Below are 132,402 nucleotides of genomic sequence, written 5' to 3' on the forward strand. Positions count from 1 at the left end.
TTGATTCATCTTCAAAATCACTATTTTGCTGACAACTTTGTCATCATATCTAGTAAATGATGCTAATCTGTGATTATGAACTAAACTTGTCAGGATTTGGTGATGATATTTCAGGATTTTTGTGTTGTATGCCTGCACACATCTCGTCATAATTATCCGACATCAACACCTAGAGAAGTAAAGATCTATGAAGATATTCATAGATATTCATTCAACAACAAGAAAATATAAAGGAAATATGCCTACTATCAAATATTACAACTTTTTACAAATTCGAAAACAGACATTATTCTGCAATTGTGTATTTTTTGTTGTATTTCTTTCATGTAATTCCTTTAAATTGATATGTATAATGAATACAGTATTGAGCAAAAAACACATTAGTATTTTCACAATAAGTTGTTTTAAGGAAGTTATTTCTGTCTGTTGCTGTAGTGTCAGGAGGAAATTGATACAAACTTGATCATCAAGATGTCAACTTTTTTTTTAACTATGTAAGAAACTTCAATTCTTCCACTCTACAAATCAATTCTCTAACTGCAGAAATAATAGTAGCAATTAAAAATTACAAAAGGGGTTAGGAAGTCACTTAATCACTAAATTGGCAACACTGGCATTGACTACAACATAATCAGTTATTAATTATTTTGTTTGTCCTCTCTTATTTTTGCATGTGTTCATAATTTCTTTGTATGACAGCATGGGCAAAAATTATGACTGCACAATTTGGCATGTTTCATTATATTCTTATTAGAAATAAAACAATTGACCCCAAACAAATATGCAATATGCTTAAAATCAGTAACACATTTGTTTTTTTTTTTTTTGTTTTTTTTTTGGCCACTACTATATGGCTTTCTTGGAGTTATTGGAGCTGTTGATGGAATTCATGTTCACATCATTGCTCCAACTGGAGACATACCAATAGAAAAGGATTTCAAATCATCAATAGTAATTTGTGATCATTTTGCACAATGCAAAGAATGATTTTTTTTAAATACATTGAAATATTAAATAGTGCAGTCTTATGCTGCGTTACCGTAATTTCGAGATGACAGCATGTGACATTCTACTTGGAGCTGTTCACGTCCTCAGACTTGGAAATATGCTTTTTCTATGGCAACGCTATCAACGCCTAAAGAGAGCCTACATTGGTCAGGTGGTACAGCAGTCATGTGGTAAAAGTCGTAGCTCTCAGAAGACTCCCAGTTCACAAGTTGTACATGGAAGTGAACGCTTTTTACAAGTTGGAATCTCGTAATTACGGGAATTCCGATATGACCTTTAATTAAATGATTTTATTGTAGTTGCATTAAATGATTGGTGTTGTGCTGCAGTGACTTCACATGAGCAGGCTCACTATTGGCTGTTTCAGAGGTCAAGAGCAGCCATTTTTGGTTGACATCATTCTAGTCTTTAGTTCACAACACTTAAAGGAGTAGTTCACTTCCAGAACAAACATTTACAGATAATGTTCATGTCTTTCTTTCTTCAGTCGTTAAGAAATTTTGCATTTTGAGGAAAACATTTTGTGCCTGTGAGTTTGAACTTTCAAAATACAGTTTAAATGCAGCTTCAAAAGGCTCTAAATGATCCCATCCAAGGTAGAAGAGTCTTATCTAGTGAAATGGTGGTGGGGGGGGGAATCCATTTATATGCTTTTTAACCTCAAAAACGTCTCAGGTTACGTATGTAACCCTGGTTCCCTGAGGGAACGAGACACTGCGTCCTGAAACGCTGTGGGGAACGCCATTGGCGAGCCGCACTCTGAGTCATAGTCCAACAACCAATAGAATGATGGGAGTGACGTCACAGGCGCGGTGACGTCAGCGACCAGGAAGTATATAAGCACGTGCGTTTGAAGCCGGCGTCAGCTCATAGGAATGAAGCAAGCGCCGCAGGGATGCGGGAAGTATGGTCTGAGATGCAGTGTCTCGTTCCCTCAGGGAACCAGGGTTACACACGTAACCTGAGACGTTCCCTTCCGGGAACTCAACACTGCGTCCTGAAACGCTGTGGGGAACGAGATATCAACGCCGCCATAATTCCAAAGCCCTGCCTAGTGTCTGTGCTGCTAGGCCAAGGGAAAGGAACGCGTTGAGTCTCTGGTGTACCACTCCAGAGAAGAAGTTCCCTCTGTCTGGTGACACTAGGGTGCCAGAACAAGAAGGAAACAGTGTCTGGAATACTTACCTGCCAAGACACTGGAAGACTCCGCCTGGGGGAATTGCCAGGACGCGAGTGGTAATACATCTCTGTCTGTGATCAACCACCAGACAAGAGGAATATAAGAACCTTGGCCCTCAGGCTAATGAGGAGAAAGTGGTAGTCCTTTGTCTGCGGACAGCCAGAACAAGAGGGACACAAGAAGTGCCTGGTGAACTTGCCAGGATACTGGAATGGCTCCGCCTGGGGAAATTGCCAGGACGCGAGTGGTAATACATCTCTGTCTGTGACAACCACCAGACAAGAGGGATATATATATACGAGGAAAGTGGTGGACCTCTGCCTGGTTGCCAGCCAGCGCGAGAGGTACTCCTCAGCCCTCGGGCACACGAGGAGTCTTAGTCCTTTGTCTGGGAACAGCCAGAATAAGAGGGACACAAGTAGTGCCTGGTGAACCTGCCAGGACACTGGAATGGCTCCGCCCGGGGAAATTGCCAGGACGCGAGTGGTAATACATCTCTGTCTGTGGAACCCACCAGACAAGAGGGAGATAAATGTACCTCGGCCCTCGGGCACACGAGGAAAAGATAGTCCTTCGTCTGGTTTCTGCCAGACCGTGAAGGAAACAGCGTCTAGAATACTTACCTGCTAAGACACTGTGGTGACTCCGCCTGGGAATCCTGCCAGGACGCGAGTGGTAATACATCTCTGTCTGTGATCAACCACCAGACAAGAGGGATATATGAACCTCGGCCCTCAGGCCCACGAGGAGAAAATGGTAGTCCTTTGTCTGGGGACAGCCAGAACAAGAGGGACACAAGAAGTGCCTGGTAAACTTGCCAGGACACTGGAAGGGCTCCGCCTGGAGAAATTGCCAGGACGCGAGTGGTAATACATCTCTGTCTGTGATCAACCACCAGACAAGAGGGATATAAGAACCTCGGCCCTCAGGCTCACGAGGAGAAAGTGGTAGTCCTTTGTCTGGGGACAGCCAGAACAAGAGGGACACAAGTAGTGCCTGGTAAACTTGCCAGGACACTGGAATGGCTCCGCCTGGGGAAATTGCCAGGACGCGAGTGGTAATGCATCTCTGTCTGTGATCAACCACCAGACAAGAGGGACATATGAACCTCGGCCCTTAGGCCCACAAGGAAAAATGGTAGTCCTTTGTCTGGGGAAAGCCAGAACAAGAGGGACACAAGAAGTGCCTGCTGAACTTGCCAGGACACTGGAATGGCTCCGCCTGGGGAAATTGCCAGGACGCGAGTGGTAATACACCTCTGTCTGTGAAAACCACCAGACAAGAGGGATATATATGTACCTCGGCCCTCAGGCACATGAGGAAGGTGGCCGACCTCTGCCTGGTTGCCAGCCAGCGCAGGAGGTACTCCTCGGCCCTCAGGCGCACAAGGAGTCTTAGTCCTTTGTCTGGGAAGAGCCAGAACAAGAGGGACTGGAATTGACTCGGCCTGGTGACCTTGCCAGGACGCGAGAGGTATGAGCCTTTGTCTAGTATTCCACGGACAAGAGGGCAATATGATCCTCGGCCCTTAGGCACACGAGGATAGGGTTCTCGACCTCTGCCTGTCATTTGACCAGTGCAGAGGGAGAAATAGTCCTTAGCCCAGAATGTTCCTCGGCCTTCCGGCACATGAGGAAAGTGGTAGACCTCTGTCTGGTTGCCAGCCAGAGCAAGAGGTACTCCTTGGCCCTCGAGCTCACGAGAAGTCTTAGTCCTTTGTCTGGGAAGAGCCAGAACAAGAGGGACTGGAAATGACTCGGTCTGGTGACCTTGCCAGGACGCGAGAGGCATGAGCCTTTGTCTAGTATTCCACGGACAAGAGGGCAGTGTGATCCTCGGCCCTTAGGCACATGAGGATGCAGTTCTCTACCGCTGCTTGTCATGCAACCAACGCAGGGGGAGAAATACTCCTCGGCCCTCAGGCACTCGAGGAGAAAGATGGCGAAAGGACTTCTCTTCTTTCTGAAAGAAAGAATGCGCCTTGAGAAGTCTCCTCCTGGCTAGGGAGGGGGCTGAATCTCTCCGGGCTTAGCCTTACTGAGGCGAGAGGTTACAAAGGAGCTCAGCTTTTTTGTACATAGAATCTGACGAACGTCAGAGGTGAAGACCAACCCGCAGCGCTGCAGATGTCCTGGCTAGGGACACCAGAGCTTTTAGAGGCAAACAGCCTCAGGAGGAGTGAGTCTTGACTCCCCATGGGGATGGGAGACCAGAGGACTTGAAATTAGTAGAAATAGCATCTATGATCCACCTACTGATAGCTCTGTTTATGCCACATGCTTTTGTGACCGTATGCAGTTATACTTCCAATTTTGGTCGCGCTCCAAGAATGGAGAAATAGAGGCTTGGGACCCCACAGGGTCTCAACCTGAGTGCACCGCAGAGCGATCGGGGGAAATGCGTACGGACGAAGCCTCGGCCACGTCTGTACCATGGTGACCAGGTGCAACGTGGAGGAAAACGTATGACCAAGGGGACTCTACCCACTAACAGACACCTAATGGGAGTGGCAGGCCAATACCGCTGCCACATCCGCCATCAGGGTGGAGTGGGTTGGCCCTGCGGAAAGCGAGGCTGCAGAGACTCCAGTACTGTATCAATCGGGCAGTAAACTGGGTCAAACTGGTGCTGGTTACATCGTGCAGCAGACCACTTCCTCTTAAGGTCATAGGGTTTCCTTATAGGGGGAGCTCTGTAGTGAAGGATGGTCTCAGCAACCTCGGTTGAGAGACTGACCTCTATGAGATGTGCCCCGAAGGGGTCACTCTCATTCCTGAGCTCCCGGGAGCAGAACTATCGGGGAAAGGGCGTACAGACGAGGCCTCGGCCATGTCTGTACCATAGCGTCCAGTCCCGCAGGAACTGAAGGCACTAGAGAGTACCAGCAGGGACCATTGGGATGTCTCTTGAGTCGCAAGAGGTCCACTTGAACCTGGCCAAAAAACACTCTCCAAATCTGCTTCAGCACTTCTGGGTGAAGCATCTATTCCCCGGGCCTCGGCCCCTGCCTCGACAGGACGTCTGCTCCCACATTGAGACGTCCAGGAATATGGACTGCTCTCAGCGAGAGAAGCTTTCCTTGAGACCACGGGAGGATCTGGCACGCCAGCTTGTATAAGGGGCGTGAACGCAGACCCCCCTGGTGGTTTATATAATAGACTACCGCAGTGTTGTCTGTACGGACCAACACGTGATGGTTTCTGAGGTCTGGAAGGAAATGCTTCAGAGCCCGGAATACAGCCAGCATCTCTAGGCAGTTTATGTGCCAGGAGAGATGGTGGTCGTTCCATAGGCCGCGGTCCGAGTGGCCACTCATGACCTCTCCCCACCCAGTGAGGGATGCATCTGTCGCTAGCGTGACGCGGTGGCAAGGAGTTCCCAGCACTGGGCCTTGAGATAGGAACCAGGGCTTCTTCCACATGTCTAAGGCCCGTAGGCAGCGCCGCATGCCTTGATCTTGCGGAATGGGTATCCCCCTCGAGGAAAACCCTCTGGTTCTGAGCCACCACTGTAGCGGCCTCATGTGCAGCAGACCAAAAGGTATCACGTTGGATGCAGCTGAAATAAGACCTAACAGTACTTGGAACTGTTTGACAGTGAGTAGCAAGCCTAGCTTGACCGCATTTGCTGCAGTAAGGATCAACTCGATCCGAGCAGGTGACATTCGTGCCCGCATTGTGGTCGAATCCCAAACTACACCTAGATAAGTGGTTCCCTGTAATGGAGAAAGCACACTTTTCTTGGCGTTGAGCCTCAACCCCAGCTTTTCCATATGAGCAAGAACAACATCTCGATGTTGAGCCGCTAACTGTTCTGAACTGGCTAGGATGAGCCAATCGTCTATGTAGTTGAGTATGCGGATGCCCTGGAGTCGCAGAGGAGCCAGAGCAGCATCCACACACTTCATGAAAGTTCGGGGTGAGAGCGCTAGGCCGAACGGAAGAACTCTGTATTGGTAAGCTTTGCCCCTGAAAGCGAACCTGAGAAACTTCCTGTGTTGAGGAAGGATGGAGACGTGAAAGTATGCGTCTTTTAGATCTATCGTGACAAACCAGTCCTCAGACCTGATTTGAGACACGACATGTCTGACAGTTAACATTTTGAACTTCAGTCTTCTGACTGAGAGGTTTAGCTGTCTGAGATCTAGAATGGGCCGCAGTCCCCCATCCTCCTTGGGAACAATGAAGTACCGGCTGTAGAACCCGGATTGTTGAGGAGGGACCACCTCGATGGCCTCCTTCCTCAGGAGAGTTTTTACTTCCTGTTCCATTACCAGACCCTGCTCGGGGCTTACAAGAGTAGGAAATACCCCGCTGAAAGGTGGCGGCTTGGCGCCGAATTGAATGCAATATGCAGGACCCACGTAGAAACATTTGGCAGTAGTTTCCACGCTGCCAGAAATTCTACTCAGGGAACCAGCCTCTCGAGACTGGTTTCTGGATCTATTTAAGGAACTGATTCGGTGACCTGTAACAGCATACTGGCAGGATGCACCTGAATTAGATTCTCTGAGGACCCCCGTGGGGGTAGCACACTCTCTAGTTCCGCTACGTTTCCGGGCGGAACGGCTAGAGAATGATATTTGCGGGAGATTGCCGCACCCTGTAACACAGGGAGAGAAGGCTGACAGATCTCCTGAGGGCCCCGAGGGGTTTTAGTGACCATAAACTGTGGTGCAGCGCAAACCCCCTCGAGAGGGGCTGCCCTCATTGGCCCTGTGGTACCGCCGTCAGGGCCGTTTAGCCGAGGACCTCTTAGACTAAAGCACGACCCTCAGATCGGGCTTAGTCTTTGAAGCCCCCAGTCAGGAGTATTGCTAATCCCGCCCTCTAGGTCTCACCGGAGGGAAACGGGCTGCAATGCTCCTAATATGAGCCTCTTATGTGAGGAGCTGGTACACGGCTGGGGTATTTGCTCCCGTCCAGCAACCCCGACACGTATGCAATTTGCCCATCAAGCCTGAAATTATTTTAGGCGGCCTGGAAAGCAAAGACGGAACTTTCAAGGATGATGCCAGGCTGGGTGACAGATAGCTGGCTAGCGTCTGTTCAACCCGCGACATCATCTTTTCTTTCTAGTTTTCCCCATGATCTAGACAGTTCAGTGTGCAGATCAGGGAAGAACAGAAAGCTCCGCTTTGGAAGTGCTAACTTAGTATCTTTTCTTATTTAGCTACTGCATTAGTCAGCACGTCCAACAGCTCCTCATACTGAGGCGATCGGGGGGGGGGGGGGGGGGGGGCGGTTGAATACTTTTGACAACGTTCTCCACATCAACCTCCTCGGAGGAAGATAGGGGAAGCGTTGAAAATTCTTTCTGGAAGGAAGTAACCGCATTACGGGCTTCCTTATCCAGTAGGAGGTTTACCGATCCACCAGATAGGGAGGAGATAGGGGATCACCCGTCTCAACTACCTCTAGTAGATCTAGCTGCGATCCCCACGAGTGCAGCTGCTGCTCCGCCTTAACGGAAGCGGGGCCAGACCCGCAAGGAACGCTGGTGAAGGCTCCCTCCTCGGAGAGAGCCTTCCAGGGATGGAGCACCCGCAGTGGAAGAAGCTCACACTGTGGACAGTCAGCCTTTTCGAGGGCTGACTGTGCATGCTCCGCACCCAAGCAGACTACACATAGACTGTGTGTATCCCAACAACAATGAAGCGTTGGCAGGGAAGAACACACTATCTATGTGGCTGCTGTACCGCCTTAGTTTCTTTAACTTTCTTTCCCCCTTTGGTTGACATATTGCTCAAAATAAAGGTGTGCAAACTGGCACAAAAAACAGCAATATGTTATAAAGACAGACAGACACAGAGCGCTCTCGCTGAATGACAAAAGCTGACGCAGGCTTCAAACGCACGTGCTTATATACTTCCTGGTCGCTGACGTCACCGCGCCTGTGACGTCACTCCCGTCATTCTATTGGTTGTTGGACTATGACTCAGAGTGCGGCTCGCCAATGGCGTTCCCCACAGCGTTTCAGGACACAGTGTTGAGTTCCCGGAAGGGAACTTGTCTTGTTAATGTCTGTGTTTAGAGTCTGGTTTTCCAGTTCAAGAGAGTAAGGGTATGTTGAAAAACTCCCATCTCATTTTTCACTCCAAGTTCAAAATCATCCTACATCGCGTTTTTACCTTTTTTTGTAAAGGGTGTTTGATGATCTTTGCACGTTCACTTTGTAAACACTGGGGCTTCTAGTTGCTTTTTTGCTTCTTTATAAAAGTCATCTACTCTTAGTAAAGTCCTTCTTTATTTAAGTCAAAGTTTAAGACTTTTTTTATACAGTACATACAGGCCCTGATCTCATCATCATCCAGTCCATCTGGAATGGCATAAAGATACAGAACAAACTGAGACAAAATAAATCCAGAAGAACTGTGGCAACGTCTCCACTCTCCAAGATGTTGAGTTTCTTGCACAGACTGATCGTTTTGCTTCATACAACCTCAAAAAAAAAAAAAAAAAAAAAAAAAGAATAAATAACATGGAAGGTCGACTGTTTAATTGAGTAGACAACATAGAAAATACAATTCCTACCAATACAAAGTCCTCATGCTGATAAACAACATCCTTCCTCTCTGAGAACATGCCAAACAGATCACAACTGAAATACAACAGGTATTACTGTGGTATTACTTTGATAATAATATCTCAGCTTTTATTCTTTTATGGCATTGAGATGATACTTCAGTGCAAATTTGAAATTAGGCAGATGGCAACATGGATAGATTTGTGACATGTCCTCATTTCTGAGAAACTTAGTGTTTGATTTTCTGCCATTTTTGATCACTTTTGCATCATATTGGATTTAGAGCTGACTCCGATCCTGCATGTTATTTTTTATGCAATAATTTGAAAAAAATTAATCATTATTATTAATAATACTAGTACTTGATATTATTAACTAAATGGATGATTTCCATCAACACAGAAAAACAGAAACACATTGTCACTCAGCAGGACTCACACACACTGATCTTACTGTCTATATGAGGATTTATTACACACATTTAATCTGATTCATGTTATTTCAGTGACAGAAGTTCAGCTGCAGTATTAATGTCATGAAGAGAAAAGAAGGGACTCTATAACATCTCACTGTTACTGATTTATCATCAGTTCAAAGCATTATGGGTAGAATCTCTCATCAGTCTATTCTGATTCATCAACACAGTTTCACTGATGACTGATAATCAACCCAAAACCCAGGATAGAGCGGCTGAGTGAATGTGGTGTGGACTGTGTGGATGAGGCTCATTGTGTCAGAGACGCTGTAGAAGGACAGAGTTCCTGCACTGTGATCCACAAACACTCCTATTCTACTGCTGACGGACTTTACAGGGAGATCAGTCTGTTTGTTATTGTGTCTGAATGAGTAACTGGAGGAAGAGCAGAACAAACTCCAGGACTGATTATTAGATCCAAACACACACTCATTACCCCATCCCTTCCTGTTGATGCTCTTATATGACACTGATATATACACACATCCACTCCACTCCAGCTCCCAGTAACAGCGTCCACTCACACTCTCTCTACACAACACCTGAGAATAACCATCAAATCTGTCTGGATGATCAGGATATGACTGGACTGTGTCAGTGTCAGTAATCACTCTGTTTCTCTCAGACAGATGAAGGTATTCATTCACTGTGTTCAGATCCAGAGTGAGCTGATGGGAATCTGATGGAGATAAAACACATCAGAATCAGGAATTATGAATCTGTTTGATCTTTTCATGTTGAACTCTTCATGTTCAGTGTATCATCAGTGTCTCAGTACAGATGAGCAGATATCCTGTGCAAATCATCATTTACATCATCAATTAGAAAACTCTTCTTTCACCTTCTACAGGAAGAACATGAACACACTCAGTGAGTTTTTCTGCTTGTTTTCTTACTGACTTACATTGTAGGAAGTCCTTCCTGGTCCTGGGAACAATGTTGGTGAATGTGACTGTGGAAATCAACAGACATGAACAGTGTGATTCTCATGATCCTGCATCCATTCCTAAGACATTTCTAATATGATGTTCTCCATGATATGAGATGATGATGGACTCGTTTCTGAGAGCAGATCAGTCTCCAGGACTTTACCTCTGTCTGAGATCTTCTTGAGCTCCTCTTTGCAGAAATCCTCCAGTTTGTCTCTCAGCTGACGGACAGATTCTCTCAGATCATCAGAAGAGACGAGAGAAATTAAGGGGTCGACATTTCCGTCTGTAGATTCAGGAGGTGCTGAGAGAGACTGGAAACTCTACAGAAAACAGAAATTAAAACTTCATTCATAACCTGCACCAACATCAGATTTGACTGATCTTTAGTAACTCAATCCAGCACTTTCACAGCATCAGCTTCATTCTTCTCATATTCATTATATCACATTAGAGCTACAGATTCTAGTATTTGACACTTACACTCTATGTGAACTTTCTAGGAAATAGTTTGGATGATAAAACATCTGCTAAGAACATAAATGTCCATCTAACAGCTGAAGAACATCAATGGAGTCTCATTGTAGGTTTGAATAGATTTGCTCAGCAAAAGCAGCTCAAAGTCTATGATTAGTTTGACCATTATTCATAACTTTCACTCAAGTCCACTGTGATGGTGTTGTTCTAGATGTCTGTTACCTGCAGGAACTGGATGTGATCCTGTGTGTGTGAAAGCTGCTCCAGCTCAGCGTCTCTCCTCTTCAGATCATTGATCTCCTGCTCCAGTCGCTCCAGTTGTTCTTCAGCTCGACTCACTGCTCGCTTTTCCTGATCTCTGATCAGCCGTATCAGCTCAGAGCGGCTTCTCTCAATGGAGCGGATGAGCTCAGTAAAGATCCTCTCACTGTCCTCCACTGCTGTCTGTGCAGAGCGCTGTTAGGACACACAGTGATTCAGGCTTCAGTGGGACTGAAAGAGACAAGAGAGTCTGAACTGAGACTGAGACAAACTTCTCTTCTTCTCCAGACTCACCTTATGAGACTCCACAGCCTCTCTCAGCTGCTGAACATCTTTCTCTCTCTGCTGGATTCTCTGCTGGAACGTCTTCTGCGTCTCCTTCAGCTGCTTCTGCAGGACAAACGGATGATAGTGAATGTCACAGAAAACTACTGACACTAAATCATCATGTGAACAGATGAATACAGTAAAAGTGGAGCTGATAACTAACGGCTGTAGACTAAAACACCAGAAGGGATGATTGATCATTTACCACCATCATATGTGCATTAACATGAAGATCAAGACCTTATAAAAGTGAACCTGACACAGATAGTTCACTCTGTTATTTTATATCGTTTAATCAATGCCTATTTAATTAAATATTGTGTTGATAAAGGTTCATGGTGTATTTTCATCAAACAGTGAAAGTCTTCTTGCAGCTGCTGTTGATTTCTGCTGTGGTGTTCAGTGTGAATGCTGTAAGCTGTTAATATGGTGCCGATATAAACACATATGAAACCAGTGTCAGCAATATTTGATCAGTGTCTAGTGTTAAATACCTGTTTCTCTGTCCTCTGTGCTGCAGCTGATACAGTGTCGTGGTTTTTATGTTCATCCATCGTACACAGCACACATATACATTTCTGATCAGTGCGACAAAAAACCTCTAGAAGCTTGTCGTGTTTCTGGCAGATCATCTCCTGCAGTCGTCCAGTGGCATCAATGACTTTGTGTGGTTTACGTGAATTAAACTCTTCATGACGGTCGAAATGAGTTTGACAGTAAGAGTTCAGACACACCAGACAGGACTTGACAGCTTTGTGTTTTCTTCCAGTACAGACGTCACACTCCACATCTCCAGCTCCAGCAGAAACCACACTTTGTTGAAGTTTAGTCTTCTTCAGTTTCTCCACCATTTCAGCAAACACCACGTTCTTAAATAAAGCAGGTCTTGGACTGAAGGTCTGTCTGCACTGAGGGCAGCTGTAGACTCCCTTCTCATCCTCCTCTTTATTCCAGCAGTCTGTAATGCAGCTCATACAGTAACTGTGTCCACACTGGATGGTCACTGGATCCTTCAGGAGATCCAGACACACCGGACACAAGAACTCTTCCTGAGAAAATCTGGCTTCTGCCATTTTCCAGCACGAATACAGAGACACAAACACACAACAGCTCAACCACACTTTTACTTTCTCTTTCTCTAAGTCATGTGATTCCTGTTTCCTGGTTCTGTGTTTGAGCGATGTGTGTAAAGCAGGTTCCTCATTTCTGGTCCTGCTGAGTTTATATTCAACTTTGTGTTAAAGTAAACACAGACTTTGACTAGTTGATTCAGATATGTTTAATAGAGATAAAGTTAGAGATAAAACTAAACTCTGAAAAAGAGACTCTCCTGGACTAGGAATGGTGAACCCTGATAATGAAATAACCACTAGATGTCAGTCTCAGACAAACATAAAGAACACGTTACAGAGAAGCAGGACAACAGCCTTAAAAGCTGCACTAATACTGCATCCTAATTACTATGTAGTGCAGGACTATAAACTGTGTCTAGATTTACAGCTCTTTCATGATCACACTGATGGATCTGTTTTCTCAATCTCCAGCCGGTTTGACAGAAGCCTCCACTGATGGGTCACATGACCTGCAGTGACCACCCATTAAAAAGTGTTGGAAATAAAACATTGTGCTCAGTTCAGTGCTGTTGCTATTATTCTCTCAAAAACAGAAGTAAAACAATAAATAAATATCAGTTCTGTACATCGGTTATCAGGCACATGAACATCGGTATCAGTTATAATAAAATCAGTATTGCTCAATCTCAATTTTTATTTGCCGGTCCTTGCTGTCTGCTTCTATCCAGCTCTTTTGGAGGATTAGATGTTAAACAAAGCGCTGAAACTCACTTTAGTTTAGAGAATATGATGATAGAAGCGTAGGTGAGCTTTTGTCCCTGTACAGTACAGTAAATGTACTTCATTCCTTGTTCTTTCACACATTTAAACCTTGAACTGTAAAAATTGTTTTCATCTTATAAAAGCATCATCATTTCCATCTGAAAGCTCAAAGTTGTGAGAGTTGAGCATTAAGGTTATCAGAAAATTAACATGTGCACCACTTCAAATTGTACTGTCAAATGTTAAAACTTTAGTACATCAACTGAATATAAGCTTCCAGTTTCAGTGGGTTGATTTATTTCACAGTGTGGACAGGTTCAGATCAGTGCTGGAGAAAGTTTGGGAACACTTTAAATTAAAGTACATATTCACTATTAACTATATGCTTATTAACATGCTTATTACTAGCATATTGGCTGCTTAGTACTTATAAAGCACATATTAATGTTTTATTCTGCACGACCATATTCTACACCTACCAGACCATTAACTAAGAGTTATCCTTTAATAAACTTATAGCTACTGTTTATTAGTAGTAAGGCAGTTGTTGCATGATAATTATGATCTTAATATGCTTTGTTTATTATGGGCCTTATAAGCTGGTAGCAGCTGAAGAATAGTTGTCTCTTTTTAACACTATAGTCTATTCTTATGTTACAACACACATAACTACAAGTGTTATTTATGTCCAATTAACTCTAAATGAAGTCTTTATAAGTCTGAATATGTCACTCATTCTAAAGCGAGGTCTTGCTCATTACTAATTCACTAATAGTTGGACACTTATTAACCCGTTCCCTATTCTAAAGCTGTCTCCTCTTCACAATTAATAAATCCATTAAAGCACAAAACTACTACAATTAACAAACCTTAGTCTTAAGGTTGCACTTTAAAAAGTTCTCTGATACGTATGTAATCTTGGTTCACTGGAACGTGGAGAACAGTATGGAAGCTGCTGATAGAGTCAAAGTGACTGATGTCTATAGGATTCACCGTTACTGCAGTCTGTATAAAACAGTGTATACAACTTTATAACAAAACTTTTTAGTGTGTATGAAATGACCCCAAACATAAAACATGCACAGGACAATATAGCCTTGTTTTGTAGTTGAACATTTCACACTTGTAGCAGAACAGAACTGAACATATCAGCAAGTTAGCAGTTTTAATACTTCATCAGTAAGGGAAGATTTCAAGATTTCATGTCCTCTCTTATGTTTTTTTTTTTTTTTTCAGGGCTAATGTGGGTGGCACAGTTTTTAGAAAAAGACAGCAGGGTCTCATTCGCAAGATAAAACTTAAAGCTTTTGTAGGTTTCTGGGTCCACTATGTAGAGCTCTGCCATCGGAGCCGTCATCTTGATGATTCCACCATCCACACCATTGTGTCATTGTGAGGACACAGCTGAAGGTTTTCAGGACTTTCTTATATCTATAGATAACCTCAGCTGGCCATGTGAATACAGGCTTTGTATATATTTTTTCACAAGATTTTCGAGTGCCTTGGTTTGATGTGGTTTTTTTTTTTTGTTTTTGTTTTTTTTTACCTCAGCTGGCCTTTTGACTGAAAAGAAATAAATAAATAAAAATGAAGTTTACGTTCATCAAATACTTTCACTTCAAGCCAACTAAATCCCAGCCTCAGCCCAATCAGACCCGGCCCGATGTTGTGCCCTTACCCCTTCCCTAAACCTACTCACCTAGAAGACTTTACAAGCAGGAGAGGGGCAGAAGAGGAAGTATGGAGTGTAAAGCATGTTTGGCAGTAAAAGGGAATGTAAGCAATCTCACTGGAATGGTGTGAAAGTTGTAAGATATAATATGAGTTATGATTATGTGATTATTATTTATTTATTTATTTGATTTTTTTTCAAGTTCTACAAATTAGTAAGAATTGTCCATAACACTGTGATGCAACAATTGCCACTTCTCATTTAAGACAAAGTAAAAAATATTTTCTAGGCATGGTAACACACAGCTAATAGTTACATAGGATAGAGTGGTGGAAAATGCCCCCCCTTTAGGATTGTGTTTTTTTTTTCTGTGAAACAAAAGTTAAATGTGTTCAGAAAAGTTTTCAAAGTTTTAGTGACAATGACATAAATTATGAACAAAGTATGAAACATGTTTTTATTACCGCAAAATCGGAGTACATGCAGTTTTATCTTAAAATTAAAAAGAATATAATCAATAATAATGAATTACAAAATTAAAATAGCCTATTTGAAACATTTTGTTATGAATCGAAATATTTTTATTTAACCAACTAGTTAGAATTCATTTGATAGAAAAAACTAAGGATTTGATGTTAACCCCACTGATTATGTTTGATAAAAAAAATTATCAATCTGAAAATAGAATTATATGTTTATTAAATAAGACATACTCCCTATCTACAGACCCTACTGCTCTCATATCATATATAAGTGTGATTCCACAAAACAACAAGCTTTCAAACAGTCTACGAGACCCGGCTGTGAAATCTGCAGCACAGATCGACCCAATCCTCCCAATCACAGTAGCGTTCAACAGGTGATTTCACTCACATCTACACCTGCTCACACCATTCACTGTGCTGAACACTGATGGTAAACTAATCAGTCTATTTAGGACAAATTGCAAGTTGCACACAATTTTTTCTTTTAAATAGGACATAAGAATCCTTTGTGTATCCAGTGTACAATTCAATATTGATTAAACATTCAGTGTTTCAAGCTTTATTTTAATGTTCTTCATGAAAAAAAGGAGATAATGCATGTCAACATTTCTAGATGTCAGTGCATCTTACCCATTTGCAGACGGGTCTGTACAGAGAAGGAATAAAACCCATCAACTTTGTTTGTCAAGTGGGTAGGAGATTTATTTATATAAGGTTGAGAACACAAATAATGCACTAAAAAGTATAATTCAAAATTAAATATCAATTACTTAGCAATATTATTAATAATAATCAATAATAACTAAATGAATAATTTTCATCAACACAAATGTAGGTTGAGAAAAGCACAGAAACACATGGTCACTCAGCAGGACTCAACACTCACTGATCTTACTGTCTGTCACCTAAACAATGAGATGATGTCAATCAAAGCGGCCAATTTGTCTACACCACCACACTTTCTAGGGTAAAGGGGAACATCAAAGATGATACAGGTGGTTCAGTTGAATTCCGGAGTACAAATGTTAACACTTGATTAGAAGAAAACAAGAGTAGGCTATATCTCCACACATCTACTGCGATACAATTGCAAAAAAAAAAATTAGTAACAAAAAAAAATCAACAATAGTTCACAATAAATAACTTCACATCAAACGGATCACATATAACCACAAAACCAGTGATTGTCTGTTGACTTTTAAAAAACGTCTTAAATCATGTCTTTTTATACAGGTTTTATACATTGTGTAGTGATTTGTATATTTATTTATTTTTTTAATCTTTTTGCTTGTGAGGTGACCTTTGGTGTTTTGAAAGGTGCCATCAAATAAAATGTATTATTATTATTATACAGTACTCAAACCCAATCAAAACTGAATAATCACTTGGGTATCACTGCATGAGAGGATGATTTTAGTGAAGCCCACACACACACACACACACACACACACACACACAAAACAAAAAAACAAAACAAAACAAAAAACAATCATTACAGCCACAAGTAAATTACAGCAACCCAGTTCAAAAGAAGAAGTCTTCCATGCAGAGACCAATAGATAAACAAAAGATCTACAAAATGAGGACTATAAAGTGACATACATTTGCAAAAACAAAAAACAAACAAAAATATATATACAAACACACAAGAAAAAAATAAAATAAAAAAATCTCAACAATAGTGGGAAGGACACAGAGGCCACTAAACCCAGAGAAGAATGTCAAGCCTGTCATTTAAACATTTTAGGTCTTTAATTCACATAAAATCAACATATTGTAATGAGTAATCCACTGAGGCGGCAAGATGTAGTGAACCCAAGTGCAGTTTATTTACAAAAGTGTGAGATCCATAATCCAAAACAAGACTTGACTTGACAGACAGGGCATGAACTTGACTTAAAACAGACTTGACTTGAAACAGACTAAGACATAGAACAGACTTGACAATCACCGACAGTAGATTCCAACATTACTACGTGACAGGGGACAACTGAAACATAAGGTCTACTTATACTAAACAAAGAGGGACACATGACAAGAACCAACCAATGGAAAACAAGAAACAAGACCATAGCAACCAATGACAACCAATCAGAACATGACACATGGAACTAGGGAACCAATGACAGGAATACATGAGGGTAATGGAAGCAAGACACAACAGCATGAAACAAATACAAAACAAAAGACATGAAAACGTGAACATGAAAACCCCAAGACAAACAAAAACCCCACGTTACACATATTCCATTTTTAAAACAACAAAAACCCTTACATACCTTTCAACAGTATGATGTGATTTATTTTGTTGACCACGAGACACAACGTTGTCAAAAATTACAACTCCATCCACAAGTGCTGTCTTCTGCACATCAACAGGTAATCTGCACTGAAGTGATCATAAAATAGCACATCCTCAATCTATACTCACATATTTACTTTCAATTACAATTCCTATAAATTAACTGTTCACTTACATTGAATTTTTAAAGCCAATCACAGCATTACACCCACACAGCTCTTTCAGATCAACAGCCCAGTGACACCAAATTACACACATTTAATCTGATTCATGATATTTCACTGACAGAAGTTCAGCTGCAGTATTAATGTCATGAAGAGAAAAGAAGAGACTCTAACATCTCACTGTTACTGATTTATCATGCAGCTCAAAGCATTATGGGTAGAATATCTCATCAGTCTATTCTGATTCATCAACACAGTTTCACTGATGATCTAGGACCAACATAAAACCCTCGATAGAGCGGCTGAGTGAATGTGGTGTGGACTGTGTGGATGAGGCTCATTGTGTCAGAGACGCTGTAGAAGGACAGAGTTCCTGCACTGTGATCCACAAACACTCCTATTCTACTGCTGATGGGCTTTACAGGGAGAACAGTCTCTATGTTATTGTGTTTGAATGAGTATCTGGAGGAAGAGCAGCGCAAACTCCAGGACTGATCATTATATCCAAACAAAAACTCATTACCCTGACCCTTCCTGCTGATGCTCTTATATGACACTGATATACGGACACATCCACTCCACTCCAGCTCCCAGTAACAGCGTCCACTCACACTCTCTCTACACAACACCTGAGAATAACCATCAAATCTGTCTGGATGATCAGGATACGGCTGGACTTTACTAGTGCAAGTAATCACTCTGTTGCTCTTAGACAGACGGAGGTATTTATTCACTGTGTTCAGATCCAGAGTGAGCTGATAGGAATCTGATGGAGATAAAACACATCAGAATCAGGAATTATGAATCTGTTTGATCTTTTCATGTTGCTGAACTCTTCATGTTCAGTGTATCATCAGTGTATCATCAGTGTCTCAGTACAGTTGACCTGGGTTCATATTCATACAACATTTATCTTACCACTAACAGTTTTCTTAAATATCAGTAAAAGCTTTTAGCTAAGAGTTTTCTCTTAAAACCTATTCACAAAGCTGCTGAGACAAACTTTTACTAAGGAACAGAGAGAAGTCTTAAGCTAAGAGTAAGGGTGGGTGTCACGATTTCTGAGAGAGGACTGAAATGCAGAATGTTAGTGATGGTAATTTATTGAACAAACGTCAGACAAGAGATAGTGAGGAGGGGGGGGGGGGGTGACAATCCACACAACAGGCAGGGAAAACACTTGAAGACAGGCTGACGGTGAGGATGACAACTGAGTCATCAATCAAGTAGAGAGCAGAACTGGCAAGAAGCTGGAAGTTAGCAGCTGGGCCAGACAGGAACCTGAGTGGAAGTGACTCCACAGTAGAGGTCTCACAGGTAAAGCTCACACCTAGCAGAGAGGGCAGACCGGGAGCACAGTCAGCAGGACAGGGGAGGACTGGACTGGACAAAAGACAACTTGACATACTGAATATATAATAGCAGACAAGCAGTAAACTAGACCATTGAACACAGAGGTAGAATACACAACGAACTGGCAAAGACAAGAGGGAAGGTGCACGCTAATAAAGGGGACAGGATACATGAGGAACAGCTGGGAACACTCATACAAACGAGGGGAACAGGTGATAACACTCAGACCAACGAGGGCTAAATAAGGGGGCGTGAAAACTGGAAACAAGGAGGTGGGACAAGAGGAGCACATGGCAGACAACAACAAAGACAAAGCCATGTGCTCAGATACAACACAAACATGGACACATTAAACAAAGACAGAACAGACATGACTGTCAGAGGAGATCCCTGACAGTGGGGTTGACCTTGTTGCTTGCTTATTAACTATTCACACAGCGATTGGCTGATAGAGGAGGAGTCTCTGTCAGAGATTTGTTCATAGAAATATTGTAGAGCATGATATAATGTTGCCATATTAAAAGAAAGTTTTTTTAAAAAATGTTTCCACATTCGAATAAAGATTTTAAAATGCAGGCTAAGTGTCACTAATTAACCTGTTAACCCGCATCGGAAGGGCGTGTTTAGGCGTCTCTACGTTTTTAATTACCTTTGTTTTAGAAATATATTCAATCAACTATCAAAAACTATATATCAGTTGAAAGCTAAAACACTCAAGATTCATGTTCTGAGCTTTTTTTCGGAATCAAAACACCAGAGAGGAAAGGGTTAACATAAATGCTGAAGAGTCACAGCCATGTAAACCGTAAAAGCAAACGGCACTACTTCCGTTTCATTGCATATAGCTCCGATCAGCTCCGACTTATCTTAGAAACAACAGCACACATTTCAAGGTAAGAGTTCACTGTTCAAAATGCATCCCAGTTTTTAATCCAAAACAAAGAGTAAATGGGGTAAAAACCGAAAGATCATCCTTTGTTTACATGAGCGATTCGAGTTATAGTTATCGATAACGTCCATTTTCAAAGAAATATCGATTCTAATTCGTGTTCCAGCGTTGAAATGCCATACATTTCCCATAGAATAGACTCTTCCGAGTAAAATGAGTCCTCCCCCGTCTCTCTCAGTCAATCAGAGCCCAGTCCATGACGCAAAGTCTCCGGAGAGGTACTGACTGGCTCACCAGGGTGTCACTCTTGCGGTCATAAGGTTTGGCTGTTTCAAGCAAGCCAATGCATAGCCAGCAAAGTTTTGATGGATGGAAGTGTTAGCCAACCACGAGGACGTTTACAACGAGTGAAATTTTGCGTAGTTTGCGTAAGCAGGATTCAGGAATACCCAAGCGCAAAGTTAGGTTGCATTCGTGCGCTTTAGTTTACGCACGCCGCGTACATATGTACGGCGTCTCTACGCTACATTGAGTGTGTGTCAGAGAACGGATTTTCTGCAAAAGCTTACATCTGAGTCTCTCCATCATAGAACGTCGACTTTATAAGAGTTTTGTGGCGTTTTTAGTGCTATTGTGTGTGGTTTTTCGAATTCGTGGCGAAGAACAGCAGAAAGACGCACTGAGATGCACCCTAGCCATGGATAGCATTAGCACGTAAGTGTCAACAGCGTTCTCCGAATGTTTATATGTTATGTATTATGATATGTCTGATGTGTTTTGTTCATGTGCTGTTCTAGATTGTAAACATGACAACGGGGAGGAAGTGAGAGGACTTCATGAGGTATGGATGTGTTTGTTTGTGCGTGCCATGTGTATGTATGAGTTTTGAGTGTGTGCGCGTTTGTTTGTGTTTGGGTGTGTGTGTGTGTGTGTGTGTGTGTGTGTGTGTGTGTGTGTGTGTGTGTGTGTGTGAGAGAGAGAGAGAGATAATACAAATATGTAAACACAGTGTTGCGGATTTGATTTGTTTTGTTTACACACTTTCTTTCTTTCTTTCTCTCTCTTTCCTGTCTTTCAGTGACTGGCATCCAGTTGGTCAGAGAACAAACATTTTCAGTGACTGGCATCCAGTTGGTCAGAGAACAAACATTTTTAGTGACTGCCTTGAGTCTTCCTACACTGAAAATACTATAAATAATGTATTTAGTTTTACAGTAGTTGGGTATTTGTAATAAGCAGAGAAAGACATTTAAAAATGTAAACAAATGGATTCCTTGACTTTTCTTGAAATAAAAGCTCTAAATGACATTTCCCAAACTTTTCTTGAAATAAAATACATATAGTTTCTGTAAGTGAAACGTGAAAAAAAATAAAAAATAAAATAAAATAAATAATAATAATAATAATAATAATAATAAAATAAAAAAAATCAATACATATTACTAATTATTTCAGGAATAGTTTAGGCGTCCTTTCAAAAAATACCATTTGGAGACTTGGTAACCAAAAAAACTACAAATGCTGTTCATAAATATTTTTTTCTTCAGTGTTTTGGTGGGCAGAGCAGTTCTGAATTGATATACATAAATGTAATGTGTTGTTTTGACTCATTTGGTCAGTTGGTTACCAAGTGTCCACTTGGGGTCTCCAAATGGCTTTTTTGAAAGGACGCCTAGACTTTTTTTACATAAAAGCTTACAGAAACTACATTTTTGGGAGTATCATCCTCAAATTTGAATCAAAGCATGAACAGACATTCAGCTTGATCCTATTGGTGTTTTCAAAGCCCTATCATCCAATCCTCATCCTTTTTTCCCTAATTATATTTTATTCAAAGATATCGCGAGTCACTTTTATGTATGTTTTACCTTGTTTTACTCTGTTGCTATACTAATTTTGAGTTATTTTAACTCCAGAGTAACAAAGATTAAGGTGTCTACTTTCAATCAATACCAGATTTATAAATATAGACCTTAGGGTTCAAGAGCTACAGACATTTTTATTTGGGTAAGTCGTTTTTCGGAAAATGCTCAAAAATAGGGGCGCTGGTTAAGAGGTTAAACAAATATATGTTCAGCTGATTGTCAGCCTTTTACATGTGTGCTTCTCATAAACAATTAGCTGATATGCACATTAACATGGCTGATAGTAAGATACGCAAACTTAAAAGAAAACCAAACTGGATGCAAGAACAGCTGTTACTTCTTGCCCAACTTGTTAATGAAAACAAGGATATAATCAAAGCAAAATTTGGAGTTGGGATAACCTCCAAAATCAAAAAAGTTGTGTGGGAAAACATATGTGTACAAATAAATGAGTGTTTCTAAAAATGTTAAGTTTTAAGGCAGATTGCAAGCAACAGCCATTTTAGGATAGATGAGATTTGGTCTTAGTAACTTAGAAGTCCTCTTCACTGCTCTTAAAGTTTTTACAGATTTAAGAGTTAGTTTGAGCGTTAAAATGTTTTGTGAAATACTCTTAGAGCAAACATTTTGGAGTCCTAAATGTAGGATTGACACGGCTATTATAGTTAAGATCATTTACATCATCAATTAGAAAACTCTTCTTCCACCTTCTACAGGAAGAACATGAACACACTCAGTGAGTTTTTCTGCTTGTTTTCTTACTGACTTACATTGTAGGAAGTCGTTTCTGGTCCTGGGAACAATGTTGGTGAATGTGACTGTGGAAATCAACAGACATGAACAGTGTGATTCTCATGATCCTGCATCCATTCATAAGACATTTCTAATATGATGTTCTCCATGATATGAGATGATGATGGACTCGTTTCTAAGAGCAGATGAATCTCCAGGACTTTACCTTTGTCTGAGATCTTCTTGAGCTCCTCTTTGCAGAAATCCTCCAGTTTGTCTCTCAGCTGACGGACAGATTCTCTCAGACCATCAGAAGAGAAGAGAGAAATTAAGAGATCGTCATTCACGTCTGAAGATTCAGGAGGTGCTGAGAGAGTTTGGAAACTCTACAGAAAACAGAAATCAAAACTCATCATCTCCACACTTCACCCAATAACCTGCACCAACATCAGATTTGACTGATCTTTAGTAACTCAATCCAGCACTTTCACAGCATCAGCTTCATTCTTCTCATATTCATTATATCACATTAGAGCTACAGATTCTAGTATTTGACACTTACGCTCTATGTCAACTTTCTAGGAAATAGTTTGGATGATAAAACATCTGCTAAGAAGATAAATGTCCATCTAACAGCTCAAGCACATCAATGGATTCTCATTGTAGGTTTGAATATATTTGCTCAGGAAAAGCAGCTCAAAGTCTATGATTAGTTTGACCATTATTTATAACTTTCACTCAAGTCCACTATGATGGTGTTGTTCTAGATGTCTGTTACCTGCAGGAACTGGATGTGATCCTGTGTGTGTGAAAGCTGCTCCAGCTCAGCGTCTCTCCTCCTCAGATCATTGATCTCCTGCTCCAGTCGCTCCAGTTGTTCTTCAGCTCGACTCACTGCTCGCTTTTCCTGATCTCTGATCAGCCGTATCAGCTCAGAGCGGCTTCTCTCAATGGAGCGGATGAGCTCAGTAAAGATCCTCTCACTGTCCTCCACTGCTGTCTGTGCAGAGCGCTGTTAGGACACACAGTGATTCAGGCTTCAGTGGGACTGAAAGAGACAAGAGAGTCTGAACTGAGACTGAGACAAACTTCTCTTCTTCTCCAGACTCACCTTATGAGACTCCACAACCTCTCTCAGCTGCTGAACATCTTTCTCTCTCTGCTGGATTCTCTGCTGGAACGTCTTCTGCGTCTCCTTCAGCTGCTTCTGCAGAACAAATGGATGATAGTGAATGTCACAGAAAACGACTGCTACTAAATCATCATGTGAACAGATGAACCCAGTAAAAGTATAACTAATAATTAATGCCAATACAATACAGAAGGCTTGATTTATCATTTATTACCACATAGATTAAGATTAAGGCCTGTTTCACACTCCAAGTGTAACTTTCATAAAAGTGAACTCGACACGTATGTAGACCGTCACACCGAATACCTGTTTTCCTTTCCTCTGTGTTGCAGCTGATACAGTGTCGTGGTTTTTATGTTCATACATCGTACACAGCATACATATACATTTCCGGTCAGTGCGACAGAAAACCTCAAGGATCTTCTCATGTTTCTGGCAGATCATCTCCTGCAGTCGTCCAGTGGCTTCAGTCACTTTGTGTCTCTTTCCTTTAAAGAAACTCTCATGTTGTTCAAGGTGATTCTGACAGTAAGAGTTCAGACACATCAGACAGGACTTGACAGCTTTGTATTTTCTTTCAGTACAGACGTCACACTCCACATCTCCAGCTCCAGCATCACATTCATCAGAAAGTTCCCTCTTATTTAGTTTCTCCACCATTTCAGCCAAGATGGTGTTTCTAGCTAAAGCAGGTCTTGGACTAAAGGTCTGTCTGCACTGAGGGCAGCTGTAGACTCTCATCTGATCCTCCTGATCCCAGAAGCCTGTAATACAGCTCTTACAGTAACTGTGTCCACATGGAATGGCCACTGGATCCTTCAGGAGATCCAGACACACTGCACACAAGAACTCATCCTGAGAAATTCTGGCTTCTGCCATTTTATTGCATGAATACAGAAACACAAAACGCAGTTCAAGTAGACTTTCACTTTCTCTTTCCCTGAACTCACGTGATTCCCGTTTCCTGGTTCTGTGTTTGAGCAATGTGTGCTAAATAGGTGTGTATGTGAGTCTGTAAAGCAGGTTCCTCATTCCTGCTCCTGATAAGTTTAGTTTCAACACACCTGACTGTTGTCAAGGCAAGGCAAGGCAAGGCAAGTTTATTTATATAGCACATTCATACACATTGGTAATTCAAAGTGCTGTACATAAGAGGAATTAAAATAATCATAAAAAAATAATAATCACAACAATAAAAACTGAGAATTTAAGAACATTTAAAGTGATTTAAAAATTCATTTAAAATTAATTAAAACAGTAAAAATGATTATACATAAAACACAATGTAATCTGTTCAGACGTAGCACAGTGCACATTCAATAAATGCACAACTGAACAGATGAGTTTTGAGTCTGCATTTAAATGTGGCTAATGTATTAGCACATCTGATCTCTTCTGGAAGCTGTTTCCAACTGCGGGCGGCATAATAGCTAAAAGCGGATTCCCCTTGTTTTGCGTGAACCCTTGATATTAAGGTGTGTTCACGCCATATCGGAATTCCCATAATCATGAGATTCCAACCTGTAAAAAGCGTTCACGTCTTCGTAGAACTTATAATTACAACTTGTGAACTGGGAGTCTTCTGTGAGATACGACTTGTTCTACATGACTGCTGTACCACCTGACCAGCATAGGCTCTGTTTAGGTGTTGATAGTGTTGCCATAGTAAAGGCATAATTCCGAGTCAGAGGACGTGACTAACTGGGGCCCAGGTCAGGAAGCAGACAGACTGGCTAAACCGACCGTCTGCTAGCCGTCTCATGTCACAGAAATCAGTTAATTCTCAGCACATAGAGACCCTTTCACCTAGATATCACACTATAGAGACTGTGTCTGTTCCCCGAGCTAGAAAATACAATAAACGTCCAAAGCAATGTAAGAGTAACAATTTAATTGATGTTCAACAAATAAAAAATGTATATAATACTGAGAAACAAATGATAAAGCTTGGCTTATTAAATATCAGGTCACTTTCTACGAAAGCACTTTTTGTAAATGATATGATCACTGATCATAAGCTAGATGTGCTCTGTTTGACAGAAACCTGGCTAAAACCCGATGATTACATTATTTTAAATGAGGCTTCCCCCCAAAATTACTGTTACAAACATGTGCCACGTGTAAAAGGTAAAGGGGGAGGTGTTTGCACAATTTATAGCAATATGTTCAGTGTTTCTCAGAGAACGGGCTTTAAGTATAACTCGTTTGAAGTAATGGTGCTCCATATAACATTATCCAAAGAAACAAGTATTAATGATAAATCTCCTGTGACGTTTGCACTGGCTACTGTATACAGGCCACCAGGGCACCATACAGACTTTATTAAATAATTTGCTGATTTTCTATCCGAATTAGTGTTGGCCGCAGATAAAGTCTTAATAGTGGGTGATTTTAACATCCATGTTGATAATAAAAAAGAACAGTATTTATAGACATTCTGAACTCAATTGGGGTTAGACAACACGTTTCAGGACCTACTCATTGCCGAAATCATACTTTAGATTTAATATTGTCACATGGAATTGATGTTAATGGCGTTGAAATTCTGCAGCAAAGTGATGATATCTCAGATCATTATCTAGTCTCATGTATACTCCAGATAACTAAAACTGTAAAACTAACTCCTCGCTATAAGTACGGTAGAACCATTACTTCTACCACAAGAGACTGCTTTGTAAGTAATCTTCCTGATTTATCTGAATTCCTCAGCATATCCAATAGCTCAGGAAAACTTGATGATACAACAGAAACTATTGACTCTCTTTTTTCTAGCACTTTAGATATAGTTGCTCCTCTGCGGTTAAGAAAAATTAAGGAACACAGTCCGACGCCGTGGTATACTGAACACACTCGCGCACTGAAGAGAGCACGACGAAAAATGGAACGCAGCTGAAAGTAAACAAAACTAGAGGTTTTCCGTACAGCCTGGCGTGAATGTAACATATCCTATAGAAAAGCATTAAAAACTGCTAGATCAGTTTATTTTTCATCTTTCTTAGAAGAAAACAAACATAACCCTAGGTATTTATTCAATACCTGAACTGAATTTTCCCAACAGCACAGCAGTAATGATTTCATGAACTATTTTACTACCAAGATAGATACTATTAGAGATAAAATTGTAACTATGCAGCCATCCGCTACAGTATCACATCAGATATGCTATAAATCTCCTGAGGAACGATTCCATGCTTTTTCCACTATACGAGAGGAAGAGTTGTACAAACTTATTAAATCATCTAAACCGACAACATGCATGTTAGACCCTATTCCATCTAAGTTACTAAAAGAGGTGCTTCCAGAAGTCATGGATCATCTTCTGAATATTATTAATTCGTCACTATCGTTAGGATATGTCCCCAAAACTTTCAAACTGGCTGTTATTAAGCTAATTAAAAAAAACTCAACTTGATCCCATGAATTAAACAATTACAGACCAATTTCAAATTTCTCTTTTCTGTCAAAGATACAAGAAAAGGTAGTGTCCTCACAATTGTGTTCTTTCTTAGAGAAAAATGGTATCTGTGAGGATTTCCAGTCAGGTTTTAGACCTGAGTACTGAGCATAGTACTGAGACTGCTCTTATTAGAGTTACAAATGATCTTCTCCTGTCATCCGATCGTGGATGCATCTCTCTATTAGTACTACTGGATCTTAGTGCTGCGTTTGATACTATTGACCACAATATTCTTTTAAATAGACTTGAAAATTATGTTGGCATTAGTGGTAGTGCACTGGCTTGGTTCGAATCGTACTTATCTGACCGGAATCAATTCGTAGCAGTGAATGACGAGGCATCATATCAATCACAAGTGCAGTATGGAGTACCTCAAGGCTCAGTATTAGGGCCATTACTTTTTACACTTTACATGTTACCCTTGGGATATATCATCAGGAAACATGGTGTTAGCTTTCACTGTTATGTTGATGATACGCAGCTCTATATTTCTTCACGGCCCGGCGAAACATACCAATTTGAAAAAATAACAGAATGCATAGTTGAAATAAAAAATTGTATGGCAAGAAATTTTTTACTGCTAAATTCTGAAAAAACAGAGGTGTTAATTATTGGACCTAAAATAGGGGTGGGAGAAAAAGTCGATGCATCGATGCATCGCGATTCTCTCTTCAACGATTCTGAATCGATTCCTAATATTTCAGAATCGATTCTGAGCTTGTTTTTTTTTTTTTTTTCTGCATATGGCACGTGTGCGCGCTAGAGACGCGGCTGGCTACAGCGCACAGAATTTGCACTGTGAGACACGTGCGCATAATGCTTGACACTGTGCTTTACTTTAGATATGCGTCATCCGTCATGTTTTACTTTAGATATGCGTTCATTTCTGCCGTCTGGAATGCAAGAAACTGTTGCACTGACAGACTCACGTGCGCTTTGTGTTTGTTCGTCCTAAAGCTCGATTGCGGATGCGGTTAAATGCACTTGCATTTTGGAATGGTTTCAAACGAAACTGTACATACAGACAGTTATGTTTTCAGAGCAGGACAAAACATCTGATATATTGAAATAGATCTGTGCATCATTGGCGTTCCGTCCATATACAGTAAGCTGCTAATGCCCTGCATACTCAGGCTGTCAGAGAGAATGTGTTCACATGTTAAATAATATAAACATGCTTATAAATGAATCCCTTATTTGAATCTTCTGGGCAAGCAGATTCTCCACATCTTCCTTGACTCCTCAGAATTGATGCGCATTCTGTTTTGCTGTCATGCGCGTGATTTCATTCGCGGGGTAAGCTGTCCGAGAAGCGCTCGCCCAAGCGGAAAAACGCGCTGTTGCTGCCAGATCCTGATTGCCAAAAATGTATTGTATTTTTGTATATTATATATAATATGTATATTTTCATAATTTCTCAACAATTCAAAAGTTTAAAGTCCACAAAAAAAATAGCCTATGTAAAATGTATATATATTTTTAAAAATAATAATAAACAGGAAAAAGAGGAAATATTAAAATATGATTTCGTCTCTGATTTTATTGGTGTCTAAATAATGTCAAGATATTATTATTTTTGGTATTACTGGTGGTTTTAGCACTCAGCATACCTGGTAAATAAAAGTGTCACCTCTCGCCACTGCTGTGCATTAGTTTGAATGCAGCCTGGTAAAGCTCCCTGTCTATGATCTCATCAGTAATAATAAAATGGCAGTAATGCTGAGGAAAGAGGCTGAAGTTGACGTGCCACTGGTGTTTTATATTAACGTTGTTTGGAAGCCTGTGCAATGATGAATGAACAGGGTTTTCTCACTTGTTTTCATGTTGTTGTTGCTTAGCAATGCACGCGATGTTGTTTTTGGGTTTCACAAAAGGAGGGTGGGACGGTGGTTGGTGCTCTGGTTGGTGACTGAAGGCGGTGACTGAGTAGATCGGACGTCACATTTTTACGGAGGTCACAGCAGCTCCTGAAAAGAAACAGCTACTTTAAGCAGGCTGTGTGCAGTTTACTGTGGATTGACTGTTTTGAAACTCATATGGTAGTTACATAACCCCTAGACCTCAGTTATCATGAAAAAAGCCAGGAAATTTCGATTTTGACAATATGGGACCTTTAAAGGTTCTTCTTGGGATCATCAGTGGTGATACAAAAAACTTTATTTTTAAGAGTGTAAGTCACTCCAGTAAAGTATGGCTGGAAATGACCTTACATTACCTAAAGTATCCTTAATGTTGTGCAAGTCTTAAAAGAAGTTACACAGAAAACATGTGGAGGTTATTGCTACTAGAGGAGGATCTACTACAGCATCTGCTTTAACATGCCTGTTTGAAGTTATCAATTATTGATTTGACTAGAGTCTGAACTAAACTTTTAAGGAGGGCAGATTTTCAGAAACTGGATTGAACACGTCTGATCTACAGGATACTAATGTCAGTTCAGAGTTCAGTTACTTTTTCCATTCTCCACTGTGAATGATTACTCAATGTCTTCAATAACAATTTGAGAAGCAAAAACTGTTTGTGTGTTATTAATACAATCAGATTGTGCTTGTCTATGATTGTGATCAGTATCTGACCACATTATAGGGATAATCAATGCAAAAATTCTGGTCATTTCAAAGTGTTCACATACTTTTTCTTGCATCTGAACGTCACAAATATTTTTTGTAAGGAAGATTGTCATTTTCCTCCAGTGATCATTCACGAAACAGCTTAATCAGCTTGAACAGCCTAAAAAGTTGTTTTCTCTTCATAGCAAAGACAGATAGAACCAGACATGCTGTACTGTTTGCATTTGCTAGAGGAAACCGGTCTGCATGTGAAATAGTAGATTAAATTAGTAAATAGTTGTTGAGATAAACTGAAACTATTGCATCTAAATTTTTTCAGTCGTTGCACAGTCATTGAGCTTTCTGTAAATGTTTTATTATTTATAGAAGCAACATGGTTAGTTTCATCCAAGTTAGATTTAAAGCTGATAAATGTGGCCATTGCATAATTATTTATATTTATACTACAGGGCCGTTGAATGCTTGAATCTGATTGGCTGATGAACGTTCTAGAGGTGTGCATTATATTCAGGGAAACGCACAGCGAACGTAGTTCCAGGCAGCTTTAGACCGCAGTGCATGATATCACTTCGCCATATACGATTTCAGTTATTTTAAAGGTCCTTACAGCCAAAAACAGCAAAATAACTAAAATCCACAATGACACTGGCCAAACTAATAAATACAGTAAACATCAGGATAAAAACGACAGATTATTTCTATGTTTTTTTCCACAATATATTAGGTTTTATTATGTACGGAAAGCACAAACTCTATTTCTCTCGCCCTCTTCTCACTTACCTCACAGACGCACACACATTACAGTTTGCACTCGCGTTAGCATTCGCGCTAATGTTGTTAGCGCTGCTCTGACGATTAACAACTTAAAAACGACATGACAGCTCTCACACGCAAGGTAACAACGGCGTGGTCTTGAAGAAAATGAACTTAAAGTTTAACTGTTAGTAGAGACGATGCTGCCAGTCACCCTTGAGAGACACAGACGTGAGAGAGGTAAAGTCATACACTTAGTTTTTCTCTCCCTCACTCTTTCCGTCTGTCTGCTTGTCTGTTGGTCTGTCTAAACTTCATTATTAACGGCATTATTTTGCTATTAACAGCCCAAGCGTCGTTACTAGTTCTAAAATGACGTTTTGGAACTAGCAACGAAGCTGTTGAATGAGCTGCGTAAGAAATTAATCCTACTCACAATAGCGTTTTAAGGATAAAAACGGGACGAATGTCTTGAAATATATCATTTGATCGATGTCTTGAGGTGTGGTAACTGTAGTATAAGCGGAATAATTGACTTCGGGCCGTAGAATTCTACGAAAATAATGCACACCCGAGGTGTAACGGCCACTCCGCTTCGCGTCGTGACCGCATCACCACCTCGGGTGTGCATTATTTTCTAAGAATTCTACGGCCCGAAGTCAATTATTCCTTACGTATATGTTACACACAAAAAAAGGTATGATCATTAAGTCATGGCAATTTTCTTTATATATGAAATTAAACCTAATTTTTTAAATGTAATTTAACTTGAAATGGCTTGAACAACAAAGTTTATACTTAAAAACTGTTCATTTGCTGCCTTGATTTGTTAAATTGAATGGGTGTTTTTTTTATTTTTTTTTTTTATTTTTTTTTTTATTTTCAGTGGATAATGAGACATACTGTATCAATTTCAAATTAATTTTTCAGAGTTTGTGATGAGATGAAAACATGCAGAAATAGTGTGGGAATTAAATTTAAACTCTAGATCTTTTTAGTAGCATTATATGCATGTTTTATGATGTGTGGATCACAGATTGAAAAGTTTCCAAATACCATTGGTGCAAAAATACAACACCTGAAGCAAATAGCTTAAAATAGACATACAGTAGAGAAATGATTGTCTAGATTTGGTTTAACTTCAGTGATCAAAGACTGTGTGTTTTAATAGATCAGTAGTCTAATCTGTGACTTTTGTGAAACACAGACATGCCAGAAACTAGACAAACATTAAGCTCCACATCAGCTATACACTAAAAAGAAACATTGAGTATCACAGTGACTTGGCATGTTTTCAGCCACCAACCACTTCAGAGAAGTCTTATTAAAATAATTTGTTAACTTACTAGTAGGTTTATAATATCTACTACACTATATGGACAAAAGTATTGGGACACACCTGTGAATTATTGAATTCAGGTGTTTCAATTAGACCCATTGCAACAGGTGTATAAAATGAAGCACTAGCCACAGTCTGCATTTACAAACACTGAAAAAAGAGCTCAGTGAATTGAAGCACGTGATATGACAATGCGATTTTTGAAATTGCATCCCTGCTATAGATATTCCATGCTCAACCCTAAGTGGTATTACTGGAAAATGGAAGTGTTTAGGAACAGCAGCATCTCATGCATGAAGCAAAAGATCATGTAAAGTCACAGAGCAGGTCAATGAGTGCTGAGGATCACTGTGCTGAGAGTAAAAGTCACCAATGTTCTGCTGATTCCAGGGCTGAAGATATTCAAACATATCACCAAATATGATGCCAAGTGTGGGATGATGGAGTGTGTAAAGTACACAGATACTGAACTCTGGAGCAGTGGAAACCTGTTCTGCAGAGTGACCAGTCACACAGTCTAATGGGTTTACCTTTGGGATGAACTGAAATGAACCAGACCTTCTCATCAAACCTTTGACCTCACAAATGGCCTACTGAATGAATAAGCAAAAAGAAAAGATCCCACAGAAACACTCCAAAATCTTCCTAGAATAGCAGAAGCTGTTATAGCTGTAAAGGGGGATTAACTCCTTATTAAATACAATGTCATTAAAGTTCCTGATAGTGTAATGGTCACGTCTTAATACGTTTGTCTATGTGCGTCTTACTTTTAGGCTTATTTTATGTCTAAAATGTAAAAAAAAATGTTAAACTTATTTTAGACATGATTCCAAATGCTATGTTAATACTTGGTTGGTTTTCATACCTCTTCTGTGGAGAAACGTTGAGCAGAAAATAGTCATTTATTTTCCCCAAAATTACTCAAATGTTAATGTCTCAAGGAGCCCAACCCACTCTTGGGACTTTGCTCAATCATAGGACAAAGATTCAGCTTTAATAACTAAACGCAAACGGAATACTGGGACAATCTTGATTGCATTTGGTCCAGGAATAGAAACCATCAGACAACGGAGGAAGGTTGACTGTCTAACTGAGTGAATTAGACAAGAAAGAAAAGTCACAAAATTGAAGATCCTAACACTAATAAACATCAATGTCCTTTCTGAAGGAGATCAGCCCATTGGTGAGAAACCATTATCTCTCGAGGAAAGATGTTTTATCAAGACGTGCGGCACAGATCACAGCTGAAATACAACAGGTGTGGTATTACTTTAATAATAATCTCTCATCTTTTATTCTTTAATAGCATTAATATGGTATTTTGGTGCAAATTCACCTTTGTGGGAATCCTGTTGCTTTTTAGTTTTATTTTTTTCCTTCTATCATATTGGAATTAGAAAACCAATTCAAAATCTGTGTTTTGAAGTAAAACCAGCCAGGAATCACTGATCAAATGAACTGACTCTTATTCTGAATCTAAATGTTTTCAGCAGTCGTCTGATATAATGGTTACCCAGGGAAACAAATTATTCCTTTTATGACTATTTTCTCAAATTATTTTAGGGTAAGAGAAGAAACTACAATGAGGTGCTTGAGTTGTCTTCTGGGGATCTGCACAGAGGAGGAATAAAACCCATCACCTTTGTTCGTCAAGTGGGTAGAAGATTTATTTACATCAGTCAGAGAACACATAACACATTGAAAAATGTCTATATGAGGATTTATTACACATTTATTCTGATTCATGTTATTTCAGTTAAAGAAGTTCACTTGCAGTAATAATGTCATGAAGAGAAAAAAAAGTGACTCTATAACATCTCACTGTTACTGATGTATCATGCAGCTCAAAGCATTATCTCCTCAGTCTATTCTGATTCATCAACACAGTTTCACTGATGATCCATAAAGAACACTAAACCCAGGATAGAGCGGCTGAGTGAATGTGGTGTGGACTGTGTGGATGAGGCTCATTGTGTCAGAGACGCTGTAGAAGGACAGAGTTCCTGCACTGTGATCCACAAACACTCCTATTCTACTGCTGATGGACTTTACAGGGAGATCAGTCTGTTTGTTATTATGTCTGAATGAGTATCTGGAGGCAGAGCAGAACAAACTCCAGGATTGATTATTACGTCCAAACACACACTCATTACCCAGTCCCTTCCGGTGGATGCTCTTATAGGACACTGATATACGGACACATCCACTCCACTCCAGCTCCCAGTAAAAGCGTCCACACACACTCTCTCTACACAACACCTGAGAATAACCATCAAATCTGTCTGGATGATCAGGATACGACTGGGCTGTGTTATTGTTAGTAATTACTCTGTTGCTCTCAGACAGACGGAGGAGTTTATATGCTGTGTTCAGATCCAGAGTGAGCTGACGGGAATCTGATGGAGATAAAACACATCAGAATCAGGAATTATGAATCTGTTTGATCTTTTCATGTAGCTGAACTCTTCATGTTCAGTGTATCATCAGTGTCTCAGTACAAATGACCAGATATCCAGAGCAAATCATCATTTACATCATAAATTACAATAGCACTTCTTTCACCTTCTGCAGGAAGAACATGAATACATTCAGTGAGTTTTTCTGCTTGTTTTCTTACTGACTTACATTGTAGGAAGTCGTTCCTGGTCCTGGTGAATGTGACTGTGGAAATCAACAGACATGAACAGTGTGATTCTCATGATCCTCCATCCATTCCTAAGACATTTCTAATATGATGTTCTCCATGATATGAGATGATGATGGACTCATTTCTGAGAGCAGATGAATCTCACAGACTTTACCTTTGTCTGAGATCTTCTTGAGCTCCTCTTTGCAGAAATTTTCCAGTTTGACTCTCAGCTGACGGACAGATTGTCTCAGACCATCAGAAGAGATGAGAGAAATTAAGGGATTGTCATTTACATCAGTAGATTCAAGAGATGCTGAGAGAGACTGGAAACTCTACAGAAAACAGAAATCAAAACCCATCAGATCCACAGTTCCTCGAATAAGAAAGGAAAGGATGTGGCCAAGTATGGTCACCCATACTCAGAATTTGTGCTCTGGATTTAACCCATCCAATTACACACACGCAGTAGTGGACACACACCCAGAGCAGTGGGCGGCCAATGCTGCGGCGCCTGGGGAGCAGTTGGGGGTTTGGTGCCTTGTTCAAGGGTCTCACCTCAGTCGTGGTTACAAGTCAGACTCTCTAACCATTAGGCCACGACTGCCACACAAAATAATAACCTGCACCAACATCAGATTTGACTTGACAGCTCTTTAGTAACTCAATCCAGCATCAGCTTCATTCTTCTCATATTCATTATATCACTTTAGAGCTACAGATTCTAGTATTTGACACTTACACTCTATGTGAACTTTCTAGGAAATAGTTTGGATGATAAAACATCTGCTAAAAACATAAATGTCCATCTAAAAGTTCAAGCACATCAATGGATTCTCATTGTAGGGTTGAGTAGATATGCTCAGGAAAAAGCAGCTCAAAGGCTACGATTAGATTGATTATGTATAACTTTGACTCAAGTCCACTATGATGGTGTTCTACTAGATCTCTGTTACCTGCAGGAACTGGATGTGATCCTGTGTGTGTGAAAGCTGCTCCAGCTCAGCGTCTCTCCTCCTCAGATCATTGATCTCCTGCTCCAGTCGCTCCAGTTGTTCTTTAGTTCGACTCACTACAGCCTTTTCCTGATCTCTGATCAGCCGTATCAGCTCAGAGCGGCTTCTCTCAATGGAGCGGATGAGCTCAGTAAAGATCCTCTCACTGTCCTCCACTGCTGTCTGTGCAGAGCGCTGTTAGGACACACAGTGATTCAGGCTTCAGTGGGACTGAAAGAGACAAGAGAGTCTGAACTGAGACTGAGACAAACTTCTCTTCTTCTCCAGACTCACCTTATGAGACTCCACAGCCTCTCTCAGCTGCTGAACATCTTTCTCTCTCTGCTGGATTCTCTGCTGGAACGTCTTCTGCGTCTCCTTCAGCTGGTGCTAGGGGACAATTGGATGACAGTAAATTTCACAGAAAACTGCTGTCAATAAATCATCATGTAAACAGATAATCTCATAAAATTGCAATTGATAACATCTCTGTTATATATGTAACCTTGGTTCCCTGAGTTGGGAAATGAGATGCTGCGAATCCATTGCTATAGGAAAACCTTTGGGGAGATAAATGTTTTATTAGTCAGTAGCACTGAACTGCTCCAAATGATATAAATGTACATTATAAGAACGGGCTGCTTGCTATTTCATTAGAATATCTGAAGCACCTACACCATCACACCATTCTATTGGCCAGTAGCACTTGCATTGCCTGAAGGATATGAAGGCATGCTCTAAGAACGTGCTGCATGGTATTTCATTGGAATTCTTATTATGCAGAAAGCAACATCTAAGTTATACGAAAGGCCGGTAAAGCAGTGCCTCGCTCCCTTTCATAGTTGAGCTGCATAGCCATTGCTATGGGAAAAATATACCATAACGCCTTCATTTACCTGAAGATAGCTGGAGAATGAGGAAAGAGTCCACTCAAGCAAATAAGAACTGGGAGCCATGTGTCATTCTCATGTACAGAGCATAGAACTTGATTAAGGTATTGGGAGAGGTCCATTCTGCTACAACACAAATATTCTTCAAAGAAGAACCTTTAAAGAGAGTCTGGGAAGAAGCCTTTTCTCTGGTGGAATGAGCATGTATACCCAGAGGTGAGGCCATGCCACTCATAGGCTGCAGAGATAGCCTTGATCACCCAATGAGACATTCTCTGTTTGGTGACCACAGCTCATTTGCCTTCAAAACTACCCCCCGGAAGCAAAAAGGAGTTGCCATGACCTTAGGAATATATACCAGCCTAGGCCACAACAATACTTTAACCAGCCGAGGAGAAAAGTCCATACAAAAAGCTCTGATGGAAAGAGCCTGCATGTCAACAATTATTTTAAGAGAATATAGAGCCACCAAAAGTCGTCTTATAAGTCAGAAGCTTTTCTGACACAGTCTCTAATGGATAAAACGGAAAACCTGTCAGACCTTCCAGGACAATGGATAAGTCCAATAAAGAAATTTGTGCAGGGTGGAAAGCCCTGTCTCTACCCTTGCGGTAAATGGGCCATCAGAGGGTGTCGTCCAACATAGAAACCCCCCACAAGCACATGTACAGCATAGATAAAGTCTATGTGGCAGCTAAGAGTGGCATTGAAAACTGGCTGTGCAGAAACTCCAGTAGTGGAGCTCCAGGGCAATGACTTGGGTCTAGGTTGTGTTGCATTCACCAAGAAGCAAAAGTTTTCCACTTGAGAGCATACAGGCGCCTTATGTAAGTGTCCCTGGATGTCAGCTGAGAGACCAGAACACATTAATGTACTCAGAAGAGGACCCACAACCACAGCCTCCATAAGTCTGGGCAAGGCTGCCAAATCATACCTTCAGCCTGAGTTAACAGGTTGGGCCAGGGGTACCTCCTAAGTCGGGCTAACTAACTCACTGATCAAGTCCGAGAACCATATTTGAGTGGGCTAGAATGGGTCTACAAACAACAGCTATCTTACATTGTCCACCCACACTCTGAGCAGAACTGCTGGAATGAGGCAGATCAGGGGACAAGGACAGAGTCTGGACCTGGATCTTTGTTGGGCCAGAGCAAAAGAAGACACCAGAACCAGAGTGGGCAGTGGGAGCTTGAGAGCTCAGTCCTCAAGTATGAGACCAAAGTCATGCTGTTAGTCCTGACCGGTACGTAATAGCCCTTCAGATCGGGTTTGAGGGCCAGAAATACTGCCATAAGACTACATGAACTAGACAATCTGTTCTGAAGTGGCTCAGTCAACTTTGTAATGACTAAACACACACAGGAGACAGTCATGCCCGCATTGTGCAAGAATCCAAGTCTACGCCCAGAAATATCATTTGCTTTTGGGGCAGTAGTACACTCTTTTGAAGGTTCACACAAAGTCTCAGGCTCCTCAAGTGACACCGCTAAAGCCTGTGATTGGACAAATATGAGCCGATTGTTCAGGTAATTTAAAATGCTCTGGAGCTACAACAGGGCCAGAGCTACATCCATACATTTAGTCAAAGGAGCTAGGGCCAGCCCGAAGAATGGTAGAAGAATTAGTAATGCATTCCAAAAAATGATTGTTTCCAAGACTGCAAAACCTCTTGGTGGAGGTCTTGGAAGAAAGGGAGAGGTTTACAAGGCTGGGCTGTTTCCACCAAGGCAGTGCTGGTTTGGAGCCAGAGGTTCTTTGTCTATTGACACCCAAAGCACCAGGAAAAGTTGTTCATAAATAGAACCAAAACATTTCTGGTTTAGAAGTAAGAACTGCTTGCGTCAGGGGCTGGGGGCAGGGTAACAGTGACCAACAAGACAAACAGAAATTTGACCAGTCTTTTTATGAAAGATGTTTGGATGCTGATGTTGGTTCTCAAAGTCACTATCAATATTAGGTTTGTTCAGGATGTGTCGACGCCTCGTCGTGTGGTGTAGTATTGCGAGGTCAATCTTAAAGTGTCATCTGCTTTCTAATCGCTCTTGCTGTGCTTTGGTGTCCTGCACCAGTTGGTCTGCTGGGAAAGATGAGACGTATTCAGTGACATAAGACCTAGCTCTCTGGTGGCTCTCTGGCCGTTGAAAATGCAAACTAGTTATTAGATTGTTCGTTAGTTGAACCAACTCCGAACCAGCAACAGCACTAGCTCTGAACTAGCACCCGGTTCCTGCTGGTGAAAAAGGGGCCAAATTGGTCATCCAGCTTTGACTGGGCCTGATTTTGAACCAGCTCGCTGTGCCATTCAATGCTTCCCAGCTTGTCTACATCATGAGTAATTACACATAATAACTCCTTGTAAGATGGGGAAGGGCATTTTTCCTGTCTGTTTGGAGGGAGAGAACAGCATGATTCACCCTCAAGGTGCTCAGAACCGGATGTCCCACAACCGAAGAAAATAAGACAAGCCTCTTGGGTAGGCCGCAATTTGGCATTAGGTGACAGGGTCCACAAAACTATCCTCTAACACTTCCACATGGCCCAGCGAGAGAGATAAATTGAGAAAACGTGTGCTCCATTTGCTCTGGCTTGCGATGGTCACCCCATCTCATGTGGTGCCTCGGCAACCGCAGAGACAGAATGCCGGGGGGTTGACAACTTAATTTCCTTCATCAGACAGAAGATGAGCCTTGGGTGTAAAACTATTAAACTCAGCCTACCGCAGTGTTGACAGCCATATAGGGCGTTAGAAGATGTCTGGGCATGCTGAAGGCCCAAACATTTTCATGAGTGTCTCCTACTGTGATGAACCTGTCACATGGATCAGCTCATTTCCTCAAGTTCTTAGTGTCTGCTTGAGAGGTATATACTTACCTGGAAGTAGTCAAGAACACAACAAAACTCAGGCAACAGAAAAATCCACTTCCCGAAGGAATGAAAATCTGATTAAATAACATACACAACATTCTTATAGCATACATTTATATCCTTCTGGGGCGATGCTAGTGCTACTGGCCGATGGAATAGCGTTATGGCAGTGATTTTCAAATCCAGTCCTAGGTTCTGCATGGTTTGCATGTCTCGCTTATTTAACACAGTTCAGTTCATGAATATTTCTCCTAATGAGCTGATGATCTCAATCAGGTATGTTAAATAAGGGAGAGCCCCCCAGACCAGGATTGAGAACCACTGTGTTATGGTATAAGGGCTTCAGATATTTTTCACACTGATCTCATAGCAATGGCTATGCAGCTCAAGGGAATTTAAGAAAGAGAACCCATGTTTGTATATTAAACATTTCAGAAGGGATGATTGGTTGTTTTACCACCATCATATATAAATCCACATGAATATTAAGGCACGTTTCAAACTATAAAAATGTAACTATCATTCAAGTAAAACTGACACAGACGTAAAGCTTCACACTGACAGTGTTTCTATGCATTTAAGCGGAACTCAAGACAGTAAATAAATCAACAAAATGAAGCTATAAATGACTAGAATCATCTGGATTTAGTGCACCTAACTTGTACTTTGACTTATAGAAATATATATTTTATGTCAAATCAGTGACAAATCAGAGTCTAAATACCTGTTTCTCTGTCCTCTGTGCTGCAGCTGATACAGTGTCATGGTTTTTATGTTCATCCATCGTACACAGCACACATATACATTTCTGGTCAGTGCGACAGAAAACCTCAAGGATCTTCTCATGTTTCTGGCAGATCATTTCCTGCAGTCGTCTAGTGGCATCTGTCACATTGTGTCTCTTTCCTTTAAAGAAACTCTCATGTTGTTCAAGGTGATTGTGACAGTAAGAGTTCAGACACATCAGACAGGACTTGACGGCTTTGTATTTTCTTCCAGTACAGACGTCACACTCCACATCTCCAGCTCCAGCGTAACAGTCAGCAGGAAGTTTGGTCTTCTTCAGTTTCTCCACCATTTCAGCCAAGATGGTGTTTCTAGCTAAAGCAGGTCTTGGACTGAAGGTCTGTCTGCACTGAGGGCAGCTGTAGACTCTCATTTGATCCTCCTGATCCCAGCAGACTGTAATACAGCTATTACAGTAACTGTGTCCACAGGGAATGGCCACTGGATCCTTTAGGAGATCCAGACACACTGGACACGTGAACTCCTTCTGATCCACTGAAATTCTGGCTTCTGCCATTTTACTGCAGGAATACAGAGACACAAACACATAACAGCTTAACCACACTCAAGTTTGTCTTTTCCTTAACTGGTGAGTTGAAATAATTTCCTGGTTCTGTGTTTGAGTGACGTGTAAAACAGGTTTGCCTGCAAGTCTGTAAAGAAGGTTTATCGTTCCTGCTCCTGCTAAGTTTAGTTTCGACACTTCTGTTATCAACAGTGAAACCTGAAATGAAATGTCAACTAGATATCAGTCTCAGATAAATACTCAAAGAACACAATTTAGAGAAAAGCAGGACAACAGCTTTATATACTGCAGTAATACTACATCCTAATTACTACACTTTTACTGCAGGACTAAAAACGGTGTCCAGATTTACAGTTCTTTTATGATCACACTGATGGATCTATTCTCTTAATCTTCAGCTGACTGGCAGCAGCCATATAAATTCCGGGTATCTATTGTTCTGTGAAACCACAATAATGGGGAAGACTGCTAACTTGGCAATGGTCCAGAAGATAATCATTGACAACCTCCATAAAGAGTCAAAGAAGGTCATTACTGAAAGAGGTGGCTGTTAATAGAGTGCTGCATCAAAGCATAATAAATGCAAAGTTGACTGAAAGGAAGAAAATGGATAGGCAAAGGTGCACAAGCAACAGGGATGACCGCAAACTTAAGAAAAATGTCAAGCAAAGCCAATTCAAACACTTTGGAGAGCTTCACAGGGATAGGGCTGAAGACTCCTTCAGGAAAAGGACTACCAAACCACTTCTGAAACAGAAACAATGTCAGAATCATCTTACCCAGGCTAAGGAGAAAAGGAACTGGACTGTTGCTCAGTGGTCTAAAGTCCTCAGATAAAAGTAAGTTTGAATTTCATGTTGAAATCATAATCCCAGAATCTGGAGAAAGACTGGAGAAGCACAGAATCCAAGCTGCTAGAAGTTCAGTGTGAAGTTTCTGAAGTCAGTGACGATTTGTGGTGCCATGACTTCTGCGGGTGTTTTATCAAGTCCAGAGTCAATGCAGCCATCTACCAGGAGATTTTCCAGCACTTTATGCTTCCATCTGCTGAACAGCTTGACCTGCCGACAGTGCCAAAAGCACTTCCAAGTGGTTTGATGACCATGATATTACTGCACTTGATTGGCCAGCCAACATGCCTGACCTGAATCCCATATGGAATGTATGAGATGCTGTCAAAAGAAAGATGAGAAACAAAACAAACCAGCAGCAGTGCCACAGGCTGATCACTTCCATGCCACACCTCACTGATGCTGTTATTTGTGCTAAAGGAGTGCATTAAACCAGAGTCTCATCTCCCATTCCCTTTAAGGGTCAGTTGCGCTCGCGCCATGGTGAACTCGCTATTAACACAGCCGAATTTGCTAGAACAAAGACTGAACACTTCTCCAGAGAGCAGAGTTGGGTGCATGATAGGGCCCAAGGTCTTCGAGATTACTAGGGCTACAGGCAGGAGAGGTTTTGTTTTAGGGTTGTAACTAAACTCTGCAAGACATCGGCACTCCAGGATCAATGTTGCCTTTCCCTGGTTTATTTCTTACATTATTGATGAAAAAATAAGCGATGTTTGGTATTTGGAAAAGAAGGGAGTGAAGTTCCAGAAATGACAATATTAACAAGTGTTACAAATAATCAGTAATCAATTCTGTATAATGGTTATCAGGCATATAAACATGCAAATAATCTGTATTGGTATCAGTTATAAAAAAATAAATCAATGTTTGTCGATCTCTATTTTTTTATTTGCAGGTCCTTGCTGCCTGCTTCTATCCAGCCCTTTTGGAGGATGACAGTCTGCCATTAGATGTTAAACAAAGGGCCGAAAGTCTCCTTAGAGAATGCGATGGTGGAAGCGTAGGTGAGCTTTTGTCCCTGCACAGTCAATGTACTGTTTCCATTTTAAAACTTTTGCACTGTAAAAAAGAAATTGAGCATTAAAATCAGAAAAGTAACATTTGCACCTCTCAAATGTTACAATTTTAGCATCAACTAAATATTAGCTCTTTGTTTCAGTTTTAAATTTTTGTTTTTTTTGTTTTTACAGTGTGGACAGGTCTGTTCAGATATTCATTAGTGTATATAAATGACTTGAGTGTAATATTGAATCCTTTCATCTGCATGTGATACTCATGTGGTGACAATCTCTTCAGGTTCATATACAGAGTCAAGTGGAATCACCAAAATCAAACACTGTGTGTCTCAGTTCATCACAAGGAGAGATGGAGGAGTTCCTTCCTCACCTGACGACATCTTCATCCAGTCCGGCTCCCAGACGGCTCTCATGGTTCACTCAACAAAATTAGTCATACGAATACTTTCCTTTGAAAATGTATTGTTGGACATGGGATGGACATGTGTCTTCATTCCAGACTGAGTAAATATTTTCGTTGTAGAATATGCTGAAGTTGCTGATGCGTAGCGAGGACTCGTGTCGGACCGGTGTGCTCATACCTGTACCCACATATGCTTCATTTACTCTGGCTCTGGAGGAGGAGGGAGCTGCCATCATACCGTACCATCTGTGTGAGGAACAGGGCTGGACGCTGCAGGTGGAGGAGCTTCGCAGGGCACTTCAAGCAGCTAGAAAGACCTGCAATCCAATAGCGCTTTATATCTGCAACCCAGGGAATCCAACAGGTACAGCAATAGATATTTATATCTCCAATATTCTCCATAAATCTGTGCAATTTCACTTGGTTAAAGCCAGTTTACCTTCTTTATCCTGTCTAATAACAGACATGATATTGTACATTCCTCTTACACCATTGTTATTATTCCTTCATCTCTTAAGAGTGCTGTAATAATTCTAAAGACACATGATGCTGACCCTAATAGCTTTGCCAATTTTCAACCAATTTCTAACTTACCATTTTTCAGAAACTATTGGGGAAGACTGCTAAAGCTCAGGTCCATACTCACGTTTTGAATAATAATCTAGTTGAACTATTTCAATCTGTTTTTCGTTCATTTCAGTGTACTGAAACTGCAATGGTAAAATTTACTAATTATCTACTGATGACAGCTAACTCTGGACTCTTAAATATACTAATTCTACTTGACTTAAGTCTGACCTTTGATATTATTTCTCTGATACTTTTCAGTTTTAAAAATGTGTGTCATATTTTCAGCCGTTACCAGTGGTGTTCCTCAGGGATCTGTCTTGGACTCTCTTTTATTTATTATTTACCATCTACTGGGTGTTTATATTTTTTAAAGAAATTTTTAATTTATTTTAGATCTACCCAGATCTACTTCTTCACTAAGCTTAATTCCATTTCCCATGTCTTCTGTTAAACTGTTTAGATAAAGTGCAATTACGGTGTTCTTGTAATTTTCTTTTCTTTCAGTCAAATGATGTTGGTACTAAGTCCAGTTTGAAAAAAATTGGACAGTTTTTTTCATTGTCTATTGATAACTAAATAGTTTCTCCATCTTTTCAGGATGAGTTTGGGTGTCATCCTTAATAGTAGCCTATCCTTTGAACCACAAGTTAATAATATCAAAAGTAATTTAATCTATGTCTTACATCTAGTTGTGGTCACTTCACATAGTGATTATTGTAATGCTCTCGTCTTTGGTGTACCTCTTAAACTTTTTACCAAACTTTAGTTGATCCAGAACTCAGCTTCTCTCCCTTGAGTGTTTTGAAGTGCACCTTTAAAAATAAAATGTATTCAGTGTCCAATATTGAAAACAAGGAAAGTAGCATCTTGAAATACTTGATGGATGAATGTTTCTTATAATATCAGGTCACTTACAGAGCAGGACGTCCATAGAAGAAGTGATCCGCTTCGCTGCAGACGAAGGGCTCTTTATACTGGCTGATGAGGTGAGTTTATCTCAGGTACCGTAAGAGCTCTCTGTCAAAAAAATAAACGTTATTTTAAATCTATAGATCAGGGGATTCCATCCCTTCTACTGGAGGGTCACCTTCCAGCAGAGTTTAGCTCTAGACTTAACCCTCCTGTTAACCCTTAACACTGCAATAAACTATATATAGTTCTAGTGAACTGCAGCTCAGAGGTTGTAGAGGAAAAGTTCAAAGACCAAATAGTCTACATTTAAAAGAAATTTTAAAGAGTTTAAAAGAGGAGAAGTCCACCTGCTGCCACCTATCGATGAAGCATTGCAGATTCAGGTTGTTGATTGGAATTAATCTATTTCATTTGAAATCATTCCAGAGGAATATTTATGTTGTTTTGATGTTGTTCTGTTAAACAAAATGCAGGGTTCTTAAATTTGAAATGTTTTTGAACAGCATGAGTTCAAAGGAACTAAATAATAGTCTATTTTTTTCAATAGTTAATGGTGGTAATTATTAGTTTATTGGTAGGAGGGTTAATTAATCACCCCTGAACCAGCTAAACAAGGTCTCCAGGATCTCTAGAAAATGTTTGTTGGAGCTAAACTCAGAGTAAAGTGGTCTTTAAGGAGCAGGATTGGAACCCCTTGCTCTAAAACCCTACTTTCACATGTTTGTTCATTTGTTTCTCCACAGGTGTATCAGAGCTGTGTGTATGGAGATGATACTGAGTTTTATTCTTATAAGAAGGTGTTATCAGAAATGGGCTCCAATATTTCCAGCACTGTGGAACTGGCCTCCTTCAATTCTGTCTCCAAGGGATTCATGGGAGAGTGAGTAGTTGTGCTCCTGAATATTATGTGGGTTTCCTGGTTTTCTTCTTCTTCCCCAATCGGAGTCAATTTAGCCTATGAATGGTATATAGGAGAATTATTAAATTTGATTGTCTTTAGGGTCTCTAAAACAAACTCTAAAGTGCTACCAACAGTTCAAAAATGTACTTTTCAAATGGTATTAACTTTTGAACCCTTTGTTGTATACAAATAAATCTTACTTGATTCTATATAAACATAATTAAATCACATTACTCTAGATAAGAATTGGAGATTGGGCCAGTGGGTTTGACGGTTACACTTTTATTAAAAATATCACCGTATGAAATAAATAGCAAATCTGTGTTAGTCCTCTTCTCTAACCATTCTTTGTGTCCAGGTGTGGGTTTCGCGGTGGCTACGTGGAGCTGGTGAATCTCGACTCTGCGGTGATGAAATACGCTCATACACTGTTTTCCACTAGATCCTGCCCGTCTGTTGTTGGACAACTTGCACTTGACCTCATGGCAGATCCTCCAAAACCTGGTGATTCTTCATTCCCCACCTTCTCTGAGGTTGGTGTGCTACATATTAGTACTTAAAGTGCTCGTATAATGCTGTTTTAATGTTTAATGATTAAGCTTGGCAACTAGCAGACTAGTTAGACTGATAAAATACAGTATATCAAATGAAAACAATAGTTGTTATTGAGAATGCACATTGCTTTTTCACTTTTCTTAATGTGTATAAAAATGTGTGGCAGGAGAAAGTCTTTAACAAAAAAATAAAAATAAATAAATAACAGTTAAAATTCTTTGCAGTCATTGGCAAGTCCGTTCTTTGCGTTCTTGGAATTGAGAAACAGCCCAATGTTTTGGGAAACAAAGGTGAAAGTAAAAAGTTTCACGCAAGTTTGCTGCGCTCTTACAGGACAGATTGCCTGGTTTTTATTTGAAATCAACACATATTCTATAAGGAACACCACTTTCACACACAAAGCACTAAAGCAGACCCTGCATATAGATAATTTATAATCTATTTTTGAGGCATCAACATCAATTCAGCACCACTCCGTAGACAGCACCAGGTAACGTCGCAAGTAAGAAGGTATATCTTAAGCAACCTCCTGAGGTATAGTTCGAGGAACACGCCTAGAAAAGGTACACCTTTGGTTAAGGCATACATTTAGGGTCTTCCTAGAGCACAAAGAGACAGCTTTATCGGGAAACTCAACCATGGACAGTTGCCTGTAGCGTCTAAAAGTTAGGCTTCAGGAGTGAGATTGGATGTCAGAAAGAATATTAAAGTAACCAATCAGAGGCAGATTAGGGCGAGTCCAAAAAACGCTATTTTTACTGATCTACACGATTCATGTGAATGACATATTTCAAGGTGAAAACAGCTAATTTCGCCGAAAGGTGAAACAAACAATCAAATAAAATAATTCACAAAAGCAATTTTACAAATTCCATTCTTCCAAAAATAAAATAATAATAATAAAAATTAAAATGCAAACCTGACATTTAAACCTGGAAGCTCCAAAGTTAAGCACTGCGATCAAATTAACCCACTATAAAGGTACCAGTTGATACACAGGGAGCACTGTTATCTCACTGTTTTTTCACCAAGAAGAAGAAACAAACAAACACAAAAAAACCTGACTTAAACAGCAAGCAGAAATTGCAGGTTACAAAAAACAAACGAAGCAAAACATGCAGCGACAAAGGAGAATAAGACACGCCAACGCACTGATTTACATCTCAAATAAAAACTAAAATAATGAATCCACATTCCTTTAAAGGGAAGTCAAACCAAAAAAAAGAAAAAAGAAAAAAAGAAAGAACACAAAAAAACACACTATAATGCTAATCACTAATCAAAAAATATAATGAAAATATCATATGTCCACTATCGGCAAGATATTAAAAGAGCATATCAAATATTTACTTACTGAACAGGAAGACGGCAGTGACGCACGCATTCAGCAATGTAAACAACAACGGGGGTTCAATACGACAAACTTTCACACCGACAAGGAGAGCACCGAACGGACACCAGAGTTACATAAGGACAGCACGCATAAAAATAAAACACGCAAAACGCATAGGCCTACTTCCAACACCAAGCAGCCAGACGCCAGACAACGGAACTGAAACAGTGACGCCCTAGAGATTACTTTATAAACGCCCACTTAATAAGACTCGATCATAATAAAAGCATCGGACACCGCAACGCATTTCAGCAGACAAGGAGGAAATACTATATAAATATGTAATCAAACACACTTCACAAGGTGTTCAGGATCCTTAGGGAAGACTGAGTAGATTTGAGACTTGTGTACAGTTGAAAAAATCAGTGTTGGGGAAAGTTACTTTTAAAAGTAATGCATTACAATATTGAGTTACCCTCTAAAAAAGTAAGTAAAAAAGTTGCGTTACTTTTAAAATCTGGGCAGGGCTTGCTTGTTTGTTTTTAAAATAAAAAGTTCTATTTTTGTCAAATGTAAAAGCCCTTTCACAACATAAGCCTCAGGCTTAGAGAAAAGTAAATTGACGTCTGTACAGTAGACCACAGAAGAACAAATGTCAACTTTTCAGCAATAACAAAAGGAAAACAAATTCGATTATCTTGAGTAATTTTATCTTATTAGTATGGATGAATTGGATCATCGAAGGTCGGCAGCAAAGACATCGGTTAATAAAATCGAATTAAATACATAAAGGATATTTGTATTATTTAACATATAATTATTGCAGGTTTGTGTTGAATTTCAGTGTTTTTATTCATTTTGAAGAACACTGTATCTGTTTTTTAGTGAGTGAGATGAATTAATGCATGTTCACATTTATTCTAGAACTAAAGTAACATCTTACTCACAATTTCTCTCAACAGGAGAGCTTTTAATCAATAAATGGGGGAAAAGGAACTCAGATATTTTCGTGTCAATTAAAAAGTAATGCGTTACTTTACTAGTTACTTGGAAAAAGTATTATTATTACATAACTTGTCATACTTGTAATGCATTATCCTCAACACTGATGGGCAACGACACAGAAAGTAAGTGAAACAATGCAGTTTAAAGTGAGGCGTTGTCGTGGTCCAAGCACAATGGTTTGTGTAGATGATTCAGTTATGATTCAGCAACATCTACAATGTCTCTTTTCAAGTAAATTATGAGTCTTTATGTATCTATTTTAATATTCTGCATACTAAAATAAAAAATACAGTGTTACTTCTTGGACATACATTAAGTTATCTCTGACAACTTGACAAATTTATTGTCAATACCATTATAAGTAGGTTTAAATCAAATTAATGGTCTATAAGTATTTAGCATTTACAATTTTTGCATAACAGTTACTTATTATATTGGGCTTTATTAAACTTTATTAATTTATATGCATTTTCTTACTACAAGTCAATTTATTTTCAAGTCTTTAAACTGAGATCTAATCTGTGGCTCCCTCGTGTGGACAACATTAGTAGTGGTAGTTTTTTATTTGAATGATTACAAATGTTTAATGATTTACTGATAATACACCCAAACTCAAATTCACTGATTCATCTTATTTCATGCCTGCATTAACAGCATGATTTAGTTTGTTTGTGCACAACTGTAAATGTTTTAGCAACAGCCGCCACTGGTAAGAAGGTATAGCTGTGGCACTCTGTTTTAAACACTCACCAAATGGTCACAGGCAATGGTAGACCTGACATAAAGAACTGATAAAAGTTGAAAAGTGTCAGTATCAGCAAAAACAAAAAAAGTCAAATCCTATTATTGGTCTGTGAAAGCTTCTTGATTTTGACTTTAACTAAATTAAATGAATGTTTTCTATCAGGAGGTCCAGTTCATTGAACATACGATCCGTAAAAACATTGGTCGGATTCAGGAGGTCTTTGCTGAGCTGCCGGGGATCAGCTGCCAAACACTGAAGGCCGGGTTTTTTGTCTTCCCCTCTCTACACTTCCCTCCGAAGGCAATAAAATGGGCCAAGGTGTGTATTCTGTGTATTTCACCAGTTCGTAAACGATTGAATAAAAAGTGTTGTTGTTAAATAAAAGCCAGAGCAGATATCTGTGACCTCAAGCTTACTAGAGGCTCAATAAAAACATTTTTTGGTTCCCCAAATAACCTTTCTGTGAACAGATCCTAAACTAAATTTTGTCTCGTGTGAAGAATATTTGAATAATTTGAAAAAACTTTTTAAAACTAAAATTGATGTGGAATGAATAGATTTATCAACGCCAACCTTTATTTTTAGGAGTGTAAGTCACTCAAGAAATGGATGGCTGGAAATTATGATGTGTTTTGTAATGGTGAGGTCAGAAACTTTACTTTACCCCAATCAGGATGTTGTGGAATGACCTGTGCAAACAAGACACACTGAACTCAAACGGATCTATAGTGAGGAATGGTCTGAAATTCATCCTCAATGTTCTGCAAGTCTTATACAGTCTTAAAAATAAAGTTTCTTCATCATTATCAATGGTTTCAGGAAGAACCTTTAAAAAACAATGGAACCAAGGTTAATATTATTTATTGTCAAAAAAGGCTCTTTTGATTTTTCAAAATGGTTCTTTTAAGAACTGTTCACTGAAAGGTTCTTTGGGGAACCAAAAATGGTTCTTAAATGGCATCACTTTAAAAACACCCTTTTGGAAGAGTGTGAGAAGCTACAGAAAGCGTGAGGTGGAGGTTGTTGCTGCTAAAGGAGGATCTGCTCATTCCTCTTTATAATTATCAAGTGTTCATGAAAATGAGGTGTATTTGATTAGAGTTGGAGCTCAAATTTGCAGGAAGGCAGATTTTCAGAAACAGGATTGAACTCCTCTGATCTACACTCTTAAAAATAAAGGTGTTTCACGATGCCATAGAAGAAGCTTTTTTTGTCTAAATGGCTCCATAAAGATTCTTAGAACCTTTCTGTTTCACAAAAGTTTCTTTGTGACGAAAGAAGGTTCTTCAGATTATGTGGAACTAATCTTGGTGGAACTAAAAATGGCTCTTCTATGGCATCGCTGTGAAAACCATTTAAAGCACCTTTAATTTGTAAGAGTGTACGGGATACTAATTTCAAGGGTTCAGTTACTTTCTCCAATCTCTGTAAATGATTACTCAATGTCTTCAACAACAATTTTGAGAAGCACAGCTGTTTGTGTGTTATTAGTTCAGATTGTGTTTGTCTGATTGTGATCAATATCCGACAAAATTATAGTATTAATCTCTGTAGAAATCCAGGTCAATCTATACATGTCAATCAATGTTACTGGGAGAATCTCCCTGTGCAAACATTAAAATATAGTTCATAAAAGTCCGTCCTGGGATGTATATTTCACTGGGTAACCACAGGTGACATATTGAGTGTTTGGCTTTAGATTTTTGCTGATATATGATGGTACTACATCATTATACAAAGGAAAAAAGTGTGCTTTTCCACTGAAGACCACTAAAATGTAAAAAAAAATCTCATATCAGCCAGTTAGCATTGGAGTTATTTACATTCATTCATTTTGCACATGCTTTTATCCGGAATGACACATAATTCGTCATAAGGATGCATGCATTGAACTTGAGATATATGAACAGATCGTTTTTTTGCCCGTCAGTATGGCTAAATGTGAATGAATAACTGAATGAAGTGAGACTAGAAAAACACAAAGCTCTGTCTCAACACAAAATCCATGATCAGTTAGAGTCTTCAGTCAAGCCTTAAACTCTGAATACCTAATTAACCAGAGTCTCAGCAGTGAACGAATCTCATTAGCTGGCAGTAGAATGCAGACTTTAGTGCTGATTCTTTCTCTTTTTTCAAGTTTTCCTACAGTTAAAAAGTTGTTTTCTCTTCATAGAAAAAGCAGATGGAACCAGACATGCTGTACTGTTTGCATTTGCTAGAGGAAACCGGTGTGCATGTGAGGCCCGGCTGTGAATACGGACAGAGAAACGATAGCCATCACATCAGGTTTGTGCACTGCCATAGACGTTCAGTTACTGCATGAGTGATGTAAATGGTTAACTCATACAAAACACTCTAAATCATTCTCCAAACATTAGCCCATCTTAACTGCATCTCCAGAGTATCCCATGATTTCTCAGTGAAAAGTGATTCTTATTGGTTCTCAGGCTATTTCTGGGAACTCAAGAGGACATAATGGAAGATGCTCTACAAAGGCTGAAGACGTTCCACACGCGATTCATGAAGGAGTTTTCTTAGTGTCATCTTCAGATTATGAGATCTGTTTAACCCTTGAATGCATGAATGTTTCACTAATCAGCAACTCGAAACAGACATCTAACACGACTGGATCTCTAAACTACAGCAATAGTATAAAACTGTTTTTACACTGCAAAAAATGCTTTTCTTACTTAGATTTTATGTCTTGTTTCCAGCCAAAATATCAAAAATTCTTAAATCAAGAAAGAAAAAACAAGTCAAAATTAAGTGAGTTTTTCCTTGAAACAAGCAAAATAATTTGCCAATGGGGTAAGAAAAATAATCTTGTTTTCTGTTAGGCAGATTATTTTGCTTTGTTCTAAACAAAACCTCACTTAATTTTGACTTTTTTTTTTTTTTTTTTTTTTTACTTTTTTTTTTTTTACAAGAAAATTATTTTTACTTGTCTAGAAAATGCTTCCTGATTTAAGTATTTTTAGATATTTGGGCTGAAAACAAGACAAAAATCTAAGTAAGAAAAGCATATTTTGCGGTGTATATTCTAATTACATTTTCAAAGGAGTAAAATAAAACACTTTTTGTTGTCTGTTGAATCTTGGAAGTGTGTTAAGCAGCTGCTTCACTGCCATTACATTAAAATACATTCAGCATCAAGCTTATATTGGGGATCTGAACCTTTAAATACATTAATCTTTAAAATGTTTTTGTTTTTGAAAAAATAGTGAGGTGTGATCTTCCAGTTCTAATGCAAATGTTTTGTGAGAGTTTAAATTTTAATTCCTGTAAGTGTTCTTTGTTTCTAGGTCCACCAGCATCATACACACATTAGTGGCCTTTGTCAGAAGACATACATGGCATTGCTTGTAATGTACCTTATAAAACACATTAATTATAACACATCCTGTACTTGACTGATTTTGCAGTCCTACACCATTGTGTTAAAGGTTCTTTAAAGAACCATCTCTTTCTTACCTTTTTATAATCTGAAGAACCTTCTTTCACACAAAGAACCTCTTGTGAAACAGAAAGGTTCTTCAGATGCTGAAAGTTCTTTATGGAACCATTTAGACAAAAAAGGTTCTTCTATGGCAACGTGATGCACCTTTATTTTTAAGAGAGTATTATACGGTAGGAAACTTACAGTTTGGCTGAATATGTGTGACCATGGACCACAAAACCAGTGTTAATTAGCATGGGAATATTTGTAGCTATAGCCAAAAATACATTGTATGGATCAAAATTGATTGATTGATTTTTCTTTTTAAGACCGTGTTCCATTAAGATACAGTGCCTTGTGAAATTATTCATACCCCTTCATTTTTTTCACATTTTGTTATGTTGCTGTCTTATGTTAAACTACTTTAAATTACTTTTTTTTTTCCACATCAATCTACACTCCCTACTCCATAATGGCAAAGCAAGGTTTTTAACATTTGTGCAAATTTATTAAACATAAAAAACTGAAAAGATCCCGTTGTTTCTGGGACACTCAAAATTTCAGGAGCATTCATATTGCTTCTAGATGTTCCTACACTTGGAGTGGAGTTAAACTGTGGTGAATTCATTTGAATGAGTCTGATTTAGAAAGGCACACACCTCTCAGAAAAGGTCTAACAGCTGAAAATGCATATCAGAGCAAAAACCAAGATAACTGCCTGTAGAGCTCAGTGACAGACTTGCGTTAAGGCGATGATCTAGAGAAGAGTTCAGAAACAAATCTGCTGCATTGAAGGTTCACAGAAACATTCTCCATAATGGAAGACTATTGGAACAACTAGGACTCTAGAAAATGTCCAAGCTGACAGAGATGGAGAGGTGAAAAGGTGAGGCAAAGAATGGCAGATAATTGCCAAATGCAGATGTGCAAAGATGCTCACATCAGACCCAAAAACACTTGAGGCTGTAAAGGTGCTTCAACTATGTACTGAGTTAAGGGTATGAATACTTATGTAATCTACTTATTTCAGTGTTTTATTTTTAATACATTTGTAAAATTAGCAAATCTGGTTTTTGCTTTGTCATTATTTTGGTGTATGGAGTGTAAACTGATGTGGGGAGAAAACTAATTTAAAGCACTTTAACATAATGCTGCAACAAAACAAAATGTGAAAAAAAATAAAGTTGCAAGGCACTGTATTTAATCAATTTCCTATCGTAAATATATCAAAACTTAATTTTTGATTAGAAATATGCATTGCTAAGAACTTCATTTGGACAGCTTTAAAGGTGATTTTCTCAATAGTTGTATTTATTATTATTTATTTTAAATGTTTTTTGCACCCTCAGATTCCAGATTTTCAAATAAAAATATCATTTATTTGTTTTTTTAATTTACCCTTATGACTGGTTTTGTGGTCCAGGGTCACATCTAAAAGAGTTCTAGATTACCAAAACAATAAATCAAAGTCAAGCTAAATTGTTTGTAAAGCGCTTTTCATTAAGCACACTGTTTTAACGCTGCTTTACGGAAAGTCAAACTGTTATGTCAACATTGCCTTAGTGCTTTACCATAGAGCAAGTTTAAGTGCTGGGAAATGTAAAACAATTATTAAATGTTGATAGATTTTGTTCTATTAGGAGATTAGCACTCTTTAGTTTCATGGTGAAACAAGTGAGAAAGTATTTTTAAGTTTTCCAAGCATCACCTTAGAACCTCTGATGAGCAAAATATGTGGAGATAAAATAGCTAGTTTGTCTAAATAAAATACAATGTAATTAATTTGATACTGTCGCTATTCCCCAGCACATAATTATGTTTCTTAAATAATAGTTTAATAAATACAGAGTTAAAATGCCAAGTTTAATTTTAAAAAAATGCTTATTTTGGTTATTTTGAGATCGAGTTAACAAGCATGTTCATAGCGCATTAATGTGGAGAACTTAAGTGACTTGAAATTTTTATATATTTATTATATTTATTAATAATTTTCATCGCGTGACTTTTCTTTTGTTTCTCCGTCGTGACGTAATAGCGCTGCGCCGTAAATCTGCTGGAGAGGGTTTGGTGTTTTTGAGTTAAATGTGTTGCAAAAACACTATTATAGGAAACGATTAACCTCGGCGATGTGATTAAACGTAGACTATTGTTAATGTCGTGATGTTTTGTAATGATATGAAGTGCTGACGGCAAACGACGTGACATTAGTGAGTGCAGATTTAACTATTATAGATGCTCCATAATCTGAAAATAAGGCGACTTGATGGAAGAACACAGGTAAGCGATTTGTCTTCTGTTTTAATATTTCACACTGATATCTAGTTCCATTTTTGTTATATACAAGTGGGTTTTAATTAGTAGTTATTATTCTGAATTTGTAATATTTTCAAGATGCAATGACAACATAAATGCCTAGTATACGTTATTTTTCCTCACACAGCAAACTATAAATGACCCTTCAAACAGAAAGCAGCGCTTTGCAAGAGAATCGACACATTTACAGATCCTTGGCATCAAAAAGTTTCAAAACCCCTGTGTATTACCAATAAACAAATAGTGGCTCAGCAATTATTTGTTCAGTAAAATACATTTGCATGACTTGTATTTGTGAGAAGGGAGAGATGACATTTGCTGCATAACAATGATTCATGTAAATCTAAAAAAAAATATTGCCAGTGCATTTTTTTAAAAGTATGCATTTGGAAGACACTTTAAATCAACTTACATTTTGTCAGTTCATGCATTCGCTGGTAATCAAACACATGATCTGCTCTACTTTTTGTGCTACGTGAAAGCTTACCCGTTTACCTGAAAGCAGATTGTGCACATTTTAAATAAATTCGTGAAATGATGAAAACCAGATTAACCATTATGTTATTGAAGTTTGCATAACTGGACTGTATTGTCACTGCATAACAGTTAGAACAACAAATGCTTTGGAATGGCCTGGAAAATCTTTGAAAATAGCAGTATTCCTGAACAGGTACTTGAAAAGTCCTTGAATTATTAAAACACACTATATCTGTGAAAGTGTTAATTTTTTTTTTCAATAAGCACAATTTTTCATTTTTTTTGTCTTTTTAAGTTCATGTCATAAAACTGAATCAGTTAAACCATTGTGTCTCAAAATGATTCGCTGAATGATTTCAAGCTCTCCAGTCGAATAGCGAATCATTGGATTAGATCGGGACTAGGGTTGGGTATCATTTGAGTTTTATCGATTCCGATTCTGATCAATTCCCAGTTTCGATTCCAATTTAGTAAAAAACAACAACAACAAAAGTCAAACATTAATATATCAGACAAGTTTATTTTCATTGCCCTTAGTTTCAGCTCAAATAACAAACAATTTTTTAACCAACTGCAAATGCTTAGACATGTTGCTTGTGACACACAAAAATACTATGGATCAGAGCCCCGAAATCATGAATAGTTTGTGAATCAACAGCGGACTTATGCGTGCCTAATGTACGACTCCGATATACAAGAATGAATACATCAGGCATGCGCGAGTTCGTTACTGTTACTGTTACTCAGGTCGTCTGGGCGCGGGACTAAAAAATCCATCCCTTGCAGGTCTCTAAAATGAAGTTTGCGTGCAGCGGTAGCTTTGTCTTAAAGCGTAGCCACGCTTTTTAGCGCTTGCCGTGATCCGTCTTGTAGACTGATGTTTACATTACCACATAAGGCCCTGGCAGATTGCCAAATGAAAAACTGCACCCAGGAATCGATACAAGGATTTAAAATTTACATTTTATATCAAGTATTTGATTCTTTATCTTAAAGGAACCGTATGTAGGATTGTGGCCAAAACTGGTACTGCAATCACTTTCAAAATACTGTAGAACGGTGAATCCCCTCCCGCTCCCCCCTGACTCGAGGTTGCCAGGTTTCTTCTGTTAATTATGTTTATGCTTCACAAGAGATGTTTTGCGAAGTAATTATGTATCGCAAAAATTTACAGATGGCGATTAGCCAAATATTTTGTAAAGGTGTACTGTAAAACCACATTTCAGTCGGAACATAGATTGTTTTCATACCCTGCTAGTGGTGCGATATAAAGCTTTTTATGAACGCATTTAGCACGGCCGACTGTGGAAAATCCACTGTGAACGGAAGCAAAGTTAGCCAAACATAGATGAATCTTACCTGTCCAGGAGAACATTAGCAACGTTGGCGTCTGTTTTCAAACTCTTCTCCGTTTTCAGTCGTCTCCATCTTTCAAAGGCATCTCCTATACCAATCCTTGTTTTATTTCGGACTTCGTCACAACGTATTTCGGATTCATAACGAGGTCTTTTAGGTTTGGTAACGTTATACATGTTTTATCCGACACGTTCGTAGCTGCAGCTGTAACTAGAGCAGAGCTGGCAACCCGGATCACGAAACTCTACTGACTTCGTGATTGGTCGATAGCTGGAGGGTGGAGCCTCAGACCAAAACACAACATGACAACAATAACATCAGTTGAGGGCTGCAACTCTCACTTTTAAATGATAATATCCTGGCCGGACCACTGTTGTCAGTGATATAAGTATTTGTAATTAACATGATTTCTTATTGTCTAGTGACATGTCAGGGCCATTTTATCATTAACTGACATAAATTTCTTACATACGGTTCCTTTAAGTATCCGATTCCAGAATCAAAATCGATTTTCGATTCCCAACCCTAGTCGGGACTTCGCAGGGGGTTAGTGAAAAATTTGACTTGGATCGGAAATTTGCGTGAATTATTTTATTGTGAATTATTCGATTCAGATTGGGACTTCTGAGCACATATCCAGATCATCATTTAATTCATATCAAGATTTCTAATTGTGAATGACGAATCATTTGTTTTAGATTGGAAATTTGCGAATCATGAATCGTTTAATTCAGATCAGGACTTAAAATTGTGTATCGTAAATCATTTGATTTAAATCAGAACTTTGCATACCACGAATCATTTGATTTAGATCAATACTTAAAATAGTGTATTGTGAATCATTTGATTCAGATCAGGACTTTGGAGTGGGTTCACAAATCATTTGACTTAGATTGGAAGTTTGCGAAATCATGAATCATTTGATTTAAATCCGGACTTAAAATCGTTTATCGTGAATCATTTGATTTAAATTGGAAATTTGCGTATCACAAATCATTTGATTCAGATCAGGACTTAAAATTGTGATGGGGGAGCAAGTTCGCAAATCATTTGACTTTGATCGAAAATTTGAGTAGTGTGACTCGTTTGATTAAGATGGGAACTTCAGAGCAGGTTTTTGAATCATTCTGTGAACTGTGCTCCAAGTCCTGATCTGAAATGATGATTTGCAAATCATTACGCAAATCGGGCTCAAGCGGGTTCACAAATCTTTTGCTTCGATTGGAACCTAGGAGCATGGATTGGGATTAATTTGTCTCAGATTGGAAGTTCAGTGTGGGTTTGCAAATCCTTTCAATTCGGGACTTCAGAGCGTGCATCACAAATTTATTTTAGGATCAGGATTTTGGAGCGGTTTCATGAATCTTCTTTTTCTTAAACAGTGGAAAACGTCAAACCGTATGTGAGATCTCTAATTGAAGTTATTGAAAATGTCCTGGAAAAATCAAAAAAGCAGTGTTTAAAGGTTGTATCAGCGATTTCTATCCTAAAACATAAAGTGTCAATTTCAGCTGACCTTTCATCACGATCCGCTCGCTGCCTGCCCCATAAATTGTCTGTGAAAAAAACGCGTCTCTCTGGTCAGCCTAGGGTCCGAGATATGCCAAAAAAACAATCTGCACTACCAACCTTTCCACAGATAACCAAACAGTGTTCCAACCAATCAGCGTCAGGGGTTTGGTGTTGTGGACTTTCGCTCCGCCTCCCTCACATCCCTGCACCAGTAGGAAAGTCCACAACACCAAACCCCTGACGCTGATTGGTTGGAACACTGTTTGTTTATCTGTGGAAAGGTTGGTAGCACCGATTGTTTTTTTGGCATATCTCGGACCCTAGGCTGACCAGAGAGACGCTGTTTTTTCACAGACAATTTATGGGGCAGGCAGCGAGCGGATCGTGATGAAAGGTCAGCTGAAATTGACACTTTGTGTTTCAGGCTAGAAATCGCTGATACAACCTTTAAAAGGTCCATGAAGGTCAAACCTCTTATTAATTTAACAATGTTTACATTTGTGCTTTTTTCTTGCAGATCTACTCCTCCTTTTCCACATAGTTTGGTGTAAATGCATTTCCCAAAATAGTAATGGAATCATTCCCCTCATCCTGCAAATGAACAGGACCATTTGGATTCAAGCAAACTAGTATTAATTCAGATGTAATAAATACATACGTGACATACTGTACTACTGCAAGAATGGAGAGAATATATGAGTGATCCAGAATCATGAAAGAGGAAAATCTGGAAAAGTCAACAGGAACATCCGGGATATATTTTAGACTGAAAAGCAAGCAAATAATGGGAGGCAAGAATTCATTCACATGTCCTCACTGCGGAAGGAGTTTTGCGCGCAAAGTGCGTCTTGAAGATCACATAAGGACTCACACCGGAGAGAAGCCGTTCATCTGCTCACAGTGTGGGAAGTGTTTCAGACAGAAGGGAAACCTCATGGGTCACATGAGAATCCATTCGGAAACGACTCCGTTCCCCTGTCCTCACTGCGGCAAGACCTTCACACAGAAGAGGAGTCTGAAAGATCACCTGCGGATCCACTCCGGAAAGAGTCCGTACAGCTGCCATCAGTGCAACAAGAGCTTTATTCAGAAAGGAACCCTTAAAGCTCACATGCGGATTCACACCGGAGAGAGACCGTACGCGTGTCGGGAGTGCGGGATGGCGTTCACACAACCTGGTAACCTCAAAAGACACGAGAGTATCCATTCAGAAGAAGAGCTGCACCAGTGTTCTCAGTGCGGAAAGACTTTCAACCAGGCAGTGAAACTCAAAAACCACCTGCGCTCTCACACCGGAGAACGGCCGTTCAGCTGCCAACACTGCACCCAGAAGTTTTTTTTGCCGTCACACCTGAAAAAGCACTTAAAAACCCACGCGAACGAGAGGCCTTACTCGTGCACCTTTTGCGGGAAGAGTTTTTTATGGCTGGACTATTTTAAAGAGCACCAGAAAATACACACAGGAGTGAAGGATCACGTGTGTCCTGAGTGCGGCAAGGCTTTTATTCGATCCGGCGATTTGGAACGACACCATCGAATCCATACCGGAGAGAAACCCTACAAGTGCTCGCATTGCGAAAGGAGCTTCACTCAACCGGGAACGCTGAAGAAACACGAGCGACTGCACACCGGAGAGAAGCCGTACCCCTGCGCTTCATGTTTGAAGTGTTTCAGCACGTCAAAAAACCTGCAGATTCACACAAACAAGCACTGTCCGAATCCATTAACAAAAGACTAAAAAACTGATTTCACACGAGATTCTGAAATAATGTGAATCTCGTGTAACAAAGACACAAAGTTTGTCACAGAAAACCTAGTTTGTTAGTGTAAAATGCCACAAGTTGTTTATACAGTCAAACCAAAAATTATTCAAACCCCAGATATAATTGATTTTTTTACTAGTGGGTGCAGGACTGTATGGCTTGGTTTTACAGACAGGGCTTAGACTAAACCAGGATTGGGCCATAGTTCAATTAGGACATCGGGGGTCATTGGATGCAAAACTCACTTTTCCATGTTGTTTGAACATTAATGTGTTGTCAGTTTGTGAACACAACCATCCTACAATGATAATCCACCCAGTGGTATTTTTTTAATCTTTAAAAGTAACATCCCCTTTTTAAAATCAGGTCATTCTCAGCTTCTTGTGGGTGTGACGACACACAGACAGAGGCCCCTCCCACGACAGTTGATTGACATGAGCGTCTTACCTTAGCCCCGCCCTCACCGAGCTGAAACAGTCCGACTCCGATCGCCATTGTGTGACTCACACAAAATTAAATGAAAATTAAATGGTAAATTTTGGTTTGACTGTAGGTGCTTGTCTTTTTATGTGGAGGAGGTGAAATCATATTGAATGAAATACATTGAATAGACATTTTCTGCATTTGGCTCTCACTAAATGTGATTGTAATTAAATGCTGACAGACAGTGATCCAGTGTCAATTCTATGCTTTTTCATTGTCATCATTCAGCTGTTGCCCTGTAAATAACACACTGCAAAATGCTTTTCTTACGTCTTCTTTCCAGCCAAAATATCGAAAGATTCTTAAATCGAGGATTTTCTTGTTTTCAGGAAGAAAAAAAAAAAGTCAAAATTATGTTTTCGCTTAGAGCAAGCAAAATAATCTGCCAAATGGGGTGAGAAAAACAATCTCATTTGAAACAGAAAACAGGATTCTTTTGCTTGTTTCAAGCAAAAATGCACTTAATTTTGACTTGTTTTTTCTTCTTGATTTAAGAATTTTTAGATATTTTGGCTGCAAACAAGACAAAAAAAATCTAAGTAAGAAAAGCATTTTTTGCGGTGCGTAGACGGCACTTTAACAAATTTAACTCTTGTTTTTCTTTGTTTTGCTCTTGCATTATAAGGATGACAGCAGACACTGCTCTCCTGCAATTTACACGACCTATTAAATGAATGTTTCATTATTAATTATTCGAGTTATTTGAAGTGATTAACCTAGAATGTGGTCTTTTCTTTGCATGTAGGCATTATTAGTCCCCCCTTTACTGAGGAATTGTAATGAGCATAAATACAAGATATGCTGGACCACGAAACAAGTCATACGGGCCATTAGAGATTTGAATAACCTTTCCATTGGTGTATGGTTTGTTAGGATATGACACTATTTGGCAGAGATATTCAGTTCACATAATTAAATTGAGCAAACTGAAAATGTTTAGTGCAGCAAGAGAATATATAAAATTGAGTTTTGACCTCCAAAATCCTTTACAGTGAAGGGTATCCTTGCATGTTTTCTAGCTGTCTGAGGTCTTAATGCCTTTATATACTTAGTCGTTTTGAACTAAATCTGACTGAAACAAAGTTTATTTTTGAACCAACATTGGTCCATTATTACTTTTTTTGTGGGAAAAAGTCATTTAAAGAACTTTAAGGGGAGACACTGCAGTCGAAAACACCTTTTTCATGCACCTGTCAAGTTTGAGATTTTGGGCTTTTTGGTTTTTCAGTGTTTTTTCAGACTAGTGGAATGAAAACATCCAAAAGACACTCTTAAGTATTTCTTTTATAGCACTTTATCTATTTTTGTCAATAGATTTCAATTACAATCCATATTTTTAAAGGCCATTTTCTCAAAATGAGTTTTTTCTCCTACACTGAACCATAAATCTCCACTTCAGGAGCACTTACACACCACACTTTACATTTTTATTCCTGTCTATATCCTGAAGGCTTTTACAGATGGATCTGTTCATATATAATTTGCTTGATTTTATACAATTTATTTCCCCAAAATTGTAGAAAAAAAAAATCGTTTTCTGTCTTAAGTTTTATCTGAATTATGGAGTGACAAAATTAGATACCCAAAATCCCCTCTGTAAAAACATTTGACTCTAATATGTCAAAAAAAATTAAACAAGAATTTTGAAACTGACTTCATCCAGTGTTTAGATTTTTGAACTAGAATTCTATGCAAATTAGCACACATTTCATTAAATAATGGCGCGTTTGCATATTTAAACATAGCATTTTAGAAAACTTGTAATACAAAAAATGTTGCAATTATCAATGTAATCAATCAACTTGGTAAATAAGGTGATAACTATTAGTTAATTGACATATTGCTATTTTACCATATTCACCTGCAGTGTCTTGCCTTAAGGCTTAAAAAAAGGTAAAAGAAAAACAAAATGAAGGGGTGTGAATACTTTCGCAAGCCACTGTATTGTTTTATCAAATTTCAATGAGCACTGAAATCATGCAGCGTGTGATTTGGACGTCTTTAATTGGACAATAAATGATGCACTTTGTTACATTATTTTACTTGTCCCGTCCTCAGGCACACAAAATACTTTAGTATTATAGAAGTTTTCATAATTCTCAGACACAACGCTAATATAAAGTTAGATACATTATGTACACATCCTTATAGCTTGATAGTCTCTCAAACTTGATGAAAGTATCTTTCTGCAACAGGTTTTACATTGTCTACAAATGAAAAATGCCACCATTCTTTACTTAATAAATAAATAACGCAGCTTGATTTCATCCCGCACAGTTTGATCCACACTGGAATGTCAAAACATTTCTCACATATATAGACATCACAGACTGTCATCCTGAGTGTTTTCTGTGCTGAACTCATCCTGATCGCTGACAGACTCTATATCAGTGTTATTTAACAGCTCCGCTAATAAAGTGATGAGCTCTCTGTCCTTACAGTCGTCTGCGGTGGACTGACATTGTGAGCGGCGCAGATTGCGGTGGATCATGGCCTGTAGGGAAGTGCGCAGATCCCACAGTAACTCCCAGACGTCAGGAGAAAACTCCCATCGGATGAGCGAGAGACCCGGTAACACCACTTCTACACGATCTCCAAAATCTTAATAAAAAATAAATAAAAAATCATTACCACTGCATCTAAAAAAACACAGCACAAACACGCATCCATGAATCAGCTTATATTTTAGTATTTACCATTGTCTTGTGCTTCATAGTGTAGTTTTTATCATATTTTAGTCAAGTTTTAATTGCTAGTGAAAAATAAATATAGGGTCATTCCACGTCAAATCAACCAAATTTCAAACACTTCCCCGGCTCAAATTTTATATTTTGCTGATATAATATTAAATGGCATGGACTATTTTCTAGAGGGAGGTCAAAATGGCAATTTTCACCTTAGGTTCAGAGTCAAGTTACAGGGGGGTAAAAATGATTCTACCTTCTATTAGTAAAATCTGTTAGCAATCTTTGTTGCATTATGTGCCAATGGGGAAACAGCACTTTCCAAGTTTTTCTTCAATGTTTGCATGCCTGTAACTCAAGAAGTATTAAAGATATTTGAATGCCCTTTTAAATATTGGGAATTAAAAGAAAAGAAAAGTTTATTAACAACTAGAATCTAAAATCATATTGCAATATCTTTAATACTTCTTGAGTTATAGGCACTCAGACTATGGAAAAAAATATTTATGGCATTCAGACAGGTATGTTCAATGTAGTTGACAGAATTGACCGAAAGAAACGAGAAACATCTCTAGTTTTAACATTATTTGTTCTTCAGGTATTCCTCTTTAAAATAAAAGTATTGTTGTTGTTTTTTTTTTACTGACCCACATTTGGTTTTTGACCACTGAAAATGTGTATATGACTTTTTTATGGCTCCTGGAGCCATATTGAGGTTCCATTATCTCTGGAACCAAATCTCATAGGGCATTAAAAATAAAGTTGCCAAAAGGAACGGTTATTAAGACCCAATATCTAAAAGGGCATTCAAATATCTTTAATAATTCTTGAGTTACAGACATGCAAACTTTGGAGAAAAACTTGAAAAGTGCTGTTTCCCCATTTTTGAATGGTCACCATTGGCACATAATGCAACAAAGATTGCTAAAGTCAACAGATTTTACTAATAGAGCTACTAATCTCTGTGTAAAAATAAGATAATGATGCTGCCATCTTTCTGAAGTCATTTTTACCTCCGTCACTTGACTCTGAATCTCAGGTGAAAATTGCCATTTTGACCTCCTTCTACAAAATGGTGCAATACTCAGTAAATATTCATCCATGACATTTAATATTTTGGCTTTCATCACTATACATGTCTATCTTTCTTCAGAATAAATTTTAGCAAAATCAAAAATTTGAGCCAGGGACCCTACACTAAAATGTGCTTAATTTAAATAAATGTATTTCATGCTAAGTATTCTACAAATATATTTACATATTATGTACTTAATAAAAATACCCAGCAATTGTACTTTTAGTATACTTAACTGGTATAATTAAAGTCTGCTGAATTGGAACAACTATTTTTGTACTTGATGCATTTTAAATGCGCAAAAGTCCAACTAAAGTGTTTGTCAGTGTTTTCAGATGTAAGTTTGTATGTGAATGGTTGCCAGGCTGGGAAGATAAACTAAACACAGGGCAGAGAATGTGTCATTTTAAAGAGAGAAGCTCTGATTGGGAGTTTTAAACACTTGATATCTGGCAACCACTACCATAAACTACTCTAATGAAAATGAAATAAATGTATTTTAAATACATTTTAGTATTTATGCTAAGCATACTACAAATACATTTACATATAACAGTATGTACTTAATAAAAATATCATGCAATTGTATTTTTAGCATACTAAACTGGTATAATTAAAGTCTGCTAAATTAGAACTAATTTTTCTAATACTTAATGCTCTTTAAATGTGCTGAAATCCAACTAAGGATATACTTAAAGCATATCTGAATGTGCAAAAGTTGAACTTTTGCAAGTATACTTTAAATAGTTTGCATTTAAGGCAAGACACTGCAGGTGAATAGGGCAAATACTAAAATACTAAAATGCATTTAAAATACATTTCATTCTAAGTATACTACAAATACATTTACATATTATATACTTAATAAAAATATCATGCAATTGTACTTTTGAGTTTGTTTGGTTTTTGTTTTTTCTCTACATTTTAGTTTTTGAAAGTTGATATAGTCAGTTAGTGTTTAATGATTTCAGTGTCGTCTTGTCTTAGTCATGCAAAAAAAAGGTACACAATGAAGACAATGAAAACTAGTATAAAGAGATGTGTGGCATTACCTCTCTCGCTGAGGTCACAGTCGGTGAGGAGCAGCAGCGCCAGCGGATGAACCACCGAAGAGTCTCTAATGAAGACTTGACCGTTTGATTTGACCGCAGAGAAGAAGGTGAGCCAGCGACTCGACACATTCGGATTTCCCCTGAATCACACAAAACACACGACTTCAGATCAACTCAACAAACACTTCATGATTCAACAGATGACAATGACACACATTCAGAAGACAGTCAAAGTGTAAGTTTAAATAGCTTTCTAAAGCCAACTTTATAACAGAAAAGGAAGATTCTGTATTTTAAATCAACAAGTGATTAATTATTTTGAATTTGTTTTTAATTTTTTAATTTTAGTGTTTTGTCTAAATTGTCTTTAATTTATGTCTATTTTTTTTTTTTTTTTAGTTTAAGATTTAGTTATTTGGTAAGACTTTACAATAAGGTTCATTAGTTAAACATTAATGTCTGAACTAACCTCACTCTGCATTAATTTATGTTAACAAGATTTTAATAATGCATTAGTAAATGTTGAAATTAACATTAACAAGGATTAATAAATGCTGTATAAGTGCAGTTCATAATTAGTTCATGTTAACTAATACATTAACTAATCAACCTTACGGTAAAGCGTTACCAGTTATTTTAGGACATCATAAAACGAAATAAAAATTAGAACTGTTGCATTGGCAACTAGCTGAAATAAAATGAGCTCTGTTTTTTTATTTATATTATTTGTGTTTTTGGTTTCTGTTGTGCATCATATATCAGGCAGTAACACTAATATAATGCAGGCCGTCAAATACATCTCTACTCATTCCCATTCATAACAAAGCATATCAAAATAGACGCAATACTGATCAGATATCTGGAATGCTCTAGGTCTTGTCTTCAAAATGTATATTTCTGTAGAAATTTGAGTTATTTAAACGTGTAAAAATGTTTTATTAATAGCTGCTGTATGTGACTCTATTCATATATTTACCTGTTGACAGAGGAGCGGTGCAGAAGCACAGGCCCACTTTCAGTACGGTACGAAATATTTTCAGGCCGAAATCTTCCATTTTTGGTCACTGTGCCTCTTTTCACCTGATAAAATACAGAAACATTAGAAACAGATGTGCATCTACACAGAAACGTGCATCAAAACTAAAAAGTCTGTAGTGCAATTTTAATAAATGCAATCATTTTCAAATCAGTTTGAATCTTTACAAGAAAAAGAATAAGGTCTGAAATGATGTGCTTACAAAATAAATATTACACATAAATGCCTGATACTATATACATATATAAAAGCATGCTAAAGAAAGGTATGCTGCACCTGTATGAGGTGAGGATAGAGGCCGGCGATCAGCACTGCTTTAACCAGCTGCTCCTGCTGACTGTGTTGATTCAGACGAGACGACACACGCAGACAATCGGCAGAATGATCCACCAGACCAGCTTCAGACAGATTCTCACCAAACTGCTGCATCAGGCCTGTTTTACACACAAAGAGCCAAGAAGATTAGGAGAAAATCAGCTGAGGAATCAACAGAACATTGCTAGAGTCTAGATTTAGACATTTACATTATCTGAAGCGACTGAGGAACACAAAACCATTCATCCTAAGGAGACAATTAAAAACGCAGAAAACACTTCAAATCTGTCACTTGAGGGTTTTGTGCACATTCAGAAAAAACTAATTCACAGAACAGCAGCAAAGTTTAAGACACATTTAATGTGATGTTCAGATGCAGAACCAGAACATTGAAATACTCAAAAGCAAGAGAAATGTTTCTAATTCCGGATCTATTTGGACCCATTGAAATAATGCATTACTCAGTAAATATGTTAATAGACTTGAACTGTACTTAGTTTGAACAAAAAAGGCATTCTAAAATGTTTTTTTTTTTTTTTTTTTTTTTACTAGGGTATAAAATTAGAATCGCGATTACTGATCATGATTGTTGTCATCAGGGAAATTGCTTCGAACTATTGAAGAACAAATCAAGCATACAGTATGTTGATTTTGTAGTTTTGTAAAAAAAAAAATAACTACAACCATACTGTATCTGATTAGCATTTTCTCATTAATGAGTGAATGTGAACAAATTTCAAAGTTTTAAATGTTGCAAATATTGTTACTGCACTTAACTCTTTATTAATGTAAAAAACCATGTAAAAAAACTACAATATTTTTTTCCAATATTGATGAGAAATCTTATTTGAATATATAATTGTATGAAATGTATAATAATTTATGTATTCTGAGAATCCCATTTGTAACAAAACATCAAAACAAATATTATTCTGAAAAGTTTTCACATTGCAAAAAATGCTTTTCTTACTTCGAATTGTTTGTCATTTCCAGCCAACATATATAAATATTCTTAAGAAAAGAAAGATTTTCTAGACAAGTAAAAATTATTTTCTTGTTTTCAGAAAAAAAAAAAAACAAGTCAAAATTAGGTGTTTTTGCTTCTGTCAATGGGGTAAGAAAAATAATCTTGTTTTATATCTAGAGATAAGATTTTTTTGCATACCTCATTGGCAGATTATTTTGCTTGTTCTAAGAAAAAAAAAATTAATTTTGACTTTTTTCAGAAAACAAAAAAATAATTTTTACTTGATTTAAAAATATTAAGATATTTTGGCTGAAAAATGACAAAAAAAAATCTAAGTAAGAAAAGCATTTTTTGCAGAGCAAAAAATAAAATCACTTTACTTGCATAAACTTACTTTCAGATGGAAAAAAATGCTGAAATGGTTCATTTATAGGTACCATACTCATAAAATCCAATCCCAAAAGTGTGAGATATGGGAAAAAGTTAAACATATGCCAAAAAAAAAAAAAAGTTTACACTAATGTAACTTCATAGATAATTTTACAAAGTCTTTTTCACACCTAATGGTACTCCATACATACATCGGTCAAAATGACCCAAACTTTTTGTTAATTGTTTTATCTCATAAATAAATAATTAATAATTGCAAATAAAAAAAATATATATATCGTGTGTGTGTGTGTGTGTGTGTGTGTGTTTTAGGGATCTTTATGCTTTTACAAAGTTTAATTTCCTTACTAAAAACTATGTATTTTTTTTATTTATTATGCATCTCTCCCAGGTCAAAATAGACCCAAATGCATTTTGAGGGTTAATGTTGACAAGATTTATAAAGACTTAGCATGGACATGTACACTCAAAATAATATGAGATGGCCATATAGTGTGAACAGTTCCCTTTGTCAGTGATTCTAGTCTAGTTTCAGCATCAGGCATTAATTATGAGTGTCTCACCATGTATGAAGCGCAGACTGGCTCCAGACAGAGTGTATTTGTCCAGAAACTCCTGCTTACTCTCCTTGCCTTGCTGCTCTTTCCAGCCCTGAACAGCACGACTGAACACCAGATGATCACTGCAGCTGGAGCCGCTTAGAGCTGACTTGGCCTGCAGAGATGACAGCAAACCATAGGAAGCACAAAACACTGAGCCTATTGATGAACACTGGTGCAGACAAACAGAATCAGCTCTTGGAATGGCTCTCTGACCTTGGCGACGAGAGCCCGGTTCTCCATGCTGTTATAGAAGGGATCTCGCGTCAAACAGGACACCACCGACAAAACGGGAAGAACGCAGGAAAACAGTGACGAGAGAACCAACACTTTCCCCAGACGCGGGTCACACGACATGCAGGACACACGCTCGCCCAGCACCGTCAGATTCTCAGCGGCGTCCAGCACACCTGACACACCACAGAAGAGAAGAGCCAGAGCTTTAATAAACAACAACAGCAAAACCTACAAGTGCTGCTCATCAAACATGCTCAGATCAACAGTCACGTGAAACTACAGCTGGAACAGTTTGGTGAATCTTAAATGTACATTTCAACTGACCATAGGCACAGAATACTTCCTTGTTTAGTCAAGCCAGCTCAGTCATTTCCGGTCAGCTGTACTGTGCATAATAGGAGTGTACTTTGCTCGTTTTCTCTACATAATCCATGCACAATCCAAGAAAAGTTTTGTTTGTCAAAGAGGACCAAACATAAAAAAACATGCGAGTAAATCGGCTGAATATGTGCCAGTCATTGCTATGATTGACAGTAATAACCGGACAAAACATCTGACAAACTGATGACAAAAACAGAGCGGTGCATTAAATTCAGAGTAACTAAACTACAGCAGAAACACATTTGTGTTGGTAAAATATCGGCTATTTAATAGCTTTTACACTTCAAGATAAAGCTTAAAAGATGTAGTTATTATACAAAATATTTCAAATTCATATCGATTCATATTGAGTGTAGTAATTCTTATACCATTAATATTTAACTTATTTAATGTATAGTGAACTACATAGAAGTATTTAAATAATTCACCTTTATAGGCTGTTTGTGTCTGCGCTTAATGACTTTCTGCACATGCTATACTATATACTTCAGTGTAAGAGTACTACAATTTATTATACTAGTAATTTTATAATAAATCAAAATGCAAGACGTCTTGAAAAAACTAGGGAGTTGAAATAGCAGCCAATGATTGATCCTCTGCTGCCATCTTCTGGTTATATGGGGCATTTCATCTCATTTTCATCTTAAAAATGATGTTTTCCGTAAAACAAAGAATTTTTTTTCCATGGTCTTTATGAATGAAAAGTGAATCTTTGACGTGAATTTTATCGCACAATGCATTTAAATATAGAAACATGCAGGTTCTCTCCTGAATGTTCATGCCGCTATCATTATTTACGATGTTGCAATTATTATTTTTCTCAGTTTGTGATAAGAGCAAGGCACTAGAGGAGTCTCAAGAGTGTCCACCTATATATAGCACATATAAAATCAGCTTCAGCAGAAGTTTACGAGCTGCTTATCATTATGCGGAAGTTCTAAAGAGCGCTCTATGCATGTGGTCAATTAAGGTTATTATTGTTAACTTAGAATTTTTTTAATCAAAGTATTAAGGAAACAGTGTTACTTTGTGTCTATTTCAGATGCTATCGCTGTACACACATTTAAAACTACTTTTAGTTTTAAAAATGGCCAAAGGCACACATTTATCTAGAATCTCAGTCTATTTGGTCTTTCGAGAGATGATCACAATCATATTAGTAGTAATCTAACATGATTTCCATCATTGACTGATAAACAGGAGCTGCTGCATGTGAATCAAGAGTGTGTTTGTGAATTGAAGACACTGAGAGACAGGGTTTAGTTGAGACACAGACCAGAATGAAACGGCATCATTTCAAACTGAAAATATGCATTAAACATACATTAGAAAAACAAACTTGATTTATCTGATTCACTTTAACAGCACTACTGAAAAAAATAAAAAATAAACAAAAACACTTACCAATATCCATTAAGTTCTTCACAGCAACTTTGACTGCTTGACTGTCGGGGGAATCCAGCACTTGTGACAGGAAGTCCACAGCCTGCATCAGGATAAATAATGTTAAATAGATAAAGTTTGTCAAGAAAAAGCCTGATCAGAAAGTGTGGGAAAATTTTAGAAACTGTTTGATTAAAGTTTCAAGTAGTTTTAAAGCTGAAAGCTTGAATGTTTTGAAGCGATAGTCTGGATAGATAGGATGTTTCTAACTTATTTAACATGTTACTAGCATGTAGCTAGCATGATTAGCAAGTTACTAGCATATTGCTAGCATGTTTTTAACATGATTAGCATGTTACTAACGTGTAGCTAGCATGATTAGAATGTCGCTCACATGATGTTAACATTACTAGCGTGATTAACAGGTTGTTAGCATGTTTCTAACATGATTAGCATGTTCTTAGCGTGTAGGTTGCATGATTAGAATGTTGCTAGCATGATGTTAGCATGTTTCTAGCCTAAATAACATGTTGTTAGCATGTTTCTAACATTAGCATGTTACAAATGTGTAGCTAGCATGAAAAGAATGTTGCTCGCATTATGTTAGCATGTTTCTAGCCTAATTAACACGTTAACACGTTTCTAGCATGATTAACATGTTGTTAGCATGTTTCTAGCATGACTAGAATGTTGTTAGCATTATGTTAGCATTTTTCTAGCTTAAATAGCATGTTGTTAGCATGTTTCTAGCATTAGCATGTTACTAACGTGTAGCTAGCATGATTAGAATGTTGCTAACATGATGTTAGCATGATTTTAGCCTAATTAACACATTTCTGACATGATTAACATGTTAGCATGTTTCTAGCATGGTTAGCATGTTTCTAACATTAGCATGTGACTAACGTATAGCTAGCATGATTAGAATGTTGCTAGCATGATGTTAGCATGTTTCTAACCTAATTAGCATGTTTCTAACCTAATTAGCATGTTGATTGCATGTTTCTAGCATGATTAGCAAGTTATTAGCATGTTTCTAACATGGTTAGTAAGTTATTAGCATGTTACTAGCATGATTAGAATGTTGCTAGCATGATGTTAGCATTTTTCTAGCATGATTAGCATGTTATTAGCATGTTTCAAACATGGTTAGTAAGTTATTAGCATGTTACTAGCATGATTAGAATGTTGCTAGCATGATGTTAGCATGTTTCTAGCCCAATTAGCATCTTGTTTACAGGTTTCTAACATAATTAGCCTGTTACTAGCATGATTAGAATGTTGCTAGAATAATAACCAAAAGTCTGATCAGTTAGCCAACAGAATAATCCAATAAGCTGATCTTAATTCAGAGAACTGACCAAATTAAGCTTCTTTTCTGAATGTTAAAGTAAGCAGATCAAAGCAGTTAAACAGTTTTTATCCCTCATGGTTTGCTCACTTACTTTGCTGTCCGGACAGTGAATCTTGGCCTGGATGACGACGCTCTCCAGAGGGGTGCGCAGGATCTCTGGGATGGGGAACACAGACATGCTGTCCAGCTGTTTCTGAGGGAAGAGGTGATAGGAGTGTCCAGGCTGACAGCGGCCCGCTCTTCCTCTTCTCTGAGTGACGTTGGCTTGTGCAATCCAGACTGTGTTTAGAGCAGAGACCTGAGAACAAACAACAACCATCAGCTTCAGACGCCTTCATTTACTGAGCTGGGATTCACATTAATTTACTCTCATGCTGCATTCAAAATCTGGTCACTATTTTCACATTCCTGTCCGTTTGGACCCAAACAATCACTGTTCTATAACAGTCATAACTTCATGTTTTTCAATTATAATCATATTGTATCTGATCAGCAACTTCTAATTAATCTGATGAGTGAATGTGCAAAATATGTCTGACCTTGGACAGTCATAAGGGTCCATATTTTGAAATTGAGATTTATACATCATCTGAGCTTTCCATTGGTGTATGATTTGGTAGGACAGGATAACATTTGGCTGAGATTTGGCCATTTGAAAAGCTGGAATCTGAGGGTGCCAAAAAATCTAAATATTGAGAAAATCCAAATTAAGTTCTTAGCGATGCATTTTACTAATCAAATTTATTTTTGATATATTTACGGTAGGAAATTTACAAACAAAAAATCTTTATGAAACATAATTTTTACTTAATATCCTAATGGTTTTCAGCATAAAAGAAAAAAAAAAAATATCGATCATTTTGACCCATACGGTTTTTTTTTTGGGCTATTGCTACAAATATCCCTGAGCTACTTCAGACTGGTTTTTTGGTCCGGGGTCACATACATTTGAGAATTTTTAGCTAAATATATATTTGTTTGAAATTTATAAGAACACATAACACATACACTTTGAATTACCATTGTGTATGAAATTTGCTATATAAATAAAATAAAATAAATACTCTGAGAATTATTAGTATTAACCCTATTGGAATTAATGGAATTTAATTAAATTATTTTGAACTTACTCAAAAACAGTCCTAATTCATGAAACCTACATATTTTTTTCTAATCAAAACAACATTGGAAAAATTATTAAACTGAAAAACGATTTCTCTGAAAAGTTTCAAACAAAATAAAATTTTAACAAAGCAAAAGGAACTCCAAGGCACTCTCATTTGGAAGAAGTTAAAAAGCCTTTATTGCAGCGGCTTGGTCACATTAAACCTTTCTAAAAAACTCCAACGCGTTTCAGCACATGGCCTTCATCAGGGAGAACTGTTTGACTCCCTGATGAAGGCCATGTGCTGAAACGCGTTGGAGTTTTTTAGAAAGGTTTAATGTGACCAAGCCGCTGCAATAAAGGCTTTTTAACTTCTTCCAAATGAGAGTGCCTTGGAGTTCCTTTTGCTTTGTTGATTATATTTTCCCATCCAAAGAGCACCTCTAACAAACTTGTTTTGAGTCCAAGAAGCGCTCCTGGATTTACGTTTTCTAAAATAAAATTTTACCTTTGCTTTTGGATAAAAAAAATATTAGTTTTTCATGCTGCAATGGAATTTATGTTTTTTTGAAACTAAATTCTGTCCCGAAAGAGTGTCTGAGAGAAAAAAGGCTAAATGTTTTTTACAAAAGTTTATCAAAACTAATAGAACAATTTTACAAAGAGTAGTTTATATGCCTATTAGAACCCCTTACATACATGGATCTAAAATTACTCAAATGTGAAATTTGTAACTTTTTCATTTAAATGGTTATGACTTTTTAAAAATCTTTGTAAAAAAAAATTTGAAAAAAAATAAATGTGTATTTTGAGGGTCTTACAGTATTTGCAAAGCTTTGTTCCTTTATTACATTTTTTTTTTAGAGTTTTAAATGTTATTTCTTCAGGGTAGGGATCTATCGAAATAAAAAATTCTCGGCCAAAGCCGAACAAAATTACACACCAGGCCGAAGGCAGATTACTGAACACGGTTTTTCGTGTATTTTCCCCCATGTATTTGACCAATTTTTCACCATTGCATTAATTAAATAGCCAAAATGTGCTTTTTACAGTTTTGTCTTGCTTTTCAAAAAAATATTTACTTAACACTGAACATTTTTAACATTCTAGTAGACATTATAGCTTACAATCAAATCACAATTTAACTTAAAATGAATAAGTTAGTAAAATAATATTCTTTGGCCATTATTAAGAGCCCCTTCTTGAATCAGGCATGTGTTTTTAATGCACAAATAAATGCAGCCTTCCTGAGCAAAGGAGAATATTAGAATAAATGTATTAATAGAGCTGTTGGAATGATTGTTTAGCATTATTTTTGTCTTAATTTTTAATTTTATTTGACAGAACAACAGTAAAATAACAATACTAAGTTCAGTCCTAGTTTTGTGAATGATTGTCATCTTTGGTCTTTGAACCCTGGCTAAGGAGCTGCTGTCAGAATAAACACAATTGGTGTCTGGTGTATTAGACAACAGAACGTTCTGGAGTTGATTGACTAATGGATGATTTCAGTCATCATACAGTAACCTTTCTCTTCTCATGAAGACATGCGATGCGCTTCTAAACAGTCTCTCACTGTCGCTGCTGGGAATCATTTTTGAGTCTTTCTCAGACAGTTTTAAATGCTTCCACACTGAACACATGTTTGATCATTAGTGCGCACCTTTATTTGATCGCCTCACGTCATTGTTTGGTGTCATTTATTCCGCCGAACACTGAAAGAGCTTTTTTTTTTGCTATTTTCGGCCAAAGAGTGCATTGTGAGTGTTAAGGCGGGTGGAGCACCTTGGTTCTGGGGTCGTAGTTCTGCTCTTTCTGACAGCCGGCGTCCACTACGTGCACGATGTCGTCTATGGTGACGGAGGTCTCAGCGATGTTGGTGGTCAGAACAATCTTCCTCTTTCCGTCTGGAGGATGCTGGAACACCGTCTGCTGGTCCGATACGGCCATACTAGAGTGCACTGCAGTGGAGACGGAGAAAACATGTTCTCAAAATCACATGCATTGCATAAACAAGAGAGTAGACAGAATAGTCAAAGCAGATTAAAATACAGTTTGTATATTTCAATGCATTTAGAATTGTAACTTAATTGAGCCATATCTTGTGATGTAATCTGAAAATATCCCATGAGCCTGCAGCTGATGTGCTTACATGGTAAAATCAGCTGTGAGCCGGATCTGAAAGCTGCTTTTTCTTCCAGTTTCTGTTGTACAGCTTTAATATCTTGCCATCCTGGGAGGAAACACAACACAGCGCCTGCAGCAGAGCAAACACTGGTAGTCAGTATATGAGAAGGAGAAAATGAATTAGGAGAAACAATTAGCATTATTATAGATTATGGACTTGTATTTGAGTGAAAAACGTCTTAATGATGGATTTGTTTCAGCTTTTGTCTTCTCCAGATGTTAACTGATGGACTGGAGTGGTGTGGATTATTGTGATGTTTTTATCAGCTGTTTAGACTCTCATTCTGACGGCACCCATTCACTGCACTGCACTTTTCTTACTTAAATTTTTGGTCTTGTTTCCAGCCAAAATATCAAAAAATTCTTAAATCAAGAAGGATTTTCTAGAGTAAAAATAATTGTCTTGTTTTCAGAAAAAAAAAACAAGTCAAAATTAAGTGCATTTTTGCTTGAAACAAGCTAAATAATCTGCCAATGGGGTTAGAAAAATAATCTTGTTTTCTGGTTGAAATACGATTTTATTTGCTTACCCCATTGGCAGATTACTTTGCTTGTTCTAAGCAAAAACTCACTTCATTTTGACTATTTTTTTCTGAAAACAAGACAGTTTTTACGCATCTAGAATCCTTCTTGATTTTTGATATTTTGGCTGGAAACAAGAAAGTAAGAAAAGCATTTTTTGCAGTGTGCAGAGGATCCATTAATGAGCAAGTGATGGAATGACAGATTTAACAGAGCGTATTCACATCAGCCTAACGTTTTCTGATTTTCCTGAAATCATCTTTACCTGGCTCTCCATTGCTGTGAATGTGGTCTATCACATCAGCCACCAGATCAAGATCAGGAGCCACATCATGTTCTACCTTTAAACAATAAAAAGCAGAAAAAAAAAACTTTTTAGCAGGGATGGGATGATAAATCATTGCAGCGTGAATCGAGAAATGATTTAGCATCGATTCTGAGATTTTCCGAACACATCGCAATGCTTTTTCAAATCGATTCTGAGCTAAGTTTTGAACAGCAGATGGCGCTGCTTGCTTTAGAAACAACCGTACTCTGCTTGTTTCCACATCCTTACAAGCACTTGAATCTAAAATAATCATACAATTAGAAAAAGTTGAAGCAAATTACGAGGGCTTTCACAGTGGGCTGTTTACATTAATCTCACATCATAAAGGCATTCTGAACCGAGGTGAAATTAGATGACATGCAGGGCTCTAGAGTGCAACCATTTCACTCACATTTGCGACTGAAAACTACTGCGTGCAATTATGAAAAAATATTTAGGAGCACCATGTGCGACTGACCCGATCAGCATATTTGTGTTTGCGCTCAGGGGAGCCTCAAAGGTTTCTACATGTGTTTGCAACGTTGAGTAATAAATCATTACTCCTTTCATAAACAAAGTCCTTCATTGATTATAATAGAGCTTTGTGAGATCACAATGAACTAAGATGAGTGACAGCTTTTAATAATTTTTATGGGAGTTTGTAAATGAATGAGGTAAATGAGATATTGATTTAATACAACAGTTAAATAAACAAGAAGTTATGATTAAGTGAATTACATTCTCTGACTATAACACTGCTGCCTGGTTTTTCTCTATTTTGTCGTCAAAAATAGTATGAAACAAAGTCACAACTGAGCCGCTGCGCATCTCCACTCAAACACAGTGATGTTTAGTTTATGAATGAACGTGCGTTTTTAAACTAATCTAGCGAAATGATTAAATATCCCATTCATACAGACAATCACTTGCTTTATTCCTGAATGAATCAGCCGTTCAAACTAATCGAATGAATGAATGATTCAGTAATTAAATCAGTGACTTGCCGCCACCTACTGGCAGATTTAGATTCATTTTTAAAGTATATTTTTAGTTATTCAAATCATTTAATATTTCTGTATTTAACATTTTATATTTAAAACATTAATCTCAACCTAACATCTAAACATCTGAAAATACACTTACATGACACTTTTGTGTTCTTCTGTGCCACCTCTGTAGTACAAATTAATTTGGTTAATACTGATTTCATTTGATTGGTAACTTATTCTTATCCTACTTGTTCTTATTCTGTTGTTTTAATTAGAAATTGTAATAAGCTTAAATATAATCTTTTAATAATTTGACATAAAAGATTATATACTTTTAATAAAGTTACAAAGAGTCAAATATCACCTAGAAATCTTGTCAGATTCTTTGATTATTGTTTAGAATGTGCTCCTGAAATTGACAGTGCTCTTAAATTTAAGTTAGGAGTACAAGTGCTCCTAAAAAAAAAAGCTCTAAAAAAAATAGATTAGAGCGCCATCTGCTGTTAAAATCTAAGCCCAATTGATTCCGAAGATGGCGATGCATTCAGAAGATCTCAGAATCAATCCACAAACTGATTTATCATCCCATCCCTACTTTTTAGCAGACAGTATATTTACAGTCCACAACTTGAACTTGAACCATTGGACCGACTCACTTTGCCGTTTCTCTTCTCTTGGCTCATCCGCGGTATCGGTCGACCCATCTCCATCATCACCTCCTCCAGGAACCTGGCCTGCACCGGATGCATGAATCCAGGCACACGCACCACTGGACATCCGCCGAAATACCGAGAGAGCCGCCGCGTGTCGCCCGTGGCGCTCATCAGAACCACACGCAGGTCTGGATTGTCCTTTATGGTGGAGAGCAGCAGGGCCAGGAGCAGGTCCGTGTTGACGTCTCTCTCGTGAACCTCGTCCACCACCACGTGACTGATGCCCTTCAGACCGGGGTTGGACTGCAGTTTGCGCAGGAGGACGCCCACCGTGAGGAAGAGCAGAGCTCCACCGCTGCGCTCCGGTGGACGGGACTCCAGACGCACCTGAGAGACACAGACACCTGTTAGAGTACTGTTATAGTTTAGTAACACTCTAAACTTGTTATTTTCTGTTTTCATTTTAATGCTTGCTAACTTTTTTGCTTTTAGACTACATATGTCTACATACAATATGTTGATTGTTATAGTATTTTTTAAGTTTTAGGTTTTTTTTCGTACCTTTAGTACATTTATTTTATTTCAAGTAACAAAAATAGTTTAGTTTTAGTTAACTATAATAACCCTGGTGTGAACAAGCCTTCAAGCTTATCAAAAGAATGATTCTGAAAGTTTGTAAACTAAAGAGGAAAAAAGTGGATTTGAACATTTTAAGGATGTTTTGTTAGCTTACTTATCTTTTCATATTCTTAAATTCATAAAATCACAGTGAAATGCAAGCGTTAACAGATCTTTTCTGCCATGTTATGTTGTACACCTGCATGAAACATTATTGAAAAAGAAAAAGTGGGGAGGGACACCATTCTATCCATCAGTAGTTGATTGGATTTTGAGATGTGAGCACTGGCCTTAAAAATGGAGGCAGATCTGAATAAGGGTGCGATTCATGCAGACTAACGGTCATGCAAAAATTAAATGAAGCATTCATGATCCTCATATAACAAAACCAATAACATGCATTTAGAAAAGAGTTATTTCACATCAACTTTAAGCACATATGTGAACACTCTGAACCACAAAAGGGCCCATTTTTGGAAATTGAGATTTATACATTATCTGAAAGCTGAATAAATAAGCTTTCCTTGATGTATGGTTTGTTAGGATAGGACAATATTTGGCCGAGATACAACTATTTGAAAATCTGCAATCTGAGGGTGCAAAAAAATTTAAATACTGAGAAAATTGCCTTTAAATCTGTCCAAAATAAGTTCTTAGCAATGCATATTACTCACCAAAAATTACGTTTTGATATGTTTACAGTAGGAAATCTACAAAATATATTCATGGAACATGATCTTTACTTTATAGCCTAATGATTTTTGGCATAAAAGAAAAATGGATAATTTAGTAGGGATGTACCAAAATGAAAATTCTTGGCCGAAGCCGAACAAAATTACTGGGCCGAAGGCTGATTATTGAACATGTTTTTGTGTTTTTTCCCCATGTATTTTGGCAATTTTTTCATCATTGCATAAATTAAATAGCTAATATTTGCTTTTTAAAGAACAAAATCTATTACAAAACAACAATTTAAAAATATTTATTTAACACTGTGAACATTTTTAACATTCTAGTAGACATTACAGCCTACCAACAAAGCACAATTTAACTTAAAAATTAAAAATGGGTAAAATAATATTCTTTGGCCATTTTTAAGAGCTCCTTCTTGAATCAGGCGTGTGTTTCTAATCTACAAATAAATGCAGCCTTGCTGAGCAAAGAAGAATGTTAGAATAAATGTATTAATAGAGTGGTTGTAATGATTGTTGTTAGCATTATTTTTGTCTTACTTTATTTTATTTGACAAAACCACAGTAAAATGACAAAACTAACATTTATAAGTGTAGACTTTTATTTAGTGGTAAACCCGCAAGAAGAGCTCAGTCCTAGTTTTTGCTGGCAGCAGCAGATTTGTGAATGATTGTCATCTTTGGTCTTTGAACCCTGGCTGTCAGAATAAACACAATTGGTGTCGCTGCTGGGAATGATTTTTGAGTCTTTCTCGGACAGTTTTAAATGCTTCCACACTGAACACATGTTTGATCATTAGTGCACGCCTCTATTTGATCGCATCACATCATTGTTCGCTATCATTTATTCGGCCTTGTTGCTTATTCGGCTGAAAGGAAAAATTTTGATTGCCGAACATTTGGTGGATACAATGTATTTTTGGCTATTGCTACAAATATACCTGCGCTACTGAAGACTGGTTTTGTGGTCCAGGGTCACATATATTTCTAAACAGATTGAAATGTCTTGTATGTTCTTGCCTGGTATCCCACACAGTGTCTGAGAGCGGGTCCCATCTCCTGCGCTACACGGTGTGCCACAGACACGGCGCTGATCCGGCGAGGCTGCGTGACCAGGATGTTGCAATTGGCCCCCTCTCCTTCCTTAACTTGCCCCTCCAGCAGAAAGCGTGGGATCCTAGTGGTTTTCCCGCAGCCTGTCTCTCCAGCGATCAAGATCACCTGTGAGGATCTCACCGCATCCAGAATGCTCTTTTTATAGGAGTCCACAGGAAGCTCCACCCCTCGACCAGGCCCCGCCCTCATCCACAGACTGAGCAGGTGATCGCTGAGACTCTCTGCCTCATTCGAGCGTAAAGCGCGGTACGGCCTACCGGTGATAGCGTCTGTGATGAAGTCTTCATCATCATCATCATCTGAGCTGACAGATGACTCCTGTTGAGCTGCCTGCTGCTCCTCTTCATCCCACAGTTTCTGAACCTCAGCCTCCGCTGGATACTAAACAAATGCAAATCAAATGGTCATGGCACTAGAAAATGTGTTAAATAATTAAATAAATATAAAGGTCTAATATGTGCTATAGTACTGCCGAGTTTGTTTGCTTGTTTATTAGCAAGGTGTCCTTTTCATTCCAAATATTTATGGTATTTTTAGTCTTTGATAATAGCGTAATTGTTTTTTAATGATATGCAAGCTGACATTACCAAGTATTTATGAGTATATGCAAAAAAACGAACAAACTCTTGAGAGTCCAAAAGCATTCACTGTTTGCCAAAGGCTATTTAAATGCAGTTAAAATGACTATATAATTAGTTATGAAAGCTGCTCAACCAGTCATAAGAGTCAATTATTATTATTATGCATCATCTGAAAGCTGAATAAATAAGCTTTCAGATGATGTATGGGTTGTTTTGGGCTGATATACAACTATTTGAATACTTGGAATCTGAGGGTGCAAAAACAAAATTCGAAATATTGAGAAAATTGCCTTAAAAGTTGTCCAAATGAAGTTCTTAGCAATGCATATTACTAATCAAAAATTAAGTTTTGATAGGTTTACGGTAGGAAACTTACAAAATATCTTCATGGAACACGATCTTTACTTACTTTCCTAATGATTTTTGGCATAAAAGAAAATTTGATAATTGTGACTGGTTTTGTGATCCAGGGTCACATATACGATATGAGATATTCAAGTAATATCAAACAATATTCAAGCAGGAGAGCTGTTTTTATGAATAACAGTGCTTGAGCTTGATCGCAAATGTGATATTAATATCGTATTTTATACGATAGTTTAACAAACAATTAGTTAACATTGAGTGGATTACATTTTAGAACACTTGTTTGGTGTTTTACTTTATGTTTTATTGTATGGGTCAAAATTATCGATTTTACTTTTATGCCAAAAATTATTAGGATATTAAGATCATGTTCCATGAAGATATTTTGTAAATTTCCTATCGTAAAATATACCAAAACTTAATTTTAGATTGGCAATATGCATTGGTTTGGTTCTCACACTACACATAGTGTGACCTATAATAAAATCATTGGACTATTTATTTATATAATAAAATAATAAACGTAATAAAGTGTGGTAATACTATGTTTTAGGGAGTATATATATTGGAGTATTCAATAAAAATACAATTACTGTACAGTAAACCTAAAACTAAAATGAAAATATTTACTTTATGCAAATTTTCAAACTTAAATTAGCAAGCTTTTTTTGGCAGGTTGCCTGCAAGTACGTATGTGACCCTGGACCAGAAAACCAGTCTTAAGTCGCTGGGGTATATTTGTAGCAATAGCCAAAAAATACATAGTATGGGTCAAAATTATTGATTTTTCTTTTATGTCAAAAATCATTAGGAAATTAAGTAAAGATCATGTTCCATGAAGATTTTCTGTAAAATTCCTACTGTAAACCTATCAAAATGTAATTTTTGATTAGTAATATGCATTGTTAAGAACTTAATTTGGACAACTTTAAAGGTGATTTTCTCAGTATTTTGATTTTTTTGCACCCTCAGATTCCAGATTTTCAAATAGATGTATCTCGGCCATATATTGTCCTATCCTAACAAACTATACATCAATAGAAAGCTTATTTATTGAGCTTTCATATGATCTATATATCTCAGTTTTGTAAAATTTAACCTTATGACTGGTTTTGTGGTCCAGGGTCACATATGTGCTCCTGCCAGGTTTAGCACTTCTGAAAAAAAAAAAAGAGCGTTCAGTGAAGAGTGAAAGTATATTAAATGACCCTAAGTACCCTAGCAACCACCCTGGGAACCATAGCAACCGACCTAGCAACCATCCTGGGTAACCTAGCAACCGCCCTAGCAACCACCCCAAGTACCCTAGCAACACCATAGCAACCACCTTGGGTAGCCCAGCAACGGCCCTAGCAACCATCCTGGGTGCCATAGCAACTGCATATCAACACCCTAGCAACCGAGGGCCGAGTTTTGCCACTGCAAGCACCACTCACATTTTCTTCAGAAAATTTTCTACATATCTAGGGTCACATATAGTCATGGAACATCCATTATTTGTGAGTGAGATTGTACATGTTTCACCTGTGAGAGGAACTCCTGAATCCTCTGCTCTAGATGTGTGGGTATATCGATACGGCAGGGTCGTCTGTGTCTCTCTCCAGCTTCACGCACCTGCTGCTGATGGTACCTGGCGTGAGTATGAGGATTGTTCTGCTCATCAACAAGCTTCAGCTCCTGTGGACAGATTCAAAGCAGAGGGGTTATCAATAGTGGAATTAGATAAACTTCTTGAAATGCTGGTTAAAGTACTGCATACATTTTTCTCAGTGTTTTGGGATCACATTGACTCCCATTGGTTTACATGTGATCCATCAAAGAGAGTCCATTAGAAAACCTTTATTGTAGATTGTCAAAATCTAAAATTTTGAATTACACAATAATTGAATTTAAGACTCGTCTTTTGAATCATGAATCGGTCACAGTCCAAAAAAACTGTGAACAGGTGCTTTTGGTTACTAGTCTGTTGTAGTCTTTACAATAAAGGTTTTCTGTTTTGACACAATTCTTTAGTGTTTTTCATAGTGACGATTTTTGTCAAACTGCATAGAAACCAATTTGATCACAGTGTAAAAGTAGTATTTAGTTTTTTTAACACAACAGAAAAAAATGCTTGTCAGAATTAGAGGACATTCTAAAGCGGTGCTTCTCAAATTATGGTTCGCAGAGTGAAAAAAATAGGTTTTTGCAATATGTGACAATGGTGTATTTATTTACATCTCAGAAATAAGTTTTCAAATTCAATTAACAAGTATGTTGGAGCACATCACTTGTAATGAGTGTAGAGGGTAATACATTACAAGTAACGCAAGTTACGTAATAATACTACTTTTTCCAAATAACTAGTAAAGTAACGCATTGCTTTTTAATTGACAAGAAAAAATCTGAGTTACTTTTTCAAATAAGTAACGCCAAGTTCCCTCTCATTTATTGATTAAAAGCTCTCCTGTCCCCATGTTAAGAGAAATTGTAAGATGTTCCTTTAGTTCTAGAATAAATGTGAACATGCATTAATTCATCTCACTCACTAAAAAACAGATACAGTGTTCTTCAAAATTAATAAAAACACTGAAATTCAACACAAACCTGCAATAATTAAATGCTAAATAATACAAATATCCTTTATGTATTTAATCCCATTTTATTAACCGATGTCTTTGCTGCCGACCTTCGATGATCCAATTCATCCAGACTAATAAGCAAAAATTACTCAAGATAATCTAACATTTGTTTTCCTTTATTTTATTGCTGAAGAGTAGACATTTGTTCTTCTGTGGTCTACTGTACAGACGGCAATTTACTTTTCTCTAAGCCTGAGGCTTTCGGTGTAAAAAGGCTTTTACATTTGACAAAAATTGAACTTTTTATATTAAAAACAAACAAACCCTGCCCAGATTTAAAAAGTAACGAAAAAGTAACGTAACGCATTACTTTCCATACAAGTAACTAAGTAACGTAGTTAGTTACTTTTTTAGGGAGTAACTCAATATTGTAATGCATTACTTTTAAGTAACTTTCCCCAACACTGCTTGTAAATATATATTTTTGTAGATGCACATCATATGTTGTCTATTTCATGAACAAATGACTCTTGTGAATCAGTTTCCTGAAGAATTGTATGTGTATGCTTTCTGTCCAACCTTAAACTTGAGACAAGCCAGTGCTGCTGCGTTTGACTCTGCTTCCATTCTGCGATGGCCATGAGCGGTGAAGGTCATCTTCTCCGGCCAGCACACGGTCAACTCACACGTCTTTACCTTACCACCGGTAGTTCTGTACTGAAGCAGCTCCTACACATGAGAGAATAGAGAATCAGAAACACAGAGGAATGAAAGCAAACAGGAGAAAAGGGAAATCAATGTCTATCTGTGAGATGTGTGCTGATCAGTAACCGTTTATACATACTCTGACTCTATTGGATGACGTGGCCACCTGGATGACAGTGCAAAGAAGTGCCTTTGGCTTTGGAAATATGGAGAGCGCCTCAGTCACTGCTGGATCCTCTTCTATTAGCCTATAAAATATTAAACATGCACAAATATGCATAACTAGATCTCAAATTGTGCGTCATATTTATATGAATGCATGACATTGAACCATACTATAGGTATTCCTGTCCACTCCTGACTTGATTCATATGGCAATAATTATCTGTAAATGTTGAAAACACCTTACGTTGCCATAAAAAAAACAATTACTGTTACTGATATGAGTTAAGTCATATCATTTAACTAATGGGGTTCCTCAGGGCTCACTCCTCAACCCCATTTACTTTTTAAAATGCACAAAAATCACTATTAATCTGGCACATTGCTTTTAATTGCAACATCACTGATAACATCTTTGAACAACAGCCAAGTGCATATCCTTGCAAGCATATTTTGTCTGTCATCTATTTTAACATACATTTTGCTACATATTTGTTATCGGATAGTATTTAAAATGTATTTGGCACACTGTTTTTACATTTGCATATGACTGGAAAAAAATAGCCCTTTTAGACTTATTTTCTATTAATTTACTTACTGCTTGTTTTCTTAAAAATAAATAAACACTAACACTAGCTTCTTTGTTCTTGTATCTATTTTAGCTTGCTTTTTCTTTTTTATTCTATTTTCTTTTTATTTATTATATAATTAAAAAAAAGACTTTGATACATGTACTGCGTTAGGCTAAATAAGCACTTGCATGTTATTGCAATATTGTTTTTGATTGCTTCCATTGTCCTCTTTTGTAAGTCACTTCGGATAAAAGCATCTTCTAAATGTCTAAATGTAAATGACTGGAATGTAATGCTAAAAAAACTAAGCTCAGAATCAATTCTAGAGAGAATCTTTGATTTATGCATACAGCCCTACTGGAATGACAAACTTGAAATAATTAATCAGTATTAAGGTAGAGGATTATAGTACCCTTGGTCTCTTTCCTTCCGTGATTTCTTCTGGAACGGCAGATATTTTGGAGGATCACGGACAGCCACATCTCCATCTTCATCTTCCCAGACAGACGTCTGCCTCTCTTTCTGTCCTGTCATTGCTGTTACAGATGGTTGCTTTCCTTGACTGAGGACTCCCAGCTCCTAATAACAGAATGAACAATTTTCAGAATTACTGGTGAAATTACTTTTACATTTAATGGTTAATTGAATCAGTGAATCAGAATATGGCTTTAAAAGACTTGGAATACATGATGTAGCAATAGCCAAAAATTGTATGAGTTAACATTATCGAGTGTTCTTTTATGCCAAAAATAATTCAGATATTTAGTAAAATCACGTTGCATGAAGATACTTTGCAATTTTCCTACCATAAACATAGCAAAACGTAATTTTTGATTATTAATATGCATTGCTAAGAACGTAATTTGGACAACTTTAAAGGTGATTTTCTTAATATTTTGATGTTTTTTGCACCCTCAGATTGGAAATTTTTTAAATAGCTGTATATCAGCCAAATATTGTCCTAATAACAATACATAGATGGAAAGCTTATTTATTCAGCTTTTAGATGATGCATACATCTAAATAAAAAAACAATTGACCCTTTTGACTGGTTTTGTGGTCCTGGGTCATACAGTCAGGTCCATATATATATTTGGACACTGACACAATTTTTTATTATTTTAGCTGTTGACCAAAAAATATTAAAGTTACAGTTATACAATGAATATGAGCTTAAAGTGCACACTCTGAGCTTTAATTTTAAAAATTAAGATTGGTAGAAAGGTTAAGGAATTACAGCTCTTTAAAATGTACCTCCCCCCTTTTTCAAGGGACCATAAGTAATTGGACAATTGACTCAAAAGCTGTTTCATGGACAGTTGTGGGCTATTCCTTCATTTTTTCTACATCAATTAACCAGGTAAAAGGTTTGGAGCTGATTCTAAGTGTGCCATTGGTATTTGGAAGCTGTTGCTCTGAACCCATCATGCGGTCAAAGGAGCTCTGCATGCAAGTAAAACAGACAATTGTTAGGCTTCAAAAACAAAAGAAATGCATCAGAGGGATAGCAGGAAGTGTACAATCAAGAGAAGACTTCAGAGTAAAATAGAGAGGGTTTACCACAAGGTGCAAACAAGGCCAGATTAGACTTTGTCAAAAAACATTTTAAAAAGCCAGACCACTTCTAGAAAAGCATTTTTTGGACTGCTGAAATTAAAATCAATGTGTACCAGAATGACAGGACGAAAAAAGTATGGAGAAGGCTTGGAAAAGCTCATGATCCAAAGCCTACAACATCATCATCTGTGAACATGGTGGAGCAGTGTAATGGCATGAGCATGGCTTCCAGTGGCACTGGGTTACCGCTGTTTATTGATGATGTGACAGAAGACAGAAGCAGCCGGAAGAATTCTGAAGTGTATAGGGATATACTGTCTGCCCAGATTCAGTTAAATGGAGCAAAGTTGTTTGGGCGGCTCTTCATAGTACAAATGGACGATGACCTAAAACATACAGCAAAAGCAACCCAGGAGTTTTTAAAGGTAAAAAAGTGGAATATTCTGCAATGGCCAAGTCAATCTTCTCATTTCAAATTGATTGAGCATGCATTTCACTTGCTGAAGACAAAACTAAAGGCAGAAAGACCCACAAACCAACAACTGGAGTCAGCTGCAGTAAAGGCCTGGCAAAGCACCACAAAGGAGGAAACCCAGTCTATGGTGATGTCCATGAGTTCCAGACTTAAGAATTTCTCAACAAAATATTAAAAATGAACATTTTATTTATGATTATATTAATTTGTCCAATTACTTTTAAGCCCCTGAAAATGGGGGGGTCTGCGTATAAAAATGGTTGTAATTTCTTAGCATTTTATGTTATATTTTTGTTCAACCCCTTGAATTAAAGCTTAAAGTCTGCACTTCAATTTCATATTGATTGTATCATTTTAAAACTATTCTAGTGGCATACAGAGCCGAAATTATGAAAAGTGTGTCAGTGTCCAAATATATATGGACTTGACTGTATATAGTGCACATGTAGTATGGACAGGTTTTATGAAACTTTTCTAGTCTTTTGTCTCCATTAATGGTTATATTACACAGAAAAAAAAAGTCATATTAAATGCAATGGGAACAGATTTGTATAAATGTGTGATTCCATCACTGTCTCACTAGTGGATCCTCTGGAGTGAATGGGTGCCGTCAGAATGAGAGTTTAAACAGCTGATAAAAACATCACAATAATCCACACCACTCCAGTCCATCAGTTAACATCTGGAGAAGACAAAAGCTGAAACAAATCCATCAAAACATTTTAACTAAAACACACAAGTCCATAATAACGCTCCTCCAGTAAAAAAAGTGGTCTGGTCTGAATCAGGAGAGAAATCTGCACAGATCAAGCACCGTTTACAAGCCATTATGAATTATGGACTTATGTGTTTTAGTTAATGTCTTAATGATGGATTTGTTTCAGATTTTGTCTTCTCCAGATGTTAACTGATGGACTGGAGTGGTGTGGATTATTGTGATGTTTATCTTAGCTGTTTAAACTCTCATTCTGACGGCACCCATTCACTCCAGAGGACCTATTGGTGAGACAGTGATGGAATCACACATTTATACAAATCTGACGAACAAACAAACTCATCCTAATCTTGGATGGCCTGAGAGTAAGCATGTATTAAAGCAAATGCTCATTTTGGGTAAACTATTGCTTTTAGCATATGACACATAACCAGTGTTGGGGAAAGTTACTTTTAAAAGTAATGCATTACAATATTGAGTTACTCCCTAAAAAGGTAACTAATTACGTTACTTAGTTACTTTTTATGGAAAGTAATGCGTTACGTTACTTTTGCGTTACTTTTTAAATCTGCGCAGGGTTTGCTTGTTTATTTTTAAACATAAAAAGTTGTATTTTTGTCAAATGTAAAAGCCTTTTCACACCAAAAGCCTCAGGTTTAGACAAAAGTAAAATGTCAACTCTTCAGCAATAAAAACGGAAAACAAATGTTCGATTATCTTGAGTAATTTGTGCTTATTAGTATGGATGAATTGGATCATCGAAGGTCGGCAGCAAAGACATCGGTTAATAAAATGGGATTAAATACATAAAGGATATTTGTATTATTTAACATATTTAATTATTGCAGGTTTGTGTTGAATTTCAGTGTTTTTATTAATTTTGAAGAACACCGTGTTTGTTTTTTAGTGACTAGTCACATTTATTCTAGAAGTAAAGTAACATCTTACAATTTCTCTCAACAAGGGGGCTTTTAATCAATAAATGGGGGTAAAAGCTTATTTGAAAAAGTAACTCAGAGATTTTCTTGTCAATTAAAAAGTAATGCGGTACTTTACTACTTACTTGGAAAAAGTAATATTATTACGTAACTTGCGTTACCCCCAACACTGGACAGAACACACTTACTCTGAGTTTACACAGAGCCGCAGCTGCTGCTTGTCGTTCCGCCTCTACTTTACGGGACCCGAAGCCCTCGGTCTCGATCTTCACGGGCCAGTGAAGGGTCACTGTGGCTCTCTAATAAAAGACATCGAACACAGTATTTCAGTGTCACATATAAAATGCCAAGAGGACGAGAAATACATAGACACCATCATAATCACACAGTAACGTTTGATAATCTACAGAATCAAGCAGAATGACTGAGTGATGTTTCCAGACAGCGACAGCGACATCTAACCTTGAGCTCTCCATCAGTGCAGCTGTACTGGATATATTGCGACAGATCGGACAGACCCAGAGATCTGGACAGCGTGACGTGCAAGAGGTTCTTCGGCTGAGGAAACTCTTGAAGAAGATCAGGACGACCTGTAGACAAACCCCAGATACTTTAGAGACGATCAAGCGCGTGTGTTTAGATCCATTCGTCTTTGACTTGATGTGTTATGTATTCGCCGATCTCACATGTCTTACCTCCATTAACCGTTTCCGGCGGAGAATGCCGATGTTTAGGTATGACACCAGGTTTACTCCTATAATGACACACTGTCGTCCAGTTTGACCAGATGTCTTTATTAATTTCAAGAGTTTTTTTTCTTAAAGTGACCAGTGCCCGAACCGGCATGAGTACCGCACAGGACATCGCCATTTCTGATCTCTTCTTCGCCGCTTTTGACGGGAAACCTTCCGGCGGGAGCGCCACCTACCGGAATGTTGCTCAAATGATTACATATACTGTACATATATTTATCTTATTATTTTTTATATATTTACTTTTTTTTTATTCAAATAATATTTACACACACATAAAAGAAGATCCACAAATAAACTTAACTCACATATAATTTACTCAAATGTTATCTAAAATAATTTGTATCAAATATTAAAAGTGACCTTGATAAACACAAGGTCAAACACTATCCTAACCTTTTTTCCTTTTCTTTTTTAAATCTGTGATCATCTGTGATTATCTAAACAATTTTTAGATGTTAAAGGCAGTAATTTACACACTGCAAAAATGCTTTTCTTACTTAAATTGTTTTTTTATTTGTTTTGTTTCTAGCCAAAATATCTAACAATTCTTAAAAAAGACGGATTTTCTAGACAAGTACAAATAATTTTCTTGTTTTCAGAAAAATACAAGTCATAATTCGGTGAGTTTTTGCTTAGAACAAGCAAAATTTTAAATGTTTAAATTAAAATTAAATTGTAAATGTTCTTAAATTCAGTTTTTATTGTTGTGATTATTATTTTTTTTAATGATTATTTTAACTCCTCTTATGTACAGCACTTTAAATTACCATTGTGTATCAAATGTGCTATATAAACAATAAAAATAAGAATAATCTGCCAATGGTGTAAGCAAACAAAAAAAAACGTTATTTCAAACAGAAAACAAGATTATTTTTCTTACCCCACTGGCAGATTATTTTGTTTGTTTCAAGCAAAAACGCACTTAATTTTGACTTGTTTTTTTTTTTTCTGAAAACAAGAAAATGTTTACTCGTTTAGAAAATCCTTCTTGATTTAAGAATTTTTAGATATTTTGGCTGGAAACAAGACAAAAAAAATCTGAGTAAGAAAAGCATTTTTTGCAGTGCATGCTGGTCTGAGTATCACACTACAAACGCTACAAAAATCACTTGTTAAATAACAAAACAGAAAATGTTTTAAAAAATAATTTATTTAAAAAAAATTAAATTGACAATGTAAATATAGACTGACAACAACAGGTTAACAAATGTTTTTCAATCAGCAGTAGAGCAGCTGAAACTGCTACAATCGTAATAAAACACATTTACAAACATTAAAACATCTTCAATCGAGTTTCTCTTGGCAACAATGTTCCGGCATCGTCACAGAAGTGAAATATAAATCACGCTGGTTTAATTCTTCAGTTAGCAGCATTGAAAGACATATAATTGAATCAAATGAAGAATTAAAAACAGTCTGCATGAAACCATCATTTTATCATGTCTGGATGGACATTCTGAGTGATGGCGACAAAACACACATTTCATAAATTAAACATTCTATTAAAAACAATTAAATAACGTGCTCAGTGTGTGCAATAACACAGTCTCTTCATCCTTTCTTCAGGTTTGCACACAATCTTAGCAGTTTTCATCAGCTGCTTAAAACACAAACACCAAATGTTAAAAGATAGCACTTTGCACAGCATTTAAAATCTTTTTTCAATGTTTTTGCAAAATAATTGTATAAATAATAACTGAGTATGCATTAAATTGTTCAAAAGTGGCAGTAAAGACATTTATAATGTTCTAAAAAAAAAAAAAAACAATTTTAAGTAAATGCTGTTCTTTTGAACTTTCTATTAATCCGTGAATCCAGAAAAATTAAATCCATAACAGTTTCCACAAAATATTGTGCAAGTGTTTTCTACACTCATAATTATCAGAAATGATCCTTGAGAAGCATATCAGTATATTAGAATGATTTCTGGAGGATCATGTGACACTGAAGACTGCAGTAATGATGCTGAAAATGCAGCTTTGAACACAGGAATAAATTACAGTTTAACAGATATTCACATAGAAAACCCTGATTTAAATTATAATAATATTTTTTAATTTTTACTATATTTTTGATCAAATAAATGCAGCTTTGGAGAGCAGAAGAGACTTAAAAGCATAAAAACATCTTACCAACTTTTGAATGGTATTATATACTCTTAAAAATAAAGGTGCTTCACGATGCCAATGAAGAACCTCTATTGTCTAAATGCTTCCATAAAGAACCTTTAACATCGTTTCACAAAAGGTTCTTTGTGGTGAAAGAAGGTTTTTCAGTTTATAAAAAAGTAAGAAAGAGTTCACACGTTCTATTTTGTTACACTGTTTTTCTATTTTGTTGTTTAAATTGTTATAATATTTTTTACTTTCTAACTTATTTAGATCTTCTAATTGTTATTATTATGTTCCTCAACATATACTCAAAGCTTTGGCAATATTGTATTTTTTACAGTCATGCCAATAAAGCAATTTTGAATTTGAATTTCGGTTCTTTAAAGAACTTTTGACTGAATGGTTCTTCTATCTATGTTCTATCGCTGTGAAGAACACCTGTATTTTTAAGAGTGCATACTGTATGTGACACTTACGCTCTTGTTCTGCTTTTCTATGTTTTCTACAGACACACAGTATGACAACAGTCACTGAAAGAGCCACAGGAATCAGCACCAGCAGCAGCAGACAGTAAAGAAGGGGGTCGTCTGAAATGATCAACAGGTCAAGCACAATAACAGAAAAATACTAATTCATTTATGCATTTGGTCCCGCAAATGAAAATTGACATTTTCACACTCCAAAGCTCATTCGATTTTCACACATGACTTCAACATAACCTTTAGCTGTTAAAGTCATTTTTAAGTCATGTTTTCAGCATACAAATCAAATATGGAAATGCATCATTACATCTAAACCTCATGGTTTATATGGATTTAAGTTCGTCGGCTCATATTTTTTAATTTGTTGCTGTTTTTCTCTGAAGTAAGTCCAACATAAATACGGTTGAAAGCCAAAATAATAAATGTCATGGATGTATATTTACTGAGTAATGCACTTATTTTGTAAAAATGTCAATTTTCACTTGAGATTCAAAACCAAATTAGGAAGATTGCTGCATCATTGTGCTATTTTTACACAGAGATTAGTAGGTTTATTAATGCACTTTTTGACTTTAGCAATCTGCGTTGCATTTTATGCCAGCAGTGACCGCTCAGAATGAAAAAAAAAAAAACTTTTTTCTGATGTTTGCATGCCTGTAACCCAAGATAATTCCATGTCCTTTTAGATTCTTGTTCTTAAACGTTTCTTTTTGGTATCTTATGGTTCATTTCCAAAGATATATGGATTTCACTGTGAGTAAATTGTTAAATTGAACATTTTCAGCAGTCAAAAATAGCTAAAATAGTTATTTCAGCTGTACAAAAACAGTCTGTTATTCTGCTTGAGATTGCAAACTGATATTTCTTATCATATTAATTTAAATCTTTATCATAATCATGAACACATTGGTTTGTATCACAAATATTTTTACCATTTACTGCATCTTGTGATTCTTCTACTCTCACATTTTAAAGAAAATTGCTTACTTAGCTGCCCTAGTAAAAAGTAATTGATTTAAAATGCATTTATTTTATACTAAGTATAGTTCTAAGTAAGTCTTTTAATAATATATTTACTGACATATCACTTAAGACTTACCCATATAAAAATGTTATAAATAATAAACAAATTGTAATTAAACTTTATTTGGAGTACTACTTGTGCACAATGCACTTTTCTTGATATTAAGCCTAAAATACATTTTAAGGTCACTACTATTCATGAATATTGTATGATCTTTATATAATATAATTTTTAAATGCAAAATATTTTAAGAGTATACTTGCAATAGTTCCACTTTATCACAGTCAAATATACTTAAGTATATCTTTAGTTGGACTTCTGTGCAATTAAATTGCATTAAGTACAAAATGAGTTGTTCCAGTTTAGCAGACTTTAGTATACTAACAGTACAATTACAGGGTGTACATAATATGTAAACGTAATTGTAGTATACTTAGCATGAAATAAACGTATTTTAAATACATTTTAATACATTTTTTTGTCACAGACAGAAGCTGAAACTGCTTTTGTGTTTAGAACAGCATTAGGGTGAGAAAATTATGACAGAATTTGAGTTTTTGGGTGAAATATAACAAATGCCCAAGCTTTCAATTACAAATACAGTCTAGTCTGAAAGGAGTCTGCCATGTAAAAAGGAAAAGAGAAGACTAAACCTGTCGTCCCTGAAGGCAGCTGGCAGAAATCTGTGATGTTGAAGAGCGTGGTGTGGTTGCTGAAGGAGTTCTTGACCACACAGCTGTAGGTGTTTTCATCGTGAGGCTCCACATCCAGAGGCAGAGACAGGGAGCTGCTGAATTTAGAGCCACGGACGCTAGACACCAAATCACTGCCCTTGAAGAAGGAGAGAGTCGCCCGGGACGCATTCGCCACTGAACACATCAGGACACACGCTGGACCGACTGATCTTTCTGACGCCGATGAGTTCTGTGCGGTGATGATTGGAACTGAGAGAGGAGCTGGAAAACAAGATTTAAACATATAATCAGTTTTGCACGTCTAAAATGTTTTAGAAAACTAATATTCTTACCATAGACTTTAACATCAAACCACTTGTGGGAAGTCTTTTTGTTGTGGAAGATAGATAATTTATAAAGTCCAGAGTGTTCAGATACGGTCTTCGTAATGGTCAGAGATCCAGTCTTATCGTCCACTTGCAGTTTGTCTCCAAATGGCATCTTTTCACTCACGTATATGGAGAGCATGTAGGACCATCTCATGAGTTCTGCTATCTGGTTGTCTGGATTGTCAGATCCAAACACCCACACGATGTGATCGTTTCTCCTAACTTTGCCGATGTCAGTGTGTAGAGTGACCGAATCTCCCAGCATAACCGACACGGTTTCAGTGTTACCTGTGTCTGCGCCGAACACACCTGGAGAAACAAACAGCCAAACACATTAGTCTTATGACATCATTCCATACACTGTTAACCCTGCTGAAAAAAAAAACAGCTAAAACCAGCTTAGGCTGGTTGGCTGGTCTTAGCTGGTTTTAGCTGGTCAGCAGTCTGGTTTTAGAGGGGTTTTGGCCACTTTCCCAGGCTTTCAGGCTAGGAGACCAGCTAAAACCAGCAAAGACCAGTCAACCAGCCTAAATTGCTTTTAGCTGGGGGGGTTTCAGCAGGGAACTTAATCCAAGCTGAGGAAATGTGCTTTTAAACTTGATCTTGCTCAAAATAAGCTAGGTAGGTTTTGATGCTGGTTTTTGCTGGTTTATGCTGGTCCCTTGCTGGTTTATGCTGGTCCTTAGCTGGTCATGTTGCTGGTCAAGGACCAGCAAAAACCAGCAAAGGACCAGCATAAACCAGCTAAAGACCAGCATAAACCAGCTAAAGACCAGCATAAACCAGCAAAGGACCAGCATTAACCAGCTAAAGACCAGCATAAACCAGCAAAGGACATCTTAAACCAGCTAAAGACCAGCGTCACAGCATCAAAACCTACCTAACCAGCATATGCTGATTTTTCCAACAGGGTAGGCTAAGAAAGTGGCCAAAACCCCTCTAAAACCAGCCTGTTTTTTTTGTTTTGTTTTTTTTTTCAGCAGGGTTGTGAACAGTTATTAAACGGTTAACAAATACAGGCAAGAACATTTTAAATCAAGAAACTACACCGCTCCACACTTAACACTTAGGGCTACAAAATCAATGAAAAAACTAAATCTGATCTTAGCCACCCTGATGGAAAAAAAAGGCTGGTCTTAGTTAGTCAGCGGGCTGGTTTTGGCCACTTTCCCAGCCTGGGAGACCACCAGCTAAAGCCAGGCTTGGAGACCAGCTAAAACCAGCAAAAACGTGCTTTTTAAAACTTGATCTTTCTCAAAATAGGCTTCCACTTGCACAGACATTGCTGGTTTAAGATAATTTGGCTGTATGACGGTTTGATTAATTTTTATTGTTTTGTTTCAACCACCCTGTTGAAAAAACAGCATATGCTAATTAGGTAGGTTTTGATGCTGGTTTTAGCTGGTTTATGCTGATCCTTTGCTGGTTTATGCTGGTCATGTTGCTGGACAAGGACCAGCATAAACCAGCTAAGGACCAGCATTAAAACCTACCTAATCAGCATATGCTGTTTTTTTTTTTTTTTTTTTTTCAACAGTGCAGGCTGGGAAAGTGGCCAAAACCCCTCTAAAACCAGCCAACCAGCCTAGGCTGTTTTTTTTTTTTTTTTTTTTTTTTTTCAGCAGGGTTGTGAACAGTTGCTAAACAAATACAGGCCCCTGACAGCATTTTAAATCAAAAAACTATACCGCTCCAAACTTAACAATTAGGCCTTCAAAATCGATGTAAAAACTAAATCTGATCTTAGCCACCCTGATGAAAAAAACAGCTAAAAACCAGCCTAAGGTTATGCTGGTCCTTAGCTGGTCATGTTGCTGATCAAGGACCAGCATAAACCAGCATCCCAGCATCTAAACCTACCTAACCAGCATTTGCCGTTTTTTTCAACAGGGCAGTTTGGGAAAGTAGCCAAATCCCCTCTAAAACCAGCCTGGTTGACCAGATAAAACCAGCTTAGGCTGTTTTTTTTTTCAGTAGGACCAGCATAAACCAGCTAAAACCAGCATCAAAACCGACTTAACCAGCATATGCAGTTTTTTTTTTCAACAGTTAAATGTGCTTTTAAACTTGATCTTTCTCAAAATAAGCTTGAGCTTGCACAGCCATTATTGGTTTAAGATATTTTGGCTGTATGACAGTTTGATTATTTTGTTTTCCCTGCTGAAAAAACAAACAAACAGTTAAAACCAGCCTAGGCTGGTTGGCTGGTCTTAGCTGGTTTAAGATGAAAGTAGCTGGTTTTAGCTGGTCTCCCATCCAGACCAGGTTGGGGAAGTGGCCAAAACCCCTCTAAAGCCAGCCTGCTGACCATGTTTTTTTTTTTTCAGTTACAGTTTCTAAACAGTTAACAAATACAGGCCCCTATGCACATGGAAAGAGATCATTTTAAGAGAAATTTCAGATCAAGAAACTATACTGCTCCAAACACTTAGGCCTACAAAATGCATGTCAAACTAAATCTGACAGGTTTACCATTTAATAAACGTAACTTACCGACTAGTAAACAGAGGAAAAACTCAGATTTAAGAATCATTGTCCTCCACGACTCCGAGCTCGTGTGTGCGCTCAGAGTGATATTTTCTGGTGAACAAACTAGTAAAATCGTCTAATCATGTATGTATATATATATCGTGACTGGCGGCAGTGGATCAAACCGGACGAATATTATTTTAAAGGATCGCCAGGATTGACGCTTGTGTTGAAGTTGAGGTGAAAACACCTGAAGCGTGTTCGTTTCAGTACCACTAGATGGCAAACGTTTCTAACTTTAGGGTTTATAATTGCTTAGTATGAGGAACACAGTTGTCTGCCTTTCTCCATAGAGGCAATGTGGATTTTCTGATCACTTCTGAAGTGATTTCTAATTTTTGTCGAACGCCATTGAAAATATTTAGCCTTCTTTGTTTTTTAATTTTATTTTATTCAAAAATATTATAATATGCAAAAGTATTATAATAAGCATTACGTGTTTTCAGTGCTTTTTTTTGTTTGTTTTTTGAAAAATGGAAGAAAAAAATGGTCTACATTAATCCCACATTTTGTTATGTATATTGTATTTTCCTAATAAAATAAACAAATGTACTATACTATGTTGTTCTTTACCATTCAAATGTTCATTTTCTGTAAAAAGCACATCAAACATACAAAGTTCTATTATACACTCTTTTTTTTCTGTTTGTATAGAATTTAGCATCTTTCCAAAATAATCTTGAGTAAATACAGTGAGGAAGAGAAGATGCAAAACAGTTTATTTTTCTTGACCACAATATATGAAATATTAAGCTTAAATCTTTCCAAAACATCCTTAGCAGGATAAATTCTACGTATTTTGTAAGACACTTTCTTAATTTTGTTTCCATGCTTTAACCCAAGAGATAGTACCAAATAAAGAAGACCAAAAAAAAATATTGCCACAGAACAAAGATCCTTATAATCTTATTGCTACATTGCAACATTTTCAATGCAAATGCTTCCACGAGGATTAACCATGCTGATTCATTCTGAAACATAGTTTTTTTAAGTATCATCACACTCTTTGTAATTGCATCAAGAACAAGAGCAAATTTATTTTGGTTTAATTGGTAATTACAATTAAAAAAAAAAAAAAAAAAAATCAGTATATGACAATAAATATTCCTGAGAATTAACTAAACGAATACCTTAACTGAACCAAGTATGATAGAATGATATGATAAAGATTTGTTTTTAAATAATATATCATTGATATTCCATATGAAATAGATGCGGGGTGAAAAAAATGTGCTTATACACCAATTCCCATGCTAGCAGGGCTTGTCTGTGCAAACCGGACAATTTAACAGGAATTTTTGTCAACATGAAAAATTACATTTTATGTGTATTTTAAAGAGCGAGAGAGACTTTTATTTTTTAGAGACTTTTATTTTGTCGCGTCGCGGAACGGCGTCATGACGTCATAGGAACAGTGACGGAGGCTGTTGTGCGTCTGCTGAGGAAAGGTTTGTGCTTTATAGCTGTTTAGTGTTTATAGCGATATGAAACGATACATTTGCGTTGACGATTTGGCAAATGTGCTTTTAAAAATGCGGAATATTACTGAAAATATAGCTTTAGTAATGTGAAGTGAATATACATTACTACGGAATGCAACACTGTGATGTTCTGAGGCCTGTTCACATCAAGAATAAGGCAAAACCGTACAAAATAAGATTGTTTATTATATTTATTTGTAATCTGCAGAGCACCATTTATTATTTAGATCAGTGCACTTTGTATGGATTGTACTCTCTATCCCTGTGGCACTATATATGACTGCATTATAGCTCTTTATTAGTCTTGTTTTTAACGTTTTGAGGGTTTTATTCTGCAAATGAATGATTGAATTGCATTCTTGCTTTCAGTTTGGATGTGATAGAAACCTGTCATCTTGTACTGGTCAGACTGTACACCATAATAACAGAAAGAAAGAGTTAAATCTATTTTAGTTAAACTGGTTGAAGACGAGTTTTAGAATCATTTTTACATTGTGACATAATTTAATAACAGTTAAGCATCTTTCCAGTCCAGCCCTATAATACATTCCCAGTAAAAAGACAAAAAGCATTGCATTGCAGTAATTTTGAAGAAAATGTACTGATCTTTTCATTATTTTTGAATTGGCAGATCCACACCAGCGATCCTGATTAACATCTTCAGTGAAGCTCCTCCCACTTCTGGGAGTAAATCAGGTTATTTACAGGTGAAGAGCAAACTGGTGAAACTATGGAGTTTGTGAGAGTGGTGATTGGAGACGTGAGTGATCCAGAACCATTCAAAATATTAAAGGATGACCCTGAGGAACAAAGAGGTCAGTCAGTTGGTGGTTGTTTCTGGATTTACACATTTATATTAGTCACATATGTTATATGATACTGTATGTTGATAGTGTTTCATATTAAAGTAACATGCATGCCTTCACACACAAAAGTTGTGTCCCAAATGATGTTCAACCATCTGTGCATCAAGTGCATGTGATAGGCGACAGGTTTAATTACACTGCAAGTCAAACGTTTTTGATTTTTAATTTTTTAAACAGTAAAATTCTGAAATAGTTTTACTATTTAAAGTAACCGATTTGTATTTGAATATATTTTAAAATGTAATTTATTTCTGTGACCAAAGCTTAATTTTCAGCATCATTACTCCAGTCTTCACGTCACATGATCCTTCAGAAATCATTCTAATAGAATAATTTATCATTTTTATTATTATTATTATTATAGCATCTTCTATACAATCCTATTCCATTCTATCATCTGTAGCACAACTGTAAATACTACCAATTTATTTCTCAATTTATTTTGAAAAAATTTTGTCTATTTATATTTGCATATGTGTATTTTCTTATTTTTATTGTCTGTGTGTTGTTGTTGTCTACTTGGCAATAAAGCTCCTTCTGATTATTATTATGTTAAAAACAGCTCAGAATTTGTTTTTAAGTTTGCATTAGAATATTAGAATGATTTCTGAGGGATCATGTGGCTGGAGTAATGATGCTGGAAATTTAGCTTTGTTCACAGGAATAAATTACATTTTGTATGTAAAAATGTAACCATGCCATTTTGTAGTATAAATAGTGCATGCATAAAATAGCTCAATAGAAGTTTCTTTGATGAATAGAAAATTCAGAAGAACAGCATTTATCCAAAAAAGAAATCTTTTGTAACATTGTAAATGTATTTATCATCACTTATAAACAATTTAGAGCATCCTTGCTAAATAAAAACATTAATTTCTATAATTGTATAATGTTACAAAAGCTTTTTTTTTTGTTTTAGATAAATGCTGATATTCTAAACTTTCTATTCATCAGAGAAACCTTAAAAAATTTACTCGTTTGTTTTCAACATAAAAATAATAATAAATATCTTTTGAGCAGCAAATCAGGATATTACAATGATTTCTGAAGGATCATGTGACGATGCTGAAAATTCAGCTTTGATCACGAGAATAAATTCCATTTTAAAATATATTCAAATACAAATCAGTTTTTTAAATAGTAAAAATATTTCCAAATTTTACTGTTTTAAACATTACAAATCAAAAATGTTTGACTGGTAGTGTAATTAAAAGATTTCTGAAGGATCATGCCACTGGAGTAATGATGCTAAAATTCAACAGAAATAAATTACATTTTAAAATATATTTAAATAGAAATCAGTTTTTAAGTAGTAAAAAATATTTCAGAATTTTACTGTTTTTGCTCTACTTTGTAACAAATAAGGTGAGGTGAGCAGAAACGATTTCTTAAAAAACTTTTGGTCTTTAAGGTGCACTTTTTAGTGTGAACACAATGCATGCACTATTATACTACAAAATGGCATAGAATAGTGCATATGTACATGAATTTGGATGCAACCTAAAGTATTTTGAGATCCAAAAAGCAGACAAAAAAGTGCATCATTGCTTACTAACTTTTTATCTTCTGTGTTAATTTCAGACCTGGTGGAGGTGAAGGAGGAAAGTCAAGAGCTGAATGAAGCAGAGGAGAAACATCAGTTTGAGGAACCTCATGCAGTCATAACCAGTGAAAAATCACAGACTGACAATAAAAGCACACAGAAAACAGCGCTCATCTGCCCTCACTGCGGAAAGACTTTTAAACAAAGAGGACACCTTGACGATCACATAAGGACTCACACCGGAGAGAAGCCTTACACCTGCCTTCAGTGCGGAAAGAGCTTCACACATAAAGGAAACCTTAAAGATCACATGAGGATTCACTCCGGAGAGAGACGGTTCGCGTGTCAGCAGTGCGGGAAGAGGTTCACACATAAAGCAAACCTCACGGATCACATCAGGATCCACACGGGAGAGAAGCCGTTCGCTTGTACGCAATGCGGGAAGAGTTTCACACACGCCACGAGCCTCAAGACTCACCTGCTGTCTCACTCCGGAGAACGGCCGTTCAACTGCGACCAATGCGGACAGAAATTCATTTTGGCGGCGCACTTGAAAAGACACCTGAAAATCCACACCAACGAGAGACCCTACGTCTGCTCCTTCTGCGGGAAGAGCTTTCTATGGCTTTGCTATTTCAAAGACCATCAGAAGAAGCACACGGGAGTGAAAGCGCATGTGTGCTCTGAATGCGGCAGTGCCTTCACCAGAGCCAGCGAACTGAAAATGCACCAAAGGACCCACACCGGAGAAAAGCCCTACACGTGCTCCTACTGCGGGAAGAGCTTCGCCGAGTCTGGAAACCTGAAAAAACACGAGCGGGTTCACACCGGAGAGAAGCCGTACCAGTGTCCCTCGTGCGGAGGCAGTTTCAGCCAGTTCAGCCATTTACTGAGACATTTGAAACAGCAGAGCTGCCCAAAGTTGACTCAGTTCATCTTCAGGCCTCCAGATGAACAAAGCTCATCCTCAGGTGCAACACTGTCCATTGAATCCAATGTAGAATTTCTGCCAAAATAGCAGTTCGGACTGTGATATTTATAGTCGAGAGGTGCACTCTTAAAAATAAAGGTGCTTCACGATGCCATAAAAGAGCCTTTTTGTCTAAAAGGACAATATTTGCCTGAGATTTGAAAATCAAATGCAAAAAAAAATCAAAATATTGAGAAGATCACCTTTAAAGTTGTCCAAATGAAGTTCTTAGCAATGCCTATTACTAATCAAAAATTAAGTTTTGATATAGCATATTATATTATGGTGAAAGAAGGTTCTTCAGATTATAAAAAGGTAGTTGAGACGATTCCATCACGATGTCTAAATGGTTGCATGAAGGGAAAATGGTTCCTGTTTCACGAAAGGTTCTTTATGCAGGGCTCTAGACTAACTTTTTGCACTGGTTGCACTGGTGCGCCTAACTTTTTTTCTTAGGTGCACCAGCACAAGAGTTAGGTGCACCCAAATTTTCAACCGCATCACATTCAACACCGCAGTTTTACAAGTTAACTTTTTTTTTACTTTTTTATTTTATTTATTTTTTAATCCATGTCCATATAGGCAATATTGACTTGTAAAGATTAACTAACAATCTGGTCAATATAAAGTTCTTTATTTGAAGCATATTTTTTTCCCCAGTACTTTACCCTACTTTGTGTAATAACGAAAACATTTCAGTGAAAAAATAAGGACAAAACTCTCTATTTTAACATTTTGAACAATAGGGCTCTACAATTGTTTTTTTTATTTTATTTTTATTTTTCGAAATTCTTGTTTGAATTTTTCTCATAATCAAATGAAAGCATAAACATGTATTTATTTTTAATCAAATGAAAAATAAACCTTTTTAATTTTTGGCAAACATATATATGATTTATAAATAGGAATATATAAACACCTACATTATACTGTACAAAAGTAATACAGTACTAATATTGTTCTGTTTCATGTTAAACCGTACTTTTATTTTGACAGATTGCCGTGAAGTTTATGTGTGTACAGTATGATATGATGCTTTCTCAAATGAAACGGTAAAAGTGACACAGTAGGTTTGGAGATTGAGTTTATCTGTTCATTTGAGATGCAAATGCCAAAAATTAGCGGGAGCGTCACGCGTGCTTCAGTAGTCTATACGTGTGCAGTTAAAAAAAAAAAAAAAAAACACGTCTCCACCATTAATACATATGGCAAACGGAACATGCAGGATTCATTTTAAACGGTCTTTTTGCCTTTCAGTTTTCATAGACACTAGTCCATATCGCGATTTGAATTAAGTGACAGACCAACTTTTGATTTATCAATCCAGAAATCAACGTATTACGTGGCATTCCGCGCCATAGTAAATTCGGTTTTTATGAATGGAGTCCGCGATCCAGTCCGTGTTTTTGCGGAGGAGGCATTGTGAACGCTTAACAAGGTAGAGACATCCTGACTGCATCACATGCATTTTCAAATGTACACACACGTACAGGAATATCTGGACCACGGCCAATCAGAGGGGGGGCGGGATCCGTCCTTTATCTCTGATTGGTTTAGACCACGATATGGGTCTAATGTGTGTCTGTTGTTGAGCAACATGGAGACTTTAAGAGTGACGGAGTTTCGTTTTTTTCCCCCTTGAACGGCTGGTCGCACCGGTGCAACCTTTGATTTTTTTTAGTCGCACCATTGAGAAATTAGGTCGCACATGCGACCAAATTGGTCGCACTCTAGAGCCCTGTTTATGAGATTGAGATTTAAACGTCAATAATAAGCTTATCCGTTTCTGTATGGTTTGTTAGGATAGGAGAATCTTTGGCTGAGATACAACTATTTGAAAATCAAATGCAAAAAAAAAAAAAAAATCAAAATATTGAGAAGATCGCCTTTAAAGTTGTCCAAATGAAGTTCTTAGCAATGCATATTACTAATCAAAAATTAAGTTTTGATATATTTACGGTGACAGAAGGTTATTCAGATTATAAAAAGGTAGTTGAGACGATTCCATCACGATGTCTAAATGGTTGCATGAAGGGAAAATGGTTCCTGTTTCACGAAAGGTTCTTTATGAGATTGAGATTTAAACATCAATAATAAGCTTATCCGTTTCTGTATGGTTTGTTAGGAGAGGAGAATCTTTGGCTGAGATACAACTATTTGAAAATCAAATGCAAAAAAAAAAAAAATCTAAATATTGAGAAGATTGCCTTTAAAGATGGCCAAATTAGGTTCTTAGCAATGCATATTACCAAACAAAAATTTGGTTTTGATATATTTGTGTAGAGAGGCAAAAGGTAGTTGAGAGGTACACTCTTAAAAATAAAGTTGCTTCACGATGCCATAGAAGAACCTTTTTAGTCTAAATGGTTCCTTTAAGAACTTTTAACATCTGAAGAACTTTTCTGTTTCACGAAAGGTGTGATTTAATTCAGATTTAAACACACAAATAACAAATAAGCTTATCCATTTCTGTATGGTTTGTTAGGATAGGAGAATCTTTGGCTGAGATGCAACTATTTGAAAATCAAATGCAAATAATCGAAGTTGTCCAAACGAAGTTCTTAATGCATATTACTAATCAAAAATTAAGTTTTGATATATTTATTGTGAAAGAAGCATCTTCAGATTATAAAAAGGTAAGAAAGAGATGGTTCTTCGTGGAACCAAAAATGGTTCTTCTAAAGCACCTTTATTTTTAAGAGTGAATATCCTGAAGATGAAGTCAGTCTCGGATCACTACAAAGAATTTTATTAAAAAAAATGTCAGTTACTGTATCTGTTATACGATGTTTTATAAAACCTGGATTTGTACAAACTGACATGGCATTAAAAAAACAAACGTCATCTGAGAGAATGTTTTAGCGCATTTGAGAGATGACGTTTACACTGCAAAAAATGCTTTTCTTATTTTTTTTGTTTTGTTTCCAGCCAAAATATCTGCAAATTCTTAAATCAAAAAGGATTTTCTAGACGAGTAAAAATGGTCTTGTTTTGAGAAAAAACAAGTCAAAATTAAGTTTAGAAGATTGGCATTTATCTAGAACAAAAAAGCTTTTGTAACATTATACAGTTACAGAAATTAATGTTTTATTTAGCAAGAATGCTTTAAATTGATCAAAAGTGATGATAAAGACATTTATAATGTTACAAGTTATTTCTGTTTCAGATAAATGCTGTTTTTCTGAACTTTCTCATTAAAGACACCTAAAAAATCTACTCAGCTGTTTTCATCATCATAATAATAGAGAACAAAAATAAGAAATTAAAATTAAGTGTGTTTTTCCTTGAAACAAGCAATAATCTGCCAATGGGGTAAGAAAAATAATCTTGTTTTTTGTTTGAAATACTATCTTACCCCATTGGCAGATTATTTTGCTTGTTCTAAACAAAAACTAGCTTAATTTTTACTTGTTTTTTCTGCAAACAAGATCATGTTTATTCGTCTAGAAAATCCTTCCTGATTTAAGATTTTTTAGATATTTTGGCTGGACAAAAAAAACTAAGTAAGGAAAGCTTTTTTTTTTTTTTTTTGCAGTGTAGGGGATGAAGATGAATGGCCCAGAATAGTAAGTTGCTGTGAAGTGCCATGTTTTAGAGGTGTTTTCTTATGTTGAAGTAGCAGTAGTACATGAGATATATCGATGTGGGACGGTTCACTGAAAAATGAAACTTCTGTCATCATCACTCTCTCATCATGTTGCTCCAAACCTGTATGGAAAGTGAGATTTAAGTGAGATTATATTCAAGCTGTTTCCGTTTATATAAATTGCAACTTAAACTGGAATATTGCACAAAACATTTGAGAATTTAAGCAGAGTTTCCATCCAATGAGTCAAAGAGAACAAAATCATCACTTTCTGAAAAGAAGTTGGAGAAGCCACTTAAGATAATAATTTCCATATATGTGACCCTAGTCCACAAAACCAGTCATACGGGTCGTTTTATTTTAAAACTGAGATTTAAACATCAATAATAAATCAGCTTTCCATTGATGTATGGTTTGTTAGAACAGGACCATATTTGGCTGAGAGACAACTATTTGAAAATCAAATGCAAAAAAAAAAAAAAAAAATCTAAATATTGATAAGATTGCCTCTAAAGTTGTCCAAATGAAGTTTTTAGCAATGCATGTTACCAATCAAAAATTAAGTTTTGATATATTTGCAGTAGGAAATTTACAAAATATCTTCATGGAACAAGATCGTTATCTTAATGATTTTTGGCATAAAAAAAAAAAGAATTCTATAATTTTGACCCATGCAATGTATTTTTGCCTTTTGCTACAAACATACTTGTGCTACTTAAGACTGGTTTTGTGCTCCAGGGTCACATATAATAAATCACTTGCATCTCAGAGCAAGCAGAAATGCAATAAATGTGGACATTGCTTTCAAAGCCATTATTTGCATTAAATCTTTTTCACAAAGTTAAAAACCACCTCAACTGAGTGCAAAACATTTTTGCAATTTGAAATTAGCCATTTACATAATTTGTTTCTGATGCAAACATGATGAAAACATCTATTCACTATTCAAGATGCTTTAAAAGGTTGTTCACAGCGATAGAAGAACCATTTTTGGTTCCACAAAGATACATTCAGTCAAAGGTTCTTCAAAGAACCATCTCTTCCTTACCTTTATATAATCTGAAGAATCTTTTTATGACAAAAAAGAACCTTTTGTGAAACAGAAAGGTTCTACAAATGTTACAGTTTCTTTTTAGACAAAAAAGGTTCTTCTATATCATCGTGAAACACCTTTATTTTTAAGAGTGTTGAAACGGAATGGTATGACTGTCACGCTTTAAAAACGACAAGTACAGTAAATGCAGACTCGCTTTCCAAAACCTCTTATTTTTCCATGCAAGAAGAGAAATGTGATGTTTGGAGCAACATTGGACACTAGATTATGACAAATGTTCATTTTAAAGTGACCTGTGCGTTTCTGTCGGTCATAGTGGAGAACTGAAGAGCTGTGAGATTTAACCAGTCAACAGTCAGCTAGTAGAACACTATCAGTGCCAAATTCACGAGTTTGATTCCTAATTAACAGTTGTTAATTGAATGTGTGCATTCTGTAAGTTGCTCTGGACAAAAGTGTCTTCAGATTTAATAAATGTTCAATGCTTGTTCGCCTTCAGAAACTCTCATGGATAAAGTGACTTGGTTTGCAAACATCAGTCAAGCTTGGGTATGTGCTGTAGCTTGCTCTTATAAATAGCTTTTCAGTATTCTCACAGTTCACATTTGTGCACACTTAAGATTTTATCATATATATATATAATATAATATAATTAATAATTGTAATTCTTATTTTTATATATTATATATTCAGTGTTGGGGGTAACGCATTACAAGTAACGCAAGTTACGTAATAATATACTTTTTTAAATAACTAGTAAAGTAACGCGTTATTTTTTAACTGACAAGAAAATATCTGAGTTACTTTTTCAAATAATCAATGCCAGTTACTTTTTCCCTCCATTTATTGATTAAAAGCTCTCCTGTCCCCATGTTGAGAGAAATTGTAGGATGCTACTTTAGTTCTAGATTTAAAAAATTATCTTACTCACTAAGAAACAGATCCAGTGTTCCTCAAAATGAATAAAAACACTGAAATTCAAAGCAAACCTGCAATAATTAAATGTTCAATAATACAAATGTCCTTTATGTATTTAATGCCATTTTATTAACCGATGTCTTCACTGCCGACCTTCGATGATCCAGTTCATCCATACTAATAAGCAAAAATGACTCAAGATAATCTAACATTTGCTTTCCTTTTTTAATGCTGAAGAGTTGCCTTTTTTTTTTTCAAATGACTGAAACAAACAAAAACTGTAAAACTACAATAAAATATCTTAATTGAAATAAAGTGCAAAAACAATAATTTTACAGAAATTTTCATTAAATGTTTTACAGAAAAAAAAAACTGTTATTTTATAGATTTTTCCTTGTTTCAATTACGATATTTTACTTTCATTTTACGTTTTTGGTTTGGCAGCTGTTGCTGCCAGTCGTTTGACCATGTTTTTACAGTCTAAAACTCTTATTTGACAGATTTTTCCTAGATTAAGCACTAAATGTTCTACAGAGAAACACTGTTATTTTACAAATCATTAAAATAAAAAAAAACTTCATTAAAGTGTCAAGGCACGCTTAAGATGGAAAATTAACAGTTTTTTTTTTTTTGGAAGACAAAATACAAAGTCTACAAATGTAACAAAATTTTACTATTCAGTTTTTTTAAGAAATACAGCACAATTACATTTAAGGCGAGTTTAAATATGCAAATGAGCCATTATTTAATGAAATATGCACTAATTTACATACATTTCTAGTTCAAAAATCTAAACACTGGATGAAGTTTCAAAATTATTGTTTCATTTTTTGACATTAGAGTCAAATGTTTTTACAGAGGGGATTTTGGGTATCTCATATTGTCACTCCATAATTCAGAAAAAACTTAGAACAGACAGGAAACAATGTTTTTATTTTTTATTTTATTTTTACCATTTTGGGGGAATAAAATATTGCATAAAATCAATATTCCTGTAAAACTTTAGAATATAGACAGGAATAAAACTAAAGTCTGGTGTGTCTAAGCGCTACTGAAGTGGAGATTTATGGCAAAAATGAATTTTGAGAAAACAGCCTTTAAAAATCTGGATTGTAGTTGAAATCTACATTGTAAAAAAAAAAAAAGTAAGTGTTCGTGCTGCCTTAAAATTTAAAGTTTAATCAACGTGAAAAGTTAAGTTGTACTACGTGACAACTTGGATATTTGAGTTGAGTGAACTTAACATTTTAAGGCAGCGTGAACACTTACTTTAAGTTAAAACAATGTTGTTTTTTACAGTGTATTGACACAAATAGATAAAGTGCTATAAAAGAAACATTTAACAGTGTTATTTGGGTGTTTTCTTTCCACTAGTCTGAAAAACACCCCCTATCTCTCTCCTACTTTGCTTCCTGTCATACAGTCGCAGGTCAAGACACCGCTCTTCTGTCCTGATCAGAACATCAAACCAGTTCTCCCCACTCAGTGAAACACCCACTTAGAAACCTGATGAAAGTGCTCTAGTTATTGGTGATTTTATTGTAAAGAGTGAAGAAAACAGCCCTTACAACAAGAAGAGTTTTATTGTAAATACTTGGTTAATTTCCCCTTTAGAAAGATTTTTAAACATACTCCTATGTTTTCTTATTAAATATTACACAACCTGGTGAATATGTTTTTGAAATGCTTTTAGACTGCACATATTGGAATAGATCATTTGCTGTTGACATTTACATCATGATTATTTTCTTTCATTTTACATTGCATGACAATACAGTAACACACGCAACAAAAAAAAGGCAATGAATGCCCGTAGAATTTCACAAGACACAAACAGAATCCAAACTCCAGTGCAACTGGTTCATTTACAAAGACCGTTTGAAAAAAGGAGTTCGTCCAAAGTCAAACAAAACCAGGAAAAAAAAAGCATAAAGTCTGATTGAACATGCAAACAGTTGCTCATCAAAAAATACTAATTACAACCAGAGAATTTTAATCATATGTTTCAAATAATACAAATTTCTAATCAGATTTTTCACTGAGTTGTAACGCTCTGTTAATATCTTTTCTGGCACTTTTAATTTCATCCAGAGTCTCCTGAAATTCAGCAGCTGTTTTTTTCAACTCAAGAATAAATTTCAGAGTTTCTGATTTGACATCTTCTGCTTTACTATTGTGATCTAACTGATTCATTTCAGAGATCTCTGTTGAATCACAGTAAATACTGTAAGCATCAAGAACAAGAAATAGAGCTGAGATTATGCCAGAGATTTTCCCAACCATACGCAGAGTTTTGGCAGCTTTTGCAGCTGTTTTCCCAATTTTAGCAGTCTGAAGTACAGTTAAAAGTTTTGTAATGCTCGAAAAGGTTTTCACAGATCTCACACTTGTCAGTACTGTCTTTTTTGTAAAAGAAACCGCCTGCTCCATCTGCTGAAGCTCTTCTATGGTGGTAGAAATTGTACTCAGGTGCTCAACCATTGGGTTGATTTTCTTCTGGAAATCATCAATGACCTCTTCAATAATCTTACGCAGTCTTTTCTGCTCGACCATGTTACCGATGTTATATACTGCACCTGTTACTCCTCCAGTTATTCCAGCAGCAACTCCAACAGCAGTAACAAGTAAAGAAGCACCAAATGTGAAAAATGATAAACCCAGTCCCACTAGTGCTGTGACTCCTCCAGCTGCTCCTACCGATGATCCAACCAAACTGCCCTTTGTAGTTTCCTTATGCATGGATTCAAATTCACTAGTAACGTTTCTCAGTCTCCGTATTAGACCACTGAGGGTTTGATGATTGTTTTCGTATTCTGAGTTCAGATTCTTGATGTTTTGTTGCAACTTGTCACTTAGAGCTTCGAGTTCCCTGAAACATCAAAACATTATTTTTCAGAAGTAGAAATCACGGGATATTTGCTTCATCTGTTTTATTTTTCCAGCCTTACCACAAAGGGGACAATTTATATAGTCATGTTATACTTTTTCAATATAGCAGACAGCACCACTGAGCTAAAACTTTACAGTAAGGGCTCCTTTGTTAACATTATTGAAAGGTACAGTTTGTAATATGGACTACTTATGAACTAGTGGTTGAAATGAGTACTACAGTCCAAATTCAAAATATTGTTTCTTACACCTAAAACTCAAAGTTATGTGTTGTGAGGTTAAGGACACGCAACAGAAATGAGCGCAACTGACAATGGAAAGTGACAAAGCTTAAAGGGTTAGTTCACCCAAAAATGAATATATGCCCATAATATGGTGTGTATGAATTCTTTCAGATGAATCCTAAGTTATTTTTGAAAAATATCCTGGTTCTTTCAAGCTTTATAATGGGAATGGACGGATGTTTCTCCGTGTTCAACAGTTAGTGCAAACTAGAGTAAAGTGATTATTACTTTCAAATATGGATATTTTTCTTACAAACATGCATAGATTTCCAAAATGAGGTCTTTATTCATCCCCTGGAGCCATGTGGGGATTTTTTTTTTTATTATTATGGAAGGATTCACATTATCATACTTGTTTTGACCTGTTGAAGAGAAACACCCATCTATTGCCATAATAATACTTGTAAGAGGCAGGACATTTTTTTATTTAAAAACACATAAAATGCTGTAATTATTATTTAGACTGTAGTTCATGTTGTAACTAATGTTATCAAATGAATCCTGGTAAATTTGTCATTGCTATAAATCAATTGATTATAAAATAATACAAAAATCAAGTCAAAGCTTTGAACAAGAAATGCTTACTGCAGTGACATCTCGTCTGGTTGATTCACGTCACCTGTGAACATAAGCAATTTAATAGATTATTATAAGCATAATTAATAATACAGACAGGCATTTCAGGTCAATCGTTTGTACAGTGCATTTAAAAAAAAATATTATTTCAAAGCTGCTTTAGAGACAGTGTCAGTATTAAATGTCTTAATCTCATCGATGTTAGAAATGCATTTTAAATGTAACTAATTAAAACTAAATAAATACATACTGTTTGTATATACAGTACACATACACCGATCAGCTTGGTTATGATTCTTCAACTAAATTTTTATTTAGTTTTGTAAATAATTTAAATTAAACTCACCTGAATTCTTTAAAAGCTGCTGGACTGAATGTAGTCTCACAGAAGATTTCAACTGTTTCCTGCCTGCAACAAAATTATTCATTTACTCTTTTTTTTTTTTTTTTTTTTCAGAAAAACAGTTACAAAATGTAATATTTGTAAATAACAACCAACATATAAAATTATCTCTGTGTTAGAAGAATATTATGCTGTCTAATCAACTGGAAACACAAACTGAAATAATAAATAACAGAAGAAATAACAAAGTACACTACCTGGAGCAAGTGATGAGTGAATGGCTCTGACTAAAATGCTGCTCTAATATCCCTCCCAGCTTAGTTTCAGTATGAGTATATGGGGACCAAGGTACTTTCACATTTGTTAAATGTAAGTTTCCCCTTTTGTGCTCAGGAAATTGTTTGTTTATTTTCTCTTTCACTATTTGTAATTTTACCAGAAAACATTGCTTTTCCAGCTCCTTGAGTGTGCCCTGAAATACTGAAATACCTACTTCCCTTTTGTTGGATTAATACAGTCCAGTATGTTTGATCTGATTTTGTTGTTTGTCATGGATCTTTTTTTCAGTTATACATTTATACTACTATTATTTTAACATTTGGGGTCTTTTTTTGTGAAAGAGGTATCTTTTCCTCACCAAGGCTGTATTTATTTGTTTATTTCTGTGTGAATATCTGTTTTATAAATGTAAATGTAATTTATAAAAAAAAAGGCAATTTAATCCTGTAATAAAAACTGAAATTTCAGCATCATTACTCCAGACTTCAGTGTTACACAATCCTTCAGAAATCATTTTAATATGCTGATTTGCTGCATAATGGTGACTGATCCTTTCAGCCCTAATATGGAGTCATGTATAGCTTAATTACAATTTTATTTTTATTTTTATTTTTTCAGATCTGGCATCGTTGTGTCCAAAGATGAGTGTATTAAAGAGGAGAATAATGATACATGCCATCAATGTGAAAAGAGCTTCTCATGTAAAGGAAGGCTTAAAGAACACTTAAGAATTCATACTGGAGACAAACTGTTCACATGCCCTCAGTGTGGAAAGAGTTTTTTAATTAAAAGAATCCTTGAGAATCACATACAAAGGAGAAGCTGTTCACATGTGATCAATGCAGAAAGAGTTACAAATTGTTCATTAAAGCTGCAAGTAGCGATGAAAGGGCCCTCGCACCCGGGCTCATCGCCGACCGGTGGCTTCAGGAAAACAGCGAATGGTGGGGAGTATGTCTTTAATATAGTAAATATTGGAGAAATATGTCAAAGTCATTTAAATGTGCCAAACTTCCTGCTGCCAGCTGGTGGCACTATGTCTATAACTGATTATTGGCATGTAGATGTGTTCAGGCCAGCACTTTTATTAAATACAAAGTTTGTTGCAGATTGAACTTGGTATGTTTGAGTTAGTGAAAGATATGATATATCCTGCTGCCAACAGGTGGAGCTATGATAATATTTGAATATTGGCCTTTAGGTGTCTTCAGGCCAGGACTCTTACCAAACCTGTGAAGTTTGGTGCAGATCGGACATTGCATATTTGAGTTCAAACAAGTTGTTCTTTTTCCACGGCAAAACATCAAACTTTGTCAGGCCGCCACAGACACGCCCTTTTACGAAAACTCAAGATCTTCACAATTTAACATCGCAAAGGCCTTTAGATTAGACTGACCAAATACAATGTTGATATCATTAAATCTCTAGTTTTGCAGCGTAAAACATGTCACTTCCTGTTGCCAGCAGGTGGCGCTATGACTAAAACTGAATATGGACATGTAGATGTCTTCAGGTCAGGAGTGTTATCACACATGTGAAGTTTGGGGTAGATCGGACATTGTATGCCTGAGTTATAGCAACTTCCTGTTTCATGGCAAAACATCTAAATTTGACAGGCCGCCACGGACACGCCCACCGATGAAAACTCTAGATCTGCGCAATTTAACGTCACAAAGGGCTTTAGATTAGACTCACCAAATTTGCCGTTGATCTGAATAAATCTCTAGGAGGAGTTCGTTCAAGTCTGATGCCTGAAAATGGCAAAATTGACACAAATTTCGCTCCTAGAGACTTTTTTGTAGTTATGGGTGTGTTACATGTGTGTACCAATTTTCGTGCATGTATGTAAAGTGTAGCTCAAGGTGCACTCTGCTAAATGTGTATAGGTGGCGCTATCGAGCCATTTTGCCACACCCACTAAATTAAATCATCTAAACCGACAACATGTATGTTAGACCCTATTCCATCTAAGTTACTAAAAGAGGTGCTTCCAGAAGTCATGGATCCTCTTCTGAATATTATTAATTCGTCATTATCATTAGGATATGTCCCCAAAACCTTCAAACTGGCTGTTATTAAGCCTTTAATTAAAAAACCTCAACTTGATCCCAATGAATTAAACAATTACAGACCAATTTCCAATCTCCCTTTTCTGTCAAAGATACTAGAAAAGGTAGTGTCCTCACAATTGTGTTCTTTCTTAGAGAAAAATGGTATCTGTGAGGATTTCCAGTCAGGTTTTAGACCGTATCATAGTACTGAGACTGCTCTTATTAGAGTTACTAATGACCTTCTCCTGTCTTCTGATCGTGGATGCATCTCTCTATTAGTGCTACTAGATCTAAGTGCTGCATTTGATACTATTGACCACAATATTCTTTTAAATAGACTTGAAAATTATGTTGGCGTTAGTGGTAGTGCACTGGCTTGGTTCAAATCGTACTTATCTGGCCGGCATCAATTCGTAGCAGTAAATGACGAGGTATCATATCAGTCACAAGTGCAGTATGGAGTACCTCAAGGCTCAGTATTAGGGCCATTACTTTTTACACTTTATATGTTACCCTTGGGAGATATCATCAGGAAACATGGTGTTAGCTTTCATTGTTACGCTGATGATACTCAGCTCTATATTTCTTCGCGGCCCGGCGAAACATACCAATTTGAAAAACTAACAGAATGCATAGTTGAAATAAAAAATTGGATGGCGAGAAATTTCTTACTGCTAAATTCTGAAAAAACAGAGGTGTTAATTATTGGACCTAAAACCTCTACAAGTAATAACCTAAAACACAGTCTAATACTAGATGACTGCTCTGTAAATTCTTCATCATCAGTCAGGAACTTAGGTGTCCTATTCGATAGCAATCTCTCCTTCGAAAGCCACATTTCTAGCATTTGCAAAACCGCATTTTTTCATCTAAAAAATATATCTAAATTACGACCTATGCTCTCGATGTCAAATGCAGAAACGTTAATCCATGCGTTCATGACCTCAAGATTAGATTATTGTAATGCTTTATTGGGTGGTTGTTCTGCACGCTTAATAAACAAACTCCAGCTGGTCCAAAATGCAGCAGCTAGAGTTCTTACTAGAACCAGAAAGTATGACCATATTAGCCCGGTTCTGTCAACACTGCACTGGCTCCCTATTAAACATCGTATAGACTTTAAAATCTTGCTAATTACTTATAAAGCCCTGAATGGTTTAGCTCCTAAGTACTTGAGCGAGCTCTTATCATATTATAGTCCCTCACGTCCGCTGCGTTCTCAAAACTCCGGCAATTTGATAGTACCTAGAATATCAAAATCAACTGCGGGCGGCAGGTCCTTTTCACATTTAGCGCCCAAACTCTGGAACAATTTACCTAACACTGTTCGGGAGGCAGACACACTCTGTCAGTTTAAATCTAGATTAAAGACCCATCTCTTTAACCTGGCCTATACTTAATACATTTCACAATCCAAATCCGTTAAAGGATTGTTAGGCTGCATTATTTAGGTCAACCGGAACCAGGGACACTTCCTACAACTCCTGATGTACTCGTTGCATCAGAAGAAGAATGCCATCTACGCTAATACTAGTATCTTTCCTTCTTATTCCGAGGTCACCGTAGCCACCGATCATGTATCCAGATCAGACGGTCACTGCAGTCCCCCGGATCCAGTCTGTACCCATCAGCACCCAGAGATATCCTTTACAGCCCTGAATGTCACCAGAGACCACATCAACTAGATGAGCCCCAGAGACAGATCATCAGTGAAGACCCCATCACCTAGACGGCCATCGACGCAAGACTGCGAAAACCAGATGAGTCCTCTCCAATCTGATTTTGTGGCAACTTGGAACTCTTGCATCTACATTAATATTAGTCTGTTTGTTTCTTATTCCCAGGTCACCATAGCCACCAGATCCAGTCCGTATCCAGATCAGATGGTCACTGCAGTCCCCCGGATCCAGTCCAAACCTAGAGCAGATGGTGGATCAACACCTACAGCCGAATGTCAGTGGATACCGTGTCAACTAGATGAGCCCCAGAGACAGATCATCAGAAAGAACTCCTACCCTAAACAGCCACCGGCACAAGGCCATGGGAACCAGATGAGTCCTCTCCAATTTGACTTTGCTGCAATATGGAACATTTGCACTTTTATTGACATTTTATCTTATTATTTTAATACTGTAAGGTTGCTTTGACACAACTTGTATTGTAAAAAGCGCTGTATAAATAAACTTGACTTGACTTGACTTGACCCACTTCTGAAACCCATATCAGACTTAAATTTTCACCAGTTCTGATGTGTGTGCAAAGTTGAATGAGTTTTCGAGCATGTTTAGACCCTCAAAAATGTGATTCATTTTGGAGAAGAACAATAAACGAAGCAATTCCAATAGGGTCCTCGCACCAACGGTGTTTGGGCCCTGAAAAAAACTCAAAGCCGTTTAAGTGTGATCAGTGCAATAAGAGGTTTGTTCTGGAGTCAGACCTAAAGGCCCACATGAAAACTAGAGAGAAGCCTTACTTGCAGTGGCGGTTCTACACGGAGGCCTAGGGAGGACCGTGCCTCTGTAAACATGTCCCTGGCCACCCCTGTGGCCCCTCCGTGCTGACCAAATAAAAAAAAATTATGAATTTATTATGATTTTACACACAATCTCCAAAAGCGGAACTAATGCGACGAATCGTTCTACACGGGTAAATTAGAGCGGCGCACCCAAACACTGTGGTGAAATAGCTCAAACATGTTTTTATTTTCTGTCCTCTGATAAGCATTGTTCTGGGCTGCCGTTCCCAAAAGCATCAATGCTTATGATACTTTTGGGAAACGCAGCCCTCTTTGAATGCACTGTCTGAAGTGAGTGAATGCTCTCTGTGATTGATTGGTTCTGTCTTGCAACATTTGCGTGCGTTTAGATGAGTAAGAAAATTGTTATATCATGAACAGTTATTCCCTAACATAGGTTATACGTCCAATTCAATGCACACTGTATGCTTTTTGTTAAATAAAAAAAATCACTGGTAAAAAAAAACAAAAAAACCTTAGTATCGATATTTTTAATTTGAGTATCGATACTTTCGATGCTAATCTAAAAAAAAATAGCATATTTCATCCGACCAATAAAAAAAGTGTTTTTAATACAAAAAAAGTCAACTTTCAAATAATTATGTTCAGTTATGCACTCAATACTTGGTCGGGAATCCTTTTGCAGAAATGACTGCTTCAATGCGGAGTGGCATGGAGGCAATCAGCCTGTGGCACTGCTGAGGTGTTATGGAGGCCCAGGATGCTTCGATAGCGGCCTTAAGCTCATCCAGAGTGTTGGGTCTTGCGTCTCTCAACTTTCTCTTCACAATATCCCACAGATTCTCTATGGGGTTCAGGTCAGGAGAGTTGGCAGGCCAATTGAGCACAGTAATACCATGGTCAGTAAACCATTTACCAGTGGTTTTGGCACTGTGAGCAGGTGCCAGGTCGTGCTGAAAAATGAAATCTTCATCTCTATAAAGCTTTTCAGCAGATGGAAGCATGAAGTGCTCCAAAATCTCCTGATAGCTAACTGCATTGACCCTGCCCTTGATAAAACACAGTGGACCAACACCAGCAGCTGACATGGCACCCCAGACCATCACTGACTGTGGGTACTTGACACTGGACTTCAGGCATTTTGGCATTTCCCTCTCCCCAGTCTTCCTCCAGACTCTGGCACCTTGATTTCCGAATGACATGTAAAATTTGCTTTCATCCGAAAAAAGTACTTTGGACCACTGAGCAACAGTCCAGTGCTGCTACTCTGTAGCCCAGGTCAGGCGCTTCTGCCGCTGTTTCTGGTTCAAAAGTGGCTTGACCTGGGGAATGCGGCACCTGTAGCCCATTTCCTGCACACGACTGTACACGGTGGCTTCTGCAGGTCCCCCAAGGTCTGGAATCGGTCCTTCTCCACAATCTTCCTCAGGGTCCGGTCACCTCTTCTCGGTGTGGAGCGTTTTCTGCCACACTTTTTCCTTCCCACAGACTTCCCACTGAGGTGCCTTTATACAGCACTCTGGGAACAGCCTATTCGTTCAGAAATTTCTTTCTGTGTCTTACCCTCTTGCTTGAGGGTGTCAATGATGGCCTTCTGGACAGCAGTCAGGTCGGCAATCTTACCCATGATTGCGGTTTTGAGTAATGAACCAGGCTGGGAGTTTTTAAAAGCCTTAGGAATCTTTTGCAGGTGTTTAGAGTTAATTAGTTGATTCAGATGATTAGGTTAATAGCTCCTTTTCATGATATGCAAATTTTTTGAGATAGGAATGTTGGGTTTTCATGAGCTGTATGCCAAAATCATCAATATTAAAACAATAAAAGGCTTGAACTACTTCAGTTGTGTGTAATGAATCTAAAATATATGAAAGTCTAATGTTTATCAGTACATTACAGAAAATAATGAACTTTATCACAATATGCTAATTTTTTGAGAAGGACCTGTACTTCGGTGCTGTAAAAGTACAATTTATTATACTAGTAATTTTATAATAAATCGAAAAGCAAGACGTCTTGATAAAACTAGTGAGTTGAAATGGCAGCCAATGATTGATCCTCTGCTGCCATCTTCTGGTTATATGGGTCATTTCATCTCATTTTCATCTTAAAAAGACATTGTTTTCTGTGAAAGGACATTTTTTTCCATAGTCTTTATGAATAAAAAGTCAATATTTAAAGTGAATTTTATTGCACAGCTGTAGTTGAAAAATAATAAAGGCTTTAAAATTACAAGATTTTAAAAATGTGTTGATGGCTATGAAGGCAAGTTACTGATGATCAAGAATATGATTAAGATACTTGAAGAGAAGTATTGCTAGCTAGCAAACATTAGCCTAAACACGTTATGATAGTGTTTAGCTGTCAGCATTTAAATGTACAGCTATGCAAGTTCTCTCCTGGGATTTAAATGATATGTTGTTAAATAATATGAAACTGAATGTTCATTTTCATTTATCATTATTTACGTTATTTGTTGCATTTTTTTCTTAGTTTCACATTAGTTTAACTTTTTGTGTGTATCAACATTAAGTTAAATGTTCTCTTTCAAACAATCGCTCGGTATCTCACTATGGGAAACGCCCCCAGGCGTGATAGACTATGGAAGCACCAATTACACCACCTCTGTCCGGAGGATAGACCAATCACAGCTCATACAAGGAGCCCACCCCTCTCCCTATATATACAGCTGTGATCCCAAAAACGGCATTCTTGTTCTCTTCCCCGTGAGGACTTTCCATCAGCACCTAGGCTGCGCTGCTTCAGTTCCTAAACGTGCCGTCAAGGTCGACGTTGCCGAACGCAGTGTAGTCAAATAAATCTGTTACGGATTCTCTGCTCGTTACTGAGTTTTTATTTGCCTGGTTAGAAAATCTGTTGCGGATTTTCGGCTCGTCACTGAGCTCTTTGCATTACTGTTATTAGTGGTGTTTCCTATCCTAGCTAACGCGTTAAGGCGAGCTGAGTTTAGGAGATTTTGACTCACCATGTCGGTGTCCAAAGTCGCTGCGGAGAAGGGAAAGGAGGCCCCTTCGCGCTCATGTCCGGCAGCATGTGGATTTATGATCTCGGGCAGGGATCCGCATCCGATGTGTATCGCATGCATGGGCGTAAAGCATGCTCAGGCTGCGCTGGCGGATGCGGAAAGTTGCCCGCACTGTCGGGTAATGCCGGCCAGGATTCTAGAGAGAAGGCTTCGAGTGGCGGCATCTTCCAAAGACAATCCGGTTCTCTCCGCTGTCCCTCATTCCGTTAAGGGGGCCCAACCTTCTCCCCCGCGTGATCTTTCTTCGTGGGGAGATATAATGGATTCGGAGTCTCCGGAGTTTGCACCGCTTTTCGACCAGCAGCTGCTGGCGGGCGGCGATGAGGTTGAGGGAGATGAAGAGGAGGATGAGGAGATGCTAGCTCGCCTCCTCCGAGACGAGCCGGATGATGAGGAAGATGATGCTATCCTGTCGGCAGGCCCAACAATAAAGGCCAGTGAGTGTGCAAAGTGGCGATATGGCATCGGCGGTGGGGGATTGCGACTTAGTTGAGGTCTGTAAGCGTGCAGCAGCTAAGCTTGACATCCCTTGGCCCGTAACTCCTGGGGATCCGGGAGTTAAACGTGATATCTATGACGGGAAAAGGCTCCCGTCCCGCCTTCCCACGGCAAAACAACTGCTCCCCGCTTTGCCGGCGTGCATAGCAGAGATGAAGCGCTCATGGGATAAACCTTTTTCTCATCGCGTGCCCGTCAAGGGCTACTCGTCATGGTGCGGTGCAAAGCAGCGGCCGTTCCATGGCTCTCGCTGTCGCGGGCGAGAGGTCGCTGTGGTTAAATCTGTCGAGTATTGGTGACAGGGAGAAACTGGATTTTCTTGACGCTCCTGTAGACTCGACTGGGCTGTTCGGCCCGGCCGTCGCGGCGATGAGACAGAGGTGCGACCTCCAGAAGAAGGAGGGTGTCAGAGGGGTTATTACTCCCGTTATTTTCTAATTCCAAAGAAAGACGGGGGACTGCACCCGATACTTGATCTACGTGCTCTAAACAAGCACTTAAGGGAGTACAAATTCAGGATGCTCACAGTCGTGGCTCTCACTCGTTCAATCCGCCGGGGAGATTGGTTTGCCACGGTCGATCTCAAGGATGCGTACTTTCATATAAGCATCTATCCGGCGCACAGGAAATATCTCAGGTTTTCCTTTCAGAACGAAGTGTACGAATTTGTTACTCTCCCGTTCGGGCTCAGCCTCGCTCCACGGGTGTTCAGCAGATGCATAGAAGCAGCATTATCTCCTCTGAGACACAGGGGTCTCAGAATATCTGCTTATTTGGACGATTATCTGATCTGCGCTCATTCGAGGGAGCGCGCGGAGCGAGACATAGAGATGCTCACGTCTCATCTCACGAATCTGGGGTTCAGGATCAACTTTGCCAAAAGCCAGCTGATCCCGTCCCAGGAGATAGAGTATCTAGGCTTGCGAATAGACTCGGTGGAATATCGCGCTATGCTCTCGAAAAGGAGGATAATGGCGTTTTATCAGTGCCTAGCCCAGTTTCGCGTGGGAAACCTGGTCTCGTACAGGACCTGTCTCCGCCTTATGGGCATGATGGCTTCGTCTCTGTCTGTGGTTCCGCTGGGCTTGCTGAAAATGAGGAGCTTCCAGCATTGGGTTGCAGCGAAGCGTCTGTGCCCACGCCGGCACCTCGCACGCAGAGTGAAAATTACCACGGAGTGCGTGATGGCGCTTCATCAGTGGAGAAACCCCTGTGTATTCCGGACAGGAATCTTGATGGGGAGCGTGTCTCTGAGAAAAGTAGTGACTACGGACGCATCCCTAATGGGATGGGGAGCTGTTTTTCAGGGCAGATCGGTAAACGGTCGTTGGACGCCTCAATTTCGCAGACTTCACATAAACATGCTGGAGTTAATGGCAGTCTTTCTAGCGCTGAAACATTTTCGTCCATTCTTGGAGGGTTTTCATGTTCTAGTCAGGACAGACAACACAACAGTGGTGGCATATATCAGTCGCCAAGGGGGAACGCGTTCGTTGCAACTGCACAATCTAGCGCGCAAGCTGATTGTCTGGAGCGCAGCGCATTTCAGTTCGCTGCGCGCAACGCACGTCCCGGGAGTCCTGAATGTGGGAGCGGACCTCCTGTCGAGGGGCAACCTGTTATATGGAGAATGGGTACTCCACTCGCAGGTGGTGAATCCGATCTGGGAAATATACGGCAGGGCTGCCGTAGATCTATTCGCCTCGCGAGCAAACGCAAAATGTCCGCTGTATTTCTCTCTCAGAGACGAAAGTGCACCCTTGGGTGTGGATGCGCTGGCACACCCGTGGCCGAACGTGTTGCTATACGCGTTCCCACCACTGAGTCTAATTTCTCCCACCCTAGACAGAATAAGAGAAAACGGATTATCTCTCCTTCTGATAGCCCCTCATTGGCCAGGGAGGCTGTGGCTGGCAGAGATTGTCCAACTCCTTTGGGGAGAGCCCTGGCAACTCCCGTTGCGTCGGGACCTGCTGTCCCAAGCGGAGGGGCAAATTTTTCACCCCCATCCGGAACGGATGAATCTTTGGGTCTTGCCCGTGAAGGGTTGAATCTAAACGCACTCGGACTTCCCCAGGAGGTCATAAATACTATACAGAGTGCTAGAGCTCCATCAACGCGCTCGCTGTATGATTTGAAATGGTGGGTCTTTGATGACTGGTGCACTCGTAAAGGAGTTATTCCTTTTCAGTGTGCGGTGAGTGAGGTTCTCTGTTTCTTGCAAAGCTTACTGAACAATGGGAGAGCGTTCTCTACCATTAAGGTTTACCTGGCTGCAATTTCAGCCTGTCATGTGGGCTTCGAAGGAGTTTCAGTGGGCCGGCACCCTCTTATAGGCCGTTTTATGAAGGGGGTGAGGCGTTTGAGACCAGTGTCGAAGCGACTGGTCCCATCATGGGATTTGTCTATGGTCTTGAATGCTTTGACTCAGACCCCGTTTGAGCCTCTGGAGAGTGTTCATATTAAGTTCCTATCATTGAAAACGGTCTTACTACTTGCTTTAGCCTCAGCTAAGCGAGTGGGGGAGTTACATGCCTTGTCGGTTCATCAAACATGTCTAAAATTTAGTCCGGATGACAGCAAAGTTACACTGCTGCCAAACCCAGCTTTTGTTCCCAAAGTCAGTGATTCAGCTTATAACTGCTCTGCTTTGGAGTTACATGCTTTCTACCCTCCTCCATTTTCTTCAGAGGAGGAGAGGAAATTGCACACTTTGTGTCCTGTACGAGCGTTACGCTTTTATGTAAACAGGACACAGTCGTTCAGGAAAAATGATCAATTATTGGTTTCATGGGCCACTCATTGTAAGGGTAAGCCGATCTCCTCGCAGCGCCTCTCCCATTGGATGGTCGAGGCGATCGAACTAGCCTATACATCTATGGGTCTTCAGGCCCCAGAGGGCCTTCATGCACATTCCACACGAGGTATTTCTACCTCATGGGCCCTGTTCAAGGGGATTTCAGTGGGAGATATTTGTGCGGCGGCTAGTTGGGCTTCACCCCATACATTTATCAGATTTTACCGTCTTGATGTCACTGCGCCTTCATTGGCTCATGCAGTTCTTAGAGTTGGCTCTTTGGAGGACTAAAGTCTTGTCTTCCCTTTTCGAGTCTGTTCAGGCGGCTTCGGAAAGCATGCGTTACGGGAGTTGGCTATATCATTCCCATAGTGAGATACCGAGCGATTGTTTGAAAGAGAACATTAGGTTACTTGCGTAACCCCGGTTCTCTGAGAACAGAGCGAGGTATCTCACCAGGCTTCCCTTCTCGCATAACACGGGGGAAGAGCGTGCTTAGAATGCCGTTTTTGGGGATCACAGCTGTATATATAGGGAGAGGGGTGGGCTCCTTGTATGAGCTGTGATTGGTCTATCCTCCGGACAGACGTGGTGTAATTGGTGCTTCCATAGTCTATCACGCCTGGGGGCGTTTCCCATAGTGAGATACCTCGCTCTGTTCTCAGAGAACCGGGGTTACGCAAGTAACCTAATGTTTTCCCTTCTCATCGAATATCCACACTCGCTCCAGTCCAGTAGGTGGCGGTAATTCATCTTAAACGTCTTCGCTCACCGTCAATAACAACACTAGAAGAAGAACCACAACAACAGCACACTCTTCAGTCCTCTGATCTCGTTTTGTTGTTTGGTAAGTGCTGCTTTTCGTTGTAGTTTGGGTGTTAAGAGGGCATTTGGTGGCATTTAAAGATTTTTTTCATTGCAAATGTCTTCCGTCGTTCACGGAGTTTAACGGATTCACTCCGAATTTAAATCAGGTTTGCTTTGTTTGCCAAGCTGGAAATGAATCAACCACACGTCTCTGTTTGGATCTAACAATGTATACAAGTTTGTATGGGTAATATACAGTATTAAAATATGAACTGTAATTTTCCATATCTCTAATAGTAAGATATTTGATTTTAAAAAAACTTGCATTGCAATAAATGCATTTAACTTATGTTGAATTGTTGAAGTGCAACTAATTGTATGGAATATATGGCTGCAACAAATGATTATTTTGAAAATACTTAAATTGGTTAATCGACTAATCCTTGGTTATTTCAGCAGTTAACCAACAGTTAATAGGTTATTTGATTATTCAGCTTCTGCAGTTAGTTAAAATATTGGGTTATGCATATTCTAACTAATAAAACACGAAAATCACTAGATTTTGAGTTGTGTAGGGCTGCACAATTTATCAAATTTCTAATTGTGATTACAGTTACGTAATCATTCAGAGTCGAATTATGTTATTCTGCTTGCTTAAGATGTGTTTTTGTCTTTCTACAGATTATCTCAAGGGGTTTTCCATTGATTTAGTTTTGTTATATCATTAAATTGCCATGCATGTTTTTAATTTTGTCATTTTTGTTTAATGCATACTTGACATTTGAGGCTTAATACTATAGAAAAATTTGGCATGCAGTTGCTTCAAACAATGGCATACACATAATTCAGTTTAAATTGTGATAATCATAATTTATAATCGCAGCTACAGTTTGAAGGGAATAATTGACAATTATGATTTTTTTTTTGTTATAATCATCCCAATTATGATATTCTGCTTGCTTTAGATGTGTTTTTGTCTTTCTACAGATTATCTTAAGGGTTTTTCATTGATTTAGTTTTAGTATATCGTTATAATGCTGTGCATGTTTATATTTTTGTCATTTTTATTCAATGTATACTTGACATATGAGGCTTAATACTATAGAACAGCAATACAAGTGTTTTATGTGTTGTAATTTGCCATGCAGTTGCTCCAAACAATAGTATAAACATAATTCAGTTTAAAATGTGATAATCTTAGTATCCGCAGCTACAGTTTCAAGAGAATAATTGACAATTAAGATTTATTTTGTCATAATCATGCAGCCCAATTATGTTCTTCTGCTTGCTTAATATGTTTTTTTTTCTTTCTACAGATTATCTTAAGGGTTTTCCATTGTTTTAGTTTTAGTATATCATAATGCTGTGCATGTTTTTATTTTTGTCATTTTTGTTTAATGCATTCTTGACATTTGAGGCTTAATATTATAGAAAAGCAATACAAGTTTTTTGTGTGTTGTAATTTGGCGCGCAGTTGCTTTAAAAAAAGGTATAAACATAATTCAGCTTAAATTGTGATAATCATAAATATTAATTGCAGCTACAGTTTCAAGGGAATAATCAACAATTATGATATATATATATATTGTGACGGGGGAAGAACCACTCGACAAGGCAGGCTTAGTGAAAACAAGGCCCCGGAGGGTGGATTTATTTACAATAAAATGAAAGGTGAATGAATGAAGGTGAGCCGGTGAGAAGTGCTGGTGTGGTCGGTGCTTTCAGTGCTCCAAGTGTTCAATCCGTGAAAAGAGGGTGTCCAAAGTGCTCCAAAACGTGTGGGCTGATCGGTCACTCGCTGCTTTCTGTCGGAGAACAAGAGAGAAAGGTTAGACCAACGTTGCATTCGGCTCAAGACCAGAGTCTGTCTGTTTGCTTCCGCATGTGCTGCTTAAGTAGGTCATGGCTGATGAGTTTCAGCTGTGACCGATCAGCCGGTGGTGAGTGCGTGCAGGTGCACGTGGTTGGTTGCCAGGGCGACGCTGATCCCTCCATGGACGCTCGTCACACTCCCCCCCCCTAAGCGTCGTCCTGGTCCTGTGGACAAACGGAGATAGTAGGGGTGAAACGAGGGGTGGGTGGGGAATGACCCCTGACAGACCTGCATAAGCTGTCCAGATCCGTGAGAGGCCATCGGCGTTCGCGTTGGCGGCCCCGGCTCGATGGCGCACCTCAAAGTGGAAGTCCTGGAGCGCTAGGAACCAGCGAGTCACCCTGGCGTTGGTATCCTTGGCGCGGGCCATCCACTGGAGGGGTGCGTGGTCCGTGACCAGGGTGAACTTGCGACCTAGAAGATAGTACCTGAGCTCCAGGACTGCCCACTTGATGGCCAGGGCCTCCTTCTCCACGGCGGCGTACTTCCTCTCGGCCGGGGACAGCTTCCTGCTGATGTAGATGATCGGATGCTCCTCACCTTCCTGAATTTGGGACAGGACGGCTCCCAGTCCTGTGTCGGAGGCATCCGTCTGCAGCAGGAAGGGGCAGCTGAAGTCGGGGGCGCGGAGTACCGGGGAGGACGTGAGGGCCGTCTTGATCCGGGCGAAGGCCTCCTCCGCGGATGGAGTCCAACAGATCCTTTCTGGCTGCCCCTTCCTGGTCAGGTCTGTCAGGGGGGCGGCTAAAGAGGAGAAGTTGGGGATAAAACATCGGTAATACCCCGCCAACCCCAGAAAGGCCCGTACCTGGGTCTTGGTTTCCGGCCTCGGGGCGGAGTGGACCGCCTCCACCTTCTTCTCCTGAGGCCGGATGAGTCCGCGGCCGACTTGAAAACCCAGGTACTTGGCTTCTGAGAGGGCAAGGTGGCATTTGCGGGGGTTGGCGGTAAGTCCAGCCCGCCGGAGCTCCGAAAGCACCCTCCGCAGACGCTCCAGATGTTCCTCCCATGCCTCGGAGTGGACCACCACGTCGTCCAGGTAGGCGGCCGCATACGCCTGGTGGGGCCGCAGAAGGATGTCCATCATACGCTGGAACGTCGCGGGGGCCCCGTGTAAGCCGAAGGGAAGGGTCCGGTACTGCCAGTGGCCACTGGGGGTAGAAAAAGCAGTTTTAGCTTTGGCTGTGTCAGTGAGTGGTACCTGCCAGTAGCCCTTGGTGAGGTCGAGGGTGCTGATGTACCGGGCCCTTCCCAGGCGGTCCAGCAGTTCATCAACCCGAGGCATGGGGTACCCGTCGAATTCGGAGACTTCGTTCAGGCGGCGGAAGTCATTACAAAAGCGGAGGGTGCCATCCGGCTTAGGGACCATGACGATGGAGCTGAACCATGGGCTCCGGGATGGTTCGATTACCCCCAACTTTAGCATCTGTTGAATTTCCTCCTCAATAGCCTGCCGACGAGCTTCTGGAACTCGGTAAGGCCGTTGCCTGATGATCACTCCTGGGGGCGTCCTGATGTCGTGGTGCACGATGTTGGTCTGCCCTGGCTGAGAGGAGAACACATCCTGGAACTGACTGACCAGGTGCTGCAGCTCCGCCTTCTGGGCAGCCGAGAGATGGGGGTTGACGTCCACAACCACGGGATCGACGAGACTGAGGGCAGCCACTTGCTCCCGGTCCCCTACCCACTTCTTCAGGAGGTTGACATGGTAAAGTTGCTCCGCCTGCCGTCGACCGGGTTGCCTCAACCGGTAGGTGACTGGGCCGATCTTCTCCAGGACTGTGTAGGGTCCCTGCCAGGAGGCCAGGAACTTACAGGCGGAGCTAGGGACCAGGACCATGACACGGTCTCCAGGCTGGAACTCCCGTGGTTGGGCTGCCCGGTTGTAGTGGCGTTGCTGCGCTTGTTGGGCCTTACTCAGATGTTCCCGGACCAACGGCATCACTCGGTCGATCCGTTCCCTCATCTGTCGGACGTGCTCGATGATGGTACGATGAGGGGCAGGCTGCTGCTCCCAAGCTTCCTTGGCGACGTCCAGGAGGCCGCGCGGTTGCCGGCCAAAGAGGAGCTCAAAGGGGGTGAAGCCAGTTGAGGCCTGGGGGACCTCGCGGATTCCAAACAGTACATACGGGAGCATGAGGTCCCAGTCCCGCTTATCCTCCGCAGCGACACTTCGAAGCATTTGCTTGAGGGTCTGGTTGAATCTCTCCACGAGGCCGTCCGTTTGTGGGTGGTAGACTGTGGTCCTCAACTGCTTCACCCGCAGCAGCCTGCAGAGATCCGCCATTAGCCGGGACATGAACGGAGTACCCTGGTCAGTCAGTATCTCCGCAGGGAGGCCGACTCGGCTGGCCAGCAGAAACAGTTCCTGGGCGATGGACTTGGCGGTAGCCTTCCTCAGGGGGACTGCCTCTGGGTACCGGGTGGCATAGTCGACGATAACCAGGATGTGTTCATGGCCACGGGCAGACTTTGGCAACGGCCCCACGAGATCCATTCCAATCCGCTCGAAGGGCACCTCGATGATGGGCAGCGGTATGAGCGGGCTGGGGGGAGGGGTCCTGGGCGACGTGGCCTGGCAGGTCGGGCAGGCTTGGCAAAACCGCTTCACCTCGGCCTCCAGACCCGGCCAGTGAAAGCGGTCGCGGATGCGCTGGGTGGTGTTGGCTGCCCCGAGGTGACCTGCCATAGGATGGGAATGCGCCAGCTCCAGGATGGTTTCGGTCTTCCCTCTCGGTACAACCAGCAGTTTCTTCTCCTCCCCCCTCCGCTGAGCGACACAGTACAGCAGGCCATTCTCAACGACGAAGTGCGGGAGAGGATGGGGCCGTGGGAGGACGTCCTTTCCGTCGATGACCCGCACTTGGGACCAACAGTGCTTGAGACGGTCGTCCTCCCGCTGTTCCTTGGCGAAGGAGCCCCCTCCAGCAGCCTGTTGGTAGACATCAAAAAAGAGGTTAGTATTTTGGGAGGGGGACTCACCATCTCTCCCGCTGTCGGAGGCAAGCAGAGCTGGGCGGCGACGGGGTCCACGTGGCCGCCGCCGTCTTCGACGGTTCCCCTTTTGGCTGGCCGGCTGAGTGGCGGCGGTGAGCAGTCGATCAAAGCCGGGCCAGTCTCTCCCAAGCAGCACGGCCACCGGTAGGTCTTCCACGAGGCCAGCTTCCACCGTCCAGGTGCCTTGAGGTGCTGAGATGGTTACCGGTTGGGCCGGCACTTGGCGGGTGTCCCCGTGCACACAGGTAATGGGAAGGTACGTCTTCTGGTTGTCGCGGCGTCCACACAGCCGGGTCTGGACGAGGGTGACCGCACTGCCTGAGTCCAAGAGGGCCCGGAACCGTTTCCCGTTCATCGTCACGTCGGCTTCGGGGGCTCCCGATGGTAGGCGCTGATGTACAATGCAGCCGGCCAGCCACGCACGTGGGGGCGGAGGCGGTTCAGCGCTGGGCATCGGCTCATCACGCGGTGGGGGAACCGTCGGCCTGCTGACTGGCCGCTGGGTGCCTTCGAGCGGGCGCCGCTCCTGGACCACCCTCCGGGGAAACGGCGTCACTCTATCCCCTGCCTCGCGGTGGTGGACAGCATCCGCCAGCTCGATCGCCTCCACAAGCTCCAAGGTGGTGGTGGGGTTCCTCATTCCAACGGCTTGCCGGTGAGCGCGGGGAAGTGCGCGGAGGAGGCGATCGACCACCACTCGTTCCGCTACCTGAGCTGCCGTGGGGTTCCCTTCCAGCAGCTAATGTTGAGCGATGCGGCTGAGCTCAGCGGCTTGGGCACGGGCTGGCACACGGGGCTTGAATTCCCATTCATGGAATTGTTGCGCTGCACAGATGGGTGAGAGGCCGAGCCTCGCTAGAATTTCACGCTTGACTTCGTCGTAATCGTCCGCTGTAGCCAAGGGAAGTGCAAAATAGGCCCGTTGGGCTTCCCCTGTGAGGAGGGGTGCCAGCGCGCGTGCCCACTCATCCTCCGGCCAGGCTTCGCGCCGGGCCGTGTTTTCAAATACTTGAAGGAAAGCTTCTACATCATCGTCGGCTGTCATCTTTGGCAGTAGACGGGTGGCCTGGGCGCGGGCGTCAGGTAGCGGAACACGCTGGGCGGCGGAGAGCCGGATGGCGGTGACTTCTTCCTCCGTCCGGCCCATGCGAGTGGCGAGGTGTTCCACGATCTGCTGCTGGCGGATGCTGACTTCAGCGAGGCACTGCAGCACTTCCTCCATGGCGGGGACGAGCGTGCCGCTTTCCAGATCCTGGGGGTGCACAAACAAACAAAAAAATTAGGGGCTGGGCGGTGAACTTGCCGGTGGTTCTTCACGAATCTGCCCGCATTCTCCACCACTGTGACGGGGGAAGAACCACTCGACAAGGCAGGCTTAATGAAAACAAGGCCCCGGAGGGTGGATTTATTTACAATAAAATGAAAGGTGAATGAATGAAGGTGAGCCGGTGAGAAGTGCTGGTGTGGTCGGTGCTTTCAGTGCTCCAAGTGTTCAATCCGTGAAAAGAGGGTGTCCAAAGTGCTCCAAAACGTGTGGGCTGATCGGTCACTCGCTGCTTTCTGTCGGAGAACAAGAGAGAAAGGTTAGACCAACGTTGCATTCGGCTCAAGACCAGAGTCTGTCTGTTTGCTTCCGCATGTGCTGCTTAAGTAGGTCATGGCTGATGAGTTTCAGCTGTGACCGATCAGCCGGTGGTGAGTGCGTGCAGGTGCACGTGGTTGGTTGCCAGGGCGACGCTGATCCCTCCATGGACGCTCGTCACAATATATATATATATATATAATTTTTTTGTTGTTGTTGTTGTTGTTGTTGTTGTTGTTATAATCATCCCAAGTATGTTATTCTGCTTAATATGTGTTGTTGTTTTTTTTTCTTTCTACAGATTATCTTAAGGGTTTTACCATTGATTTAGTTATAGTATATCATTATTATGCCATGCATGTTTTTATTTTTGTCATTTTTGTTCAATGCATACTTGACATATGAGGCTTAATACTATAGAAAAGCAATACAAGTGTGTTGTAATTTGGCATGCATTTGCTTCAAACAATGGCATAAACATTTTTACATTACATTTTAATTGATTAATAATCGCAGCTACAGTCCGAAGGGAATAACCGTCAATTATGATTTTTGTCATAATTGTGCAGCACTGCAGTTTTCTCAATACAAGTTCACCATTTAATTAACTGTTTGAAAAAGTAACTGGTGGATGCATCATCTCCAAGTCATATGAACACATGAAAGTATGTTTGATTTCTGGATAAACTAGTCACAACATTTCCTCTCTTATAAAACCTTATAGTGTTACTAGAACAAAAACTCTTCTGAGTTCTGAGGATCAAGTATTCAGTACTGCCCAATGTTCTTCAAAAAAACGTGTCAACTGAAAGCAATGAAAAAAGTGCTTAATTTTTTAGACCACCGGTCTTAATAAAGAGAAAAGACAAATATCTGAAGAAAAACACTTGACTATTTTTATTCATAGATGACCGCAATAATTATAGCATTAAAAATAGCCTCCTGTTACTAAAAAGCTTATTGCATATTGGAGGACTAACAAATGCTCTGTTATTGGCTTATTTGGAAGTTTCATGAATATTAATGAGCTCTGCTCCGATTGGCTGTCTCACAGACCTGCTCGTCTCAATAGCTCACACATGGATACAGTCTAAAACTCTTATTTGACAGATTTTTCTTAGATTAAGCACTAAATGTTCTACAGAGAAACACTGTTATTTTACAAATCATTAAAATAAAATAAAAACCTTCATTAAAGTGTCAAGGCACGCTTAAGGTGGAAAATTAACAGGTTTTTTTTTTTTTTTGGAAGACAAAATACAAAGTCTACAAATGTAACAAAATTTTACTATTCAGTTTTTTTAAGAAATACAGCACAATTACATTTAAGGCGAGTTTAAATATGCAAATGAGCCATTATTTAATGAAATATGCACTAATTTACATACATTTCTAGTTCAAAAATCTAAACACTGGATGAAGTTTCAAAATTATTGTTTCATTTTTTGACATTAGAGTCAAATGTTTTTACAGAGGGGATTTTGGGTATCTCATATTGTCACTCCATAATTCAGAAAAAACTTAGAACAGACAGGAAACAATGTTTTTTTTTTTTTTAACCATTTTGGGGGGAATAAAATATTGCATAAAATCAATATTCCTGTAAAAATCTTTAGAATATAGACAGGAATAAAACTGTAAAGTCTGGTGTGTCTAAGCGCTACTGAAGTGGAGATTTATGGCAAAAATGAATTTTGAGAAAACAGCCTTTAAAAATCTGGATTGTAGTTGAAATCTACATTGTAAAAAAAAAAAAAGTAAGTGTTCGTGCTGCCTTAAAATTTAAAGTTTAATCAACGTGAAAAGTTAAGTTGTACTACGTGACAACTTGGATATTTGAGTTAAGTGAACTTAACATTTTAAGGCAGCATGAACACTTACTTTAAGTTAAAACAATGTTGTTTTTTACAGTGTATTGACACAAATAGATAAAGTGCTATAAAAGAAACATTTAACAGTGTTATTTGGGTGTTTTCTTTCCACTAGTCTGAAAAACACCCCCTATCTCTCTCCTACTTTGCTTCCTGTCATACAGTCGCAGGTCAAGACACCGCTCTTCTGTCCTGATCAGAACATCAAACCAGTTCTCCCCACTCAGTGAAACACCCACTTAGAAACCTGATGAAAGTGCTCTAGTTATTGGTGATTTTATTGTAAAGAGTGAAGAAAACAGCCCTTACAACAAGAAGAGTTTTATTGTAAATACTTGGTTAATTTCCCCTTTAGAAAGATTTTTAAACATACTCCTATGTTTTCTTATTAAATATTACACAACATGGTGAATATGTTTTTGAAATGCCTTTATTTAGACTGCACATATTGGAATAGATCATTTGCTGTTGACATTTACATCATGATTATTTTCTTTCATTTTACATTGCATGACAATACAGTAACACACGCAACAAAAAAGGCAATGAATGCCCGTAGAATTTCGCAAGACACAAACAGAATCCAAACTCCAGTGCAACTGGTTCATTTACAAAGACCGTTTGAAAAAAGGAGTTCGTCCAAAGTCAAACAAAACCAGGAAAAAAAAAGCATAAAGTCTGATTGAACATGCAAACAGTTGCTCATCAAAAAATACTAATTACAACCAGAGAATTTTAATCATATGCAGGGCCACTGCTGGCCAAATGGGTGCCCTAAGCAGAAATTTACTTTTGTGCCCCCTCCCCCAAATATTATATTACGGAAGTTATTTTTGGTCAAAAAGGTAAATAATGAGCGAAATAGCAAGATCAAGAGCAAGAGTTTTATCAACAAAAAAGAGTTACCTCCGATGGATATGATTTTATTAATACAGTTGTCTGATTGATTTAATAATCTCAGAATCATACAAAAGGAAATTAAGCAGTTTTACTATGATAAAAACCATGGTTATCTGCCTTTTTATCTATCTTTCTATCATATCCATGCTTGTAAATTGTGTTTTATAGAATATATAATATTTGTATTTGTCTGTATTTTTTAAATATATTTTTATCCTGTGTTTTTACCTGTACATGCACTGTACATGTGGCAGTTTTGACAATAAAGCAGACAAGGGTTATGATGTCCACATATTTTTGTCGAGGAAATGATAGGAAAGATTATGTGGACATTTTAATTAAATGTTTGGTCAATATTAAACAAGGAATTCGATCATCATGTAAGTGTAACAACTGCATTTACCAGGC

The 132,402-nt window shown here is 38.4% G+C and overlaps 8 protein-coding genes and 1 long non-coding RNA gene across 10 annotated transcripts; 4 read left to right on the forward strand and 5 right to left on the reverse strand.

The window, feature by feature from the left end:
* Positions 1-8,664: 8,664 nt before the first annotated feature.
* Positions 8,665-12,286, reverse strand: LOC141343533 (tripartite motif-containing protein 16-like). Its single transcript, XM_073848098.1, has 6 exons — positions 11,677-12,286; positions 11,150-11,245; positions 10,817-11,050; positions 10,281-10,440; positions 10,093-10,140; positions 8,665-9,867 (listed from the first exon to the last, which is right to left on the reverse strand). The coding sequence occupies exons 1-6, from the start codon at positions 12,253-12,255 to the stop codon at positions 9,350-9,352; spliced, it is 1,635 nt and encodes a 544-aa protein (XP_073704199.1). The 5' UTR covers positions 12,256-12,286; the 3' UTR covers positions 8,665-9,349.
* A 4,643-nt stretch (positions 12,287-16,929) lies between these two features.
* On the reverse strand, positions 16,930-24,490 carry LOC141343531 (tripartite motif-containing protein 16-like). Its single transcript, XM_073848097.1, has 6 exons — positions 23,918-24,490; positions 23,591-23,686; positions 23,258-23,491; positions 22,706-22,865; positions 22,518-22,565; positions 16,930-18,406 (listed from the first exon to the last, which is right to left on the reverse strand). Exons 1-6 carry the CDS (start codon positions 24,488-24,490, stop codon positions 17,889-17,891), a joined length of 1,629 nt encoding a protein of 542 aa, XP_073704198.1. The 3' UTR covers positions 16,930-17,888.
* LOC141343556 (uncharacterized) lies at positions 18,299-21,190 on the forward strand. The gene is made up of 3 exons (XR_012356773.1): positions 18,299-20,596; positions 20,680-20,723; positions 20,961-21,190. It is a non-coding gene; the product is annotated as an uncharacterized lncRNA (long non-coding RNA).
* An 8,393-nt stretch (positions 24,491-32,883) lies between the features above and the next one.
* Positions 32,884-51,456, forward strand: LOC141343534 (alanine aminotransferase 2). Its single transcript, XM_073848099.1, has 11 exons — positions 32,884-32,988; positions 33,294-33,383; positions 42,168-42,276; positions 42,569-42,702; positions 42,812-43,055; positions 44,168-44,247; positions 44,917-45,053; positions 45,433-45,607; positions 48,875-49,030; positions 50,886-50,998; positions 51,160-51,456. The coding sequence occupies exons 1-11, from the start codon at positions 32,884-32,886 to the stop codon at positions 51,248-51,250; spliced, it is 1,434 nt and encodes a 477-aa protein (XP_073704200.1). The 3' UTR covers positions 51,251-51,456.
* On the reverse strand, positions 33,380-47,182 carry LOC141343529 (tripartite motif-containing protein 16-like). Of its 2 annotated transcripts, XM_073848094.1 has the most exons (9): positions 46,984-47,182; positions 44,177-44,278; positions 44,002-44,073; positions 39,831-40,413; positions 35,646-35,741; positions 35,313-35,546; positions 34,532-34,691; positions 34,356-34,391; positions 33,380-34,126 (listed from the first exon to the last, which is right to left on the reverse strand). In XM_073848094.1, exons 4-9 carry the CDS (start codon positions 40,407-40,409, stop codon positions 33,609-33,611), a joined length of 1,623 nt encoding a protein of 540 aa, XP_073704195.1. In that variant the 5' UTR covers positions 40,410-40,413; positions 44,002-44,073; positions 44,177-44,278; positions 46,984-47,182; the 3' UTR covers positions 33,380-33,608. The 2 variants fall into 2 exon arrangements, with proteins under 2 accessions (XP_073704195.1, XP_073704196.1); XM_073848095.1 differs by lacking the exons at positions 44,002-44,073; positions 44,177-44,278; positions 46,984-47,182 and adding an exon at positions 41,198-42,802.
* A 2,746-nt stretch (positions 51,457-54,202) lies between the features above and the next one.
* Positions 54,203-60,741, forward strand: LOC141343546 (uncharacterized). The gene is made up of 2 exons (XM_073848111.1): positions 54,203-54,425; positions 58,324-60,741. The coding sequence occupies exon 2, from the start codon at positions 58,519-58,521 to the stop codon at positions 59,542-59,544; it is 1,026 nt and encodes a 341-aa protein (XP_073704212.1). The 5' UTR covers positions 54,203-54,425; positions 58,324-58,518; the 3' UTR covers positions 59,545-60,741.
* Positions 60,742-62,037: 1,296 nt separating this feature from the next.
* dhx30 (DEAH (Asp-Glu-Ala-His) box helicase 30) lies at positions 62,038-89,216 on the reverse strand. The gene is made up of 20 exons (XM_073848091.1): positions 89,042-89,216; positions 88,809-88,936; positions 88,535-88,645; positions 85,074-85,240; positions 84,067-84,175; positions 83,802-83,951; positions 82,186-82,338; positions 79,619-80,095; positions 77,292-77,675; positions 75,605-75,680; positions 74,783-74,887; positions 74,416-74,591; positions 71,617-71,823; positions 70,193-70,274; positions 68,387-68,580; positions 68,135-68,285; positions 66,176-66,333; positions 65,840-65,943; positions 64,864-65,003; positions 62,038-62,653 (listed from the first exon to the last, which is right to left on the reverse strand). Exons 1-20 carry the CDS (start codon positions 89,214-89,216, stop codon positions 62,376-62,378), a joined length of 3,525 nt encoding a protein of 1,174 aa, XP_073704192.1. The 3' UTR covers positions 62,038-62,375.
* A 1,465-nt stretch (positions 89,217-90,681) lies between these two features.
* Positions 90,682-96,314, reverse strand: LOC141344623 (uncharacterized). Its single transcript, XM_073849495.1, has 5 exons — positions 96,275-96,314; positions 93,746-94,090; positions 93,372-93,674; positions 91,689-91,799; positions 90,682-90,698 (listed from the first exon to the last, which is right to left on the reverse strand). Exons 1-5 carry the CDS (start codon positions 96,312-96,314, stop codon positions 90,682-90,684), a joined length of 816 nt encoding a protein of 271 aa, XP_073705596.1.
* Positions 96,315-97,718: 1,404 nt separating this feature from the next.
* On the forward strand, positions 97,719-106,306 carry LOC141343545 (uncharacterized). The gene is made up of 3 exons (XM_073848110.1): positions 97,719-97,758; positions 98,423-98,606; positions 100,239-106,306. The coding sequence occupies exons 2-3, from the start codon at positions 98,522-98,524 to the stop codon at positions 101,216-101,218; spliced, it is 1,065 nt and encodes a 354-aa protein (XP_073704211.1). The 5' UTR covers positions 97,719-97,758; positions 98,423-98,521; the 3' UTR covers positions 101,219-106,306.
* The last annotated feature ends 26,096 nt before the right edge of the window (positions 106,307-132,402 follow it).

Source organism: Garra rufa, chromosome 10 (genome assembly GCF_049309525.1).
Source record: "Garra rufa chromosome 10, GarRuf1.0, whole genome shotgun sequence".
Taxonomy (NCBI): Eukaryota; Metazoa; Chordata; class Actinopteri; order Cypriniformes; family Cyprinidae; genus Garra; species Garra rufa.

What these genes read in the sequence shown, in the direction of transcription:
- LOC141343533 (XM_073848098.1), bottom strand. Translation starts at nt 12,255, where the DNA reads ATGGCAGAAGCCAGATTTTCTCAGGAAGAGTTCTTGTGTCCGGTGTGT. An exon ending in AGGCTGTGGAGTCTCATAAG is followed by an intron (nt 11,051 to 11,149) that starts GTGAGTCTGGAG and finishes GTGTCCTAACAG; the next exon opens with CGCTCTGCACAGACAGCAGT. An exon ending in CAGGAAGGACTTCCTACAAT is followed by an intron (nt 9,868 to 10,092) that starts GTAAGTCAGTAA and finishes TATCTCCATCAG; the next exon opens with ATTCCCATCAGCTCACTCTG.
- LOC141343534 (XM_073848099.1), top strand. Translation starts at nt 32,884, where the DNA reads ATGTCCTTTCTGAAGGAGATCAGCCCATTGGTGAGAAACCATTATCTC. An exon ending in TCCAAGGGATTCATGGGAGA is followed by an intron (nt 45,054 to 45,432) that starts GTGAGTAGTTGT and finishes CTTTGTGTCCAG; the next exon opens with GTGTGGGTTTCGCGGTGGCT. An exon ending in CATTCCCCACCTTCTCTGAG is followed by an intron (nt 45,608 to 48,874) that starts GTTGGTGTGCTA and finishes GTTTTCTATCAG; the next exon opens with GAGGTCCAGTTCATTGAACA.
- LOC141343529 (XM_073848094.1), bottom strand. Translation starts at nt 40,409, where the DNA reads ATGGCAGAAGCCAGAATTTCAGTGGATCAGAAGGAGTTCACGTGTCCA. An exon ending in CACAGAGGACAGAGAAACAG is followed by an intron (nt 35,742 to 39,830) that starts GTATTTAGACTC and finishes ATTGTCCCCTAG; the next exon opens with CACCAGCTGAAGGAGACGCA. An exon ending in CAAGAAGATCTCAGACAAAG is followed by an intron (nt 34,392 to 34,531) that starts GTAAAGTCTGTG and finishes TGATTTCCACAG; the next exon opens with TCACATTCACCAGGACCAGG.
- LOC141343545 (XM_073848110.1), top strand. Translation starts at nt 98,522, where the DNA reads ATGGAGTTTGTGAGAGTGGTGATTGGAGACGTGAGTGATCCAGAACCA. An exon ending in TGACCCTGAGGAACAAAGAG is followed by an intron (nt 98,607 to 100,238) that starts GTCAGTCAGTTG and finishes TGTTAATTTCAG; the next exon opens with ACCTGGTGGAGGTGAAGGAG.
- LOC141343546 (XM_073848111.1), top strand. Translation starts at nt 58,519, where the DNA reads ATGAAAGAGGAAAATCTGGAAAAGTCAACAGGAACATCCGGGATATAT.
- LOC141343531 (XM_073848097.1), bottom strand. Translation starts at nt 24,490, where the DNA reads ATGGCAGAAGCCAGAATTTCTCAGGATGAGTTCTTGTGTGCAGTGTGT. An exon ending in CACAGAGGAAAGGAAAACAG is followed by an intron (nt 23,687 to 23,917) that starts GTATTCGGTGTG and finishes TTTGTTCTGCAG; the next exon opens with AAGCAGCTGAAGGAGACGCA. An exon ending in ATCACATCCAGTTCCTGCAG is followed by an intron (nt 22,866 to 23,257) that starts GTAACAGACATC and finishes TGTTTTCTGTAG; the next exon opens with AGTTTCCAAACTCTCTCAGC.
- dhx30 (XM_073848091.1), bottom strand. Translation starts at nt 89,216, where the DNA reads ATGGCGATGTCCTGTGCGGTACTCATGCCGGTTCGGGCACTGGTCACT. An exon ending in GCACTGATGGAGAGCTCAAG is followed by an intron (nt 88,646 to 88,808) that starts GTTAGATGTCGC and finishes GTCTTTTATTAG; the next exon opens with AGAGCCACAGTGACCCTTCA. An exon ending in CTGTGACCTCAGCGAGAGAG is followed by an intron (nt 62,654 to 64,863) that starts GTAATGCCACAC and finishes TTTTTTATTAAG; the next exon opens with ATTTTGGAGATCGTGTAGAA.
- LOC141344623 (XM_073849495.1), bottom strand. Translation starts at nt 96,314, where the DNA reads ATGATTCTTAAATCTGAGTTTTTCCTCTGTTTACTAGTCG. An exon ending in TTTCCTCTGTTTACTAGTCG is followed by an intron (nt 94,091 to 96,274) that starts GTAAGTTACGTT and finishes TTGTTTCTCCAG; the next exon opens with GTGTGTTCGGCGCAGACACA. An exon ending in GTTTGATGTTAAAGTCTATG is followed by an intron (nt 93,675 to 93,745) that starts GTAAGAATATTA and finishes CTTGTTTTCCAG; the next exon opens with CTCCTCTCTCAGTTCCAATC.